We start from the raw sequence: 144,179 nt of genomic DNA, 5'->3' as shown, positions 1-144,179 counted from the left end.
ACAGAGAGCTCACAATCTGTGACTAGCACCTGCTCCTCAGCCTGGGGGAGCAGATTAGTGACCACCGCTGGCCTCAGGTATGGAGTTCGCTCATAGATGTATCCATATGACCAGGCCTGGATGCTGGGGCCCTGTCCAGCACCACTGTGGAGTTAGACTTGGCAGTGTACAAGGACTGCAGGGGTTTTGGACTGTGTCCAAAGAAAAGCCAAGAGAAGTGCACTTTAGGGAGGAAGCAACCAGCAGCAGCAGCAAGGCCGTCCAATTGCGCCCCCATTGTGTGCTTTTGCTGTGGGCAGGAGGGCCACAGGGCCGCGATGTGCCCAGCACCACCCCCTCAGATGGCTCTCATGGCAATGATTCCCTTGAAACCAAAGAAGCCACTGAAAAAGGGGAAGGAGAAATTGCGGGCAGCAGCCCAGGTCACTGAGTTCTCTCCCCCCCCCCCAAAAGCAAAGGGGATGGAACTGAAGAGGGGCTACCGATGATCCTCTATGACAGTAAGAGTGAGGGAGAGGATGGCCTGATGGTGACTGGAATTGTTAACCACCTTGAAGTTAGGGTAGACATCAAGGCATTCCACTCAGTGGCGAGGGGGATGGTAAAGGCCCTCATAGATTCAGATTACTCCTGTTGCCTAATTAGTCAAGTTGCAGTGCAACGGCTAGGATTACATGTGAGGAAGCTCAAGAAACCTGTGAAGTTTGAACAGGTTGATGGCATGCTGATAGGAGGCAAGGCTGCTTCCCATTTGACAGAGCCGGTGCAGCTAGAACTGGGGACCCACTAGGGACTATTCACTTCAAATGTATCATTAACCCAGGACTTCTGGCTTGATGTCATAGTGCCACAGATGCAGGAATGCAGGGCTCTGCTTTCTGTGCCTGATTTCACCCTGCAGGGGCCCTAAAAGGGCCTAAAATCACCCCAGAGAGGTGATGAAGAAAGAGGGGTATCTTGTCGATCATGGAGAGATGGTGCTCAATCCATTTGATCCAAGGAAAGCCCTCCAAACCAGCAGGGGAAAGACTGGTTGCTCTCCCGTGGCCAGCCTCCAGCTACTGACAACCGAAGAAAGAAGCACTCAAAACTGGTTTTGAGAGAGACTTCTGATTTTGGTGGCCGATGAGAGGGATGGAAGAAGCTGGGGCTCCAGCTTCCCAGTCCGATTTTGCTTTGCCCAGCGACCCTTAAAGGGTCGGAAAGTTGCCCTGGGGGGGTAACAAAGGAGGAGGGACACTCCAGGAGTTCGGATCAGGCAGTGGTCGATTGGAGCAGACTGAAGAAATCCTCTGAAAGGATGGAGGAAAGGCTGCTGGGTGAGCCGAGGTAGCCCAAGTCGTCCCCAACCAGAAAGAAAGCAAGGAGCCACGGCACTCCACTAAACAGCTGATTGTCAACAGCATGCTTTTTCCTTCTCCTTTTGGATTATAAGATGTTGAGCCCCTCATGGGGTAGATCTAAAAAGGAAAGACCCCAGAAGGATTAAGATCTAAAAGCGGCAAGTGACTACAAAAGGGGAAAATACTTAAGGAATATAAAAATATAAGAAAAACTTTTTAAAATTGAATTTTGATTGACATCAAAGGATGGATTATTTAATATACAGAAGTGAAAATTTTTAATACATAATCTTAAGGGTAAATAACTTACAAAGAACTTTAGAAGAAAAATTTTGTGAGAACTTTCTAAAATCAGACATTGATTATATGAGGACATCTAGTGGCGAAAGAAGAAACGACAGTACTAAAAATATTTTAAAAAATCTTTTGAAATATTTGACCTTGAAAAACACCTGCTATAAACAAAGTGCCTTAACATGAGACTACAAGGGAAAAGGCTTCTCATATCTATATTTGTTAACTTTGGCTATAACTAAACAGGAACTATTTGGAGAAAGTGAACGCTTTTCATCAGACTGGAAGAGGTGGATTTGGCCTAAAGCAGCTGACTCCTTTTTACACTCTGGATTTTACTCTGTTGGTTGAAAAATGAGTACATCAAACATTATTAGATTTATGAAGACCTCTTCTGCACCCTCTGTTAGACAATCTAGTCCAACAACCCAGGGATCTATTGAAACAATGTTGCAGCATGAGAAAATAAGCACTGCCCAAAATGAAATGCAGGCTTCACTAAAATTGATTCAAGAGACAATGAAAAGAAACCATGAAGAGACACAAAGTAATTTTGAGAAATTAAGTGAAGAAATCTTGGATATAAAGGCACAATTTGAAGTTCAGCATCAAATGATTGCCAAAAATGAACAAAGTATTCAGAAAATGGAAAATAAATTAGATGATATTGATAATAAATGGAAATGTTATTACAAAAAAAATGAAAAATTAGAACAAGCAAATCAAAATTTAGAGGGAGCAGTTGCGATTTTGGAAATGGAGAAGGTGGAACACTATTTGAGATTTCAAAATATCCCTGAGGACAGAGAAGTAAACATAGCATTTGTGATCATTGAGTTTTTGGCAGAAGCTTTGAAAGCAGACAGAGCAAAGATACAAATGGAGATAGACAAAATATTTTGAATGAATTCAAGCTATGCAAGGAAAAATAAACCACCAAGAGAAGTACATGTAAGATTCATAAACAAAACAACAAGAGATGAAGTACTGAGAAAAGTGAGAGATGTGCCATTACAATATAAAAATAAAGAAATCGTGGTCTTAAAACAGATACCTAAGAAAGTAAGATACACTCGAAAACACTACCACTTTTTAACTACAAAGCTGATTGCAAAAGGCATAAACTTTAGATGGTTAATGCCAGAAATAATCTTAATAAATTGAAATAATACAAGGTATCGACTGGATTCAATCTGGAAAGCAGAAGATTTTGAAGCAAGAAATTGAGCAGTTCTAGATGAAGAAGTGCAACAATGAGAAGAGGAGAGCAAAGAACAGAAACAAATGGAAGAGCCAATCCAAGAAGTAACTACACAAACAGGAGAACAGAAAGAGAAATGTGAACAAGAAGGTGAAAGTGAAGAAACGTCCAGAGAACAGAGGATTACAAAATTGACTAGACCTAAATATAAATAATGGAAATGGAGAAAGAAAATGGATTTTTTTTCAGTGAATGTAAATGGACTAAACTCCCCATCAAAAAGAAATATTTTTTTAGGAAATTACAGAAATTGAACATAGATATAATTTGTTTGCAAGAGACACATATAAAAAAACAACATCATAAATTACTGGAATACCCAAAAATTGAGAAACTTTATTATGCATCAGCACATCAGAAAAAAATACCGTATTTTTCGGACCGTAAGACGCACCGGACCATAAGACGCATCCAGTTTTTAGAGCAGGAAAACAAGAAAAAAAATATTCTGAACCAAATAGTATCAGTATACTAAAACAGGGCTTTTCAACTTTTTCATCCATTGTACCACTTTTAAGACAAGGCAATGTCCGAGTACCACCAGTCGCCCAGCAAGGTGTCAAAAACTTGACCCCCCCAAAAAAGGAAAAAAATGATAAAGTACAGGTAGTCCTCGACTTACAATGATTTACTTAGTGACTGTTCAAAGTTACGATGGCACTGAAAAAAGCGACTTATGACCATTTTTCACACTTATGACCGTTGCAGCATCCCAGGGTCATGTAATTTACATTCGGATGCTTGGCAATCGATTCATATTTATGATGGTCACATTGTTCCAGGGTCATGTGATCGCCTTTTGCAACCTTCTGACAAGCAAAGTTAGTGGGGAAACGAGATTCACTTAACAATCATGTTACTAATTTAATTTCTCTCTCTCCTTCTCTTTCTCTCCCTCTCTCCCCCTCCCTCTTTCTTTCTCTCTCCCTTTCTCTCCCTTTCCTTCTTTCTATTTTTTTTCTTTTCCTCTATTTCTCCCTCTTTTTCTCCCTCTATTTCCCTCCCTCTTTCTCCTTCTTTCTCTCCCTCTTTCTCTCCCTCTCTATTTTTCTCTTTCCCTCTATTTCTCCCTCTCTCCCTTTCTCTCCCTCTTTTTCCCTCTTTCTCTCTCTCCCTCTATTATCTCTTTCTTTCTCCTTCTCTCTCTCCCTTTCTCTCCCTCCCTATTTCTTTTTCCTTCTCTCCCTATCTTTCTCTCTCTCTTTCTCTCTCTCTCTCTATTTCTCTCTCCCTCCCTCTCCCATTGTCCCTTCCTTCCTTCCTTCTCTCCCTCTTTGTCCTTCCCTGTCTGTGTTAGAGCAGTACCCACGGAGGCGGCCCTGCAGCCCAGCTTTCTCTTGCAGAAAGCAAGCTGAAACAGAGCGAGGGAGATTGCCAGGAACGTGATCTCGCGCAGTTTCAGTTTCTCTTGCTACAAGAGAAAGCAGGCTGAAACAGAACGAGGGAGGTTGCAGCAGTGCAAGATCGCATTCCTGGCAATCTCCCTCGCTCCGTTTCAGCCTGCTTTCTCTTGTAGCAAGGGAAGCTGAAACCGAGCGAGGGAGATTGCAGGAGATTGCAGGAGCATGAAATCACGTGCTGATTTGTGCTCCTGGCAATCTCCCTTGCTTTCCACTTGCGGAGGTTGGGGCTGGCCATACGGATCACCTTTGGACCATAAGACGCACCCTTGTTTTCCCCCTCACTTTTGGAGGGGAAAAGTGCGTCTTATGGTCCGAAAAATACGGTAGGTGTTGCTGTATATATTAAAGAGACAATAGATTCTAAAATGGTTTACTCTGATGAAGAAGGAAGAATTGTGATGGTATAAATATATCTACATAAAAAACAAACATTGTTAGTAGCACTTTATGCACCAAACAATAACCAAGAAGAATTCTATCAAAGCCTACATAGAAAAATAATAGAAATGGAGTATCAAAATATTTGTTTAGTAGGAGTCTTTAATGCAATAATAGATGGGACAATTGATTATAAAAGCAGTAAAACAGGGAAAATCGGAAGAAGATTACCTAGGACATTTTTGATATGACAGACAAAATGGAAAACAAGATGTTTGGAGGGAAATTAATCCAGAAAAACTACAATACACTTTTTATTCAAACAGTCAAAAATCCTGGTCAAGAATTGATATGATTTGGATGATGTCTGAATTGAGGATGAATATACAGGAAATTGAGATAGAAATAGGCACATGGGCAGACCATAACCCTTTAAAAGTGACATGGAGAGGAATACAAAAAAGACCAAGATGGACTTTAAATCAATCTATACTAAAAGAAAGAGAATTTATAGAATTAGCAAAAAGAGAAATGGAGTTCTTCCTAGAGAAAACAAAAAAGAAGATACAACACTACAAAATGTATGGGATATAGCTAAAGCATACCTTAGAGGCATAGCAATAACATATACGGCAAAGAAAAACAAAGAAGACAGCAATACATACTATTAAAAGAAAAATTTGGAAAATTAGAATCAGCTGTCTGTTATATATTGTTTTTATCATATTTGTAAAGTTCTGTTCAAAGTCTATTATTTGCAATTGCTGAGTCATAAATTGCTAGGAAATGTTATCAAATGCCTTTTGGGCATCTAGGAATATTAGTGCCAGTTGTTTTCCTCAATGTAATTCATAGTATTCTAATATGTCCTTTATCACCGGGAATAGCTGTCAGCGAAAGTGATCATGAACGGAGATTGTGCTGAGAACTTTGAGATAAGAAAAGGCACAACGTAAGTATGTCCACTATCCCCATTGTTATTCATTTTCACTCTGGAAGTTTTCAATAGAAATATTAGACAACATACAGAAATTAAAGGTGAAACATACAGATTACAAGTATTTGCTGATGATTTAGTATTTATCTTAGAAGAACCTTTGGAGAGGATTCCTAAATTACTGGGAAAGATACAACAGTATGGAGAAATGCCAGGATTAACAATAAATAGAGAAAAAACCAAAGTAATAGTCAAGAATCTCACAGATAAACAAAAAAAAACCCAAATGTCAGGAAAAACAGAATTACAGATAGTGAAAAGGATTAAATATTTTATCAGCAAGATGTTCAACAATAAAAGAAGATAACTACACAAAATTATTGAATCAAGTAAAATTGGACTTGGAAAGATGGAAAAATCTGCAATTGTCAATACTAGGAGGAATTGCCACAGTGAAAATGAATATATTGCTGAAAATTCTATTTCTATTCCAAAAAAATCCAATAAAACTTGAGAATTTTTTCCCCAAGATTTAAAATCACTAATTTTGAAATTTGTTTGGCAAGGAAAGAAAGCTAGAATTAAGATGAAAACGTTACAAGATGCTAAGGAAAATGGAGGATTTGGGCTACCGGAGTGGGCTTTGTACTATCAAGCATCTGTTGTTGTTTTTTATTATTATAAGTTTTATTAATTTTATACTATTTACATTCAAATATTTGTGAAGCAATACGGTGGTTGGGTTATCAAAGATTGTTGTTGTTGTTGTTAGTTGCAAAGTCGTGTCCGACCCATTGTGACCCCATGGACAACGTTCCTCCAGGCCTTCCTGTCCTCTACCATCTTCTGGAGTCAGTTTAGGCTCACGCCTACTGCTTCAGTGACTCCATCCAGCGACCTCATTCTCTGTCGTCCCCTTCTTCTATTGCCCTCAACCTTTCCCAGCATTAGGCTCTTCTCCAGTGAGTCCTTCCTTCTCATTAGGTGGCCAAAGTATTTGAGTTTCAACTTCAGGATCTGGGCTTCTAAAGAGCAGTCAGGGTTGATCTCCTCTAGGACTGACCGGTTTGATCACCTTGCAGTCCAAGGGACTCGCAGGAGTCTTCTCCAGCACCATAGTTCAAAGGCTTCAATTCTTTGGCGCTCAGCCTTTCTTATGGTCCAACTTTCACAGCCATACATTGCAACTGGGAAGACCATAGCCTTGACTATATGCACTTTTGTTGACAGGGTGATGTCTCTGCTTTTTAGTGTGCTGTCTAGATTTGCCATGGCTTTCCTCTCCAGGAGCAAGCATCTTTTAATTTCTTGGCTGCAGTCCCCGTCTGCAGTGATCTTGGAGCCCAGGAAAATAAAATCTGTCACTACCTTCATTTCTTCCCCATCTATTTGCCAGGAATTGAGAGGGCCGGATGCCATGATCTTTGTTTTCTTAATGTTTAGTTTCAACCCAACTTTTGCACTCTCCTTCTTCACTCACAACAAGAGGCTTTTTAGTTCCTCTTCACTTTCTGCCATTAGAGTGGTATAATCTGCATATTTTAGGTTGTTGATATTTCTCCCAGATATCTTAATTCCAATTTTTGATTCATCTAGCCCTGCCTTTCTCATGATGTGCTCTGCATATAACTTAAACAGGCAGGGTGACAGTATACAGCCTTGCCGGACTCCTTTCCCAATTTTGAACCAATCAGTGGTTCCGTGTCCAGTTCTCACTGTTGCTTCTTGACCCGCATATAGGTTTCTCAAGAGACAAATAAGATGGTCTGGTACTCCCATCTCTTTAAGAACTTGCCACAGTTTGTTGTGATCCACACAATCAAATGCTTTAGCATAATCGATGAAGCAGAAGTAGATGTTTTTCTGGAACTCCCAGTTTTCTCCATGATCCAACGTATGTTGGCAATTTGATCTCTAGTTCCTCTGCCTCTTTGAAATCCTGCCTGTAATTCTGGTAGTTGTCGATCCACATACTGCTGGAGTCTAGCTTGTAGGATTTTAAGCATAACTTTACTAGCATGTGAAATGAGTGCAATGGTGTGATAGTTTGAACATTCTTTGGCACTGCCTTTCTTTGGAATTGGCATGTAAACTGATCTTTTCCAATCCTGTGGCCACCATTGAGTTTTCCAAATTTGCTGGCAAATTGAGTGTAGCACTTTTACTGCATCATCTTTTAAGATTTTGAATAGCTCAGCTGAAATACTGTCACCTCCACTAGCTTTATTGTTGCTCAAATTTCCTAAGGCCCACTTCACTTCACATTCTAGGATGTCTGGCTCGAGATCAGTGACCACCTCATTGTGGTTATCAGGGACGTTAAGCTCATTCTTGTATAGTTCTTCTGTGTAATTTTGCCACCTCTTCTTAATCTCTTCTGCCTCTGTTACGTACCTGCCATTTTGGTCCTTTATCATGCCCATTTTTGCATTAAACGTTCCCTTCATCTCTCCAATTTTCTTGAAGAGATCTCTAGTCCTCCCTATTCTATTGTTTTCTTATATTTCTTTGCACTGTTAATTTAAGAAGGTATTCTTATCTCTTCTAGCTATTCTCTGGAATTCTGCATTCATTTGGGTGTATCTTTCTTTTTCTCCGTTGCCTTTCGCTTCCCTCCTGTCCTCAGCTATTTGCAAAGCTTCCTCAGACAGCCATTTTGCTTTCTTGTATTTCTTTTTCTTTGAGATGGTTTTAGTTGCTACTTCTTGTACAATGTTGCGAACCTCCGTCCATAGTTCTTCAGGCACTCTGTCTATCAGATCTAATTCCTTAAATCTATTTGTCACCTCTACTGTATATTCAACAGGGATATGATTTAGTTCATACCTGAGTGGCCTAGTACCTACTTTCTTCAGTTTAAGCCTAAATTTTTCAATGAGAAGCTCATGATCTGAGCCACAGTCAGCTCCTGGTCTTGTTTTTACTGACTGTATAGAGCTTCTCCATCTTTGGCTGCAGAGCACATAGTCAATCTGATTTCTGTGTTGACCGTCTGGTGATGTCCATGTGTAGAGCCGTCTCTTGGGTTGTTGGAAAAGAGTGTTTGCTATGACCATCGTATTCTCTTCACAAAATTCTATCAGCCTGTGCCCTGCTTCATTTTGTACTCCAAGGCCAAACTTGCCTGTTATTCCGGCTATCTTTTAGCTTCCTACTTTAGCATTCCAATCCCCCATGATGATAAGGACATCATTTTTTGGTGTTAGTTCTATAAGGTGCTGTAGGGCTTCATAGAACTGGTCAATTTCATCCTCTTCAGCACCGGTGGTTGGGGCATAGACTTTGACTACTGTGATATTGAATGGTTTGCCTTGGCTTCGAACTGAGATCATTCTGTCATTTTGGGGATTGTATCCCAGTATTGCTTTTCCTACTCTTATTGACTATGAAGGCTACTCCATTTCTTCTTAGGGATTCTTGCCCGCAGTAGTATACCTGATGGTCATCTGAATTAAATTCACCCATTCCTGTCCATTTTAGTTCACTGATTCCTAAGATGTCAATGTTCAGCCTTGTCATCTCTTGTTTGACCACGTCCAGCTTTCCTTGATTCATGGATCTTACATTCCAGGTTCCTATGGAGAAAAAATCTTTACAGCATCGGACTTTCCTTTCACCACCAGACACATCCAAGCTGAGTGTCCTTTCGGCTTTGGCCCAGTCACTTCATTCTTTCTGGCGCTACTAGTACTAGCCCTCTGCTCTTCCCCAGTAGCATATTGGATGCCTTCCAACCTGAGGGGCTCATCTTCCAGCATCATATCTTTTTTCCTTTTGGTACTGTCCATGGGCTTTTCATGCAAAGATACTGGAGTGGGTTGCCATTTCCTTCTCCAGTGGATCATGTTTTGTCAGAAGTCTCTGCTATGATCTGTCCATCTTGGGTGGCCCTGCATGGCATAGCTCATAGCTTCATTGAATTACACAAGCCCCTTTACCATGACAAGGCAGTAATCCATGAAGGGGAATCAAAAGTAAACAATATCAAATAACAAGTTATTTTTACATAGCTCAGGTTATGTCAACAAAGATTCCCTCTCTGTTTCCCTTAGTTATAACATAGTCAAATTAATCAAATTAATACAGTTCTAATTGAGTCCTAATCAATTAAAAGAATTTTCAATATATTTTCACTAATACATAACAATATCCTGCTTTTAGGTTTTACCTAATTACAATGAAATAATCTAAAATAGCCTATACTAAATGGAAGAAACCTTACTTTTTGGGTAACCCACATTTCCCTATTTCAATAAAGTGTAATTATCCTGTCTACAAAACTTACATTATTCATTTCAAAACATTCTTATTTTTTACCAATATCTTCTATTTATTATCTTAACAATTTACCACATAGCAAAATATCTTATACCTTTCCAAATTCTATAATATATATTGATTCTAATAACCAACTTTCTTTTAAATATTAATTACAAGATGAGTTTCTATCTATATCATTACAACTACTATATTCTATATGTCGTCTTAACCGTACATCAATTGTTAAAATACTATCTTTTGTTATATCATTCCGAATTCTATAATATAGTCCAAAATTATATTCTAAAAGCTTAATTTTGTTTTCCCTTACAAATCTAAAACCTAAATGTAAAATCAGTTATGTTTTCAGAGATTCTCCTTAATCCATTAAAGGATATTTTTAAACTCTGTCTTTAGGAATCTCAAAAAATAAACAAATTCATTTTTTTAACTCTAACTCTTGCCTTCCTTTTGTGCCAATCAGGCTTCCCTTTTGGTGTCTTTAAATTTTCAAATGTATCTCCCTTTCTTCCTATAGCCCTTATTTGAATCCAGGGAGTGTCCAAATGTCAGTTTTGCAAAGAAAGTGACCCCTTTGTAACCATTGAAGTTTTGCTTTAATAGTTCAGTTTTTGATGATTGATGTAATATAGTTGTCATTAGCTCAGTCAGGTCTTTCTTCTTCCAATTCCATCTGGATTAGGTAGAAAGTAGTAGCTGGTGTTATGGTTGTCGTTTGATTAGCTGAATTCTCAATATAGTGTATTTGAAGGCCTTTAATGTCTTCACTCTTAATATTGTTTTCTTCAGGTGCTATTGCTTTTTGAGTTGTAAGTTTTGTAGTTGACATTGAAATTTGGACTTTAAGGTTCTCTGTAGGTTGCATTTGTTGTTCTTTGAAGTCTCCTATTTTAGTGTTAGTTTCTACTTCTTCTATTTGCTTTTGGATTGACATTTCCTCATTTAAGGTCAGAGTTTGATTTGGTGGCTTTAAGTTGACAGATTTTTCTTGCAGTTTGGCTTTAATTTGCTCTGTCATTGCCAAAATCGTGTCCAGTATCAGTTTATAATTAAGTGGTAGGATATATTCATACATTTCGTTGTTGTTTGCAGCTAAATCTTCCACGAAGGCTATTTTAATAAGAGTCAAAGATTATCCACATCCAAAAGAGTTGTTTTCAGTGCCAGGTGTTCTCACACTTATCTTTAAAAGTAATGTCAAGGACAGCTCTGTTATTGAGTCAGCTCTCACAACAGGAAAAAGATTTACTTGCTGTACCAGGTTTCGCCACAAGATGTCATCAATAGCATATAGAATGTGATGTAAAAAATATTTTTCCCAAATTAATATAAAACTTTTGTAGCATTAGTCCAATTTTTTTCTTTAATTCACAGCTTAGAGAGAAAATAGGGTAGTAGATCCCCACCAAAAAAGCTTTTTAGTAAATACAGATAAAATTGCTTAATTTCTTTGCTGAATTAGTTGGTTTTCTTTTAAGGCTTTAAGCTTTGTTCCCAAGTGAGTAATCGCCGTTCTTTCAAAAAATGGGGAAGGAAATTTTGAGAAAAGTCCCACAGGAAAATGTTTAGGGGAATAAGAAAGGTAAAATCTCACCCAGATCCTCCAGACTGCTTCTTAGTGCTAGGTAGTGCTTTTGACTTTCGGCAGGGAGCGGCTTAATGATCTTTATGGCCAGTCTCTTCTTCTTCGGGCCAAAGGAGCTGCTCCGGATTCAAGCGGAGGGCTGCCGCCCTTTTGCAATCACAGGGAGGGCCTCCTCGCAGTAGTCGCCCCTCCAGGGTGATTTTTGGCCCTTTTCAGGGTCCTCCAAAAAAGAAAGATCAGATGGTAGGGAGCGGACTCTTCCTGCAGGTCTGGAAGCACCCTGCGTGCAAACCAGAAGCCCTAGTAAGCATCTGTTTTAACATGGGTAAAAGAATGGATAACTCTTAGAAATAAAAGGTTGTTATATTTGGAGGGGAATGATTTACAATTGGGGTGGCACACTTTTTTATGGTATGGGAAAAACAGAATTCACAATTATTTCCAAAATCACCATATAAGAAATGCATTGTTAATAGTATGGGAAAAAATTAAAAGTAAAATATACTTGAAAATTCCAGGGTGGTTGTCAACCATGGAAGCATTTGTACACCCAAACTTGGTGGACTTTGAAAAAATCTGGACATATAGAGATATTCTAAATGCTGAAGGGAATTTAAAATCTAAACAAGAACTGGAAAATCAGGGTATCAACCTGTCATGGTGGGCACATTTACAAATGCAAACTAGATATGAAAAAGATGTTAAACTGAACAGATTTTATAAAGAACAAATAGCATTTGATAAGACTTTGTTAACTTCAGATGAGAAACTAATTAAGAAAATGTTTAATTTTTATTAATTCTGGAAATGGAAAACAAACAAGTTAAAGAAACAATGATAAAATGGGCAAAAATTTTTGGATATAATATAGAATTAGAAAAATGGCAAAATCTATGGGAAAGAAATCATAAATTGACAATGTCAACTTCTTATAAAGAAAATTTATATTAAATGTTTGATAGATGGCACTTGCCACCAATAAGATTAGCAAAAATGTTTAAAAATATGTCAGATAGATGTTGGAAATGTAAACATAACTCAGGCACTTATTATCATGTTTGGAACTATTGGAAAAAGACACATACTTGGTTAGAAAAGATGTTGGGAGAATATGTAGCCTTTAAACCTGAACTTTTTTTACTAGGTATAATGCCAGAAAAGATTAACAAACAAAGCCTATATTTGATTTTACATGTCACTACAGCATGCAAGAAAAATATTTGTGCAAAATTTGAAATATGAAGGAATACCACCAGATGAAATAATTAAAAAAAAAATACTGAAATGCACAGAGATGGACTATGAGATTGAAATAAAAAGAAGAAACAGAATATTATCAAACTTGGGACTTACTTTACCAATGGTTAGAAGGAAAGAATAAAGGATTAGGAATTAAATATGTATTAGCATTCTTAAATTCAGAGCGTGTTGATTTAAAAATTATTATTGTATGTAAGGAAAAATTAATAAAATCTTATTTTTAAAAAGCACTAATTAGCAGATTGTAAACAGCGTGTTTGGAAGTGGGTGAGAATATTGATCTTTTCTTTACTATTTTACAACTGGATTTCCTGGAAAAGGCTCCCAAGAAGTTAAAAACCTCTGAACCTGAGAAGGAAGGGGATTGTAGTCCCACCCTTCCAGAGAAATGGAAGCAGTGTTTTAAATTTTTTTATGGGGGACAGAAATATTTAACACTCAAGTGGAGTGGGGAAACAGACAGATTATAAAATTAGCTTGGAAACAATATAAAGAAGTAATGCTGAAAAATTCTGGGGACTTAAAATACTTTGAAAATCCTACTTTGTTTGGAAAATACTGGATTGAACTTTTGAGAAATAAATCCTGGTTGGAAGTTTGAAAGATAGACATTCAATGACATCTAGTGGTAGAAAAAAGGAACAGCACTAAAACTTTGTTTATATTTTGACTGGAAGGAGTGACCTTGTCTTGGAGCCCAGACAGAGATAATAATAATAATAATAATAATAATAATAATAATAATAATAATAATAATAATAATAATAATAATAATAATAATAATAATAATAATAATAATAATAATAATAATAATTTTATTTATATACCACCCTTCTCCCGAAGGACTCAGGGCGGTGAACAGGGCAAATATAAGCTAGGCTCTTTGATGTTCCTGAATTTCTCAGTCTTGCGGATTACAGCTGGGGAAAAAAACCTCTTTGGGCTGTTTTTCTGTGTGATGGATTACAACTATAAACTACTTTGAAGCCAGCTGGCTTTCCTGGATTATAAATATCATTTGATTTTCAGCTTTAAGAACTACTTTAGAGAAGACTTTCGGGTGGCAAGGCGTCGCCGAAGACAGCCATTCCCAGGCTGTCCGCTCCGCAGCTTTGTAGAATCGCCGAAAACAGCGCTGATCAGCTGTTTCGGTGGTTCGGAAGCCCCCTCCTCGGGAGAAGAGGAGGGGGTGAGTACCCAGGTAGGGGTAGAGCTCTCCGGGGCTGCCAGAACTTAAAGTTTTGGCGGCTGAAGGATTGAGCCCCCCCGAAGCCTGAGTTTGCTCCGGGCTGCGTGGCGTTTCTGCTCCGTGCTTTTAGGAGCAGAACAAGGCGTTCACAACCATCCCTGCCAGCAGGAAAGGATTTCGGAGAACGAGGATGCAGGCAGAGCGATACAGGAGATTAAGGTGAAAGTGGACTTTTGATCTTTAGCTCAATGGACTTTGCAGACTTTGAAAGTGAAAGTGCGTAGCAAGCAAAAGTGGGGAAAAATGGCGGCTAAATCTTCCAAAGTTCTTAGAAGCGCGGGGGCTTCCCCAGTGCAGCAGTCTTCGTTGCAAGCTTTATTGCCCCCTGCACCTGCACCTATGCCAGCCCTGACAGTTAAAGATTTGCAAGAAGCTTTGGAAAAGCATTCGCAGCAAATAGCTGACATTATAGATGAAAAGCTGGATGAGAAGCTAACAGAAAAACTAGCTGAAGTTATGGATGAAAAGCTGGATGAGAAGTTAACAGAAATAAGGGCGGACATTTTGCTTGCATTTCAAGGCATGGCTATATGTATCGAGCGCTTGGATGAAAGAGTGGAAGATCTCAGCCAAAATAATATCAAATTAGATGCAAAAATGTTAGAGACTGACAATGTGGTGGATAAAATTGACAGTGACTTGACCTTGGTGCAGTACCACGAGATGGAGTTTGCTGTTAGAATCAGAGGCTTAAAAGAGAATCCTAAAGAAAATCTGAAGGAAATAGTCTCTGAGGCTCTGGAAGGGGTGCTGGGATGGCCAGCAGATGGAATTGTGGGAGACATAGATAAAAAATTTTGTGTCAATTCGTGGATTGCAAGACAAAGGAAATTACCCAGAGATGTGGTTGTTTATTTTACAAAGAGAGCAATCAGGAATGAAGTTATCCAAGCCTCTTACAACACTAAGCTTGTAATTGCTGAGCAAGAAGTCCTGGTTTTAAAAGAGATCCCTCCAAGAATTTTAAGGAGAAGAAAGGAGCTTGCTTTTTTAGCACAAGAGCTCAGGCGACGTGATATCAAGTTTAGATGGGAGATACCAGTGGGTATGGTGGTGATGTATGAAGGCACGAGACATCGTCTTATTACAGTGATGCAGGCACGTGATTTTTATAATAATGTTTTAAAAGCAACCCCCATACCACTTTTGGAATCTACAAAGAAGAATGGCGAGGGAGAGCCTCAAGGTGCTGAAGGAACAACGCAGACAGATGAGAAAGCTACAGGAGTGGATCAAATTTCAGTATCATCGGAAGAAGCTAGAGACCAGAGGATGACGCGTGCTGCTTTGAGACAAATGAGACGAGAGCAACAACAAGACCAGCAGAAAGTTATGGAACCTCCAAAGTGTACCTATAGCGAAGCTGTGGGAGGGGCGCAACCTAAGAATGTTAAGGGGATTCTGGAAGACGCGATCCAAAAGCTTCGGGTCGCTAAGGATGGCGACTAAGTTTCTAACTTGGAATGTCAATGACTTAAATTCACCTCATAAGAGAAAGAAAATCTTTCAATATTTAAAACAATTTAAGACTGATGTTATTTGCTTACAAGAAACACATATTAGAGTTATGGACCAAAAGTACTTATTAAATTAAAGACTGGGCACACAATTTATTGCTTCTGCAATGAATAAGAAGAATGGAGTGGTTGTTTATATCAAGAATACTATGACAGCGGAGTTAATTGAAGCAGATAAACAAGGAAGAAATGTTATAATAGATTTGTTAATAGAAGGCAAAAAAACGCTTTTGGTTGGATTATATGCTCCTAATCAACAACAGACTTTTATAGTTTATTACACAGCAAGATCACTCAGTTGGATTACAAATCTTTTATTTTTATGGGAGACTGGAATGGGGTCTTGGATGTACAAATGGACAAGAGTGGTTCTTTTAGAAGTACTCCAAGTCATGCTAAATTGCCTAAATCCTTTTTTGAGATGAAGGATGATTTGGAGCTGCGAGATATTTGGAGAGAAAGAAATTTACAAGAAAAGGATTATACTTTTTTTCTGATAGACATCAATCTTTTTCTAGGATTGACTTTATATTAATCACTAATGATTTCTTTTCTAGAATTAAGAAGATAAAGATTTGTCCAAGAACTATGTCTGACCATAGTCCAGTCTGGCTAGAGATTGATAAGGATAACAGAGATAGGCGCTCCTGGCGTCTAAATGAGAACCTGTTTAGAAATCAGGAAAATGTGGAAGAATGTAAAAAACAGATGAAGGGGTTTTTTGAAACTAATATGAATAAGGGTACTTCTATGGAAATGGTTTGGGATGCTAGTAAGGCTTATATGAGAGGTGTGTTAATATATATGAATAATAAATACAGATGTAATTTGGAATTTAGGAGGAAAGAATTAGAGAATGAAATTAGGGAAAAAGAAAAGGCTTTAATTTTGAATCCATCGGATGTGAAGATTAAAGAGGTTATTAATTTATTAAGGGGACAGTTTGATAAGTTAATGGCTGATCAGGTGGCAACTAGTTTACGGTTTGCTAGACATAATACTTTTTGTAATGCCAATAAACCAGGTAGATGGTTAGCTTATATGTTAAGGAAGAAGCAAAGGGCTTCTAATATAGACAAAATAGAACATATGGGTATGGTAGTGTATCAACAGAATCTTATTAAGGAAACTTTTGTTGATTTTTATTCTAAATTATATGCTAGAGATAAGATTAATGAAGCAGATATTGATGTATATTTGAGGAATGCTAGTATTCCAGTTCTTACACAAGAACAAAAGGAAGAGATGAATCAATTGATAACTGAGGAAGAAATTCTTTTAGCAATTAAACAATTGAAAGTGGGCAAAGCGCCAGGCACGGATGGATTGACTGCTGTGTATTATAAAAATTTACAGTCTGAGATGATAAAGCCATTAAGGGAATTGTTTCAGACAATTCAAATGGGAGGAGGGGTGCCTCCGTCTTGGAAAACTGCTTTCATTTCTTCGATTCCGAAGGAGGATCAGGATGTCACTCAAGCAATAAACTATAGACCAATATCACTTTTGAATATGGACTACAAGATATTTGCTAAGGTTTTAGCTAACAGATTAATGAGGGTACTGCAACAGGTAATTCATGGTGACCAAACTGGGTTTATAAGTGGTAGACAAATGAAAAATAACGTGAGGCATATAGTTGATTTGTTGGAATTTTTGGAAAGAAACAACCAGATCTCTGCAGCGCTGATTTTTTTGGATGCTGAAAAAGCCTTTGATCAATTCTTTTTTTTTATTAAAGAGTTTTACAAAAACAAAATTTTACAATATATCCCCAAATCCCTCCCACCCCAAACCCACCCACCTCCCCCCCACTTCCCAGAGCTAAGTACAGGATTATAGTTATAATAATCATATTCTAAATAAAAATTATGCATAATATACAATTAACCAAATTCATAATGTGCTTTAACTCCCCTTTAACATAACTACAAACAAAGTACCAATAACAATATCCCACTAAAATCTACTCATAAGCTAAATGGAACTTTTTAGTCCCATATTTGTTCTGAATATAATTTATCCATCTCCTCCAAACTGAAATATATCTTTCCTGTGAATGATCTTTCAAATAAGCAGAAATCTTAGACATTTCTGCAAGATTCGAAACTTTAAACACCCATTCTTCTATAGTGGGTAAACTATCCTTCTTCCAATATTGTCCCACCAGTAACCGTGCTGCTGTTATCATGTTCAACATCAAGTTAGATTCTTTAACATCACAATCTACAACAATACCCAATAAAAACAATTGCGGAGAAAACTTTATCTTTCTCTTAAAAATCTTTTGAATGTTCCACCAAATTTTGATCCAAAAAGCTTTTATATTTCTACAAGTCCACCACATGTGAAAATAGGTAGCTTCTAAACTACCACATCTCCAACATTTAGACTGTAAATTAGGATACATGTTGGACAACTTCTTGGGATCCAGATGCCATCTATAAAACATTTTATAAAAATTTTCTCTTAAATTTTGAGCCTGAGTAAATTTAACATTTCTAACCCAAATTATCTCCCAGGTGTCCAACGAAATTGGTTCCTGAATATTTTGTGACCACTTTATCATACAGTCTTTAACCAGTTCCGTTTCCGAATCCAATTCAATTAAAGCATTATATATCCTCTTTATATGTGCACAATTTAAATCTCTAATTTGTTTTACTAAATTTTGATCTGTAATTGTGATGCCAACCTTTTGATCTGACTTCCACCTAACTTTCAATTGGGTATATTGAAACCAAGAGTAACTTATGTTTTCTTGTCTTAACTCCTCTAATGATTTAATTTGCCAATCTGTCCCTTGCAATCTAAGTAGTTCCTTATAAGAAACCATGTCCATACTCACTCCCATAGATACGCCCTCTATCGCGTGTCCAGGAATTCCCCAAATCGGTATTTTATAATTTAACTTGTAATAATACTTTTTCCAGACATGCAATAAAGCACTTCTAAGAATATGGGATTTAAAAGCCCTGTCCACCTTCTTATCGTAAAGCAAATATGCATGCCATCCATATACCAAATCCCATCCCTCAAGATGAAGTATTCTCTTGTTAGTTAAATTAAGCCAATCACTAACCCACGTCAAGGCAACCGCGTCATAATACAATTTCAAATTCAGCGCCTTGAGTCCCCCTCTTTCCCTAGCATCTTGTAAAATCTTAAATTTAACTCTTGGTTTTTTCCCCACCCAAATAAATTTGTTAATACCCTTCTGCCATTGATCAAGGTTGGCATCCTTTTTCAATATAGGTATCATTTGAAACAAAAAGAGAAACTTTGGTAGAACATTCATTTTAACAACTGCAATTCTTCCCAGTAATGATAATTGTAATTTTTTCCAATTATTTAAGTCCCTTTGTACCTTCAACCATAGTGTTTCATAATTATTCTTATACAATTTTACATTTGAGGCTGCAATATATACTCCTAAATATTTAACCTTCTTCACTATTTCAAAACCTGTTAATTTAGATAACATATTCCTTTCACTCATAGATAAGTTCTTAGATACAAAAGCTGACCTCCATGATGGAGGAACTACACCTCCAATCTGAATTTCATTAAACAAAATCTTTAAGGGTTCAATCATTTCAGGCAACAACTTTTTATAGTAAATTGCTGTTAATCCATCCGTTCCCGGAGCCTTGCCCAATTTCAACTGTCTAATAGCTAAAGAAATTTCTTCTGATGTAATTGGGCAGTTCATCTCAAGTTGTTGTTCTTGTGAAAGTCTTGGAAAATGAGCTCCCTGTAAATACTTGTCTATATCTAAAGCTTGTATATTTTCTTTAGAATATAATTTTGAGTAAAAATCTAAAAAACTCCTCTTAATCAAATTTTGTTGATAGACTTCTTTGCCTTTGTATTCTATTTTATCTATAGTACGTGATTTCTGTTTTTTCCTTAATTGATAAGCCAACCATCTACCAGGCTTATTGGCGTTGCAAAAAGTATTGTGTTTGGCATAGCGCAAATTAGTTGCTACTTGATCAGCCAGTAGCATATTAAATTGTTCTTTCAATAAATGTATTGAGATCCTTAAGTTATTATCCAATGGATTCAAAATGAGCTTTTTCTCCTTAATTTTAATCTCTTCCTCAATATCTAAACGTTTTTGCATTTGCTTATGCCTATAAGCATTATTCATATAAATCAAAACCCCTCTCATATAGGCTTTACTAGCATCCCAAACCCTTTCCATCGAGGTACCTTTTTGCATATTTGTGACAAAAAATTCTTTCATATGTTCTCTACATTTCTGCAAAAACAAGTCATTTATAAATAAATTCTCATTCAGCCTCCAGGATCTCCTACTAGCGTCTTCAGCGAAGAACTCCAACCAAACAGGACTGTGGTCAGACATTGTCCTAGGAAAAATCTTAACGTTCTTAACCGAAGAGGAAAGATCAGTAGTAATCAAAATAAAGTCAATCCTGGAGAAAGATTTATGTCTATCCGAAAAAAAAGTAAAATCTCTGTCTCTCATATTCCTTTCCCGCCATACATCTGTTAATTCCAGATCTTCCTTCAAATCAAAAAAAGCTTTAGGCAATTTTGAATTAAAAAAGTTTTTAGAAGATCCCTTCTTGTCTTCGGAAGGCACCAAAACCCCATTCCAGTCCCCCATCATAATAACAGATTTGTAATCCAGTTCAATTAGTCTCTGATGTAAAAATTTAAAAATTGTTTGCTATTGTTGATTTGGAGCATATAATCTCCAAATTTGAAATTCTTGATGAAAGTATTAGATAAAATGAATTTTGGGGATAAATTTTTACAACCAATTAGGGCATTATATCAAAAGCAAACAGCCCGTATAATAGTAAATAACAGTCTGACCGAAGTATGTAATATTGAAAAGGGCACAAGGCAGGGATGTCCGTTATCACCTTTATTATTTGTTTTAACATTGGAGATATTATTGATTAAAATACGGGATTCGGAAAAAATCAAGGGAATTCAAATAAGAGATCAGGATTATAGATTGAGGGCGTTTGCAGACGATCTGGTTGTTACGGTGACCCAGCCAGAAAATTCTGTTGTAGAATTGATGGAGATAATAATGCAATCTGGGAAAGTTTCTGGATTCAAGGTTAATATACAAAAAACTAAAATGCTGTCTAAGAATATGACAGTACCACAAAAGGCTGTTTTAGAAGGGTTAACTGGATTTGAAATTGTTAAAAGGGTTAAATATTTGGGGGTATATTTGTCACCCTCAAATGCAAAGTTATATAAAAATAATTATGAAAAGCTATGGGGAAAAGTTCAAAAAGAATTGGATAGCTGAAAAAAATTACAATTGTCTTTATTGGGAAGAATTGCAGCAGTGAAAATGAATGTCTTGCCGAAATTTCTATTTTTATTTCAAATGATACCTATTCTTAAGAAGGATTCAAACTTGGAGGAATGGCAAAAGGGTATTAATAAATTTGTTTGGGCAGGGAAAAGGCCATGAGTTAAATTTAAGATTATGCAGGACACGCGTGAGAGAGGTGGTCTCAAAATGCCCAACTTTAAATTATACTATGAAGCTGCTGCTTTGTCAGCGATAAGTGATTTGATTAATTTAACACAAGGAAGATTATTAAATCTTGAAGGTCATGATTTGTTATTTGGTTGGCATGCATATTTATTATATGATAAGAAGGTAGATAATGTGTTTAAGGTGCATATTTTAAGACATGCTCTGTTGTGAGTTTGGAAAAAGTATAGATATAAGTTAAACTATAAGATACCTTTATGGGCAATACCAAAACACGCAATAGAAAACATAAATGTTGGGTTTAAGCATGATGTGACTACATATAAGGAAATTTTAAGTTTGGAGAGGAATGTATGGCGTTTGAAGCCGTATAACTTTTTACGAGGAGAAAAGATTGTCCAAACCTGGTTTCAGTATGGGCAACTACAGGCCAGGTGGAAAGAAGATCAGAAAATTGGTTTTTCAATGACTGATGAAAATTTGGTAAAGCAAATTAGAAATCAGGGTCAAGCACATATCAAGCGGATATATCTTGCATTGATAGAAATTGATTCAGAAACAGAACTTGTTAAAGATTGCATGATAAAGTGGGCTCAGAATATTCAAGAAGTTATTACAATGGACACTTGGGAAAAGATTTGGGTGAGAAATGTAAAATTTACACAAGCTCAAAATTTAAGAGAGAATTTTTATAAAATGTTTATAGATGGCATTTAGATCCCAAAAAGTTAGCAAGTATGTATCCGAGCTACCAGCCTAAATGTTGGAGGTGTGGTGGTGAAGACGCAACGTATTTTCATATATGGTGGACCTGTAAAAAGGTTAAAGCTTTTTGGATCAAAATTTGGTGGAATATGCAGAAGATATTTAAGAGAAGGATAAAGTTTTGTCCGCAATTGTTCTTACTGGGTATTATTACTGACACTACTGTTGTGGACACTAAGTTGATGTTGAATTTAATTACGGCAGCAAGACTTTTAGTAGGGCAATATTGGAAGAAGGAAGAACTGCCGACTATAGAAGAATGGACTCTAAAAGTTTCTAACCTGGCAGAAATGGCAAAGATTTCGGCGTATTTGAAGGATCATTCGCAACAGAGATATATTGTGGAGTGGAAAAAATGGATTGATTATATCCAGAATAAACATGGGACTAAAAATTTTCATTTAGCATTTGAATAAGTAATGATGTGATATTTATATTGCTTGTAGTCATTTTATAAGAGCTAAAGTGCGGTAGACCTAATAGTTTATTGTTGTTAGCATATTTATTTATTTATTTATTTTATTTATTAGTTTTTATAAACCGCCCTTCTCCCGAGGGACTCGGGGCGGTGTACAGAGGAAGGAATGTATACAGATTGAACAATAAAAATAATAAAAAACAATAGTGAAAACAAACTGGGACCCCAATTAACGCTATCATGCCAGGCCGGACTGCTGGAACAGGAAAGTTTTTAAGTCGCGTCGGAAGGTACGGAGGTCGGGGGCCATCCGGATTTCGGTTGGTAAGCTGTTCCAGAGGGCTGGCGCACCCACTGAGAATGCCCTCCCCCTGGGGGCCACCAGCCGACATTCCTTGAGCGGTGGCACCCTGAGGAGGCCCTCTCTGTGGGAGCGCACAGGACGGTGGGGTGCTGACATTGGCAGAAGGTGCTCCCGTAGGTAGTCCGGACCCATGCCATGTAGGGCTTTGTATGTCATTGTTAGCACCTTGAACTTCACATGGAAGGCAACCGGAAGCCAGTGCAGCGCACGGAGGAGAGGTGTGATATGGGAGTATCGGGAGGCTCCCAAGAGTGTCCGTGCCGCTGCACTTTGCACCAGTTGAAGCTTCCGAGTGGATCTCAAGGGCAGCCCCATGTAGAGAGCGTTACAATAGTCTAGGCGAGAGGTCACAAGGGCATGGGTGACTGTACGTAAGGAATCCAGGTCCAGATAAGGCCGTAGTTGGCGAACTAGTCGAACCCGGGAGTTTATGATTGTTTCTACTTTAATACCTTGTATTTAGCTCTGGGAAGTCAGGGAGGGGGGAAGGGGAGGGGGGGAGGGTTGAGTTGGGTTGGGAAGGGGTGGGGTGGGGAGGGGTTGTTTTGTTAAAGATAAAATGTATTGAAAAACTTTTCAATAAAAAAAGAACTACTTTAGACACAGAGGAAATCTGACTCTTGGTTGTTCCCTTTGGGAGAGGTCCTATGGATTATTAACTTTGAATAGTAGGACCTTCAGAATTACAAATTTTGGCTGACTGTTGACTCTGGATTTCTGGATAATCACTTGGTGTTGAAAGACAAAACTGGCCTTAATAGTCCACACAGAGACATAGAGACCCATCTTTTTTCACTTTGAACACAGGGGCTCCCACAGTAGACTTGGCCCATTCGATGAATCCCCTCACTAGGTTTGTATCCACATATCACTGCATCTCTTCCATTTCAAGGGGGGACATAACATACATTCTTGGTCGGGGGAGTTTGGCCCCTGGTAACAGTTCAATGGAACAATCATTGGGATGGTGAGGAGGCAAGGTATCACATTCTTTCTCACTAAACGCCTCCGCTAGGTCCTGGTACCCACTGGGGATGAGCAGCTCACCAGGTGACCGTAAGGAAGCCATGTGCGCTTGCTCATTGGGTAGGCTAAAATCCTCTGTAACATCTGTTGAATCAATGGGGGGATCGGGCCCTATGGGTAATCTCACAGTTCTCATTCCTTTTTCCCACCAGATAAATGGCTTCCATTTGTCTAGCCAGACTAGTCCTAGGATCACAGTCTCAGACATCTTTGGAGCTACCAGGAAGCGAATAAACTCCCAGTGCTCGCCTATTTCCAGGAGTAAGGGCTCCGTTAATTCCGTGAGTAAAGTCCCTCCCATTAGGGAACCATTGGCTTGCTCGAACCTCACAGGTTTGGAGAGCGGCTTGGCCCATATGCCCAGTCTCAAGGCACATGACAGGCTAATGATACAGCAGCTGGTGTCGAGTAGCACTTTCAGGTCTACTTGTGCCCCTGACTCAGGGATTATGAATTTAGCAGGCAATAAAAAAGGTAGGATGCGTCGACTCACCATTGGGTCGTTCTCCCCTTCATCGTCACTGTCAAAACAGGGTAAAGTGGGGGTGGGTCTGGTCGGTGGGCCAGCGTCCTCCTGGGTGGGAGACGTAACCTGGGCAATGGGCTCCTGGGTGGCCCAGTTGGACTTTTCTCTAGATGGCAGCTGTGCGGGTTTCTTCCTCATTGTTGGATCTGGTCTACTCTGCTGTTGCAGGTAAGAAACTGGGCAGTTCACTGCTCGATGTCCCTGCTGTCCACATCGAAAGCATTTGATTGGCGGACCTGTAGGTGGTCTAGGTCTTTCGGCAGTAGCAGTCGTTGGGGGTTTTCGGGGGTGGTGGTAGCCATCTGGATTCTGGTTTTGGCGCAGCTTCAGGTGGGGGAGGCTTTTTATAGCGGGCAAGCTGGACATCTAATTTCACCACTGCCTGGTACCATTCATGCAGCTGGTCGGGTACAGCTCGGTAGATACATGCCTGAGAAAGGTGGTCGTCTAACCCTTCTCTGGAAGGGTCTGGATGGGGAGGAACAGACTTCAACTCAACCCCGACAAGACCGAGTGGCTTTGCATACCTTCATCCCGGGTTTATTCGGACATTCCACCTCTCGTTATGGGGGGCGAATTATTACCCCCCGTAGATAGGGCTCGCAACTTGGGAGTCCTCCTAGATTCACGGCTCACCCTGGAAGACCATATAGGAGCTGTGACTAGGGGGGCTTTCGCCCAGGTTCGCCTGGTGCGCCAGTTGCGGCCCTATCTAAGCCGGGATGATCTATGCACGGTCACTCACGCGCTCGTGACCTCACGACTAGACTACTGCAACGCTCTCTACATGGGGCTGCCCTTGAGGACCACCCGGAAGCTCCAACTGGCACAGAATGCAGCCGCGAGAGTTGTGTTGGGAGTTTCCCGATACTCCCATGTCACACCTCTGCTCCGTGAGCTGCATTGGCTGCCAGTTGTCTTCCGGGTGAGATTCAAGGTACTAGTTATGGTATTTAAAGCCCTACATGGCAGGGGGCCGGAGTACCTTAGGGAACACCTGCTGCCGGCGTCAACTTCCCTTCGCCCTGTGCGTTCCCACAGAGAGGGACTCCTCAGGGTGCCACCGGTCAGAGAATGTAGACTGGTGGCCCCCAGGGGGAGATCTTTCTCTGTGGGCGCTCCGGAGCTATGGAACCAGTTACCGGTTGAGCTCCGGACGGCGCCGGATCTTCGCTCCTTTCGCCGCGATCTGAAAACATACCTGTTCGAACAAGCCGGCCTGGCCTGAGGGTGGGATTGCTGGGGTTTTTATTATCATTTTATTGGGGGTTTTATTAATGTATTTATTGTTTTTTATGGGCATGTATTTAATAACTTTTTAATTTTTGTAACTTTATGTTTTACTCTTGCCCTGTACACCGCCCTGAGTCCTTCGGGAGAAGGGCGGTATAGAAATATTAATAAACTTAAACTTAAACTTAAACTTTCTCTAAAAAGACGAATTATTGATTGCTCAGGCCATCTCTCTATCCGACCAGCCATCTTTCGAAACTCCCGCACATACTCTAGGGCAGGCTGGCCAGCTTGCTTTATCTTATGGATTTGTTCTTCCGCTTTGAGGGCAATGGATGGGTCCTCAAATCATTCCCTCAGCCCCAGGAGGAAAAGGTGGGGGTCCTCACATTCAGGGATCTGCTCGTTATATAAATTGTTCAACCATTCAGATGCTTCTCCCTCTAGGTTGAATGCAATCACATCGACCATTGCACCCGGGTCCGGGTAAGAGTGACCCCAGCAATTCAAGTGAGAGCGTACTTGGTTGAGGAAAAAAATTAGTTTCTCTGGGTCCCCATCGAAGGTTGCTCTGAAGGGTGGGCTCATTGTTGCTTGCTGGGGCCCCCATTGCTGCTGGCCCCACCCTAGTTGTTGGTTCAATGGCTCCTGGGGCCCCCATTGCTGCTGTCCCCCCCCTTGGTTGTTGGATCACCGGCTGCCAGGGCCCCCACTGCTGTTGTGTATCCAGTTGCTGCTGGCCCCACTCTGGTTGCTGATTTAATGGCTGCCAGGGCCCCCCCTGTTGCTGGCCCCACTGGTGCTACTGTACATTCAGGGGTTGCATGTTTGGGTCCTGCTGCTGCCACTCTTGCTGTTGTCCTCCCACCAGCTCCTGATATCCAGGCTTCTGCACCACCTCCAGCTGTTGCAAGGCTTCTATTAGCTGGGGCAAGCTCAGAGGTTGTTGGCCTTTCACTTGGGGCTTCCCAACCTCCCATTGCTGCAGAGGCCCCAGGGTAGGGTCCTCTGTCTCTATGGTTGGGAGGGCTTGGGAGGGGACTCCTAGGTCTGGCAGGCAGTCTGATCTGCAGACAGGATTTTCCACTCACCTGAGTATTCAATCTCAGCTGGCCTGCCTGGAGTCTCCGCTGGGCTTAATCCACTTTGACGACCAGACCAATTCTCCTGGTTGTTTGGGTCTAGCTCCCAGCTGGGAGGATTGCTGAAACTCTTTCCCTGCCAGTTTCTTCGCTGGCCCTTCCCCCACTGGGGTGGCTGCTGGGGTGGCAATTTTACTCCCTCCATTATGGGATCTTCCCCAACTCTTTGCCAGACTGCCTCCCAAACTTGGAGACAGCGACGGGAGTCAGGACTCCCTAATTAGTTTAAAAAGTAGTGTGGATTCCAGCTTGATGTCAAGTTTCTGACGTATGGGTTATTCAAGTGACTCTGAGGCATTGTTTACCTTAAAAGTCCTTTATTATCCTAATACACCGGCAAATGCTTGTTTGAAGGAAGCTGGAATCTGAAATCTCCACCCCTTGCACAATATATTAAAACACAATTCTCCACCTTTCTAATTTTGTCATTAATCATATTCTCCAATTAATTTAAAGAATCAGTTTCCCTTCCATTAGAAAACACGCAAAGGTCTTATCTTCTTTAGTTAGGTAAAGGTAAAGGTTCCCCCGCACATGCGTGCTAGTCGTTTCCAACTCTAGGGGCCGGTGCTCATCTCCGTTTCAAAGCCAAAGAGCCAGCGTTTGTCCGAGGACATCTCCGTGGTCACGTGGCCGGCATGACTAGATACCAAAGGCGCACGGAATGCTGTTACCTTCCCACCATAGTGGTCCCTATTTTTCTACTTGCATTTTTGCGTGCTTTCGAACTGCTAGGTTGGCAGAAGCTGGGACGAGTAACAGGTGATGGCATTGAAAGTACAATCCTACTCTTCCCCCCTCCCAACCTTAAACTCAGACTTTTAAAGCAATACACAAGTTTAACATATGAAATGGCTACTACTTCATCTCTTGTCAAGCAATAACATTCAATGTTAGCAGCGCTGACATCGAGAATTTAATGGGGAGGAAGGGTAATTAGCTAAAGGAGCCCTAAGAAGAACTGGAAGAATATAGTTGCTCTTCTTCCCCATTGGAAAACAGCAAACCAGCTGCTAATAAAGACCTACTAAATAGAAGTTACAATTAACCACTGAAATGATCCCTTTGTAAAACTTGCATAATTCCACAATCTTGTCAGTTTTCTGCACCCACATCTATAGAAATTGAGAGTACATAGCATCCTAGAAAACAGAATGGAACGACTCAGTGCTGCTAGCTCGAGACAGTCTTCTCGCCATCGCTAAGTTCCCTCTGCCAACTTGCTGCCACCATCTCATTGCAGGACATCTCAAAACTGGAAATTCGCAGTGTAGACAATTTGCTGTGGGCATTGGATGGAGAGTCAGGCAGGCGAGTGAGTGGGATGTCAGAGGGGCACAGTGATGGGCTGCTCTGCAAGGTTTTTTTTTAAAAAAGTCACATTGCTTAATGTTTGCTCTGAAAATAAGGCCAGCTTTGGGAAGCAATAGGGTGCGATGTCGGCAGAAGTAGCCTACAACAATATAGTGCACAGTAGCACTGGACTCACCCCATTTAAAATAGTAATGGGTTGAGATTTTGTGCCCATGCCTGAGTATCCACAGGAGCCTCTTATTTCCCAGACTCTGGACCAATGGGTGACATCCTTCCAGGGGATTTGGGTGAATGTTCTAGGGGATTTGGGTGAATGTGAAAAAGGCATTGACCAAAACTACCAAGGTTTACAAAGAGCAATCAGACAAACAACGCTCCCCTCAGGAACCTTTTCATGTTAGACAATTAGTTTATCTTTCAACAAAAGGTTAAAATTACTGAGTAGAAAATTGGGCCCAAAATTCCTTGGTTCTTTTTTATCACTAAAATAATTAACCCTGTTACAGTGGAATTGAACTGTGAGACTGCAGGCTGGGCATTTCATGAAAAGCCCTCCAAGAACATGTATTGGGGAATGTAGTTGCTTGCTTAGCCTTAGGGGTGGGATTTCTTAACTTTGTATTAGGGAAATTTTACATGTGACTTCAGACTTGGTTTCACTTTTGACGTGCCGATACTTTGTAACTAATAAACATGTTCTTTGAGGAATTTCCAAGCCTCGGAGTTCTGCTTTATTTGTCTCTCTGTCAGAACCTTGACATATGGATTAACAAGCTACATTTGGCCTTCCTCTCTGAGGATATGGAGAAAGAAGTCATCTATCATGAGGATCCAGGTGCTCATGAAGGGCTGCTGCCAGTAACTAGGTGGTTAGTATACTATCAGCAACCCCAGCTGTCAAAGTGGCCCAATCCCATACACAGACATTAGTAATTAGTCACTTCCAAGGTAACATTCCCTATCAATGTAAGTATCTTACAAAGGATTATGGCTACTCCTCCCCATTGATTCTGGTGCTACAGCTCTTGAAGACCTTAAAACCAAACCAACCAGATTTCTTGCAGAACTACTGCCATTCCTGCCTAATCAGATCTCCATAACTGGTTATTATATAATGCAGTCCCCTTCATGGATTACTGCCTTGTCGTGGCGAAGGGGCTTGCGTAATTCAATGAAGCTATGAGCTATGCCGTGCAGGGCCACCCAAGACGGACAGGTCATAGCTGAGAGTTCTGACAAAACGTGATCCACTGGAGAAGGAAATGGCAACCCACTCCAGTATCTTTGCCATGAAAACCCTATGGACAGTACCAAAAGGCAAAACGATATGACGCTGGAAGATGAGCCCCTCAGGTCGGAAGGCGTCCAATATGCTACTGGGGAAGAGCAGAGGGCTAGTACTAGTAGCGCCAGAAAGAATGAAGCGACTGGGCCAAAGCCGAAAGGACGCTCAGCTGTGGATATGTCTGGTGGTGAAAGGAAAGTCCGATGCTGTAAAGATTTTTTCTCCATAGGAACCTGGAATGTAAGATCCATGAATCAAGGAAAGCTGGACGTGGTCAAACAAGAGATGACAAGACTGAACATCGACATCTTAGGTATCAGCGAACTAAAATGGACAGGAATGGGTGAATTTAATTCAGATGACCATCAGGTATACTACTGCGGGCAAGAATCCCTCAGAAGAAATGGAGTAGCCTTCATAGTCAATAAAAGAGTAGGAAAATCAATACTGGGATACAATCCTCAAAATGACAGAATGATCTCAGTTCGAATCCAAGGCAAACCATTCAATATCACAGTAGTCCAAGTCTATGCCCCAACCACCAGTGCTGAAGAGGATGAAATTGACCGGTTCTATGAAGCCCTACAGCACCTTATAGAAGTAACACCAAAAAATGATGTCCTTATCATCATGGGGGATTGGAATGCTAAAGTAGGAAGCCAAAAGATAACTGGAATAACAGGCAAGTTTGGCCTTGGAGTACAAAATGAAGCAGGGCACAGGCTGATAGAATTTTGTCAAGAGAATACGATGGTCATAGCAAACACTCTTTTCCAACAACCCAAGAGACGGCTCTACACATGGACATCACCAGACGGTCAACACAGAAATCAGATTGACTATATGCTCTGCAGCCAAAGATGGAGAAGCTCTATACAGTCGGTAAAAACAAGACCAGGAGCTGACTGTGGCTCAGACCATGAGCTTCTCCTTGCAAAGTTTAGGCTTAAACTGAAGAAAGTAGGGAAAAACACTAGGCCAGTCAGGTATGAATTAAATCATATCCCTGTTGAATATACAGTAGAGGTGACAAATAGATTTAAGGAATTAGATCTGATAGACAGAGTGCCTGAAGAACTATGGACAGAGGTTCGCGACATTGTACAACAGGTAGCAACCAAAACCATCCCAAAGAAAAAGAAATGCAAGAAAGCAAAATGGCTGTCTGAGGAAGCTTTGCAAATAGCTGAGGAAAGGAGGGAAGCGAAAGGCAAGGGAGAAAAACATAGATATGCCCAATTGAATGCAGAATTCCAGAGAATAGCTAGAAGAGATAAGAATGCCTTCTTAAATGAACAGTGCAAAGAAATAGAAGAAAACAATAGAATAGGGAGGACCAGAGATCTTTTCAAGAAAATTGGAGAGATGAAGGGAACGTTTAATGCAAAAATGGGCATGATAAAGGACCAAAATGGCAGGGACCTAACAGAGGCAGAAGAGATTAAGAAGAGGTGGCAAAATTACACAGAAGAACTATACAAGAATGAGCTTAACGTCCCAGATAATCACAATGATGTGGTCACTGACCTCGAGCCAGACATCCTAGAATGTGAGGTGAAGTGGGCCTTAGAAAAGCTGAGCAACAACAAAGCTAGTGGAGGTGATAGTATTCCAGCTGAGCTATTCAAAATCTTAAAAGACAGTGCAGTAAAAGTGCTACACTCAATTTGCCAGCAAATTTGGAAAACTCAACAGTGGCCACAGGATTGGAAAAGATCAGTTTACATTCCAATTCCAAAGAAAGGCAGTGCCAAAGAATGTTCAAACTACCGCACCATTGCACTCATTTCTCATGCTAGTAAAGTCATGCTTAAAATCCTACAAGCTAGACTTCAGCAGTATGTGGATCGAGAACTACCAGAAGTACAGGCAGGATTTCGAAGAGGCAGAGGAACTAGAGATCAAATTGCCAACATACGCTGGATCATGGAGAAAGCTAGGGAGTTCCAGAAAAACATCTACTTCTGCTTCATTGACTATGCTAAAGCCTTTGATTGTGTGGATCATAACAAACTGTGGCAAGTTCTTAAAGAGATGGGAGTACCAGACCATCTTATTTGTCTCTTGAGAAACCTATATGCGGGTCAAGAAGCAACAGTGAGAACTGGACACGGAACCACTGATTGGTTCAAAATTGGGAAAGGAGTCCGGCAAGGCTGTATACTGTCGCCCTGCCTATTTAACTTATATGCAGAGCACATCATGAGAAAGGCAGGGCTAGATGAATCAAAAGTTGGAATTAAGATTGCCGGAAGAAATATCAACAACCTAAGATACGCAGATGATACCACTCTAATGGCAGAAAGTGAAGAAGAACTAAAGAGCCTCTTGTTGCGGGTGAAGAAGGAGAGTGCAAAAGTTGGGTTGAAACTTAACATTAAGAAAACCAAGATCATGGCAACTGGCCCTCTCAATTCCTGGCAAATAGATGGGGAAGAAATGGAGGTAGTGACAGATTTTGTTTTCCTGGGCTCCAAGATCACTGCAGATGGGGACTGTAGCCAAGAAATTAAAAGACGCTTGCTCCTGGGGAGAAAAGCCATGGCAAATCTAGACAGCACACTAAAAAGCAGAGACATCACCCTGTCAACAAAAGTGCGTATAGTCAAGGCTATGGTCTTCCCAGTTGCAATGTATGGCAGTGAAAGTTGGACCATAAGAAAGGCTGAGCGCCAAAGAATTGAGGCCTTTGAACTATGGTGCTGGAGAAGACTCCTGCGAGTCCCTTGGACTGCAAGGCGATCAAACCGGTCAGTCCTAGAGGAGATCAATCCTGACTGCTCTTTAGAAGGCCAGATCCTGAAGCTAAAACTCAAATACTTTGGCCACCTAATGAGAAGGAAGGACTCACTGGAGAAGAGCCTAATGCTGGGAAAGATCGAGGGCAATAGAAGAAGGGGACGACAGAGAATGAGGTGGCTGGATGGAGTCACTGAAGCAGTAGGCGTGAGCTTAAATGGACTCCAGAAGATGGTAGAAGACAGGAAGGCCTGGAGGAATGTTGTCCATAGGGTCGCGATGGGTCGGACACGACTTCGCAGCTAACAACAACAACAATATAATGCAGTGGTGAAATCTTAATTTAGAAACACATAAATTAAGATTTAGCTGTTTCTAAATTTACTAGCAGCAGCTGATAGAGGTATCCAACAATTCAACCTCCTGGGCTCAGAACAGGAGGAACTGTCTTAACAGAGGGGATCTACATTAATGCAAGGCACTCCCTTCTGCTTATCAAAGTCCCAATTTGGACCCCTAATATATCATCCAACAAGCCTATTCTTAGTTCTATCATCATTAGCTCTAGGCTACAACATATCCTACCAGCACAGACTGTCAAGGCTGATTTAGAGTTGCCTGCAAATGCCCCTAGCCATCATTGCATAGCTACACTATGAAGGGCTTGATGGGTAAGCGTGGGTTCACATGGCGGCAGACAGACTGATGCAAATACCTCCCAAATCTCAATTGCGCATTGTGCTAAGGTGCATGTCCTACGTGCTGATTGATTGATCCTATTTCCTCTTCTGTGCTTTGCTGTTTGAGTGCCCCCTAGCCAGAATATTACATTTGCAAATATAATGTATGCAACGATCCCTAAACAACAGACACATACGTTCCCTGACATGGAATACCAGAGAAGTCTGCTCAAGCCTTCAGTTGCACAACACTTCTGGGGGCCCAACTCCATAGGCTTAATCAGGCATGAGCACATGCACACACAACATAAGATTCATTTATTTTATGTCATTTTCCCAACAAGTATTCACAATTCCAATCTTCATATACTACTATATCTTTTGAAATAAGGCTACCTGTCTCATAAATTTCTCCAACTAACCCCTCTACCCCTTTTCTTTCTCTCGGGGGATGGTAACTATCACTTGCATATAGTAGTTCTTTTTTTTATTGAAAAGTTTTACAGTACATTTTATCTTTAACAATCCCCCCTCCCTCCACCCACCCCTACCTAACCCTCCCTATCCCTCCCCCCATTCCCCCCTCCCCCCCGACTTCCCAGAGCTAAGTACAAGGTATAAAAACAAAGAGCAATCATAAATATCCATATGCTAACAACAATAAACTATTAATTCTATCGCACTCTAGCTCATATGAAATGACTACAAGCAATACTAATATTACATATAAAAAGAAAAAAAAGAAAAGAAAAGAAAACTTATTCAAATGCTAAATGAAACTTTTTAGTCCCATATTTGTTCTGGATATAATCAATCCACTTTTTCCACTCCATAATATAACGTTCTTGCGAATGATCTTTCAAATAAGCTGAAATCTTTGCCATTTCCGCCAGGTCAGAAACTTTTAGAGTCCATTCTTCTATAGTCGGCAGTTCCTCCTTTTTCCAATATTGACCTATTAAGAGTCTTGCTGCTGTAATTAAGTTCAACATCAACTTAATGTCCACAACAGTAGCATCTGTAATTATGCCCAATAAAAACAATTGCGGACAAAACTTTATCCTTTGCTTAAAGATCTTCTGCATATTCCACCAAATTTTTATCCAAAAAGCCTTAACCTTTTTGCAGGTCCACCATATATGAAAATACGTTGCATCTTCGCCACCACACCTCCAAAATTTAGGTTGATAATTCAGATACATACTTGTAAGTTTTTTAGGATCTAAATGCCATCTATAAAACATTTTATAAAAGTTCTCTCTTAGGTTTTGGGCTTGCGTAAATTTTACGTTCCTCACCCAGATCTTTTCCCACGTGTCCATTGTAATAACTTCTTGAATATTCTGGGCCTATTTTATCATACAGTCTTTAACAAGTTCTGTTTCTGAGTCAATATCTATCAATGCAAGATAAATCCGTTTGATATGTGCTGGACCCTGGTTTCTAATTTGCTTTATCAAATTTTCATCAGTCATTGAGAAACCAATTTTCTGATCTTCTTTCCACCTGGCACGTAACTGAGTATATTGAAACCAAGTTTGAACGATCTCCTCATCTCGCAAGAGATTGTACGGCTTCAGACACCAGACGTTCCTTTCCAAGCTTAAGATCTCCTTATACGTAGTCACGTCATGTTTGAAGCCAACATTTATGTTTTCTATTGCATGTTTCGGGATTGCCCACAACGGCATCTTGTAGTCTAACTTGTGTCTATACTTCTTCCAAACTCTCAACAATGCCTGTCTTAAAATATGCACTTTAAACACATTATCTACCTTCTTATCATACAACAAATATGCATGCCAGCCAAATAACAAGTCGTGGCCCTCAAGATTTAATAATCTCCCTTGTGTCAAATTAATCCAATCACTTATTCCTGACAACGCAGCAGCTTCATAATATAACTTAAGATTAGGCATTTTAAGACCACCTCTTTCACAAGTATCCTGCATAATCTTAAGTTTAACTCGTGGCCTTTTCCCTGCCCACACAAATTTATTGATACCCCGTTGCCATTCTTCCAAATTAGAGACTTTTTTAAGGACCGGTATCATTTGGAATAAAAATAAAAATTTAGGCAGGACATTCATTTTCACTGCTGCAATTCTTCCCAGCAAAGACAATTGCAGTTTTTCCCAGCTCTCCAATTCTTTTTGAATTTTTCCCCATAACTTTTCATAATTATTATATAACTTTGCATTGGAGGGTGACAAATACACCCCCAAATATTTAACCCTTTTAACAATCTCAAATCCAGTTAATCCTTCTAGAAGGGCCTTTTGCGATGCTGTCATATTTTTGGCTAAAATTTTTGTTTTTTGTACATTAACCTTAAATCCAGAAACCTTCCCATATTGCATTATTATCTCCATCAGGTCCACAACAGAGTTTTCTGGCTGGGTCACCGTAACAACCAGATCGTCCGCAAACGCCCTCAATCTATAATCCTGATCTCTAATTTGAATACCCTTAATTTTTTCCGAGTTCCGTATTTTTATCAATAATATCTCCAATGTTAAAACAAATAACAAAGGTGATAGCGGACACCCTTGTCTTGTGCCCTTCTCAATATTGTATACTTCAGTCAGGCTATTGTTAACTATTATTCGGGCAGTTTGTTTTTGATATAATGCCCTAATTGGTTGTAAAAATTTATCCCCAAAATTCATTTTATCTAAAACTTTCATCAGAAATTGCCAATTCAATTGATCAAAAGCTTTTTCAGCATCTAAAAAAATTAGCGCCGCAGGGATCTGGTTGTTCCTTTCCAAAAACTCCACCACATCAACTATATACCTCACATTATTTTTCATTTGTCTACCACTAATAAACCCAGTTTGATCCCCATGAATCATCTGTTGCAAAACCCTCATCAATCTGTTAGCTAACACCTTAGCAAATATCTTGTAATCTGTATTTAAAAGTGATATTGGTCTGTAGTTTCTTACTTGAGTAGCATCCTGATCTTCCTTCGGAATCAAAGAAATAAAAGCAGTTCTCCAAGACGGAGGCACCCTTCCCCCCCCTCTGAATTGTCTGAAACAATTCCCTTAATGGCTTTATCAGCTCCAATTGTAAATTTTTGTAGTAGACCGCACTCAGTCCATCCGTACCTGGCGCTTTGTCCACCTTCAATTCCTTAATTGCTAAAAAAAATTCTTCTTCTGTTATCAATTGATTAATCTCTTCCTTTTGTTCTTGTGTGAGAACCGGGATGCTAGCATTCTTCAAATATACATCAATATCTGTTTCATTAATCTTCTCCTTAACATATAATTTGGAATAAAAATCCACAAAGGCTTCCTTGATAAGATCCTGTTGAAACACAACCTTTCCTTTGTATTCAATTTTATCTATATTAGAAGCCCTTTGTTTTTTCCTTAACCTGTAGGCTAACCACCTACCTGGTTTATTGGCATTGCAAAAAGTATTATGCCTAGCAAACCGTAGGTTAGTTGCCACCTGATCAGCCATCAACTTATCAAATTGTCCTCTTAACAGGTTGATGACCTCCTTAATCTTCACATCCGATGGATTCAAAATTAGGGCCTTTTCTTTTTCCCTAATTTCATTCTCCAGTTCTTTCCTTCTAACTTCCAAATTACGTCTGTATTTATTATTCATATATATTAACACCCCTCTCATATAGGCTTTGCTAGCATCCCAAACCATGTCCATAGAGGTATCCTTGTTCATATTAATTTCAAAAAAATCCTTCATCTGCTTTTTACATTCTTCCACATTTCTCTGATTTCTAAACAAATTCTCATTTACGCGCCAGGAGCGCCTATCTCTATTGTCCTTGTTGATCTCTAACCAGACTGGACTATGGTCAGATATAGTTCTTGCACAAATCTTTATCTTCTTAGTCCTAGAAAAAAAATCATTAGTCAGTAATATAAAATCAATCCTAGAAAAAGATTGATGTCTATCAGGAAAAAAAGTATAATCCTTTTCATGTAAGTGTGTATCTCGCCAAATGTCTCGCAATTCCAGATCATCCTTCATTTCAAAAAAAGATTTAGGTAATCTAGCATGACTCGGGGCACGCTTAAAGAAACCAGATTTATCCAGCTGTACATCTAGGACACCATTCCAATCTCCCATAAAAATAAAAGATTTATAATCCAACTGGGTAATCCTTGTATGTAATAAACTAAAAAAATCAGTTTGTTGTTGATTAGGAGCATACAGTCCAACTAAAAGCGTTTTTTTGCCTTCTAGAAGCAAATCTATCATAACATATCTTCCTTGTTTATCTACTTCAATTAGTTCCGCTGTCAGAGTACTCTTGACATAGATAACCACTCCATTTTTCTTATTAATTGCAGAAGCAATAAATTGCATGCCCAGCCTTGAGTTCAACAAATACTTTTGGTCCATAACCCTAATATGCGTTTCTTGCAAACAGATAACATCAGTCTTAAATTGTTTTAAATATTGAAAAACTTTCTTTCTCTTCCGTGGTGAATTTAATCCATTAACATTCCAGGTTAGGAACTTAGTCGCCATTCTTGGCATCCCGAAGCTTCTGGAGCACGTCTGCCAGGACCCCTTTAACTTCCTCCCACAGCTTCGCTGTAAGTACGCTTTGGAGGTTCCATAACTTTCTGCTGATCTTGCTCTTGCTCTTGTCTCACTCGTCTTAAGGCGGCACACGTTATCCTCTGCTCTCCAACAGCTGCCGATGAAACTGTAATTTGATCCCCTCCAGCACCATTCTCCTCTATCTGTATTCCTTCAGCATCTTGAGGCTTTCCCTCGCCATTTCCCTTTACAGGTTCCAGAAGTGGTAGAGGGGTTACTTTTAAAACTTTACTGTAAAAATCACGTGCCTGAGTCACTGTAACCAGACGATGTCTTTTACCTTCATGCATCACCACCATGCCCACTGGAATCTCCCATCTAAACTTGATGTCGCATTTCTTAAGTTCCTGTGCTAGAAAGGCAAAATCTTTCCTTCTCCTTAAAATCTTTGGAGGAATCTCTTTTAAGACCAAAACTTCTTGCTTGGCAACCACAAACTTAGTATCATAAGCAACTTGAATATCTTCATCCCTAATTGCTCTCTTTGTAAAGTAAACCACCACATCTCTAGGTAGCTTCCTCTGCCTTGCAATCCATGAGTTCACACGAAAGATTTTATCTATACTTCCCTCAATTTCAGCTGCTGATTGACCCAGTACCACTTCCAAAGCCTCGGAGACCAGCTGCTTTAAATCTTCTTTAGGATTCTCTTTTAAGCCCCTGATTCTGATAGCAAACTCCATCTGATGGTACTGGACGAGGCTCAAGTCACCATCCATTTTATCCCTTATATTTTCATTCTCTAGTACTTTTGCTTCTAATATAGAATTCTTTTGACTTAAATCCTCCACTTTTTCATCCAAGCGTTGCACACATACAACCACAGCTTCAATTGTAGGCAAGATGTCTGCCCACATTGCTCTAAACTTCTCTTCCATCTTCTCCTCCAGTTTCTCCTCCAGCTTTTCCATCATATCTGACATTAATTGTGAATGCTTTTCGAAGGCATCCTGTAAATCCTTAAGCGTCAATGCCGGAGCAGGTGCAGGAGGGAGCAAAGCTTGCAACGAAGTCTGTTGCACCGGGGAAGCCCCCGCACTCCGGAGAACTTTGGAGGCTTTCGTCACCATCTTCCCCCACTTTCACTTGCTGCGCACTTTCACTTTAAAGCCATAAAATCCATTGAGCTAGAGAGTAAAGATAAAAGTCCACTTCACCTTGACCTCCTGTACCGCTCTGCCTGCGTCTTCATACTCAAGAGTCTTTCCTTCTGGCAGGGGTGGTTGCTAACGCTTGGCTCTGCTCCAAAAATCACGGAGCACAGACGCTGCGCAGCCCGGAGCAAACCCAGGCTTCGGGGGGGTTCGATCCTTCAGCCGCCCAAACTTGAAGCTCAGGCGGCCCCGGAGAGCTCAACCCCTACCTGGGGCCTCACCCCCTCCTCTTCTCCCGGGGAGGGGGCTTCCGAATCACCAAAACAGCTGATCGGCGCTGTTTTCAATGATTCAACAAAGCTGCGGAGCGGACAGCCCGGAGATGGCTGTCTTCAGCGTCACGTCACCACCGGAAAGCCACATATAGTAGTTCTTGTTCCAGTAATCAATCATCCAGGCAGATTAAGAAAATGTACAAATTCATATCAGCATATATTGGCATATAGCTTGAGAAACAAGTCGAAAATTTAATGGGGAGGAAGGGTAATTAGCTAAAGGAGCCCTAAGAAGAACTGGAAGAATATAGTTGCTCTTCTTCCCCATTGGAAAACAGCAAACCAGCTGCTAATCAAGACCTACTAAATAGAAGTTACAATTAACCACTGAAATGATCCCTTTGTAAAACTTGCATAATTTCACAATCTTGTCAGTTTTCTGCACCCACATCTATGGAAATTGAGAGTACGTAGCATCCTAGAAAACAGAATGGAACGACTCAGTGCTGCTAGCTCGAGACAGTCTTCTCGCCATCGCCAAGTTCCCTCTGCCAACTTGCTGCCACCATCTCATTGCAGGACATCTCAAAACTGGAAATTCGCAGTGCAGACAATTTGCTGTGGGCACTGGATGGAGAGTCAGGCAGGCGAGTGAGTGGGATGTCAGAGGGGCACAGTGATGGGCTGCTCTGCAATTTATTTATTTTTAAAAGTCACATTGCTTAATGTTTGAGGGTGCCTTGCTCTGAAAATAAGGCCAGCTTTGGGAAGCAATAGGGTGGGATGTCACCTTTTTCAAAAAACTAAAAAGGCTCATTTTGAGTTGCATTCAAACCCTTGCCTAGCAAGCAAATTGCAAAGTTTGAAGCCACATTTAGTTGCAAGCCTGATGAACCACAGAAATGGGGCTGCATGAACAGGACTCTGCAGTCCAAACTGGAAAAAAAACCCTCTTCTTACCATTACTCTTTGCCCAGCATCTGTGTCAACTTTGGGGGAAATATTGCTGCGACACTGTCCAAGCTCTGCATATGACCAGAAAGATCATGAAAACACTCTACACAGGACCAGAAACACCATAAAATCATCCACCCAGATTTGGGGGAAAAGCACTCTGCACATAATCAGAAGCACCATGTCAGCATTGCCATCCCGCTGCACTGGCCCTGCTTAGCTAGATACCAGGCTGTCATGAGAAACGGGGGGAGGGAGTTGCGGGGTGGGAGGAAGGAGAGGAAGATAGAGGAAAATAAAAGTCTTTGTGCCATCCTGTGAGAGCCACAGTCTGTTCCAAGGTCACCCTGTAACACCCTCAAGCCTGCACAGCTGGGGACGTTACCAAAATAGTTAGTTTGAACACTATTGGACTGTTACCAGTGTCCATGGAGGGACGGGATCCAAAGGGGAATGTCAACTATGTGCTTTGGGTAAGTAACATCAGATTCAGCTTTGCTACACTGTAATCACTTGGCTTTAGTACAGTATACTTTCACTAGACATGAGTCCGAGAGTCCTTCTTTTCTAAATCACCAAGTTGGGATGGCTGACACACCATGAAATCACCCACCAGCTTTGAGGGAAAAGCACTCTGCACATGACCAGCATACACCATGAAATCATCCACCCAATTTTTTGGGGGGAACACCCTGCACATGATCAGAAATACCACGAAATCTGCACATGACCAGAAACACTGTCAGACCTGTCAAAGCTTCAAACTCTAACGATCTTTAATTACATTTATTGACAAAGATAGTTTACTAGAAGTCAAGTGAATTATAGTAATGCATAGCCAAAACTGAAAATTGTGCACCAAAATCTCCAAGTCTAACTTTTCCCTCCCTCTCATTAACTGGGGCCCCACGTCCAATCAAATTCAAACAGCATGTTTTCAGAATGGTCACTTCAGGCATATGTATGGTATGCAGCTGCATTCTGTTCCCAGTCAGTTGTCCTTGAAGCCCATCTCAAAGCTTGAAGAGATACAATGAAATTTCATTTCCCTTGAAGCATCCCACCTCCCATCTAACACCCTTGAGTTCATGGCAGCTGACATTGAATGGTTGTGAAGTGTAAGTGGCAGGTGGTAGCTGACAAACACCATAAAATCAACCACCCTGCTTCGGGGAGAAAGCACTCCGCAAATAACCAGAAATACCATTAAATCATCCACCCTGCTTTGGGGAGAAAGCACTCTGCACATGACCAGAAACACTTCTGTTTGTACAGAGCATCTTAGAAATGTACTCCCCAAAGCCAGATGGATGATTTGATGATGTTTCTGGTCAAGTGCAGAGTGCATTTGGATGGAGAATTATAGGAATGTTCCCCCCAAAGCCGACACCGATGCTGTGCAAAGAGTAATGCTGAGAAGGGGTTTTTTCCAGTTTGGACTCCAAAGTTACCTGTCCATGCAGCCCCATTTGTGTGGTTCATCTCACCCCACTGCTTCTCAAAGCTGGCCTTATTTTCAGAGCAAGATACTCTCAAACATTAAGCAAGTTTTAAAAAAAACTTGCAGAACGGTAGCATGGGTTTCCCATTTTGACACCCCACCCCCATTGTTGCCTCTGTGCCATTGCCTCCCCCTCCACTCTCCACTCCACAAAATGGAAAGTCCCACCCAGCACCACAGCCGAACTGCTTATTTGGTATTCAGGCCAGAACCAACACACTGCATCATGGAATTTGATACTTTTGTGCGACATGGTAACTTTCAGCTTGCCCAGTTTCTAGGGGGTCTAGGATGACTTCACCCTGCTAACTTGGCGCAGCCAACTATGGGAGGCCTTCTTGTCACTGCCAAGTCCCCTCTGCCAATTTACTGCCACTGTCTTGTTGTTAAACATCTCAACACTAGAAATTAGCTGCGAGGACAACTTGCTGTGGGCTCTGAATGCCACAGCCCTCTGACAAACCCACTTGCTTCCCATATCGGTGCTGCCCTGCCCATCACCGTCTTTCTCTTTACAGTCTACTTGCTCACTCACACACCTGGCTCTCCATTCAGGTATGAAGGGAGAAAAATTGTAGAATTTTTAAAGAAAGTTTATTTTATACTATTCACATTATTCAGACTAAGGATAATTTGCAGACTGATTATTTATTAAACTTCATCTACATGGGGGATAAACACTGCTGTGGGTTGGGATGTTTTACTGAGAGAACTGGATGCACTTTTGGAAACCAAAAATATATTTTTGGATATTTTCTAGGAAGGAGCAATTCTGTTTCAAAAGCAGCTGAGTACAAAGTGGAAGGTTGTGTTTTGAAGTATCACCCCATCCTACACTCATGAAAAACAATTAAGTCTAGACTTCTGCTTTAGCTCATACCTGGATCTAGCCAAGACAGTGGTCCCCTTGGCTTTAAAATATAGGCAGCACTTGCTACAAAATCACCTCCGTCTTCAACCAGTACACTGTCTTCGGGAAGCAAGAAATCTACATGATGCAAGAGCTTCAGTGGGTTAAGATGTTGCTCTGTCCGTTCTTCTGCCTTCTCTCTGGAGATCACAAACTGATTTGAGACATACCAGTAGATAGCCATAATTTCTATATAGCAAAGTATTATTCAAGGGTAGAACAAATAAGAAGTATCTGCAAGCCTTACACTACGTATGGAGTACTGTTTATTATTACCTGTTTGTTTTCTCCTTCTTCTGATCAGCCTCCTTCAAACTCATTACCCAATCCTGAGGACATGAGTAGCCTTTCAGCTTTTGGTTTAAGCACACAAGGAACAATGCAGCATCTCCTGTGTAAAACATAATTGAAGGAGGTATGCACCCTCTTCCAATGATCCTCTTCCTTTGATTACCAGTATTAACAAGGCATGCCATTAATTATCATCTTTTTATTATCCTCTTTTCTCACTACACCAAATCCCTAGGAAATGTTCCTCACATCTTGCTTATTGTTGCCTTGAACAAACTCTTCACTTTTTATAGCTATATTTGGTGTCCAGTGAAAATCTGCATTTTTAAACAGTTGCTCCGGATTCCTGTTAACAGCAATGATTTTGCTGTACTTGCTCAAGCACACCCATATAACATGCGAAAATCACAGACTGTGCCTGAAAAGGAAAATAGAGGCTATAAACAGAAGACAATTGTTGGACAATCATTATATAATAACAGAAATATCTGCTAACCTCCCAATTCCCCAAAACTGGCCCAATGTTTTTCTGAAGGTCCTCTTCAGCAAAAAACCAATATAAAACTCTCAGTTGAGCTACCTGCAAGAATAACCAGATCTGCCTCCTTGAGAGCCTCACCCAGTTTTGATGAATATGCAATGTACTGTTCTTTCCCAGCATGCCACGGGCCATGCCTTCCAGGAAACGTGGAATCCCCAGTTCTTCTAAAGCTTCTCTGTAAGGAGAAGGAGGAAAAGTTCAGATATCTTTGCTATCTCTTCTCCTCACTTCTGTCATCACATACTTGTCACATCCTGTAGTTCCTCTTTCCCAGTGCTTTTTTTCTAAAAAAAAAAAAAAGGTGCCGAAACTCTGATCTTGGCGGATGCAGGAGGTGGTGGGGTGGGGGGCAGCGCTGCTGCGGTCACAGGTGCGAGGGGTGTTATCAGCAGGCTCCCCCCCGGGGCCAGAGCCAGCGCGGCTGGTACTGTGGGAGCAGCAGAGCCCACTCTATATGGTGGGGCTGTGCGGGGTGGGCAGTGGAGGCAGTGCGGGCCAGACGATGCAGGGCAGCCACTTAGGCATGCAGGGCAAGGCGACAGTGGTGCAGGTCCAGCACCAGGTAGGCCACCAGCCTGGCTGATGCGGGTGAGCACAAGGAAGGAGTGCACATAGACTCCACAGAACCTACCTCCCACTCCTTGTCCTCTCTTACTTACCTAGTTGAGATGGTGTAGTTGTTGTGATTCAGGGTCAGCCTGTGGGTTCGGCAGTTGGGTCGGACGACTCAGAGGAGGAGGAGGGGGGTGTTGAAGAGCTTGCTGATGATGGCCTTGAGGCTCCACAGAGCCCTCAGCTAGGCCCCTCCCACCTGGTCACAAAGGAGACCCAGCTGTGTGAGCCTGACAGCGTGGATAAAGATGACCCACAGCTGGCCCTGTTCAAGGACGCCCGACGCAGGAGGCAGTCAATCAGGAGTAAACAGAGGAAGGCAATGGGGCACCTCGGAAGGAGGCAGAGAGAGGCCACGCCCTGAACTGTATATAAGGGGAATGTGTGGGAGGGCTGGTTTGCTGAAGGAAACCGCTTGAATAGTTCCTGTTTCATAGCTCCTGTTTCATGGTTGGTGTCTTGATTTGCTCTGTTTTATGTTAATAAATTTGGCAGGCTTTATTCCAGCCTCTTGCCGTTTGTAAAGGGGTTGTCCCTGCTTTTGCTGCAGGGCCGGTAGCAGGCTGGTACAGAACAGTAGTTGGGCAGCAGGGAGGGATGCAAAGTTCCTGTGAGGTGTTCTCACAATGAATCGTTAAAGGTGCTTCCAAGCAAAGGCATCACGCAGAGATGCAATCATGTTAGCTTTATTCATGATAGATCAAAGAGAAAGAAATACTTGGCATGAAAGCATTCATGCCTGCATGTAAGAGAGAAATAAAATAAAACAAAACAAGCTAGTATTACATGACTAAAATAGAGGTTAGGAGTAGAGATAGAACTGGAACAAAGAAGCTAGAAACAGAACAAAGAACAGCCCCTCGTGCAGAGGTATTTATGGGGGGTCTTGGCCCCTCCTTGACCATAAAACTCTCTCGCCAATGGGGCTGTGGGTCTGGGACCCCTGGCTCATCAGTGGAAGCAAAGAAGTCTCTTTGCCTCCATCTGATGACCCTTTTTGGGGAACTGCCAATGGCTGGCACTAATCATCTAACAATTCCCCTTCTTGCCAGCCAATGACAGGGACCAGTGAATGTATGTAAGGGGTGAGCAGGTGTCATGGACATGCATGAAAACATTCAGAAGGCCAAACACAAACGCTTACACAGAAGGTTGTGCCGGTCAATGGGAACAGGCTTGGTAAACAGATCAGCTATCTGGTCAGCTGTGTTACAGTGCTCAACATGTATAAAACCCTTTTTGGTAAGCTGCCTGACATTTTTATAGCGTATGTCTATATGGCGAGATCTGGAGCCTACTGCATAAGCCTCTGAGATTGCAATTGCGGCAGTGTTGTCCTCTAGAATTTGGATGGGCAGAGGGGGAGATGCCCAGATGCTTGTTATCAGCTCATTGAACCAAGTCAAATCATTGGCCGTGTCTGACAGGCTGGCAAATTCAGCCTCGGCCGTGGAGCAAGAAATAAATTTTTGCTGCCTAACATTCCAATGTACTGGGCAGCCATTTAGCAATATGAGGAAACCGGAAGTGCTCCGTCTAGTTTTGGTGTCACCAGCCCAGTCTGCGTCTGAGTAAGCGGAGAGCTGGGCCGTCTTCCCTTTCTCTGGTTCTAGCATAAGGAGGGCATCAGCTGTGCCCTTAAGGTATCTAAGCACCCTTTTAACAGCAGTCCAGTGGAATTCCTTTGGGTGTTCCACGTGCCTGGACAATAGATTCACAGCTAAAGCTATGTCAGGTCTGCTCCAATTGCTGATGTATAGCAAGGAGCCAATCACAGATCTGTAAAGTGTGTTATCTGTGAATTCAGGACCGTCCTTATGGGTGTGGTTGTAAAAGTCGGTTTGCATTGGGCTATGCGTAGGATTAGATTCTGTCATTTTGCATTTGGCCAGTAATTCCTCTATCTTTTCTTTTTGAGATAGAGCGAACCCCCCTTTAGTGGCCAAAATATGCACACCCAAGTACTTGTCAACCCGCCCCAAAGACTTCAGAGTAAACTTTTCTTCCAGGGCCTTGGCAAATTCATCACACCTTTCCTTGTTAGGCCCTACATATAATAGGTCGTCCACATAAACTAACACCCGTTCTGTGGTTCCCTTGGAATTGCGTGTGAAAACACATTGATCTGCATGAGATTCTGAGAAACCAACTCGTTCTAAACTCTTTCTAAGACAGTCATACCATAGTTTCCCTGACTGCTTAAGACCATATAACCCTTTGTGAAGCAACCATGTATTTCCCCCTTCTTGCTGGTAGCCTGGTGGGGCCCTCACGTAGATCTGCCGGTCCAAGTTGGCGTGGAGGTAAGCCGTCTGGATGTCGAATTGGAAGACTTCTTCTCCCAGAGCGGCTGCAGTCACGAGGGCGGCCTTGACGCTCTCTGCCCGGATGGTTGGAGAGTAAGTCTCCGAGTAGTCTTCCATATAGCGCTGAGCGAAGCCCTGGGCTACCAAACGGGCCTTATACAGGTAGAGACCATTGTCAAGTGGTTTGGCTTTGTAAACCCACCTTGTGCCAATGACTTTCCTCTCCTTTGGAGGTTGCTGGGGGGTGAAGACCTTAAGTTGTTTTAAGCTCTGCATTTCCTTCTCCATCGCGAGCTGCCATTTCTCCTGCTCTTCGATGGGCAGCTCCTGGATGTCAGAGAAGGATTTTGGGGTGACCACAACGCTGTTGACAGACGCTATGTGGCCAATGTCAATTCTCTTTGGCGGGACCCCTTTGTTGGACCGCTTTGACCTCCTTACCTTCTGCCACTCACCGCTCTTTTCTTCCGCGGGTCTCTGAGGTGTCGCTGGGGGTGAAGACGGTGTGTCTTCCTCCATGGGACTGGACGCATCTTCGTCTTGTTCCTCACTTTCGTCGGTGGCAGGGTACGAGGTCGCCTCTGGTGATGTCGCGGTCGGTGCGTCCTTGCTGGGTCGGTTGGCATATGGGCTCAGATCATTTGAGTGGATCTGAGTCCAATTGGAATCCTCTTCGAAAGAGGCAGATTGGGAAGTCACAGGCCTGCCCCCTTCTCCCAGGAAACGATAGGCCTTGGAGCCAGGAGCATAGCCCAAGAACCTTAGTCTCTGAGAAACAGATCTCCCCTTCTTCCGCAGCTGCTTGGGGATGTGTACCCATGCATAGGAACCGAACACGCACAAATGTGCCAGATTTGGTTTCCTACCGTGAACCAGGAAATATGGGGTCTGGTTCACAACACTGCTCCAGGTGCGGTTTAAGGTGTAATTGGCATAATGAATTGCCTCCCCCCAGTATGATTCTGCGACACCCGCGTCTGCAATCAGACTACGCATCATGGTTTGCAGGATTCCATTCCTTTTCTCAGCTACACCATTTTGCGACGGGGTGAACGGTGCAGTTAGAAAATGGCGGATGCCCTTACGCCTTACCCAGTCCTGGAACTTCTGAGACATGAACTCAGCCCCGCGATCGCTCTGCAATTGTGCGATCTTGGTCTTGTACTGGGTCTCTACGAAGTTGTACAGCGACTTTATGGCGTCAAAGGCTTCAGATTTTTCTGTGAGGGTATACACGTGACCGTAACGTGAAAAATCATCAACGGCAGTGAGAAAATACTTTTTCTTTCCTAGGGATGGTGTAAAAGGCCCAACCAAATCAACATGTACTAGTTGGTACGGATATAGAGTCTTACGGGATGACACCTTTGGTATAGGGGCAGCCTTCCTCTTTGTTTTCTTGCAAATGGCACAGTCCAGAAACACGTCACAGTCCTTGAGCTGGACTCCCTCAGCAAATTCTCCCATCTTTTTAACTACAGGGAAGCTTGCATGACCCAGCCTTCTGTGCAATAAGTGGGCGCACTTATCATGAATTGGCTTCCCCATTGACACTCTCTTGGCTCTGGTTGCTTTGAGTGGTGCTGTAGGTGCCTGCTGAGATTCAGGCTCCTTGCCCATACTGCCCTTGGAAAGCCTTGGGGCAGGCTGTGGTGGCTTGGGAGAAAAATATGGTAAGCCATTTATTATGGTAATATTTCCAATGACCTTCTGGTCCCGGGTGACATGACCTCCCCCCTTGCGAAATAAGACTTCCACTTTGTCATCGTCACACAATTTGGTGATGCTCAAAAGGTTGTTGGCTATGGAAGGCGCGTGCAAGACACCTTCTACTTTTCCAAGTCCAGGTACAGAAACAAAACCTCCCCAACAACTGAAGCAGTATCACCGTTTGCAACCTTGACAGATGAGGTAATTTTCTTTAACCTTTTAAAACCTTGACTCATATTAGTAATGTGAGAAGAAGCTCCAGAGTCCAGCAACCATAAGTCAGTGGAGCTATCAGCCTTTGTTGTGGGGGTGAGGGAACAAGTATGCAGTGAATTTCCCTTGCCCCTGCCACGCCCCCTTCCTCCCCCTTTGCCTCTTACTTGATTGGGACCACGTTTAGGGGCTTGATGTTGATGGGGGCAGTCTTTCTTGAGATGCTCCTCAGAGCCACAGATGAAACATTTAAGCAGAGCATTAATTTGCTCTGAGTTGTGGCGCCCCCTTCTGGCTTGCTGAGTGGTGACTCTAGCGTATTCTCCAGCATTTCTCCTTCTCCGATCTTCTTCAATCAGTCTCCCTGTGAGGTAGGACAGATTTATGTCTTCCCTCTTGACCGCTTCGAGTGAAACAATGAAATTGCTCCAACTCCTGTCTAGAGAAGTAAAAATTATGGAGAGCATGCTGACATCAGACACAGGAAAATCTCTGGAAACCAATTCTGCCCTGAGTGCCTTTAATTTTGCAAGATGTTCAGGCATGCTGGCACCAAATTTCAGTTTGGTTGTATAGAGCTCAGTTGTATATCTGGTGATGGAACCAATGGTATCGCTGTTGAATAATTTGAATAACAGTTCCCAGACCTGAGCAGCTCTGAGACCAGCTGGGATGCTAGGGAACAAGTTATTGTCCAGGGAACTGAGTAGAGCAGAATAAGCCTGCAAGTGTCGCAGCTCTTCTTGACGTCCCCATGGGGGAGGGGGTGGTTTTCGAACCATTTGTAGAATCCCATTCTTTAAGAGATATAGCTGTATATCTTTACTCCAACTGCTATAATTTCCCCCCCCCAGCTGTAGTTTTTTAAAATCTCTAGGGAGGTCTGTAGCTAGGAACTCAGACCCATATTCAAAAAAATCTGACACGTCCATTGATGTAAAAGGAAGCGGAAAAATGCTTACTCCTGAAGTGAATTCTTCAGTGAATCCTTCAGTGAAAGGGGTCCCTCTAGTGGTTGAGGAGGGAATCCTTTCTTGGTTATTTATTGACTCCAGATGGGTGTGCCCGGGAACCATGTGACCCGCGGGAGGGCGTTGTTCAGGTTTTCTCCCTTCTTCCCATGAGGCATTGGGGGGGCGGAGCCCAGATTTGCCGGCTCGGGGTTGCTGCAATGGATCCTCCCGAGAATTAAAACCACATGGATTTTTATCATTGCCTGTTTTGCCCTGAGGAGCCCATTGCTGGTCCTGAAGACCTGAAGAGAAGGTGGGAGGCCGCAGGGGTTGATTGTTGGGAGGCTGCAGGCTGGATTCCCCCTGGCAGTTGGGCTCTGGGGAGAGGATGGGAGGCCTTGGGGGGGGTGTGGGCACCCCCGACGTCTGCTTGGCCCCCAGGGCCGTAGTCAGGACTTGGATGGCCGTTTTAATTGCATTTGTATTTGTATTAGTATCGGCTGGGCAGATCTCATCGCCATCATAGCACTTTAGGCTTTGTGGGGGGGAGAAATCAGGAATATGCATGCTGCCTTGCTCGGATGCCAGGAATTGCATGTCATTCAGGCTGGATGCCAGGGACTGCTGGCCTTCCAGACTTGAAGAAATCAAGTCTTTGTTAGATTTAGTGGGGGCCGCCATCTTGTTTCCTGTGCCAGACCACGTGGGCGGAGCCATCTTGTTTCCGCTTGCCCCCGGAAGCTGTAGCTCACGGCTGGGAGGGGGGGTTCGTGCCAAAAGCCCTGGGGTCCCGGGGTCACTAAAGGAGGCGGGCGCCATATTTGGGGGCCTCGTGGTCTCTAGGGAGAGGCTCACCAGGGGTTCTGCTGTTCCCTGGGCTGCCCCCCCTTTCCCTTGCATTGCAAAAATCTCTTTAAGCAGCTCTTCACGTTCCTGTGCAGTCAGTTTACTCACGCGGCGTTTGGTTTCAGCCAGGTCCGTCTCTGCAGCATCTGAGCAGTCTTGGACAGTCTGCAAACCTTGTATGCTCTCCTCTGTGGCGTTCAGTTGTAGAGAGGCATGTGAAGGGGTCCTGGACGCTCTGCTGGATCCTCTGACGGAATGAAGGTCATTTGCACTCTCATCTGCAGCTGAGGTTGCTTCAGGGACTGAAGTCTTGGATGTAGGCATCTTTGATTGATGACTCCTGGTAACGATCTGGGATCTCCGGCCATCCATTTCAGTTTCAAATCTTCTGCAAGCTTGGAAGCTTTCCTTTAAACCATCCTCTCTGCTACCAACTTTGTAAGGTGTTCTCACAATGAATCGTTAAAGGTGCTTCCAAGCAAAGGCATCACGCAGAGATGCAATCATGTTAGCTTTATTCATGATAGATCAAAGAGAAAGAAATACTTGGCATGAAAGCATTCATGCCTGCATGTAAGAGAGAAATAAAATAAAACAAAACAAGCTAGTATTACATGACTAAAATAGAGGTTAGGAGTAGAGATAGAACTGGAACAAAGAAGCTAGAAACAGAACAAAGAACAGCCCCTCGTGCAGAGGTATTTATGGGGGGTCTTGGCCCCTCCTTGACCATAAAACTCTCTCGCCAATGGGGCTGTGGGTCTGGGACCCTTGGCTCATCAGTGGAAGCAAAGAAGTCTCTTTGCCTCCATCTGATGACCCTTTTTGGGGAACTGCCAATGGCTGGCACTAATCATCTAACAGTTCCTGCCTACCCGCTTTCACTGCAGACAACTAGCCGGTGCAACGTTTGCCAGCCAGGTCTTTTGGCATGCTCAGCAGCAATTCCTATTGGATTTCAAAAGCCAATAGGCTTTTGAAAGCCAATAGAAAGAGTAGCATAGCTTGTGCAAAAGTTTTTTTTATGCAAAAAAAGGTGCTGGAACGCCATTCTGAGTGTTGTATGAGAAAAAAAGCCCTGCTTTTATGTTTTAATCTTATGATTTTAAATATATATTTTTTTCTATTGTAAGTTGCCCCAAACCTCGCCATGTGGATTGCATACAAATATTATATAATTAGTAAATAAAGGTTTGAACATATGTTAAATATACATCAAATGATAATATGCTTCCCTACAAAGTCAATTCTTGCTCAATGACAGACCAAGGAGTTAACTCGGAAAGGCAAGAGGAAAATCTAGAAGAGATCTGTGCAACTTGTAGAAGGGAAAAGCCCACACTGATAAATTAAAAATCTTTGTGGTCTTGCAAAGGAATGCTGGTGGGCTAATCAATGATTTGGTGACTAGAGGAGCATCTACAGTGTTGGAGCTCGTGGTCATGGTAAGACATGGAGGCACTAGGCAACATGACTTTCAGGGCAGTGGTGGTGATTTTATTATTTTTAAAAAAAGTCTATGCTCTGTCCAAGGATGCTTGGTAGGCTGCATGTACAGGCCTGGTCTAGAATTTATTTTGGAGCATTCAACTATCTAGAGCAGGCATGTCAAACTCATTTTGTTTGAGGCAACGTCTTATAAAAGAATTGCCATTAATGTGTTTTAATAAAATAATTTAAATCAATTTTTCACTTGATTTCAAATTAAATGAATTATATTGGTTGACAATGAGATTTTTTTTTTAGTAAAATTGCCAAATGCAATAAGCTGGTTTTAGGTATATGTTACTGGAAGGAAAAAGCAATTCCTGCTGTGTTACTGATCCCAGAAAAGCATTTGCATGTATGCAGGTATCCTCAGGGTGCCATAGTTATGGATGAGAAATATTGGTTGCAAAGTTGGTATTTCTGGATGTAATACAGATATTTTGGACTTATTTTTGTTTCTTTGCATGTTTGATATTTTTAAAAAGGCATATGCTACTGACTACGCTTATGCACATATGTAACATCTTTTGCTAGGATACACGATCACTGCTTCTCCAAAATTTTAATATACAGATAATACCACCAGAAATTATTTTAGCCTTTTTAATAAATGTTGTTATTGATGTTAAGCTCACCAGGGAAAACATCATATATTGTTATGTATATACTAGGTTAATTATTTAAAGACTGAAGTGCAACATAACTGTTGTTGTTAGTTGCGAAGTCATGTCCGACCCATCACGACCCTATGGACAACTTTCCTCCAGGCTTTCCTGTCCTCTACCATCTTCTGGAGTCCATTTAAGCTCACGCCTACTGCTTCAGTAACTCCATCCAGCCACCTCATTCTCTGTTGTCCCCTTCTTCTATTGCCCTCAATCTTTCCCAGCATTAGGCTCTTCTCCAGTGAGTCCTTCCTTCTCATTAGGTGGCCAAAGTATTTGAGTTTTAGCTTCAGGATCTGGCCTTCTAAAGAGCAGTCAGGGTTGATCTCCTCTAGGACTGACCGGTTTGATCACCTTGCAGTCTAAGGGACTCGCAGGAGTCTTCTCCAGCACCGGAGTTCAAAGGCCTCAATTCTTTGGCGCTCAGCCTTTTTTATGGTCCAACTTTCACTGCCATACATTGCAACTGGGAAGACCATAGCCTTGACTACACGCACTTTTGTTGACAGGGTGATGTCTCTGCTTTTTAGTGTGCTGCAACATAACTGTCGCCCTCGGGCCGTTTCGGCGGTGGAGAGGGCGATTGTCAGTCATCTTGGCGGCGACGGCGTCTTCAGGCCATTTAGTGGCGGAGAAGACGACCGCGGGTCATCATAATGGTGCAAAGATGACGTGGTTCCTGCACCGCTTCTGGACTGCTTTTGCAGCGACGACGGCGACTTTGGACCATCTTCACTATTCTGGCCTGCCTACCCTTTTTGCCTCGGACATATGGACGTATATATTTATCATCTTCCTGCCTACCCTTCCCCCTCTCCCCTTGGATTTTGGACACACCTGGGTATCGGCCACGGTGGGAGAGTGGCTTGACTTTTCCATTTGCAGCCTCATAGAGGTGGGAGCTCTATGGGGTTTGCCTACCCAGAGGATATCTGGTCCACCTCCAGGAACAGAGTTGCAACCCGTCGTGAGAGGGCGGGGGGCGGCCTGTCTCTGGGGGCACCCAACTGAGTGGCAGTGAAGTTGGGTGGGGACCCAGATATCTGTCTTCATGTTTCGATCCTCCCATGGACATAACTAATGGGATGCCTATCCTGGACTTGCTAGACTCATGCGACAATACACCAGCACGGACTTGTACGCCCTCAGGGGAGCCCCCCTCTCCTGGGTGCGACCCGCCTCCTTAAACACTCTTAACTTCGATGACGGGCCCGAGTTTTGGGACCCTGAGAGATGGCTGGGCAGGGGCAGGGGCCGTCAACATAAATTTAATAGAAGGCCTCTGATTACTTTTTTATCCAAATTTTTTACGGGGTTAGGGAGAGGGGTGGGAGATAGGGGTTGTCTGGCTATGGGGGGTGGCCAATCAACCATGGCTCAGGCCAGACTTGGGTCCGACCGCTCGGGGGGAGAACGGGGTGTGGTTGTCTCCGGGGCTCATGAGCGGGTCGTGGGATTACCGATTCCCACGATGGGGAATGGCAGCAGGTGGATAGACAGAGGGCCGTATCGTTACCGGGAGGGCCGTCTCCGCTATTTGCAAGCGGTGAGGCGCTCCGACCCTCTGCCTCTTCCTCGAGGTTCCGGGAGCGAGGATGTGCAGCCTCCTGAGCTCCGGCTGGTGTACCTGAATGCCAGGTCCGTGGTTAACAAAGCTCCCCTCGTCAGGGATTTAGTTGAGGGTGAGCACGCGGACCTGGCTTGCATCACGGAGACTTGGTTGGGCCCAGAGGGTGGGGTCCCTTTGGTTGACCTCTGCCCACCAGGCTTCCGGGTACTACATCGGCCACGAGCTCATGGTAGGGGTGGGGATGTGGCGGTGACTATGAGGGAGACCTTATGTCCGCGGGAGACCACCGTTCCTCAGATAGTCGGGTGTGAGTCTCTCTTTGTGAGATTTGGTTCTGAGGCGCAGTTGGGCTTGCTGTTGGTGTACATTTCGCCTAGTCGCGCAGCAGCAGCCCTGCCCGAGCTGCTCAATATCCTCTCGGGGTTGGTGGTTGAGTTTCCCAAACTTATTGTTTTGGGAGACTTCAATCTACCATCCCTGGGAGGTTCATCTGAGCTAGCTCGGGAGTTCATGGCTTCCATGACGGCCATGGACCTGACGCAAGTAATTTCTGAACCTACTCATGAGGGAGGCCACACCCTTGACCTGATTTTTTTATCTGGACGGTGGTTGGATGATCTTGGTGGGGGCTCTCCATTTATTATGCCCCTGTCATGGACCGATCATCACCTCCTGCGGCTGGTCTTCCGTTTTGCCACCCCCCGCCGTGGGGGTACGGAGCCAATTAGATGGTACCGCCCCAGACGCTTAATGGATCCTGATAGATTCCAAGCGGCGCTGGGGTCCCCACCTGCCTCCACTGCTCACAACTCGGCGGATGCCTTAGTGGAAGCCTGGGAAAGGGCAGCCACTGAGGCACTTGACCGGGTTGTACCCTTGCGGCCCCTGACCCGGTGCAGATCCCAGCGAGCTCCATGGTTCTCCGCGGAGCTCCGGGAGATGAAGCGTCGGAAACGGGGTCTAGAGAGCTGTTGGAGGTCTAGCCGATCCGAACCCGACCGGTTGCGGTTAAGAACCCATATTAGGTCTTATCTCGCAGCGATGAGGGTGGCGAGGTGTAATTACTTCTCCACCCTCATCGCGTCCGCAGATAATCGCCCGGCCGCCCTGTTTAGGGTGACTCGCTCACTTCTTAATCAGGAGGTGAGGGAGGATCCCTTGCAGGGTCGTGCCGAGGAATTTAGTCAACATCTGTTGGATAAAATCGCTCGGATTCGGACCGGTTTGGACTCCAGCTGGGCAGAGTCTGGCGATCAGGACACGGGCGGTCTTGTCAATGTTATTTGGGAAGAGTTTGATTCTGTGACCCCTGATGAAGTGGACAGGATTATGGGGAGGCTGAGCTCCACCACATGTTTATTGGACCCGTGCCCTTCCTGGCTGGTTTATGCAGCTAGGGAGAGGACACGAGGCTGGCTCCAGGCGGTTATATCTGCTTCTTTGAGTGAGGGTTATTTCCCCACCGTCTTGAAGGAGGCGGTGGTGAGACCTCTCCTCAAGAAGCCTGCCTTGGACCCAGCTGTATTGAACAACTTTCGTCCAGTCTCCAACCTTCGCTTTCTTGCGAAGGTTGTTGAGAGTGTGGTGGCGCATCAGCTCCCTCTGGTCCTGGATGAAGCGGATTATCTAGACCCGTACCAATCGGGTTTCAGGCCCGGGTACAGCACGGAGACGGCATTGGCCGCTCTGGTGAATGATCTCTGGAGGGCTCGGGATAGGGGATATTCCTCTGTCCTAGTCCTATTAGACCTCTCGGTGGCTTTCGATACCATCAACCATGGTATCTTGCTGCGGCGTCTCAGGGGATTGGGAGTGGGAGGCACAGTTCTTCAGTGGTTCTCCTCCTATCTCCTGGGACGCTCGCAGTCGGTGTTGGCAGGGGGGCAGAGATCGGCCCCTAGGTCTCTCGTTTGTGGAGTTCCTCAGGGGTCGGTTCTCTCGCCTCTCCTGTTCAACATCTACATGAAACCGCTGGGTGAGATCATTCATGGTTTTGGAGTTGGGTATCATCAATATGCCGATGATACCCAACTTTTCTTTTCGACCCCAAACCACCCCAGTGATGCCCTCGCTGTGATGTCCCGTTGCCTGGAGGCGGTTCGGGTCTGGATGGGGAGGAACAGACTTCAACTCAACCCTGACAAGACTGAGTGGCTGTACATTCCGGCATCCCGGGACATTCAAAATGTTCCATCTCTTTCTATGGGGGGTGAGCTTTTACCCCCCGTGGATAGGGCTCACAACTTGGGAGTCCTCCTAGATTCACGGCTTACTCTGGAAGATCATATAGTGGCCGTGACTAGGGGGGCTTTCGCCCAGGTTCGCCTGGTGCGCCAGTTGCGGCCCTATCTGGACCGGGATGCTCTGTGTACGGTCACTCATGCGCTCATGACCTCTCGCCTTGACTACTGTAATGCTCTCTACATGGGGCTTCCCTTGAAGACCACTCGGAGGCTCCAACTGGTACAGAATGCGGCCGCGAGAGTTGTCTTGGGAGTTTCCCGGTACTCCCATGTTACACCTTTGCTCCGCGAGCTGCATTGGCTACCAGTTGTCTTCCGGGTGAGGTTCAAGGTCCTGGTTATGATCTTTAAGTCCTTACATGGCGTGGGTCCGGGTTACCTCGGGGACCACCTGCTGCCGGTGTCAACTTCCCTCCGCCCAGTACGTGCCCACAGAGAGGGCCTCCTCAGGGTGCCTCCGGTCAGGGAATGTCGACTGGTGGCCCCCAGGGGGAGGGCCTTCTCTGTGGGCGCTCCGGCATTATGGAACCAACTGCCGGTTGAGCTCCGGATGGCATCAGACCTCCGATCCTTCCGCCGCGGGCTGAAGACCCACTTATTTGAATTAGCTGGTCTGGCCTGATGGGGGAATATGGGTTTTTAAATTGATTTTTAGTACTTTATTATTGTTGTTTTTAACTGGGCACTGGTTTAATTTCCTTTTAACTTTTGTATCGTTATTTATATATGCCCTGTGAACCGCCCTGAGTCCCTAGGGAGAAGGGCGATATAGAAATCAAATAAAACTAAACTAAAAACTAAAACTAGATTCTAAATAATCTGTTTTTCAAAACACACAACAGTCCAAACAGTAAAAGTAAAGTCCAAATTAAGAATATTTCATTCTTAAGAATTGTTTAGATTCAAAATAGTTTTCAACAGTGTACAAAAGATTTATTTATTTATTTATTTATTTATTTATTTATTTATTTATTTATTTATTTATTTTTGGGACTTATATGCCGCCCTATCTCCCAAAGGACTCAGGGCGGCTTACAACAATAAAAAACAACAGTACAAAAATTAAAAAATGAATTAAATAACAGCCCCAAAATAAATTAACTACAGTTAAAAATTAAAACATATTTAAAAACCCATCATCAATCCAGGTCAGCCTGATGGAAGAGAAAAGTTTTGAGGTCGCGGCGAAAGGACCGGAGGTCCGGGGCCATCCGAAGCTCAAGGGGAAGCTGGTTCCAAAGGGCTGGTGCTCCCACAGAGAAGGCCCTCCCCCTGGGGGTCGCCAGCCGACATTGTCTGGCCGACGGCACCCTGAGGAGGCCCTCTCTGTGTGAGCGCACTGGGCGATGGGAAGTCGTCCCCGGTAGCAGACGGTCCTGCAAGTATCCCGGGCCAAAGCCATGTAGGGCTTTAAAGGTAAGTACCAGCAGCTTAAATCTCGCCCGGAAGACAACTGGTAGCCAATGCAGCTCACGCAGGAGGGGTGTAATATGGGAGTATCGGGAAGCTCCCATCACTACCCGCGCGGCTGCATTCTGCACCAGCTGAAGCCTCCGGGTGGTCTTCAAGGGCAGCCCCATGTAGAGAGCATTGCAGTAATCTATCCGAGAGGTAACGAGTACATGAGTGACCGTACGTAGGGCATCTCGGTCAAGATAGGGGCGCAACTGGCGCACCAGGCAAACCTGGGCAAATGCCCCCCTGGCCACGACTCCAATATGATCTTCAAAACTGAGTCGTGAGTCCAGGAGGACGCCTAAATTGCGCGCCCTATCAACGGGAGGCAACACCTCTCCTCCCATAACCAAAGATGGAACCTCTTGGACAAGTCGAGATACTATTTTTTTCTAGAATCAGCTAAATTAGACATAATTTGTGATGATTATGGCTTACAGCTCATGAAAACGCCAAATCCACAATCTCAGTAAATTAGAATATTGTGAAAAGGTGGAAAAATCTAGGCTCAAAGGGGCCCACTCTAATCAGCTAATTAAGCCATAACACCTGCAAAGGGTTCCTGAGCCTTTAAATGGTCTCTCAGTCTGGTTCAGTAGGAATCACAATCATGGGGAAGACTGCTGACCTGACAGTTGTGCAGAAAACCATCATTGACACCCTCCATAAGGAGGGAAAGCCTCAAAAGGTAATTGCAAAAGAAGTTGGATGTTCCCAAAGTGCTGTATCAAAGCACATTAATAGAAAGTTATGTGGAAGGGAAAAGTGTGGAAGAAAAAGGTGCACAAGCAGCAGGGATGACCGCAGCCTGGAGAGGATTGTCAGGAAAAGGCCATTCAAAAGTGTTAGGGACTTTCACAAGGAGTGGACTGAGGCTGGAGTCAGTGCATCAAGAGCCACCATACACAGACGGATCCTGGACATGGGCTTCAAATGTTGTATTCCTCTTGTCAAGCCGCTCCTGAACAACAAATAATGTCAGAAGCATCTTACCTGGGCTAAAGAAAACAGACCTGGTCTGTTGCTCAGTGGTCCAAAGTCCTCTTTTCTGATGAGAGCAACTTTTGCATCTCATTTGGAAACCAAGGACCCAGAGTCTGGAGGAAGAATGGAGAGGCACACACTGCAAGATGCTTGAAGTCCAGTGTGAAGTTTCCACAGTCTGTGTTGATTTGGGGAGCCATGACATCTGCTGGTGTTGGTCCACTGTGCTTCATTAAGTCCAGGGTCAACGCAGCCGTTTACCAGGAGATTTTGGAGCACTTCATGCTTCCTTCCGCAGACGAGCTTTATGGGGATGCTGACTTCATTTTCCAGCCGGACGTGGCACCTGCCCACACTGCTAAAAGCACCAAAACCTGGTTCAATGACCATGGGATTACTGTGCTTGAGTGGCCAGCAAACTCGCCTGACCTGAACCCTATAGAGAATCTTTGGGGCATTGCCAAGAGAAAGATGAGAGACATGAGACCGAACAATGCAGAAGAGCTGAAGGCAGCTACTGAAGCATCCTGGTCTTCCATAACACCTCAGCAGTGCCATAGGCTGATAGCTTCCATGCCACGCCGCATTGAGGCAGTAATTGCTGCAAAAGGGGCCCAAACCAAGTACTGAGTACATATGCATGCTTATACTTTTCAGAGGTCCGATATTGTTCTATGTACACTCCTTGTTTTATTCATTGCATGTAATATTCTAATTTTGTGAGAGTGTGGATTTGGGGTTTCCATGAGCTGTACGCCATAATCATCACAATTATGACAAATTACAGCTTGAACTATCTTGCTTTGCATGTAATGAGTCTATCTCATATACTAGTTTCCACTTTTAAGTTGCATTACTGAAATAAATGAACTTTTGCACGATATTCTAATTTTTCGAGTTTCACCTGTACAAGCAAATAACATTTTCATGACAAGCAAAAGATTAACAAATAACGTTTTCAATATCCCCTTTGACTTTTATGCGCTCAATTGGAATTTGAAAATCTTTGCTTAAAAAGGAAGTCTCACCTGTGCTTCTGTGGCTTCTGGCATGTTCACTGGTAGAGGTGAAATGTCTTGTGCTTCCCAAGCTCCAGCAAATAGGTTTCTCAAATAATTGTGCAGAAACCTAGTAGACAACAGAGAACACAACAAAATTACTGCCACTATTATGGCTGCAAGGTACAAGAGGATGTGGCCAAAACCATAGAAACTGAAGAATCCCATGGGCCTTTCTAACCTGGCAACATTTCCTGGAAAGCAACAAAATCCCCTTCCAGGTATGGACCGAGCACAAGTTTAGTTTAGTTTAGTTTTATTGGATTTTTATGCCGCCCTTCTCCCGAAGGACTCAGGGCGGTGAACAGGGCATATAATAAAAATACAAAAGTACAAAAGTTAAAAAAGAATTAAATTAATGCCCAAAATAAAACAATAGGAATATACAAATAATTAAAACCCTAAATTGACTCCCCATCAGGCCAGGCCAGCTTGTTCAAATAGGTGGGTCTTTAACCCGCGCCGGAAGGAGCGGAGATCCGGTGCCATCCGGAGCTCAACCGGCAGTTGATTCCACAGAGCCGGGGCGCCCACAGAGAAGGCCCCAAGAATCTAGAAGCCCTACAAATGCCCAGGAAACTAACCCCTAAACAAGTGAGGTGGTCACAGCATTTCCACCGATTTAACTTCAAGCTAAAGCACTTACTGGGAGGGAAGAACTTCTTAGCTGATGCATTATCCAGGTTGTCACAATGCAACAGCACTAGAACAGAGATAACAGACCCACTTATGCCATCAAAACAATTGGCGGCGCAAGTTATCACCCGAGCACAAGCCAAAATCCAGAAGCCTCTAGTGAGCCAAGCAAGGATTGAATTCAAAAAAGTGCTAGAAACTGACGAATGGTTTTTAAGCCACAAGAACCTATGCACCATGACCGATGGTTTGCCATGGGTGGGAGGGAAGTTGTACATCCCCAAAAGCGAGAGACTGATATTTATGCAGCTATGTAATGATTCAAAATCAGCTGGTCATTTTGGATTGTAAAAACTATACACCTAGTAAAGCAGCAGTTTTGATGGCCGTCGATAAAAAAGGACATTGAAAGTTACGTGGCTATTTGCCCAATTTGTGCTGCAGCTAAGAGAAGGCAAGGGAAGACCCCAGGGTTGTTGCAACAAATAGTGACCCCCATCAGCACCTTGAAAGGAAATTTCTATGGATTTTATCATCAAATTACCGGAGAGCGGGTTGTGACAATTTGTTCTCTAAACAAGTACATTTTATCCCATGTCAAAAAATCCCCAATGCAAAGACACTTGGAAAGCTGTTCGTACAACATATTTATCAACTTAATGGGGCCCCACAATGAATCATATTGGATAGAGTACAATTCACATCAGTTTTGGAAAGCATTTCTGGGACTTCTGGGGACCACTCAGGGGTTGTCATCTAGTTATCATCCACAAACGAATGGTGGGACTGAACGGTCGATCTTAGTACTGGAACAGCACCTAAGATGTTTCATTAACTACCAGCAGGACAATTGGACCAAACTACTCCTATTTGCAGAAATCGCTTATAACAACGCTGTACATTGCAGCACAGGCTACACTCCTTTCCAGGTGGTAACCGGACAAAGTTTCAACCCAATGCCTGAATTTCCATCAAGCGAACCAACCATCCCTTCCCTGAAGGAATGGATTGCACAATTACAAAATACCTGGCCAGTTGTAAGAAAAGCTCGACGAAGCTAGGGAAGCATATAAATTCCAGGCTCATAAGCGAATTGAACCCAAGCTGTTTCAAGTAGGGGAGAAAGTTTACTATCAACAAAATCCCTAAACTCCCTGCAGCCCTCAAAAAAGTTAGGACCAAAATTTGTGGGACCATTTCCCATTAAAAGAATAACCAATCCAGTCACATTAGAATTGGAGCTCCCTATAACACTCAGACAGGTTCACCCAATTTTTCACTGTAGCCTTCTGAAATGCGAACTGCAATCACCCTTAAGGGCAGCTGCAGCCCCATCCCCTCATCCTATCATGGTAGAAGGTAAACAGCATTTTGAAATAAAAGAAATTCTAGATTCCAGGAAGCACAGTGGTTCCACCCAATATTTAGTAGCATGGAAACACCTACCTCCTTCCCAAAATAAGTGGGTTCAAAAACATCACGTCAGAGCCCACAGATTACTTAGTAAATTTCACACTGCATATCCAGATAAACCAGATTAATCTTTGTTTATATTTTCTGTTTTATTTTCTACAGGTGGATCTCTCTTTTTTCTAAGGGGGCAGGATGTCAGAACCCATTCTTTCTCTGGGGTGGGTTCTCTTTCAATTCTTTCTATTTCTTTCTGTGGGTTCAGCCATTCTCCTGAGGGGGAGGGGGGATGGGTCTGTTGTATGTTTTTTGCTTTGCTATAATGTATCCTTTCTGCTGTTTCTCTTTGAACTGTCTCTCCCTTGCTGTCAACCTGGGTGAGAAAGGAATGTGCCTCTGGCCATCTGGCTTATCTCTTGCTGTGGAAGGGAAGGTGCAAAGATCCAACAACATCTTCACAAGCATGGGAACGGACCCCCTTATCAGCTCCATTCCCACAGTGGACTTAACACCCAGGGACTGGCTCATTTAACTGACCGGATGAACTATTGGGGTGCGGTTTGCTTGGGACTCTTTTAACCTATTGATCTGAGCGGGAAACCCTCAGATCCTGCTTTCTATGCCTGCTATCAGCTTCTCCTAATAAAAGTTCGTTTTGGAATGAAACAGTTCCAAGAGCCTTGCTTAGGATGAGGTTTTGAAGTGGGCCCTGAGAGATAGAAGAGAAAAGGTTTTTGTCAGAGAAACGATGAGGAGAAACAGAGAGGGGGGGAGGCTTTCTGGGAGAAGTAAGTGTGAGAGAGACAGAAGAAACACTTTCTGGGAGAAGTGTGTGAGAGATACAGAAGAAAGGCTTTCTGGGAGTGTGTGAGAGAGACAGAGGAAACGCTTTCTGGGAGAAGTGTGTGAGAGAGGCAGAGGAAACGCTTTCTGGGAGAAGTGTGAGAGACAGGAAACATTTTCTGGGAAAAGTGTGTGTGAGAGAGGAAATGCTTTCTAGGAGAAGTGAGTGGGACAGAGGAAAGGCTTTCTGGGAGAAGTGTGTGAGAGAGACAGGAAAGGCTTCCTGGGAGAAGTTTGTGTGACAGAGACAGGCTTTCTGGGAGAATATGTGTGAAAGAGACAGAAGAAAGGCTTTTCTGGGAGAATGTGCGGGAGAGAGAGCAAGGGGCTTTTGCGAGTGAAGGGTGAAAGCAAAAAGGGAAAAAGTGAGGGGGAGAAGTAAAAAAGAAAATGTCTTGATTATTGAGTTCCACCATGAAAAAGAGATGTACAAATTGTGAAAATCTGCAGAGAAGCAAACTTAATTACATTATCACAGGGATGTCAAACTGCTGGCCCGCAGGCTGGATGCGTCATCCCAAAACCGCGCCCACCCCATTGCTGGCAATGGAGAAAAAGTTCCGATACGTTGCACGACATCATGTGACATCACGAGTTTGACATATCTGCATTATCTAAACAAATGCTCTCCATTATTTTTTTTTCTGATAGAAGCAAACAATAGCTATTTTACATATAAAAAATGTAACAAAATATTTTATACTTTGCTTATCGTAGATCTCAGTAACTGGATTCAAATATTAATGTTTGACTCTTCAGTATTGGTGTTTAAAGTAGCAATGTGCTCACAAAACTGTTTCTTAGTGCCTGTCAATTTCCCTGCCTCACCCAAATTTTATTTTCATATTTTATATATTTTTTTAAAAATGTATAAAGTACCATTCTGCAAAAGTCTATATTTCTAACCATGCCTTGAGGCCATGCAAATACCTCAGAATTGGGGGGAAAAAGTGTATGGCAGCACCTCAATGCTTTATGTGCCTTTTAGTATTTATAATGAAAACATGTCGTTAGTTTGTAAACCAGACATGTCAAACCCGCAACATCACGTGATGTTGCGCAACATATCAGAGCTTTTTCTCCATTGCCAGCAAGGGGGTGGGTGCAGTTTTGGGATGATGCGTCCGGCCCATGGGCCGGCAGTTTGACACCCCTGTTGTAAACCACAAGGAATGGTTTTGTGTTATGTGTTAACATAGGTAACTAGACAACCATGTGTTGAGAAATGGTTACCTTCTCAATCTCCTCATGTGATAATCATCTCTCCCAAGAACATTCCAATAATCTCCTTGATTTTTTCCATACTCCTTCCATTGTCTTCTTTTTACCACCTCATTGAAGTGTGATTTTTTTCATTATTTATTTATTTATTTATAATGAGACTTGTATGCCGCCCTATCTCCTGATTATCAGACTTATCAGATCACCAAAGTATGTGCATTTCTGCTTGCTGATAATTACTTCAAGGAAGCAGACTGTCTTGATTTATTCTAGGTCTGATTGGTTCTTCTTACATATATGGTACTTTGTTTCCAGATTTCTAACTCAAAAGTATCCAACTTGCTCTTTCTCAGTGTTGAGCTATATATTACCACTGGGAGAGTGGGGGGAGTACTCTTTATTGTCCTAGAAATATCCTTATATCTTATATAGGTTTGTCACTACATTCTTCCCAAGGAGTAATATTTTTACTTCTTTATCTAGCTTACTATCTGTTTTAGATATTTTGAGCCCATGAAAACAAAACTATTACTTTATTATCAAGTTCCTTAAAAATAATAGTTAATATTCCCTTTAATACTTCATATTAACTCATTTTTTTATTTTTGTATTCTATTTTTAAAATAAACTCTTCTGAAACTTTACTTTCAACTAAGTGATCTCATCTCCCTCTTCTGGGCCATTAATTTCCCAAAACTCAGTTATTGCAGAGCTGCTTATTTTTTTAACCCCCCGAATACTTAATACAGGGGTCTTCAAACTTGGCCTTTTATGACTTGTGGACTTCAACTCCCAGAATTCCTCAGCCAGGCACGCTAGCTGAGGAATTCTGGGAGTTGAAGTCCACAAGTCATAAAAGGGCCAAGTTTGAAGACCTCTGATTTAATCGGTTTGACAATCTGTTCCACTTTTTTGCATGAGCTGTACAATCAAAAGCGTTGCAGTGGCAGTAAAGATAATGATACCATTATTTATCTGATCTTGTTTCCTATGAAAAATGTTTATTTGTAATCTTTTCTTAATACCTATTTTCGATAAAGCAGCAAATTGTAGTCCACATATTTATTTATTTATTTATTTATTTATTTATTTATTTATTTATTTATTTATTTATTTATTATTGGGACTTATATGCCGCCCTATCTCCCGAAGGACTCAGGATGGCTAACAACAATAACATACAATAAATACAGAAGTTAAGATAAAATTAAAATTAAAGGCCTCTGTACAATAAATTAAAATTAAAATAAATTAAAAATTAGAGTTAAAAAATTAAAACATAATTAAAATCCCTGTCAGTCCAGGTCAGCCAGGTGGAAAAGGAGTGTTTTGAGGCCGCGGCGAAAGGACTGGAGATCTGGGGCCATCCAAAGCTCATGGGGGAGCTGGTTCCACAGGGCTGGCGCTCCCACAGAGAAGGCCCTCCCCCTGGGGGTCGCCAGCCGACATTGTCTACCCGACGGTACCCTGAGGAGGCCTTCTCTGTGTGAGCGTACTGGGCAATGGGAATTTGTTCCTGGCAGCAGATGGTCCTGCAAGTATCCCAGGCCTAAGCCATGTAGGGCTTTAAAGGTAAGTACCAGCACCTTAAATCTCACCCAGAGGGCAACCGGTAGCCAATGCAGCTCACGCAGGAGGGGTGTAATATGGGAGTATCGGGGTGCTCCCATCACTACCCGTGCAGCCGCACTCTGCACCAGCTGAAGCCTCCGGGTGGTCTTCAAGGGCAGCCCCATGTAGAGAGCATTGCAGTAATCTATACGGGAGGTAACGAGTGCGTGGGTGACTGTGCGTAGGGCATCTCGGTCCAGAAAGGGGCACAACTGGCGTTACCAGGCAAATCTGGGCAAATGCCCCCCTAGCCACGACTCCAATATGATCTTCAAAACTGAGTCGTGAATCCAGGAGGACGCCTAGATTGCGTGCTCTATCAACGGGAGGTAACATCTCTCCTCCTATAACCAAAGATGGAACCTCTTGGACTAAACGAGATGCCGGTACGTAAAGCCACTCAGTCTTGGCCGGGTTGAGCCGGAGCCTGTTCTTTCCCATCCAAATCTGTACTGCTTCCAGGCAACGGGACATCACATCGAGGGCATCACTGGGTTGGTTCGGGGTGGAGATGAAAAGCTGGGTATCATCAGCATATTGATGATACCTCACCCCGAAGCCACGGATGATCTCTCCCAGCGGCTTCATATAGATCAGGGGTGTCAAACTCAATTTCATTGAGGGCCACATCAGCATTATGGTTGCCCTCAGGGGGCCGGGTGGGCGTGGCTGGCTGGGCGTGGCCAGGTGGGCGTGGCCAGCTCAATGCTGCTCACTCAGCACAGCTTACTCAAAATGAAAGAAAATTGGCAGCAGTGCCCCTGAGGGGCAGGCAGGGTGGCAAAAACAGTTTTTAGCGCTCAGCTCTACTATACCAGCAAATCAAGCAATCACACCAGGGTTACCCTTGTAGGTAGGTGCACTTGAAGCAGGCAGAGTGCCACTCAACCTGGTTCCCAGAGGGCCAACTTCCCCCTTCGGCCTCGAGGCCCCTGAAAAAGCCTAGTGGGGTGAGGCCGGATATTGGCTCATTGCAGGCACCCCGATGAGCATTGCATAGGCGTAAGATAGGTAGTCCTCGTTTAGCAACAGTACAGTTACAACAGTGGTAACAAAGTAACTTTGCAGCCAATCCTTGCATTTATAACTTTTTCAGGTTTGTGTGGCAAATGGCAGCTTAAGTAAGATCCTAAGTCAGTTGCAGTTTCACTGAGTGACTGCATTGCTTAACAACCGAGTGGCTGGTCCCAATTGTGGTCGGTAAATGAGAACTACCTGTATTTCTATGTCCTGTTTGGTGGGGTAGAGGGCTTCAAATTCAGGAAACCTTCCTAAAAAAGGACCAGAGACTTACTTTCCCCAGGCTGAGTGCCCCTGAAGTACACACACTTGAACAGCAATTCAACACATAATCTCACTTCTGTACCCATGCCAGCTTTTCAAAACCACACCGGCAGCAGGGGATCCCACTTCAGTTTCCATTTTACAGCTTTACCCTGTGCAGCAGAAACCCAGCAGCTGCAAAATTACCCATAACACAGCCTGGAATGAAAGGATTCTGCCCTCGGTAGTGATAGGTAGGCAGTTGAAGCAATCAGTGAAGGTCTTCCATAATTTTATGTTATACTGCTGTTTACCACAAAACTTGAGTGGGGCTTCTAGTTCCAACAAAATGGGCTGGCTCAGGAAGATCTCTCGTGACTTCAGGCATATGCCCAGAATCTCATTTTCTGTGAGCTGAACATTCTTGCCTGGATGTGATCCTTGCACTTCAAGCACCCGGCACAGGAGCCCATGCGTGAAAGAAGCCCGGCAGAGGAGGTAGAGCGGCTCCACTGCTGGGGGCGCGTCTCGGCCGGGCCTTGCAGGATCCAGGCCGAGCGCCTCTGCTCGCCCTCAGCAGTGCCTAGCAAAGTAGCTGGCACGCGAAATAAGCCTGGCAGAGGAGCTAGAGCAGCTCCGCTGCTGGGGGCACGTCTCAAATGGGCTTTGCAGGATCCGGGCCGGGCGCCTCTGCTCGCCCTCAGCAGCGCCCGGCAAAGTAGCTCGCACATGAAACAAGCCCAGCAGAGGAGCCCGTGTGTGAAAGAAGCCCGGCAGAGGAGCTGGAGCGGCTCCGCTGCTGGGGGCGTGTCTCAGCCGGGGCCTTCCAGGATCCAGGCCGGGCGCCTCTGCTCGCTGCTCCGGCTCCTCTGCCGGGCTTGTTTCGTGTGCGAGCTACTTTGCCGGGAGCTGCTGAGGGCGAGCAGAGGCGCCCGGCCCAGACACGGGCTCCTCTGCTTTGCTTGTTTCGCGTGCGAGCTACTTTGCTTGGTGCTGCTGGGGGCGCCTTTCGGCCGGGCCTTGCAGGATCCGGGCCAGGCGCCTCTGCTCGCCCTCAGCAACGCCCAGCAAAGTAGCTCGCACACGAAAGAAGCCCGGCAGAGGAGCCCATGTGTGAAAGAAGCCCGGCAGAGAAACCGGAGCGACTCTGGTGCTGGGGGCGCAACTCAGCCGGGCCTTGCAGGATCCGGGTCGGGCGCCTCTGCTCACTCTCAGCAGCGCCCGGCAAAGGAACCTGTGTGCGAAAGAAGCCCGGCAGAGGAGCTGGAGCGGCTCCGCTGCTGGGGGCGTGTCTCAGCCGGGGCCTTCCAGGATCCAGGCCGGGCGCCTCTGCTCGCTGCTCCGGCTCCTCTGCCGGGCTTGTTTCGTGTGCGAGCTACTTTGCCGGGAGCTGCTGAGGGCGAGCAGAGGCGCCCGGCCCAGACACGGGCTCCTCTGCTTTGCTTGTTTCGCGTGCGAGCTACTTTGCTTGGTGCTGCTGGGGGCGCCTTTCGGCCGGGCCTTGCAGGATCCGGGCCAGGCGCCTCTGCTCGCCCTCAGCAACGCCCAGCAAAGTAGCTCGCACACGAAAGAAGCCCGGCAGAGGAGCCCATGTGTGAAAGAAGCCCGGCAGAGAAACCGGAGCGACTCTGGTGCTGGGGGCGCAACTCAGCCGGGCCTTGCAGGATCCGGGTCGGGCGCCTCTGCTCACTCTCAGCAGCGCCCGGCAAAGGAACCTGTGTGCGAAAGAAGCCCGGCAGAGGAGCTGGAGCGGCTCCGCTGCTGGGGGCGTGTCTCAGCCGGGGCCTTCCAGGATCCAGGCCGGGCGCCTCTGCTCGCTGCTCCGGCTCCTCTGCCGGGCTTGTTTCGTCTGCGAGCTACTTTGCCGGGAGCTGCTGAGGGCGAGCAGAGGCGCCCGGCCCAGACACGGGCTCCTCTGCTTTGCTTGTTTCGCGTGCGAGCTACTTTGCTTGGTGCTGCTGGGGGCGCCTTTCGGCCGGGCCTTGCAGGATCCGGGCCAGGCGCCTCTGCTCGCCCTCAGCAACGCCCAGCAAAGTAGCTCGCACACGAAAGAAGCCCGGCAGAGGAGCCCATGTGTGAAAGAAGCCCGGCAGAGAAACCGGAGCGACTCTGGTGCTGGGGGCGCAACTCAGCCGGGCCTTGCAGGATCCGGGTCGGGCGCCTCTGCTCACTCTCAGCAGCGCCCGGCAAAGGAACCTGTGTGCGAAAGAAGCCCGGCAGAGGAGCTGGAGCGGCTCCGCTGCTGGGGGCGTGTCTCAGCCGGGGCCTTCCAGGATCCAGGCCGGGCGCCTCTGCTCGCTGCTCCGGCTCCTCTGCCGGGCTTGTTTCGTCTGCGAGCTACTTTGCCGGGAGCTGCTGAGGGCGAGCAGAGGCGCCCGGCCCAGACACGGGCTCCTCTGCTTTGCTTGTTTCGCGTGCGAGCTACTTTGCTTGGTGCTGCTGGGGGCGCCTTTCGGCCGGGCCTTGCAGGATCCGGGCCAGGCGCCTCTGCTCGCCCTCAGCAACACCCAGCAAAGTAGCTCGCACACGAAAGAAGCCCGGCAGAGGAGCCCATGTGTGAAAGAAGCCCGGCAGAGAAACCGGAGCGACTCTGGTGCTGGGGGCGCATCTCAGCCGGGCCTTGCAGGATCCGGGTCGGGCGCCTCTGCTCACTCTCAGCAGCGCCCGGCAAAGGAACCTGTGTGCGAAAGAAGCCCGGCAGAGGAGCCATCTGTGGCTCTTTCTCTGGCTACCTCAAGTCTGCCTTCCTGCCTGGGCATCTCTCCCCCTCACCGGCTGGGTGTTGCTCGTCCTCCCCCCGGCGTCCCACCTCACTCCCTCCTACCTCCTCCTCCTCTTTTTTTTTGGAGCTGCAGGAGACTAATGAGATGCAAATGGTGCTGGGTTCCACCAGCCCATATGCACTTGCCTCCTACTGAGCAAGTGCTCAGCTGGGCTGGCGCCAAGGTGGTGGGGGCCGGACCTTTGTAATTTCTGAGAGTTGTGCGGGCCGGATTCAATGATATGGTGGGCCGTTTGTGGCCCGCGGGCCTTGTGTTTGACATGTCTGATATAGATGTTGAACAGGAGGGGCGAGAGTACCGACCCCACAACTAAGGGGCCTAGGGGTTGACCTCTGCCCCCCTGCCAACACCATCTGCGAACGGCCGGAGAGGTAGGAGGAGAACCACCACAGAACGGTGCCTCCCACTCCCAACTCCTCAAGTCGATGCAGCAAGATACCGTGGTCGATGGTATCAAAAGCCGCTAAGAGATCTAATAGGACCAGGACAGAGGAATAACCCCTATCTCGGGCCCGCCAGAGATCATTCACCAGTCTCCGTGCTATACCCGGGCCTGAAACCCGATTGGTACGGATCCAGATACTCAGTTTCCTCCAGGACCAAAGGGAGCTGCCGTGCCACCACGCTCTCAACGACCTTCGCAAGAAAGCGAAGGTTGGAGACAGGACGGAAGTTATTTAAAATAGCTGGATCCAATGCAGGTTTCTTAAAGAGGGGCCTTACCACCGCCTCTTTCAAGGCAGCAGGGAAGTACCCTTCACTTAGTGAGGCATTGATAACTGCTAGGATCCAGCCTCGTGTAACCTCCCGAGAGGCATAGACTAGCCAGGAGGGACACAGGTCCAACAAACACATGGCGGCACTTAATTTCCCCATGATCCTGTCCACTTCATCGGAGTCACAGGATCAAACTCTTCCCAAATGTTCTCGGCCAAACTCATCGTTTTCCTCTCGTCAGATACTGGTGTTGTGACTCAGGGCCAGCCTGTGGGTCCGACAGCCGGCTCCGATGTATCGGAGGACTCAGATGTGGGGGAGGAGGGAAACGAACCGGCTGATGATGATGATTTGGAGGCTTTGCAGAGCCCTCAGCCGGGGACCTCTTCTCAGCTGTGTGAGCCCGAGAGTGCGGAGGATGATGACCCACAGCTGGCCCTGTTCAAGGACGCCCGACGCAGGAGGCAGACGAGCAGGGACAAACAAAGAAAGACTATGGGACTCCTCGGGAGGAGGCACAGGGAGACCACGCCCTGAGCTCTCTATAAAAGAAGTGTTTGGGGAGGGGCTGGTTGCTGAAAGCAACCTTTTCCGCTTGAGAAGACAAGCTCTTGTGTTTTTGTTAACTGCGTAATTAAATCTTGGCAGAAGCCTTTTAGCCTTGGACGCTTTCCAGACTCTTCTTTTGATTAGGGGTGCGAGAAGAGGGCTGGTTCAGAACAGTTTGCTTTCAGCCACCCACCCCTTAATACTACGATGGAGCAGCTTCTTGCCGAGAATGCCCAGCTCAACCAGCAACTCACCTTGCTGGCCACTCAGGTGGCACAACTGCAGGCTCAGGTACATGCTGCCCCCCCACCCAGGAGGAAATGTCAGATAGCTATGCCGGATAAATTTGCTGGTAAACCAGAACTGTTTCCTGCCTTCCTGGGACAATGCCAGCTTTATATCAGCGTGAGAGCAGCTGATTTCCCCACTGACCGAGATAAGGTGGGATTCGTGTTGAGCCTTCTGTCGGGAGATGCAGCTCGTTGGGGCACGCCTCTGTTGGCACAGCCTAGCCCTTTGTTGGATAACTTTGGGGGGTTTTGTGACCATATGCGCCTCATGTACGAGGACCCGATTAAGGCGCAGACCGCCACCCGACGTCTGAAAGCTTTGAGGCAGGGTCAGCGCCCCCTACAGGCCTATATCAGCGATTTCCGGCTGCTTAGCCAGGATTCCGCCTGGAATGAGGCTGCGCTCGTGGATGCCTTTCAGGATGGCTTGTCAGAGGAGATGTTGGATGAGCTGGCCCGCGTGGACATTCCCTCAGACCTGAATGGGCTGATCCATCTTTGTCTGCGGATCGATGCCCGGCTGCAGCAGCGTAAGAGTCGCCGTGCCACCCCACAGACCCCTGCCGCCCCTGTTGTGCGTGAGCCCCCAGTCCAGAGGGAGGAGCCAATGGAGCTGGGTGCCGCCAGGTCCCGTCTATCGGTGACGGAAATGGACAGACGACGATCGGAGGGGTTGTGTTTTTACTGTGGGGACCCTGGACATTTGGCTGCTTCTTGCCCGAAGAAGCGTCAGCGGGCGTCAGTGACCAAGCCTGCCCCGAGAAAGTCCCCTGCTTTGCTATCGGGAAACGGCCCGAGCCCGATCTAGACGGTGTGAAAGATCGGGCGACCCACAACGATCACGCCGAGCGACGCCGTTCCGACGGTGCCTGTGAACCTCCACGGCATTTGATTCTGGAGGCACGACTGATCCTCCCTGGCAAGCCAGGGAGGATTCCGGTCCATGCCTTAATTGACTCTGGGGCTACCACTAACTTTATGGATTCGGCCTTTGTGGCCAAATGGGCTGTTCCCCAGTGTCCGGTGGATCCGCCCATGCTTGTGGAGACCATCGATGGTCGAGTGCTCCTGTCCGGGCCTATCACGGCCGCCACGCAACCCGTGTGTATGGCCATCAGTACCCATGTGGAGGCCATTCAGTTTTACGTCACTTCGGATCTGCACTTCCCCGTGGTCTTGGGACTGGCGTGGCTCCGGGCGCATGATCCACAGATCTATTGGTCTCAGAACTTGGTCACCTTCCCAAGTTTGCAGTGCGTGGACCACACCCGCCATATCTGTGCCGGCCAGGTGGAGGGTTCCCCAGGGGTTTCCTTGCCTCCCGAACTGTCCGACTTTGCTGACGTGTTCAGTGAGTCAGAGGCGGACCAATTACCCCCGCACAGGCCCTACGACTGCTCCATTGACCTAGTCCCTGATGCGCCTCTCCCAGTGGGGCGTTTGTACTCCATGTCGGAGCCCGAGTTGGCTGCATTGCGGGACTTCCTGACAAAGAACTTGGCTCGTGGTTTCATCCGGCCCTCGTCCTCGCCAGTGTCTGCGCCCGTGCTCTTCGTCAAAAAGAAGTCGGGCGAGTTACGGCTTTGCTGTGACTACCGGAAACTCAATGCCATCACGGTGCGTAACCGCTACCCGCTGCCCCTCATCCCCGAGCTCTTGGACCGACTCCGGGAGGCTAAGATCTTCACGAAACTGGACCTGCGTGGAGCTTACAACCTCGTCAGGGTTCGGCCGGGTGATGAGTGGAAGACGGCGTTTGGTACTCGCTATGGACATTTCGAGTACACGGTGATGCCGTTTGGCCTGACCAACGCCCCCGCTGTGTTTCAGCATTTTATGAACGACATCTTTCGGGATCTGTTGGACCAGTTTGTTGTGATTTACCTGGACGACATCCTGATTTACTCCCCGTCGCGTGAAGCGCATCATCAGCATCTCCGTCAGGTCCTGCAGCGCCTCCGGAAACATCGGCTGTTTGCCAAGTTGGAGAAGTGCCAGTTCTACCAGGTGACCATTGATTTCTTGGGTCACCGCATTTCTCCTGAGGGCATCGCCATGGAACCGAGTAAAGTTGAGTCGTTGCAGAGTTGGCAACCCCCGCGTCGCGTGAAGGATGTTCAGCGACTTCTTGGATTTGCCAACTACTATCGGACATTCATCCCTGGCTTTGCTGCCTTGACAGCCCCCCTCACCCGGCTCCTGCAGAAGAAGACTCGGTTCCAGTGGAACGCCCCCGAACAACAGGCGTTCCAAGCTTTGAAGGACGCCTTCATGAAGGAGCCCATCTTGAAGCATCCTGACCCGCAACGGCCGTTTGTCGTGGAGGCAGACGCCTCCGACATTGCCATTGGGGCCGTGTTACTCCAGGCAGCGACGCCCAACGGTACCCTTTTCCCTTGCGCGTATCACTCTCGGAAATTGAACCCCTCGGAGCGCAACTATACCATCTGGGAGAAGGAGCTGCTGGCCATCAAGGCGGCGTTCGAGGCTTGGAGGCATCATCTGGAGGGGGCGCGGCATCAGATCGAGGTCCGGACGGACCACAAGAATCTGGAAAGCCTGCAGACCGCTCGGAATTTGAACCAACGCCAGATCCGGTGGTCCCTCTTCTTTGCGAGGTTTGACTTCCGGGTGCGGTACATACCAAGCGGGCACAACCAGAGAGCGGATGCTCTGTCCAGGAAGCCCGAGTACACCCGAGTGGAAGACAAGCTTCCGCCCAGGACCGTGATCCCCGTCGAGTCTTTTGCTGCGGTGCGGGAGCCGGTGGATATACGGGCTCGGATCCGGGAGGCGCAGCAGCAGGAGGCGTGGGTGGCTCAGCGGAAGGAAGAGGTGGGGCCAGATTCGCCTTGGTCGGTCACGGATGGACTCCTGTATTATCGTGACCGGCTCTATGTTCCGGGAGGGCCACTCAGGGGACTCGTCCTCAGCCAATGTCATGATAACCCGGCTGCGGGGCATTTTGGCCTGTTCAAGACTCTGAACCTGGTCTCCCGTACCTTCTGGTGGCCCCGGGTCCGACACGATGTCCAGTCTTATGTCACCTCCTGCGTCCCATGCAGGCAGGCCAAGTCAGCGACAGGGGCCCCGCCTGGTTTACTGCAGCCTTTGCCAACGCCCAAGAGACCCTGGGGGGCTGTGTCCATGGACTTTCTGACGGATCTACCCCCATCCTCCGGCTTCACGACAGTGTTTGTGGTGGTGGACATGTTGACCAAGATGGCGCACTTCATCCCCTGTCGCGGCTTACCGTCAGCTCGCGCCACTAGTCGCATGTTCATCCAACAGGTGTTCCGGCTGCACGGCCTTCCCGATAGAGTCGTCTCCGATAGGGGGGCCCAGTTTACAGCCCGCTTCTGGCAGGAGTTGATGCGGGCGTTGGACATTAAGGTTTGCCTCTCGTCCGCGCATCATCCTCAGACCGACGGGGGTACCGAGAAGGTCATCGGCATTTTAGAGCAGTATCTGCGCTGCTACGTTAACCTGCAGCAGGACAATTGGGTGGACTACTTGGCCATAGCCGAGTTTGCCTTTAACAACTCGCAGCACACCTCCACGCAGATGACACCGTTCTTGGCCAACGTGGGTTATCACCCCCGGTTTTTCCCCCTTTCTCCCGTGGACTCACCGGAGCCGGCAGCGAACGAATTCATGGCGGAGTTACAGGCAATCCATCGGTTGGTGCGACGGCAGCTGGAGAAGGCCAAGGCCGACTACAAGAGGTTCGCCGATCGGTCGAGAAGGGATACGCCTCCACTATCGGTGGGGGATCGGGTCTGGCTGTCCACCAGGAACCTGCCATCCACTCGGCCGGCGAGGAAGCTGGACCACCGTTACCTTGGACCGTTCCCAGTCGAGGCCGTCATCAACCCGGTCGCCTATCGTTTAACTCTGCCACGTTCCCTGCGCGTGCACCCCGTCTTCCATCGGTCCTTGCTGGTCCCCGAACGACCGGCCTGTCCACTTCGCCAGGCGGAACCTCCACCATCAGGAACTCGTGATGGTGACAGCACCCCCGAGTACGAGGTCGCCAGCATCAGGGATTCCCGCTGGCTGAAAGGTCGCTTCCAGTACCTGATCGAGTGGAAAGGGTACGGGCCGGAGGACTTCACATGGGAAGACGCGACCGCCGTTCATGCCCCTGCGTTGGTGACTGCTTTTCACGAACAGTTCCCATCCCGACCGCATCCGGATCGGCAGACCCGGGGGAAGGGCCCTGCGGTGCGGGATAGTGTTGTGACTCAGGGCCAGCCTGTGGGTCCGACAGCCGGCTCCGATGTATCGGAGGACTCAGATGTGGGGGAGGAGGGAAACGAACCGGCTGATGATGATGATTTGGAGGCTTTGCAGAGCCCTCAGCCGGGGACCTCTTCTCAGCTGTGTGAGCCCGAGAGTGCGGAGGATGATGACCCACAGCTGGCCCTGTTCAAGGACGCCCGACGCAGGAGGCAGACGAGCAGGGACAAACAAAGAAAGACTATGGGACTCCTCGGGAGGAGGCACAGGGAGACCACGCCCTGAGCTCTCTATAAAAGAAGTGTTTGGGGAGGGGCTGGTTGCTGAAAGCAACCTTTTCCGCTTGAGAAGACAAGCTCTTGTGTTTTTGTTAACTGCGTAATTAAATCTTGGCAGAAGCCTTTTAGCCTTGGACGCTTTCCAGACTCTTCTTTTGATTAGGGGTGCGAGAAGAGGGCTGGTTCAGAACAACTGCCCAGTCAGAGTCCAGACCAGCCTGAATCTGAGCAATTTTGTCCACCAGATATTTACTAAATTCCTCGGCCCGTCCTCGTAAGGGGTCCTCTCCTGTCCCTTGATTTAAAAGGGAGCGGATCACCCTAAACAGGGCGGCTGGGCAGTTATCTGCGGACACAATGAGGGTGGTGAAGTAAGCGCGCTTTGCCACCTCCATTGCCACAAGATAAGATCTAGAAAAGGATCTTAACTGTGTTCAGTCAGACTCGGACTGACTGGTTCTCCAAATGCTCTCTAGGCCCCTTCTCTGGCGTTTCATCTCCCACAGGTCCTTGGAGAACCAAGGAGCGAGCCGGGACCTGCACCGGGTCAGAGGCCGCAAAGGCACAACGCGGTCGAGAGCCTCCGAAGCAGCCTGTTGCCAGGCATTAACTAAGGACTCAACCAGGCTGTGGGAGAGGGAGGTGGGAATCAATCCAAGCGCCATCTGGAACTTATCTGGGTCCATCAGGTGCCTGGGGCAGAACCATCTGGTCGGTTCCGCCTCCTGACAGCGGGGTATGTGTGACGTGACGGAGGCCCAACTACAGGATAATGGTCTGTCCATGAAAGGGGTTGAGATGTTGGAGTACCCCCCCCCCCAGACCATTAAGCCACTGCCCAGAGATAAAAATAAGATCAGGTGTGTTTCCCCTCTCGTGAGTCGGGTCCTGAATAATTTGGGTTAGGTCCATGACCATCATGGAAGCCATGAACTCTCAGGCCACCTCCGATGTACCGCCCAGGGAAGGCAGATTAAAATCTCCCAGAACCATAAGTCTAGGAAATTCAACCACCAATCCCAAGAGGGCGTCAAGTAGCCTGGGCAGAGCCATTGCTACGCAGCTTGGAGAGAGGTATGCAAGTAGCAGGCCCAACTGACCACCAGGACCCCACCTTAAGAGGAGGGACTCACATCCGTCTATCTGAGGGGCAGTGGCCTCCCGTGGACGGAGGGTCTCTCTAATAACGACCACCATGCCACCTCCCCTACCCTGAGCCCGAGGTTGATGTAGCACACGGAAACCTGGAGGGCATAGATCAATCAGAGGGACCCCTCCCTCCGGGCCCAACCAAGTTTCCGTGATGCATGCCAGGATAATAAATATTTTAAGTCTTTGATGAAAGTTTAACACTCTTGGCTGCTTTTATTCCCACCCTAACTTTACCTGTGGAAGATTGCAGGGTGAGGGGAGGTAGGGAGTTTTTAATGTGATCCCGGAAGTCCTTGCCGCGGACTTTATTCCGCGCGCCGACCATCTTAACGGCCCTCACAGCGAGTAGTTACAATACGGTCGGGCCAAGCATACCCTAAAGCCATGGTGAGCTACGCTTTGCTTATGCTGCGAACTGAAAGGCGCGCAAAGCGCGCTGCACGAAGTCGCCTGTTGCAGCCATTTGAAGCGGGAACATTGCTGGGCAGCAGGGCCAGAGTGACGGTCGGGCCTGATTTGAGACTTGCGTTTCCTGCTCGGGGGGGAGGGGGCGGATGTGTGATTTTTATTTCTCGAGACCGGAAATATCTGGATTTTCAGCGGCCCATGGCCGCCCTGTTTTCTGAATGAGAGACCCCGGCCGGGCAAGAGACCGCAGCCGACCTTCCAGAAGCGGAGAAATGGCGTTCCAAACCGCCCGGGCGCCGTGATTATGCACCTGAGTCGATGAATGGCAGCAATGGTTCCCAATCAAGTTGCCTCTTCTTTCCACAGGTCTTGGCGCCGGCGGGGCGAAAGGGGCGTGCGCCGGAAGAGGCGGTTCCGCCTCACGCCTTTACCCGTACAGCGAACCGGCCCGCCATCTCCCATTCCTCCGCCAGCAGTCCGCTGCCTGCTTTCCCCAGCTTCCGTAGTTCGTGGCTCGGGTAAGTTGAAGGCTCCGAAGGTCACTCACTTTTCCAGAATCAGGTGCCGGAGTGCAGACGGGAGGATGGAGGGAAAGCCACCCTTGGACTTTCGTGTTTGGCGTGGCAGACTTTTAAGAGTCTGAATTCCATAGTCAATACCGCAGTGTAGTTTGTACCTCCGCGAATGTCCTCCTGTGCCGGTTTGGAGCCTGCGATCTGGGCGTTTTACCATTCCTTCGGCGGCGAACTTTCCACTGCAGAGACGCATGGTGCCAACTGCTTCCCTGCCTTTCAGTCCTGCAGCTTTTCCACCAGACACGATGTTCCCCGAAAGACTGGTCGGAGAAATATGGAGTCAATCGATGTTATAATTTGAGCTTCTAGGTAGGCAAGCAATTCCGCGGAGAGAGATTAGCAGCGGGGGGGGGAGGTGTAGGGGTTGGTTGGTGAGAAAAAGTAGAAAGAGCTTTCTTCTGGGCAAGTTGACATGTATCTCCCACTTTAAAAAACTATGATCGGAGTGGATTCACATGCTCAATTGCAGTGGCTACTGCCCGTTGACAAATTGAGTTCTTTCATAGATGAATTTATTACTGCTTTATGAATAATTTATGAATGTTTATTTGTTTGAGAATACAAACTTAATTCTAGATTTGCTGTATAGGAAGTGTAGTTTAAGGATACAATATAGTAATTCATATTAAGAAGTTTTAGGCGCAAATTTCACTAGAGGCCAATGGCTGGAATAATCTACTTTCAGCAGGGTGGCTATTTCCTCTTCATATGGGCATTGTTCATACTCCAAATAATTTCCCCACACTTTAAAAATATTTCCAAGAAGCACTTGAAATTAGCATACTATTTTCTTAAGGTTAAGGAGAAATGTTATTAACAGACTGAGAGACCACCGTTAACTCATTTTGTGCCTATTAAGAAAAATTTTGACTTCTGAATAATGTGAGTAGTAATTGAAAAGCATTAAATAATGTTTCAAATTTGGTATACCTAAGTGAACACAATTTTTGGCTTATATGATTATTTTCCTCCATTCCCTACTCTAAGTTCCTATAGTGTTTAATTTTATATTTTTCATAGGTTTGCTACCAAAAATGTAATGAGATCTTAATTGCTTCTAACAAAACAAGACAGATTCATGCAGAAAAAGTTATACATGACTACTGTTTCCAGCATCAGAAGCAGAAAGGCTTTCAAGGCTAATTGTGCTCTTGAGGGTTTCACATATTGGGTTAGCCATTCTAGAAACAAAATCCTGATCAAGCTAAGTCACAAATTGCACCTAAGAAAAAATGAGACCCTTCCACATGCAGCATTTGTACCAATTTTGCATTGACACTCTTCCATCTACTTAACTTCTTGGATTGCCAAATCAATTTTCTTTTGATTCTTTGATGCAACTCAAATTGTACAACTTCCATTTTGCAAGTTATCAACTTGGATCTCTGCAAGGCTTGGGAGTTGGCCACTTTCTCATTATTGCTATCTTAAATTTTTCTCACTGTAGAAAATCTTGATTTCCCTAGTTAAGCAATATGTACCATATATTTCCCTCACCCTGCCTTTCAGCTTCTGGGATCAAGTAAACCATTAGTCTTCCCTCTTTGTGTCAAGACATATACTATATTGCAATTCACAATGATTTCTTAGTGATTAAAGAGAATTAAATAGAATGGAAGATCAACTGTCAAATATTGAACAAGTTATTTCAAATTGAGTATGTTAAATTTTGTTGCTGTACAGTGTTATCTAAAGCTTCTGGCAAGTATATAGTGTTCTTCAGGGCTTTTTTTCTCATAGAACGCTCAGAAAGGAGTTCCGGCACCTTTTTTGGGTGGAACCTTGTAGCGTAGGCAAGGCGGGGTTGTATGACGTGTGAGTTCCGGCACCTTTTTCTTTTACAAAAAAAGCACTGGTGTTCTTCCTCCCAGGTTTCATTTTCAAATACCTAAATGTATCCAAGTGGCTGTTGATCCTTTCTCTTCTTCTCTCCTGCTCTCTGATCAAGAATGCCACCTTTGCTTTACCGCCTTCACAAATGCATGCTGTTTCCTTTCTTAGATCTCTGTTATTTCTACTCTTCCCCACAGTATTCCATTGTGACTTAGAGCAACTCTCAAGTCATGCTAGAAATTACTTGCTGACCATTTTAGTACAATCTAGGCTATCTTAGATAAAGTGTTATTAAATTATATTTTAATAGCATTATTTACAGTTATATTTGTTTATTTTTTGTAAACAATTGGAATAGCATATGAAATAAACTACAATTTTAATGTTAGTATGGTTTAAAAATCTGCTGCATGGATGATATATAGCTAATGGAATCCCACTTTTGTGTCTGTTTCCTTTTTCAGAACTGAAGTGTATCTCTAGCTAATAAATCTCATCATGGTGGCTGAAAACTTAGGCCTAGAAAGTTCCTCAATATGGGTGCTGGCACTGTTGGGAACGTTTACAGTAACTGTTCTTGGGCTGGTGCACAAACTAGGACTGATTTATCAATTCTGGCATCAGGTAAAGCCATTTTACAACAGAATTGTGAAATAAAACAGCTGGAATCATATGTATCTGTTGCATCCTCAGTGGAGGCAGTATTCTTGGAAAAATATTTAGATAATGAAATATTTTTAGCAGGTAGCTTCTAAGAGAGAGTAAAAATTTAAAACTATCCCTAGCTTTTTTATACGTGCAGTTCGTTCCTCTGACTATGTATTAAAATTGTGGCAACCAGATTTTTTTTTGTATGTCTTCTGTAAAATAGCATCAACAGGTCTTATCCTTTCTAGGTGGACCCTAAAAGTACCCGGCATGGTGGGGAGATAGTGGCAGAGGTGCTGAAAGCTCATGGTGTGCGCTACTTATTCACGCTGGTGGGTGGACACATCTCCCCCATTTTGGTGGCTAGTGAGAAATTGGGCATTCGTGTTGTGGACACAAGGCATGAGGTGACTGCTGTATTTGCAGCAGATGCAGTGGCCAGGCTCTCAGGTATTCCTTTGTACTACTTTACTTTCTGTGGGAGGAATTCACAGACTCAATGACACTTTGAATTTTTCTGTTGCAGGAACAGTGGGAGTTGCTGCAGTGACAGCAGGACCTGGAGTAACAAATACTGTGACAGCTATGAAAAACGCCCAAATGGCAGAATCTCCTGTGTTGCTGATTGGAGGGGCAACAGGCACATTGCAGAAGGTAGGCTGCTCTAGCCACTGGCCCTAAAGTTTGAAAAAGAAGAAAGGTGCAATTTGCTAATATTGCTGATTTGTTTTGTTAGATACACAGGCTTTCTCCCAAACCTAAATTAGCTTTTCACAGCATCTGTGTGGTAAACAAGCCACTTTTTTATAAATATTTGTGTACCTGATGGTAAAATCAATTATTTCTATGTGGGATGAGTATAAGAGTTTTCAGTTTTTTCTCTCCATTCTTCCTCTTCTTAGGGCCGAGGAGCTCTCCAAGATATTGACCAATTATCTCTATTCAAGCCACTCTGCAAATTCTGTGCTTCAGTGAACACTGTCAAAGATATTGCTCCTGTGCTGCGAAAAGCAATTGCAGTTGCCCAGTGTAACACTCCAGGTATGTCCTTGTTCTACTGACTTGGAATTAATCTGGCCTGCTTGCCCATAATTACAGTTTCTGAGCAGAGGGGCCGCTTGGTACGAGTGATTGCTGGAATAGACTATTTCTGTCCCATTTGTTAGGATGTTTAATTTAGATTGCTTTTTGCTTTGCTCTTGAAAATCAGGAAGTCTTTCCCTTGGGCCAGAACCATTGTAAAGTAGAATTTCAAGAACTTATCCAAAGCAACTTGGAAGCAATTAAAAGAGACACTTCTTTTATTTTAGCATAACACTTTATTTCTGAATAGTACCCGCTCTCAGCAGTGTGTTTGCTCAACATTTGAAAAACAACTGGGTCTGGGGATAGTACACCTTTCACACATCTCCTTGGTTCTTAATCTTCCTATCTAATCCTCAGAAGTAGATTCTCAACATGTCTGAAGACATTATTTATGTATTTGGGAGGAGACTACCTTTGGTACATTGACGTTTGATTAAAAGACAATCTTCCCTCCCTTCTGCTGTAAAATGGCTTCAGAAGCTTTATGCCATGCCTTAGAAGATCAGATACAGGGAAACACCACTGCTACCCAGCAGAGAATTCCCACTTTCAGAACTAACATTTCTGATTTTTTTTGGATTTGGAGGTATTAGGCAACTACTGTCTGGTCTCCAGCCTTTGAGCATTTATAATATTGATGAAAATTGTCCAAGGGAAGACAAACCAAATGTTTTAGTAGTTTTGTGATAAGAATAGTCATGATCTTGGCAGGGTAATGTACTTAATGTTTTCTGAAGATAAAAGATGCTCCATCTTTGAAAAGAGTCTTATTAATATGAAAAAACAATGTGGTTATAAATGTCTTGTTTGCTTGGTAACAAAAAAGAAAGATTAGATGTGCAATTGTCTGATCCAATGATCAAAAGGTTTTAAGTACTGAAGAAATTAAAGTATGTTTTACTGTTTGATCAATTTAATAGCTTTATTTTGTCATCTTTCTTCATAGAGAATACTAAAATTGCATTTTCTGTATTAATAATAATCTTGACGTTTCTTACAGTTAAGAGCAAAAAATCAAATATTCCATCAGTGATAATTTTAGAACAGTATGTGACAGTTGGTAAATTGTTTAAAGAGTAAGAATGAATGGTCATTGAATGGTCTCCTAGAAACCATATTTTTCTAGCATGTTGGAATGGTATAATGGATTGTTTGTTTACGACCCAGCTCATGGTCAGGTCACTATTTTTTATTTTTTTTTGTCTTTTGGGTTTTTTCCTTTTTTTCCTTTTTTATTTTTATTTTATTGAAAAGTTTTATAAAGGTTACAATGTTATCCCATCCCCAACCCCCCCTAAACCCCCCCTCCCCCTCCCCCACTTCCCAAAGCTGGTTACAGGGTTACAAATATATAGTAATCATAATCTAACTAACATTGATCAACTATATAAATAACCAAATACATAATACACTTTAACCCGCCTATAACATAATTACAAACACTCTAAAATATCCAACTTATAAAAAAAATTAAATTATAACAATCTAAAATTTACTCATAAGCTAAATGGAACTTTTTAGTCCCATATTTTTTCTGAATATAATCTATCCATCTTCTCCAAATCGAAATGTATCTTTCTTGTGAATGATCCTTCAAGTAAGCAGAAATCTTAGCCATTTCTGCTAAATTTGACACTTTAAGCGTCCACTCCTCTATAGTAGGCAGACAGTCCTTCTTCCAATATTGAGGTCACTATTATAAGACATAATAGTGCCATATAAGATATGGGTATTCATTTAACTACAGATTTTTAAAAACATTTTATCTTCCACTAAAACCTTTGTTATTCTTATAGGCCCTGTGTTTGTGGAGTTTCCTTTGGATATTCTATATCCTTACTATTTGGTTGAAAGAGAGATACTTAGGAATGTATTCCCCAAGAGCCTGAAAGGAAAGGTCGTGAACTGGTGAGTTGTGAGTTGTTCTCCCTTCGCTATCAGGAAAGGTTTTAATGGATCAGTTGGCTCAAAGAAAGCCCAATGATAGATTGTTGTGCTATAGAAAACCAAGGGGAAGTTCATTAATATGTGCATTGGATGCTGCTGTGGAATATTTTTTGTCATACTGTATGTGTGCGCGTGCGCGCACACATACATACATCTATACACATTAAACACTGATCATTTCTAGATTTTGTTTCTGATTGTTCAGGGAAAGTATGAAAAAGGACTAGGACAATTCCAGGTATCCTAGATTATTTTTCTTAAATTTTTTAAAAATTAGATTTTCCTGAGAATCTCTCTACACCAGGGGTCTAGAGAATTGGGCTGTGTGAGTGGCTGGCCAGAGCGCTCACAGTTCAACTTGCACCAGCCCACTATTTGTGCAAGGGCTGTGTGCGCACCAGCCCGCTAGTCACACAGCCCAGTTCCTTCTTTTCCCCCTAGCCAGGACGCCAAGCTGCAAAGGTGGGGGACTGCTGCTCTAAAGTAAAACAAGCATATTTGAAAGATTTCTCTTGTTAACTCTTCCTTTTCATAGGACAATTTCTAAATTTGGCTGAGTATTTCTACAGAACCATCTCGCAGTGCATACTTAAATGCAACATATTTCTCTAAATTGCAGAAATAATAGTTCTGCATGTTTCCTGTTTTTCTTACTTTGGAATTTTTTTTCAACTGTTCTGTGTGAGATGATATTTGTATCCAATTAATTCAAAAGCATATTTTTCTGGGATTAACATGGTGACAGTTTGAGCCCAGGAAAATTTGCAGCTTTAAGGAACCAATACCATCTCTAAAACAACTTTTGATCTAATCAACCAAGCATCCCTGGTTGACAGTAGTGACAAGGAATGCTGTTTATCAGTTTAGGCTAACGTGCCAGCTGAAGTTATTTGAAATAATTCTAATCAATAAACCATTTTTTAATTATTTCTAAACTAGATTTTTGTGGTCTGTTCTAAGGGGACCTGTATAGTAGGCTAGATTCAAAATTCCAATAGGTGCAGAAGCTGAGCTTGCAACAGCTATTTTGTTCCAGTTGTAGATGAATCAAATTAATTTCCAGGTTATTTTCAGGGTGCTGGCTGTTGGTCTATAACTTTAAATCAGAATTTGGTGTAAGCACCAAAAGCACTTTTGTAATAAATCTTAGCTCACTATAATTTACATGCTTCCTAATCTTACAAAAAATAATTATTGCTATCTTATTATTACTATCGATTCTCTCCTTTAGGCCAAGTATTTGCTCTATGGCCTTATATGATTCCTGCATTCTGATTTTATGTTTTATAATCTAAATCCTTTTCATATATGTTGTATATTTTATACTGATAATCTCTCCCTGTTATTTAATAATGGATTCTTGACTGTTTCTTCCCAATAGAATATTTAACAGAATAACAAAATAACAAGAGTTGCAAGGGACCTTAGAGGTCTTTTAGTCCAACCCCCTGCTCAAGCAGGAGATTCTATACCCGTGGTGTTTAGCCTATGGCACGCGTGCCACAGGCGGCATGTGGAGCCCTCTCTGGGCATGTGCACCGTCGTTTCAATCCTAGGCCTTCAGTCCTGTGCATGAGCAACCTGCATTAAAATCTCCCTGGGCAAGCGGCTTTTTAAGCTGGGTTTTATAAAAACTTTTCGCTTTAGGCATCTTTAGGCTCCGACCAGCTGGTTTTGGCATGTAATGGCTTCTGCCAGCTGACTTTCGGAGCTGGTAGAGCTGCGGCTTGGTACGGTGTGTGGAAAACCGGTGTGTAGAGCGACTTGCAGAATGGCGGAATGGTGAGGAACAGCAATAATATCTATTGTGACTGGCAGAGAGGGCTTTATAGCTCCTTTGTACTCCATCAGCCAGTGCTGTACCCACCTATCGCCCAATTTCTCTGGATATGGACTAGAACTTTTGCATTCGGGACACCTTATTTTACCATCCAGCAGACTTTTATATCTATGCCAGTAACTGTCTCTTTGACTTCCGTCCCCTTTAAAGGACCCAGGTGCTGAGCCACTGTGAGAGAGTGGCTCGGAACTACCATCTGCTATCCCCCTTGAGGTGTGAGCTCTATGGGGGGTAGGCCTTACCCTGGATGTATTCTCCATTCCGCTTCCTGGTCCAGGCCTGCGACCGTCGTGAGAGAATGGTGGCCGGCCTGCTCAGAGGTTATCCAACTCTAGTGGCAGTGGAGTTGGTTTGGCGGTCTGGACATCTATCCTCTTCTGATTCAAGATCCTATTAATCATGGGTCTGCCCTGCTGGACTCTGATAGACAACTATGGCTCGTTTACACTACTCCAGCACGGATTTATTTGCTCTCAGGGGTGCCCCCCCTTCCTGGGAGCGACCCGCCTGTTTTTTGATTTCTCCTCTTGATGACGGGCCCAATTGTTGGGACCCTGAGAGATGGTTGGGTAGGGACAGGAACCTCTTGTATAAATTTAAGAAGTTCCTGGTTTGTTTTTTATTGAAAGATTTTATAGGGTTAGGGAGGGGGGAGGGTTTATGGTTTTGGTTGGATTCTGAGGGGCGTCCACCATCCGCTGGTCAGGCCAGGCCTGGAATAGATCACGGTCGGACGGGGCTTGGGCGGGTTGCCTCCGGGGCCCCGGAGCGGGGTGTGGGACTACCTATTCCCACGATGTTAGGGAATGGCAGCAGGTGTTCGAACAGAGGGCCGCATCAACATTCGGGAGTGCGTCCCCGCTGTCTCCAAGCGGTGATGCACTCCGACCCTCTGGTTTCATCCCGTGGTCCTGGGAACGGGGATGTGCAGCCACCTGAGCTCAGGCTGGTGTATTTTAATGCCAGGTCCGTAGTCAATAAGGCTCCTCTCATCCGTGATTTGGTTGAGGAGGAGCGTGCGGACCTGGCTTGCATTACGGAGACCTGGTTGGGCCCAGAGGGAGGTGTCCCTCTGGTTGACATTTGCCCTCCGGGTTTCCGGGTGCTTCACTGGCCTCGGGCTCAAGGTAGGGGCGGAGGTGTGGCGGTAGTTGTGAGGGAGACCTTATGTCCGCGGGAGGCCACCGTTGTCCAAATAGTCGGGTGTGAGTCTCTCCTCATGAGATGTGGCCCTAATGCTCAGTTGGGCTTGCTGCTGGTGTACCTTTCGCCTAGTCGCATAGCAGCAGCCCTGCCTGAGCTTCTCGACATCCTCTCGGGGTTGGTGATTGAGTTCCCCAGATTTATAATTTTGGGTGACTTTAATCTACCATCCCTGGGGGGATCATCTGAGTTAGCTCGGGAGTTCATGGCTTCCATGACGGCCATGGACCTGACGCAAGTAATTCAGGACCCGACTCATGGGGGGGGTCACACGCTCGATTTGATTTTTCTATCTGGCCAGTGGTTAGATAATTGGGTGGGGGTTCTCCAACTGTCACGCCCCTGTCATGGACCGATCATCATCTCCTGCGGCTGGTCTTCCATTTTGCCAATCCCCGTCGTGGGGTTGTTGAACCAACTAGATGGTTCCGTCCCAGGCGCTTAATGGACCCTGAGCGGTTCCAGGCGGCGCTTGGGTCCCCACCTGCCGCCCTAGTTCACAGCTCGGCCGAGGCCTTAGTGGAGGCCTGGGAAAAGGCTGCCACGGAGGCACTCGACCAAGTTGTACCCATGCGGCCCCTGACCCGGTGCAGATCCCAGTGGGCTCCGTGGTTTTCCGCGGAGCTCCGGGAAATGAAGCGTCGGAGACGGGGCCTAGAGAGCTGTTGGAGGTCCAGCCGGTCTGAATCCGACCGATTGCGATTAAGATCCTTCACGAGGTTTTATCTCATGGCGATGAGGATGGCGAGGTCTAACTACTTTGCCACCCTCATCGCGTCTGCAGAGAATCGTCCGGCTGCCCTGTTCAGGGTGACTCGCTCCCTCCTGAATTGGGAGGTGAGGGAGGAGCCCTTGCAGGGTCGTGCCGAGGAGTTTAGCCAGCATCTGTCAGACAAAATCGCTCAGATCCGGACCGGTTTGGACTCCGACTGGGCAGAGTCTGACGGTGAGAACATGAGTGGTCTTGTCGATGTCATCTGGGAGGAGTTCGATCTTGTGACTCCAGAAGAGGTGGACAGGATTATAGGGAGGCTGAGCTCCACCACGTGTTTATTGGACCTGTGCCCCTCCTGGCTGGTATATTCGGCTCGGGAGGGGACACGAGGCTGGCTCCAGGCAGTGATAACTGCTTCTTTGAGTGAGGGTAGTTTTCCCGCCGCCTTGAAGGAGGCGGTGGTGAGACCCCTCCTCAAGATGCCTACCCTGGACCCAGCTGTGTTAAACAACTACCGTCCGGTCTCCAACCTTCGCTTTCTTGCGAAGGTTGTCGAGAGTGTGGTGGCGCAGCAGCTTCCTTTGTTCCTGGAGGAAGCTGATTATCTAGACCCGTACCAATCGGGCTTCAGGCCCGGGTACAGCACGGAGACGGCATTGGTCGCGCTGGTGAATGATCTCTGGCGGGCTCGGGACAGGGGTTGCTCCTCTGTCCTAGTCCTGTTAGTCCTGTCCTAGTCCTCAGCGGCTTTTGATACCATCGACCATGGTATCTTACTGCGGCGTCTTCGGGGATTGGGAGTGGGAGGCACCGTCTTACGGTGGTTCTCCTACCTCCTGGGACGTTCGCAGTCGGTGTTGGCAGGAGGGCAGAGGTCGGCCTCGAGGCCTCTCATTTGTGGAGTCCCTCAGGGGTCGGTCCTCTCGCCTCTCCTGTTCAACATCTATATGAAGCCGCTGGGTGAGATCATTCGTGGTTTTGGGGTTGGGTATCATCAATATGCGGATGATACCCAGCTTTTTATTTCTACCCCAAACCACCCCAGTGATGCCCTCGATGTGATGTCCCGATGCCTGGAGGCAGTTCGGGTCTGGATGGGGAGGAACAGGCTTCGGCTCAACCCTGACAAGACTCAGTGGCTGTGTGTCCCGGCGTCTCGGGAAATTCAGATTATTCCACCGTTAACTATGGGGGGTGAGATACTACCCCCCGTAGATAGGGCTCGCAACTTGGGTGTCCTCCTAGACTCACAGCTCTCTTTGGAAGATCATATAGGAGCTGTGACTAGGGGGGCCTTCGCCCAGGTTCGCCTGGTGCACCAGTTGCGGCCCTATCTGGACCGGGATGCCTTGCGCACAGTCACTCATGCACTCATGACCTCCCGTTTGGACTACTGCAACGCTCTCTACATGGGGCTGCCCTTGAAGACTACTCGGAGGCTCCAACTGGTGCAGAATGCAGCCGCGCGAGTTGTGGTGGGGGTGTCTCGACACTCCCATGTAACACCTCTACTCCGCGAGCTGCATTGGCTTCCGGTTGTCCTCCAGGTAAGATTCAAGGTGCTGGTTACGACCTATAAAGCCCTAAATGGCATGGGTCCGGGTTACTTACGGGAGCACCTGCGGCCGGCATCAACTTCCCTTCGTCCAGTGCGCTCCCACAGAGAGGGCCTCCTTAGGGTGCCGTCGGTCAGAGAGTGTCAACTGGCGGCCCCCAGGGGGAGGGCGTTCTCTGTGGGTGCGCCAGACCTGTGGAACCGTTTACCAGTGGAGCTCCGGATGGCTCCCGACCTTCGCTCCTTCCGACGTGACCTAAAAACATATTTATTTGAACAAGCCGGCCTGGTCTGATGGGTTTAGGGGTACTTTAATGTTATTGTATTAATTGTATTGAATTGGGCTGTAATATTTAATATTTTTTAATTTTTGTATGTTGTATTTTATAGTATTGCCCTGTACACCTCCCTGAGTCCTTCGGGAGAAGGGCGGTATAGAAATTAAATTATTATTATTATTATTATTATTATTATTATTATTATTATTATTATTATTATTATTATTATTATTATTATTATTATTATTATTATTATTATTATTATCTACCGCTGTGTGCAAAAAAAAAGTTGCTTCCCTCCCCCTGCCAGACACCTGCCGAAACCGTACAGAATAAGGTTGCCACACCCAGCCCCGCCCAGATTCCCTTACTTCCCCCAAGCATTTTTTTTACTAACCTGCCTTTCAGCTGCATTCCGTTTCTCCGTTCGCTTCTCAGCCTTCGCCGCATGTTTGTGGGACTATCAGTAAAAAAAAAGTTCCATCAGACTTTCTAACTTCTCATGAGATCTCAAGAAGTTAGAAAGTCTGATGGAACTTTTTTTTTAACTGATAGTCCCACAAACAAGTGGGGAAGGCTGAGAAGTGAACGGAGAAATGGAATGCAACTGAAAGGCAGGTTAGTAAAAAAACCCTTGGGGGAGGTGAGGGCATCTGGGTGGGGCTGGGACCAGTAACCTTACCCTGCATGGTGGTGGGAGGGTGGGGCGCATGCCCTTCCCATTCCAGGCCAGCCCCTGCAGCCCTGGGCAGCAGTGGGCAGGGCGTTGAGGTGCGGGCTGGCAGGCCAACCAAAGCAGCAGGTAGAGCACTGGAGGCTCGGGGAGGGAGGATGCTGAAGTGGGCAGTCGGGCGGTTGGCAAGACCAACGCAGTGGAAAGTGGCCTCAAAACAAGTGGGTCAGTTAATGAAAAAAATCCTCGCTCAGAAATTGTCTTTCTTTCCTTACCTGACTCCCAGCCCTGTGCCGTTTCTCCTTTTGGATCTGCCACCGCTGCGTGCAAGGAAACAGGAAGTTTTTTTGGGGGAAAAAAGGTCAATTCCAACTTTTCGTTAAAGATCACTGCTGCCTGACACCATTGGCACCCCCCGCATGGGGCTGATGGTGACTGTCAGCACCCGCAGCCTGCCGGCCCCATCTCCATCCCATCTGTTTTTGCTTGTGGTTGGAGAGCAGTCACTGCTGGTCATCTCCTCAGCCCCCTCACAGATCTTGCACTTGGCCCGCCCGCACATGGAGCCTGTTCCCCTTGCACACCCGATGCATTTTGGCCCCGCCTTGGGATGCTGCCAGCAGCTTGTGCATGTCCGTTAGGCCGCCGCCGCCACCCAGAGCGCCTAGCCTGCCTAGCACAAAAGAGGTGAAACGGCCAGCTAGCAAGCTCAAGTAGAGGTCGTAGAGCATGCCCATGCCCAGCAAGCAAAAGGCCACCCTGAGCAGGGAAAGCCGGATCCCCATTGGCGCCATGCCCCCCCAATCCCAGCTAGGATTGTGTGCCTCCCCTATCTCTGCTGGCCTGGGCAGCCAGGATGCCGATGGGTATCCGGCTTTCCCCACTCAGGGTGGTCTTTTGCGTGCTGGCCCTGGGTGTGCTCTACCACCTCTACTCGGGGGTTCCTAGCTGACCACTTCACCTCCTTCGTGCTGGGTGGGCCTCTAGCTCTGGGCAGCAGCCAAATGGACCTGCGCAAGTGGCTGGTGACTGCGGCAGATACCGAGGTGCACGAGGGGAATGCGCTCCAGGCGCGGGTCAAGGGCAAGACCCTCTAGTGGGCTAAGGAGATGACCAGTGGTGACCTGCTCTCCAACCAAAAAGAGATGGGACAGAGTAGGCACGGCCGGTGGACCACATGTGCCCTCCCCAACTCTGCGTGCTGCTGGTGCCCCTGCCGTGCTGCTGCTGGAGGACCAGTCCAGTATTCACAGCAGGCTACGCAGCCCCTGCTGCTGGATGCCATCGGCCCCCATGCACTCACCGCCTCCTGTGCACGTGGTTTGTGGTCTGCTGGGCTGGCCAGGGCAGGGGCCAGTCCCTTGCCATCTCTGGGGCATCCCTGGATCCGGCCTGCGGGCCTTGTGTTTGACATGTCTGCATTAAGTTGTGTGTGAATTGTCAGTCAGTTTTGAATCCATCTGTTGGTGATGTTGTCTCCCACATTTTTCTAGCTTACCAAGAAGTAGGTTGTGTTCTACTTTATCAAATTTACTGAAATCCAAGTATACTATGGGCACAATATTTTGCTGGTCCAGTAATTTAGTAACTTTGTCAATGAATGAAATAAGATTTGCTTGGCACGATCTGTTTTTGACAAATCCATGTTTGCTTCTAGCTATAGTTTTGTTTGCTTCTAGGTGTTCGTACCCCTTCATGGATTACTGCCTTGTTGTGGCGAAGGGGCTTGCGTAATTCAATGAAGCTATGAGCTATGCCGTGCAGGGCCACCCAAGACGGACAGGTCATAGCCGAGAGTTCTGACAAAACGTGATCCACTGGAGAAGGAAATGGCAACCCACTCCAGTATCTTTGCCATGAAAACCCTATGGACAGTACCAAAAGGCAAAACGATATGACGCTGGAAGATGAGCCCCTCAGGTCGGAAGGCGTCCAATATGCTACAGGGGAAGAGCAGAGGGCTAGTACTAGTAGCGCCAGAAAGAATGAAGCGACTGGGCCAAAGCCGAAAGGACGCTCAGCTGTGGATGTGTCTGGTGGTGAAAGGAAAGTCCGATGCTGTAAAGATTTTTTCTCCATAGGAACCTGGAATGTAAGATCCATGAATCAAGGAAAGCTGGATGTGGTCAAACAAGAGATGACAAGACTGAACATCGACATCTTAGGTATCAGCGAACTAAAATGGACAGGAATGGGTAAATTTAATTCAGATGACCATCAGGTATACTACTGCGGGCAAGAATCCCTCAGAAGAAATGGAGTAGCCTTCATAGTCAATAAAAGAGTAGGAAAAGCAATACTGGGATACAATCCTCAAAATGACAGAATGATCTCAGTTCGAATCCAAGGCAAACCATTCAATATCACAGTAGTCCATGTCTATGCCCCAACCACCAGTGCTGAAGAGGATGAAATTGACCGGTTCTATGAAGCCCTACAGCACCTTATAGAACTAACACCAAAAAATGATGTCCTTATCATCATGGGGGATTGGAATGCTAAAGTAGGAAGCCAAAAGATAACTGGAATAACAGGCAAGTTTGGCCTTGGAGTACAAAATGAAGCAGGGCACAGGCTGATAGAATTTTGTCAAGAGAATACGATGGTCATAGCAAACACTCTTTTCCAACAACCCAAGAGACGGCTCTACACATGGACATCACCAGACGGTCAACACAGAAATCAGATTGACTATATGCTCTGCAACCAAAGATGGAGAACCTCTATACAGTCAGTAAAAACAAGACCAGGAGCTGACTGTGGCTCAGACCATGAGCTTCTCCTTGCAAAGTTTAAGCTTAAACTGAAGAAAGTAGGGAAAAGCACTAGACCACTCAGGTATGAATTAAATCATATCCCTGTTGGATATACAGTAGAGGTGACAAATAGATTTAAGGAATTAGATCTGATAGACAGAGTGCCTGAAGAACTATGGACAGAGGTTCGTGACATTGTACAACAGGTAGCAACCAAAACCATCCCAAAGAAAAAGAAATGCAAGAAAGCAAAATGGCTGTCTGAGGAAGCTTTGCAAATAGCTGAGGAAAGGAGGGAAGTGAAAGGCAAGGGAGAAAAACATAGATATGCCCAATTGAATGCAGAATTCCAGAGAATAGCTAGAAGAGATAAGAATGCCTTCTTAAATGAACAGTGCAAAGAAATAGAAGAAAACAATAGAATAGGGAGGACCAGAGATCTTTTCAAGAAAATTGGAGAGATGAAGGGAACGTTTAATGCAAAAATGGGCATGATAAAGGACCAAAATGGCAGGGACCTAACAGGCAGAAGAGATTAAGAAGAGGTGGCAAAATTACACAGAAGAACTATACAAGAATGAGCTTAATGTCCCTGATAATCACAATGAGGTGGTCACTGACCTCGAGCCAGACATCCTAGGATGTGAAGTGAAGTGGGCCTTAGAAAAGCTGAGCAACAACAAAGCTAGTGGAGGTGACAGTATTCCAGCTGAGCTATTCAAAATCTTAAAAGAGAGTGCAGTAAAAGTGCTACACTCAATTTGCCAGCAAATTTGGAAAACTCAACAGTGGCCACAGGATTGGAAAAGATCAGTTTACATTCCAATTCCAAAGAAAGGCAGTGCCAAAGAATGTTCAAACTATCGCACCATTGCACTCATTTCTCATGCTAGTAAAGTCATGCTTAAAATCCTACAAGCTAGACTTCAGCAGTATGTGGATCGAGAACTACCAAAAGTACAGGCAGGATTTCGAAGAGGCAGAGGAACTAGAGATCAAATTGCCAACATACGCTGGATCATGGAGAAAGCTAGGGAGTTCCAGAAAAACATCTACTTCTGCTTCATTGACTATGCTAAAGCCTTTGACTGTGTGGATCATAACAAACTGTGGCAAGTTCTTAAAGAGATGGGAGTACCAAACCATCTTATTTGTCTCTTGAGAAACCTATATGCGGGTCAAGAAGCAACAGTGAGAACTGGACATGGAACCGCTGATTGGTTCAAAATTGGGAAAGGAGTCCGGCAAGGCTGTATACTGTCGCCCTGCCTATTTAACTTATATGCAGAGCACATCATGAGAAAGGCAGGGCTAGATGAATCAAAAGTTGGAATTAAGATTGCCGGAAGAAATATCAACAACCTAAGATACGCAGATGATACCACTCTAATGGCAGAAAGTGAAGAAGAACTAAAGAGCCTCTTGTTGCGGGTGAAGAAGGAGAGTGCAAAACTTGGGTTGAAACTTAACATTAAGAAAACCAAGATCATGGCATCTGGCCCTCTCAATTCCTGGCAAATAGATGGGGAAGAAATGGAGGTAGTGACAGATTTTATTTTCCTGGGCTCCAAGATCACTGCAGATGGGGACTGTAGCCAAGAAATTAAAAGACGCTGGCTCCTGGGGAGGAAAGCCATGGCAAATCTAGACAGCACACTAAAAAGCAGAGACATCACCCTGTCAACAAAAGTGCGTATAGTCAAGGCTATGGTCTTCCCAGTTGCAATGTATGGCAGTGAAAGTTGGACCATAAGAAAGGCTAAGCGCCTAAGAATTGAGGCCTTTGAACTATGGTGCTGGAGAAGACTCCTGCGAGTTCCTTGGACTGCAAGGCGATCAAACCGGTCAGTCCTAGAGGAGATCAATCCTGACTGCTCTTTAGAAGGCCAGATCCTGAAGCTAAAACTCAAATACTTTGGCCACCTAATGAGAAGGAAGGACTCACTGGAGAAGAGCCTAATGCTGGGAAAGATCGAGGGCAATAGAAGAAGGGGACGACAGAGAATGAGGTGGCTGGATGGAGTCACTGAAGCAGTAGGCGTGAGCTTAAATGGACTCCAGAAGATGGTAGAGGACAGGAAGGCCTGGAGGAATGTTGTCCATAGGGTCGCGATGGGTCGGACACGACTTCGCAGCTAACAACAGGTGTTCGTAAATCTGTTACTTGATCATCTTTTCCAGGATATTTCCAGGTATTGATGTCAGACTATGCAGATACAGATGTCTGTAGTTTCCTGGATCTGTTTTCTTCCCATTTTTTGAAGATGGGAGCCACAGCTGTTCTCCTACCATTTTCTTGCCTATGAATTTGAATTCTTTGTCTTTTATAGTTCTGTTTTTGATAGGTTGGGCCGTTTTTTCTTTTTGTATGAAGACCCATGCAAGAGAAGAATTAAGCAGCTCTGCTTTCTCCCTTTTGCCTATCACTTCCTTGCCATCTTCTCCCATTACAGGACCAGTTGTTTCTTTGACTTTTTTATTTTTTAATTTTTTTATGTGTTGAAAGAAAGTTTTTAAAATTAGTTTTGAATTTATGGCAACTCTTAGTTCATTCTGAGCCTTAGCTTTCCTGACTTCATCTTTGCAGATTTGGGCTGTATCCTGGTGTATTAGTATTCTGGGATGTGTTCCTCTTATCATTTTTTATAATCCTTTTTGTCATTCATTTTATCAGAGTTCTTTGTGCAACCATGCTGGTTTCTTTTTGGATTTCTTTTTGGATTTTTCTTTTCCAGTGGTATTGTGCTGGACTGAGTTTTTATAATCATATTTTTCAGGGTTTCCCAAGCTTCTTGAGTTGTTTTCCCCTTTAAGATCTTCATCCATGGAATCCTTCCTAAACTCTAATTTTGTTGAAATCAGCTCTTTTAAAGTTTAAGACACTGGTTTGATTATGTTCTATCTATTGCTTGTGTCTGCATTATGTTGAATTCTAAGATGATATGATCACTCTTCTCCAAAGTTCCTGCAACTTCCACCCCCTCTATCATTTCTTCTCTGTTAAATTAGATCCAATATAGTTGTCCCTGTAATTATTTCCTCTGCCTTTTGGATGACAAAGTTGTCACCTAGATTGGTCAGGAACCTGCTCGATCTCCCACCTGATTGTAGAGATTTTCTCCAAGTTCATGTCAGGGTAGTAAAGTTCCCCATTACTACTGTGGTGTGTTTCCTACATACATTAGCAAAATGTTCAACTATTCTTCTGCTTGGTTGCGTAACTTGTAGTATACACCTATACTACAGTATGTCATTCTTTTTTTCCTTTTATATTAGCCCATATGCACTCTAGCAGGCTTAAATAGATTTTTTTCTCTGAAAAAATCAGAATCCATCTTTGTGTCATTTTCTCTCTAAGCATTGTCATTTTGCAATGGCAAATATTTTGCAGGTTCCCAGATGGGATGAGGTCACCTAAAATTGGGCATTTTGTGTTATATAAAGTTACACAAGGGCATTGATAAAACAACAGTCAGAACAATAAGTAGTAAATATATCCCCAGTTCCCCGGAATATACCCCTAGTATCTTACTGCACAAATATTCTGAAAATTAGAAATATCTAAAGCAGTACACAGTTTATAGCAGATAATTAATATCATCCAGTGGATAACAATTTGAGGTGTATACTGTATCTGTACCTCAGATAAAAACTTTGTGTTTATGTGCATTCCTCTTTATAGCTGGAGGTGCTGGTCTATACATACAGCGTATACACATTATACATGCAGGCATTCTCTTTTTATGTATATAAGTAAAAAGATAAAGGCGTCCCTGTGGATTTTACTCCGCTAGTCATTGCCAACTATAGGGGGCGGTGCTCATCAAGGCCACTGAGCCAGTGCTATCCAAAGATATTTAGTCATGTGGTTAACATGATGTCATAGAGCACTGTTACTTCCCACCAGTGGTACCTATTTATCTACTTGCATTTGTATGCTTTCAAACTGCTAGGAGCTGGGGTGAGGACGGAAGCTCACCTAGCCATGTGGCACTCAGGTCTTGAACCTGGGCTGTTGGCTTTCCAGCCAATAAGCTCAGTGTATTAACTGCTGAGCCACTGCACCACCCTTTTTATGTATATATGTGTGCATATATGTATGTATAATTTACTGGGCAACTAGTTCTATGCTCCATAGATTCTTGGCATTCCTCATGTTGCTGAAGTTTTCTTTAGCATGATGTGTTTGGTATTTGGTTTGAAATGCCAACTATTTTCCATGAATATTGGCCTTCATTGCCTCTCTTCACACATATGAAAAACCATATCAACTGGTTCTTACAATAAAAATTTATAAAGGAGAAATATTTAAATTAAAATCTTTCTCATTTCAAGCAGTTTAACTTTCTTACCTCTTCCACTTTGTCCTTTCATTCAAATTCTTGTAATGTATTCCACTTATGTTCAAAATGTTGCATGTGATAGAATAATTATCAAAAGAAGAGGCAGCCTCACTCCAAAAACAAAAGTAAATCAGTCAAGGACAGGTGAGATATCTATATCATATGACAATCCATTGAGTAGCTTTTAGAAATATTTGATGGGGCCTCTTTCTTTTCCCCTTCCTCCCAGCATCTTTTAAGTCATGATATCCAGCAATTTGTTGACCCAGTCCCATATACCAACCAAGGAGAGCTGTACTACTTTATCTACTATTATTAAGGTCTTGAGCATTTTTGGTAGTTGGTAAACTACAAATTAGGGCAATAAAAAACATAGGATTCTTCAGTTTCTATGGTTTTGGCCACATCCTCTTCTACCTTGCAGCCATAATAGTGGCAGTGATTTTCTTGTATTCTCTGTTGTCTACTAGGTTTCTGCACAATTATTTGAGAAACCTGTTTGCTGGAGCTTGGGAAGCACAAGACATTTCGCCTCTACCAGTAAACATGCCAGAAGCCACAGAAGCACAGGTGACACTTCCTTTTTAAGCAAAGATTTTCAAATTCCAGTTGAGCTCATCAAAGTCAAAGAGGGGATATTGGAAACATTATTTGTTAATCTTTTGCTTGCCATGAAAATGATATTTGCTTGTATGTACTGTTTTTCTATCATTCTAGCATTTAATGTCTTTCAGATTGCAAAGTAATAAAAGGGAATGAATGTAAGGCAGAAAATAATGGTTTCCATTATTATCAGTAAAGCTCTGGATTATTATCACTTTCATTGCCCCCATTATGCATCACTGAATCCCCACAAACAATTAATACTGATTAGGTTGCTGCTCTGAAACATTGGCTTTCACTATGAACAACTTTTCCTGGACATACTTCTGTGCAGGTACAGCAATGTGTGGAGCTGATCAGCAGGGCTAGGAAGCCAGTCATACTGCTTGGCAGTCAAGTGACCCTCCCTCCAATCCCAGCAATGAAGCTTAGGTAAGACTGAGCCCTAGACTGAGATTCCTTTTATAACATTGATGTACCATTAGGCTACCACTGTCACTGAGGCACAATATCCTTGCTCAGTAGAATTAATCCATTGTTTGGAAAGAGGAACTACAGGATGTGACAAGTACCGGTATGTGTTCAAATGAATAGACAGAAGTGAGGAGAAGAGATAGCAAAGATATCTGAACTTTTCCTCCTTCTCCTTACAGAGAAGCTTTAGAAGAACTGGGGATTCCATGTTTCCTGGGAGGCATGGCCCGTGGCATGCTGGGAAAGAACAGTACATTGCATATTCGTCAAAACCGGCGTGAGGCTCTCAAGGAGGCAGATCTGGTTATTCTGGCAGGTAGCTCAACTGAGAGTTTTATATTGGTTTTTTACTGAAGGGGACCTTCAGAAAAACATTGGACCAGTTTTGGGGAATTGGGAGGTTAGCAGAGATTTCTGTTATTATATAATGATTGTCCAACAATTGTCTTCTGTTTATAGCCCCTATTTTCTTTTTCAGGCACAGTCTGTGATTTTCGCCTGTTATATGGGCGTGCCTTGAGCAAATACAGCAAAATCATTGCTGTTAACAGGAATCAGGAGCAACTGTTTAAAAATGCAGATTTTCACTGGACACCAAATATAGCCATAAAAGGTGAGTTTGTTCAAGGCAACAATAAGCAAGATGTGAGGAACATTTCCTAGGGATTTGGTATGGTGAGAAAAGAGGATAATAAAAGATGATGCTTAATGGCATGGCTTGTTAATAATAATAAGTTGGAAGGGACCTTTGAGGTCATCTAATCCAATCCCCTGCTCAGGCAGGAAACCCTATATCATTTCAGACAAATGGCTGTCCAGTCTCTTCTTAAAAACTTCCAGTGTTGGAGCATTCACCACTTTTGGAGGCAGGTTGTTCCACTGGTTAATTGTTCTGTCAGAAAGTTTCTCCTTAGTTCTAGGTTGCTTCTCTCCTTGACTAATAATAATAATAAGGAGAAGGAGAAGGAGAAAATTGGAAGGGACCTTGGAGGTCATCTAGTCCAACCCCCTGCTCAGGCAGGAAACCTTATACCATTTCAGGCAAATGGCTGTCCAGTCTCTTCTTAAAAACCTCCAGTGTTGGAGCATTCACCACCTATGGAGGCAGGTTGTTACACTGGTTAATTGTGCTAACTGTCAGGAAGTTTCTCCTTAGTTCTAGGTTGCTTCTCTCCTTGACTAGTTTCCATCCGTTGCTTCTTGTCCTGCTTTCAGGTGCTTTGGAGAATAGCTTGACTCCCTCTTCTTTGTGGCAGCCCCTTAGATATTGGAACACTGCTATCATGTCACCCCTCATTCTTCTCTTCGTTAAACTACACATACCCAATTCCAGCAACCGTTCCCTATATGTTTTAGCCTCCAGCCCCCTAATCATCTTTGTTGCTCTTCTCTGTACCCTTTCTAGAGTCTCGACATCTTTTTTACATCGTGGTGACCAAAACTGGATGCAGTATTCCAGGTGTGGCCTTACCAAAGCATTGTAAAGTGGTATTAGTACTTCACTTGATCTTGATTCTATCCCTCTGTTAACGCAGCCTAGCACTGTGTTGGCTTTTTTGGCAGCTGCAGCACACTGCTGGCTCATATTGAAGTGATTGTCTACTAGGACTCCGAGATCCCTCTCACAGTTACTACTATTGAGCAAGGTACCACCTATACTATACCTGTGCATTTGATTTTTCCTGCCTAAATGTAGAACCTTACTTTTTTCACCATTGAATTTCATTTTGTTAGATAGCACCCAGTGTTCGAGTCTGTCCAGATCCTCCTGTATCTTAAGCCTATCTTCTGGAGTATTGGCTATTCCTGCCAGCTTGGGGTCGTCTGCAAATTTGATGAGTTCCCCATCTATCCCCTCATCCAAATCGTTAATGAAGATATTGAAGAGCACTGGGCCCAGAACAGAGCCCTTGGGCACCCCACTACACACTTCCTTCCATGTAGATGCAGTTCCATTGAGGACCACACGCTGAGTACGGTCTGTCAGCCAGCTACAAATCCATCTGTTGGTGATGCTATCTAACCCACATTTTTCTATCTTATCGAGTAGTAGGTTGTGATCTACTTTATCAAATGCCTTACTGAAGTCCAAGTAAATTATATCTACAGCATTCCTCTGGTCCACTAATTTTGTCACTTGGTCAAGGAATGTAATAAGATTTGTCTGGCATGATCTGTTTTTGACAAACCCATGTTGACTTTTAGTGATGACTTTGTTTGCATCAAGGTGTTTGCTGATTTTTTGTTTGATTATCTTTTCCAGAATCTTCCCAGGTATTGAGGTCAGGCTGATAGGTCTGTAGTTTCCTGGATCTATTTTTTCCCCTTTTTGAAGATGGGAACTACATCAGCTCTCTTCCAGTCCTCTGGTAGTTCCCCAGTGCTCCAGGATCTATGAAAAATATAGTTCAGTGGTTCTGAGATCACGTCTGCCAGTTCCTTGAGAACTTTGGGGTGTAATCCATCTGGTCCTGGTGATTTGAACTCGTCTAGGCTGGACAGGTGTTCACTTACCATTTTTTTGCCTATCTTAACTTGCATTTCTATTCTGTTTTTTATGGCACTGGTTTTGGTAGGTTGGACTGTTTTTTCCCTTTGTGTAAAGACAGATGCAAAAAATGAGTTAAAAAAACTAGTTTCCATCCATTGCTTCTTGTCCTGCCTTCAGGTGCTTTAGAGAATAGCTTGACTCCCTCTTCTTTGTGGCAGCCCCTGAGATATTGGAACACTGCTATCAAGAGGTTAGGTGTCTTCCAGGTGCTACTGCCAGAAGGGACAAGAAGCATATTTTTAAAATAGTCAAGAATGCCAGCAAGGACTGTGGTGTGGATGCCATTGTACATCTTGGCACTAACGATCTGTCCCAAAACGATGTACTCTCTCTGCAGAATGATTTCTAGAGCTTGGGGCAGGAACTCAGCAGAATCGGATGTTGGCTCACTTTTTCAGAGGTCTTACCAGTGTATAAGGAGCAAAATGGAAAAGGCCAGCGTATAGCAGAATTCAATATGTGGCTAAAGGAGTGGTATAAAAGAGAAGGCTTTGGTTATATTAGTCACGATGTCTGTAGCTGGTCCAATGAAAAAATGTACAAAAGAGATGGTCTGCATCCATCCAAGAAAGGGACTGAGTTACTTGGCAATAAATTCACAGCTTTTCTGGAGGAACATTTAAACTAAACAATGGGGACAGTGAGTTTATTTATTTATTTATAATTGAATTTCTATACCACCCTTCTCCCGAAGGACTCAGGGCGGTGTACAGGGCAGTAAAAGCTTAAGTTAATTGATACAGAACATCCCTGTCCCTGGCAATCTAAGAAAATAGGGGAACTCAGGCTCCATACAAGTTATGTAGAAAGTAAACACAGGGTCAGTCATAAAGGACTCAAATGTCTATACACCAATGCACAGAGTATGAACAATAAGCAGGGTGAACTAGAAATTCAGGTAAATGAGGGCAGATATGATATTGTTGCCATTACGGAAACCTGGTGGGACGAAACCTACAAATGAAACACACAGTTAGAGGGATTTAAATTATTTAAAAGAAACAGACCAAACAAAAGAGGAGGTCTCTATATAAGAAATAACTATATCTCTACAGAAATAGAGCACAACAATGATGAAAACTGTCTTGAATGCATTTGGGTCAATATAAAAGGGGGGGGATGACATTGCCATAGGTGTATACTATAGGCTGCCCAACCAAACAGAGGAAATAGATGAACTTTTTGCTAGTCAGCTAACTAAGGTATGTAGGAAGCACATCATAATAGTAATGGAGGACTTTAATTACCCTGATATCAACTGGGAGACAAACTCTGCACCAAGTGGAAGATAAAACAGATTCCTGACAAACCTAGCAGACAACTTTCTCTCCCAAAAAGTAGGGAAGGGAACTAGGGGATTAGCCATATTGGATTTAATTCTCACAAACAGAGATGAAATGATAGAAAATGTCGAAGCCACAGGAACCTTGGGGGGAAGTGATCATGCAATATTGGAATTCAACATTCTGGAAGCACAAGCAATAGAACACAGTCAAACTAGAGTCTTGGACTTTAAAAGAGCTAATTTCAATAAACTTAGAGCTTGGGAAGGATTCCATGGATGAGAATCCTCAAGGGGAAAACAACTCGAAGAAGCTTGGGAAATTTTGAAAAATGAGATAATAAAAGCCCAGTCTAGCACAATACCAACAAAGAAGAAAAATAACAGCTCTCAAAAGAAACCAGCATGGCTGCATAAAGAACTCTCTGATAAATTAAAAGATAAAAAGGACAAGTATAAAAAGTGGAAAGAGGGGCACATAACTAAGGCAGAATATCAGCAAATAGTCCATGCCTGCAAAGATGAAGTGAGGAAAGCTAAGGCTCAAAATGAACTAAGGCTTGTGACCAAAGTTAAAAATAACAAAAAAAGCTTCTTTCAACATGTAAAAAACAAGATAAAGTTAAGGAAATGATTGGTCCATTAGTGGGGGAAAGTGGCAAGAAGGTGACAAGCAATAGGGAGAAAGCAGAACTATTTAACTCGTTTTTTGCATCTGTCTTTACACAAAGGGAAAAAACAGTCCAACCTATCGAAAACAGTGCCATAAAAAACAGAATAGAAATGCAAGTTAAGATAGGCAAGAAAATGGTAAGTGAGCACCTGTCCAGCCTAGACGAGTTCAAATCACTAGGACCAGATGGATTACACCCCAAGGTTCTCAAGCAACTGGCAGATGTGATTTCAGAACCACTGAACTATATTTTTCAAAGATCATGGAGCACTGGGGAACTACCAGAGGACTGGAAAAGAGCTGATGTAGTTCCCATATTCAAAAAAGTGAAAAAATAGATCCAGGAAACTACAGACCTATCAGCCTGACCTCAATACCTGGTAAGATTCTGGAAAAGATAATCAACTAATCAGCGAACACCTAGATGCAAACAAAGTCATTACTAAAAGCCAACATGGGTTTGTCAAAAACAGATCATGCCAGACAAATCTTATTGCTTTCTTTGACCAAGTGACAAAATTAGTGGATCAGAGGAATGCTGTGGATATAATTTACTTCAGTAAGGCATTTGATAATGTAGAGAACAACCTACTACTTGATAAGATAGAAAAATATGGGTTTGACAGCATCACCACCAGATGGATTCCTAGCTGGCTGACCGGCCATACTCAGCGTGTGGTCCTCAGTGAAACTGCATCTACATGGAAGGAAGTGTGTAGTGGGGTGCCCCAGGGCTCTGTTCTGGGCCCAGTGCTCTTCAACATCTTCAACAATTTGGACAAGGGGATAGATGGGGAACTCATCAAATTTGCAGACGACATCAAGCTGGCAGGAAGAAGATAGGCTTAAGATACAGGAGGATCTGGACAGACTTGAACACGGCGCTATCTAACAAAATGAAATTCAGTTGTGAAAAAAGTAAGGTTCTACCTTTATGCAGGAAAAACCAAATGCACAGGTATAGTATAGGTGGTACCTTGCTCAATAGTAGTGACTGTGAGAGGGATTTTGGAGTCCTAGTGGACAATCACTTAAATATGAGCCAGCGGTGTGCTGCAGCTTCCAAAAAGCCAACACAGTGCTAGGCTGCATTAACAGAGGGATAGAATCAAGATCACGTGAAGTATTAATACCACTTTACAATGCCTTGGTAAGGCCACACTTGGAATACTGCATGCAGTTTTGGTCACCACGATGTAAAAAAGATGTTGAGACTCGAGAGAATACAGAGAAGAGCAACAAAGATGATTAGGGGACTGGAGGCTGAAAAATATAAGGAACGGTTGCTGGAATTGGGTATGTGTAGTTTAATGAAGAGAAGGGTGAAGAGTAATCAGAGGAAGAGGATCATTGGAAGAGGGTATATACCTCCTTCAATTATGTTTTACACAGGAGATGCTGCATTGTTCCTTGTGTGCTTAAACCAAAAGCTGAAAGGCTACTCATGTCCTCAGGATTGGGTAATGAGGTTGAAGGAGGCTGATCAGAAGAAGGAGAAAACAAACAGGTACTCCATACGTAGTGTAAGGCTTGCAGATACTTCTTTGTTCTACCCTTGAATAATACTTTGCTATATAGAAATTATGGCTATCTACTGGTATGTCTCAAATCAGTTTGTGATCTCCAGAGAGAAGGCAGAAGAACGGACAGAGCAGCATCTTAACCCACTGAAGCTCTTGCATCATGTAGATTGCTTGCTTCCCGAAGACAGTGTACTGGTTGCAGACGGAGGTGATTTTGTAGCAAGTGCTGCCTATATTTTAAAGCCAAGGGGACCACTGTCTTGGCTAGATCCAGGTATGAGCTAAAGCAGAAGTCTAGACTTAATTGTTTTTCATGAGTGTAGGATGGGGTGATACTTCACAACACAACCTTCCAGTACTCAGCTGCCTTTGAAACGGAGAATTGCTCCATCCTAGAAAATATCCAGAAATATATTTTTGGTTTACAAATTGGATCCAATTCTCTCAGTAAAACATCCCAACCCACAGCAGTGTTTATCCCCCATGTAGTATCAGATGAAGTTTGGGCTCTTTGTCTTCCCTGTATTACTACAGGGATCAAAGAAATAGACCACACAAAAGAGCGGAAACGTTACACTAAAATGTAAATAAATAATCAGTCTGCAAATTATTCTTAGTCTGAATAATGTGAGTAGTATAAAATAAACTTTCTTAAACAATGCTACAATTCTAGCATTTTAATACCTTTCATAATATTTTTACCAATTCAGGAAGTGTATTTTCTTAATTAGTAATTAATTAATTTATGGCTTGATTAAACTATAAGTAAAATAGCTAGGCTTTTAATACAATAAATACACTCCACTTTGCATCTTATCCTACTATAGAGACATGAACTAGTTTGTTGATTTGTTTTAATCTTTATGCATCCTACCTTTCTGTGTCCTGTGTACATACCAATCGTGACAGATATTTTAAAAAAGCTGAAAAACAGATGTAATAAACCATCATAAACAGCAGGCATGTCAAACTGCCAGCCTGCGGGCCGGAGGTGTCATGCCAAAACCGCACCCACCCCATTGCCAGCAATGGGGAAAAAGTCACAATACATCACATTATGTCACAAGTTTGACACGCCTGATAAACAAATTAAATGCACCTTTTTAGAAAACCAGGGAATTACTATTCAGGAATCAGTACAAACCTGTGTAGTTTCTTTAATCATGATGTCTGTTTCATCTCATTGCAGGGGCTTTTGGAACTTTGGGAGTTGGGGGTGGATTTGCCTTAGGAGCCAAGCTCTGCAGGCCTGACTCTGAGGTTAGTATATTGTAGAGCAGGGGTCTCAAACTGCCGGCCCACGGGCCGGATGTGTCATGCCAAGACTGTGCCAACCCTAGCTCCAGCAATGGGGGAAAAGTCATGATAACGTTGCAAAATGTCACGTGACATGGCGAGTTTGACACCCCTGCTTTCGAGGGAAGCTAAGTGTGGAAGCTTAGTCATGGAACAGCAAATAAGAGGCTAGGCTCTGTTTTACAGCATCTTTCTCTAGCTGCTAATCCTTCCATATTTTTTTTAATTGTTAACAGGTGTGGATCTTATATGGAGATGGCTCTCTTGGATTCAGCATCATGGAATTCGATACTTTTGTGCGACACAGGGTAACTATCAGCTTGCCCAGTTTCTAGGGGGTCTAGGATGACACTGTTAACTCGGTGTGGCCAACTATGGGAGGCCTTCTTGCCACGGCCAAGTCCCCTCTGCCAACATATTGCCACTGTCTTGTTGCTGAATATCTCAACACTGGAAATTAGCTGCGAGGACAACTTGCTGTGGGCTCTGGATGGAGAGCCAGGTGGGTGAGCGAGCAAGTAGACTGTCAAGAGAAAGACGGTGATGGGCAGGGCAACACCAATATGGGAAGCAAGTGGGTTTGTCAGAGGGCTGTGGCAGTGTGTGGTTTCAGCCTGAATACCAAATGAGCAGTTCGGCTGTGGTGCTGGGTGGGGCTTCCCATTTTGTGGAGTGGAGAGTGGAGTGGGAGGCAATGGCGCAGAGGCAACAATGGGGGTGGGGTGTCAAAATGGGAAACTCATGCTACCGTTCTTTTTTTTATTGCTTAATGTTTGAGAGTACCTTGCTGTGAAAATAAGGCCAGCTTGGGGAAGCAGTGGGGTGGGATGTTACCTTTAAAAAAAACCTAGAAAGGAATGTCAGGATCTACTCCAATCCACATCTTAGGAAAGAAGAACTCTTGGAGACAGGATTGTCCAAGCAGGAACTTTTACTAAAACATGGTTGACAGTGGATAATCTAGACAGGATCTGGAAACTGTCTCGCAGATCGATATTTTTAAAGTGTCCCCAAGTAAAACCCCGCCCTTCAGTCCATTTGGTCAGTCCCAGATCAGTTAAGTTTCAGGTGTCAAACTCCTTGTGGGAAAAGAGAGCCCCAGTATCATTTGCAACATTATTACTTCCTCCCCTTCACATTCCCATCAGAGATACAACCCAGAGTTCCGTCCTCTCCCTCTTTCTTTGTTCTTCTTAGTTCAAAGGGTTTCTTTCCTGGTCTTTTGTAATGGCTTCCAGGCAGGCTGAATATACAAACCTTGTACCTAAGAGGTAGAGATGGCTCTTTACAACCCTGCCTTCTCTTCCCCTCCTTGGAAAATGGCAGAATCCAGTAAGGGGGTGAGATTTAGATTTGCATAGTTAGAAATGAAATATAAATGGATTCTGACAAAAGGCTTGTTTTGAGTTGCATTCAAATCCTTGCCCATCAAGCAGATTGCAAAGTTTGCAGCAGCATTTAGCTGCGGGTCTGATGAACCACAGAAATGGGACTGCATGGACAGGAAACTTTGGAGTCCAAACTGGAAAAATCCCCTTTTCCGCATTACTCTTTGCACAGCATCGTTGTCAGCTTTGGGGGGAACATTCCTACGATTCTCCATCCAAATGAACTCTGCACTTGACCAGAAACACCAGGAAAGCACTCTGCACTTGACCAGCAACATGAAATCATCCATCCGGCTTTGGGGAGTACCGTACATTTCTATGATGCTCTGTACAAACAGAAGTGTTTCTGGTGATGTGCAGAGTGCTTTCTCCCCGAAGCAGGGTGGTTGATTTAATGGTGTTTGTCAGCTACCACCTGACGCTTACACTTCGCAACCATTAAATATCAGCTGCCATGAACTCAGGGGTGTTAGATGGGAGGTGGGATGCTTCAAGGGAAATGAAATTTCACTATCTCTTCGAGCTTTGAGATGGGCTTCAAGGACAACTGGCTAGGAACAGAATGCAGCTGCATACCATACATATGCCTGAAGTGACCATTCTGAAAACATGCTGTTTGAATTTGATTGGATGTGGAGCCCCAGTTAATGAGAGGTGACTAAGGAGGGAAAAGTTAGACTTGGAGATTTTGATGCACAATTTTCAGTTTTGGCTATGCATTACTATAATTCACTTGACTTCTAGTAAACTATCTTTCTCAATAAATGTAGTTAAAGATCGTTAGAGGTTGAAGCTGAGACAGGTCTGACAGCGTTTCTGGTCATGTGCAGATTTCGTGGTATTTCTGATCATGTGCAGGGTGTTTTCCCCCCCCCCACCCCCCCAAAGTTGGGTGGATGATTTCATGGTGTATGCTGGTCATGTGCAGAGTGCTTTTCCCTCAAAGCTGGTGGGTGATTTCATGGTGTGTCAGCCATCCCAACTTGGTGATTTAGAAAAGAAGGACTCTCGGACTCATGTCTAGTGAAAGTATACTGTACTAAAGCCAAGTGATTACAGTGTAGCAAAGCTGAATCTGATGTTACTTGCCCAAAGCACATAGTTAACATTCCCCTTTGGATCCCGTCCCTCCATGGACACTGGTAACAGTCCAATAATGTTCAAACTAACTATTTTGGTAACGTCCCCAGCTGTGCAGGCTTGAGGGTGTTACAGGGTGACCTTGGAACAGACTGTGGCTCTCACAGGATGGCACAAAGACTTTTATTTTCCTCTATCTTCCTCTCCTTCCTCCCACCCCGCAACTCCCTCCCCCCGTTTCTCATGACAGCCTGGTATCTAGCTAAGCAGGGCCAGTGCAGCGGGATGGCAATGCTGACATGGTGCTTCTGATTATGTGCAGAGTGCTTTTCCCCCAAATCTGGGTGGATGATTTTATGGTGTTTCTGGTCCTGTGTAGAGTGTTTTCATGATCTTTCTGGTCATATGCAGAGTGCGCTTGGACAGTGTCGCAGCAATATTTCCCCCAAAGTTGACACAGATGCTGTGCAAAGAGTAATGGTAAGAAGAGGGGTTTTTTTCCAGTTTGGACTCCAAAGTCCTATTCATGCAGCCCCATTTCTGTGGTTCATCAGGCTCGCAACTAAATGTGGCTTCAAACTTTGCAATTTGCTTGCTAGGCAAGGGTTTGAATGCAACTCAAAATGAGCCTTTTTAGTTTTTTTGAAAAAGGTGACATCCCACCCTATTGCTTCCCAAAGCTGGCCTTATTTTCAGAGCAAGGCACCCTCAAACATTAAGCAATGTGACTTTTAAAAATAAATAAATTGCAGAGCAGCCCATCACTGTGCCCCTCTGATATCCCACTCACTCGCCTGCCTGACTCTCCATCCAGTGCCCACAGCAAATTGTCTGCACTGCGAATTTCCAGTTTTGAGATGTCCTGCAATTAGATGGTGGCAGCAAGTTGGCAGAGGGAACTTGGCGATGGCGAGAAGACTGTCTCGAGCTAGCAGCACTGAGTCGTTCCATTCTGTTTTCTAGGATGCTACATACTCTCAATTTCCATAGATGTGGGTGCAGAAAACTGACAAGATTGTGAAATTATGCAAGTTTTACAAAGGGATCATTTCAGTGGTTAATTGTAACTTTTATTTAGTAGGTCTTGATTAGCAGCTGGTTTGCTGTTTTCCAATGGGGAAGAAGAGCAACTATATTCTTCCAGTTCTTCTTAGGGCTCCTTTAGCTAATTACCCTTCCTCCCCATTAAATTCTTGACTTGTTTCTCAAGCTATATGCTGATATGAATTTGTACATTTTCTTAATCTGCCTGGATGATTGATTACTGGAACAAGAACTACTATATGCAAGTGATAGTTACCATCCCCCGAGAGAAAGAAAAGGGGTAGAGGGGTTAGTTGGAGAAATTTATGAGACAGGTAGCCTTATTTCAAAAGATATAGTAGTATATGAAGATTGGAATTGTGAATACTTGTTGGGAAAATGACATAAAATAAATGAATCTTATGTTGTACGTGCATGTGCTCATGCCTGATTAAGCCTATGGAGTTGGGGCCCCAGAAGTGTTGTGCAACTGAAGGGTTGAGCAGACTTCTCTGGTATTCCATGTCAGGGAACGTATGTGTCTGTTGTTTAGGGATCGTTGCATACATTATATTTGCAAATGTAATATTCTGGCTAGGGGGCACTCGAACAGCAAAGCACAGAAGAGGAAATAGGATCAATCAATCAGCACGTAGGACATGCACCTTAGCACAATGCGCAATTGAGATTTGGGAGGTATTTGCATCAGTCTGTCTGCCGCCATGTGAACCCACGGTTACCCATCAAGCCCTTCATAGTGTAGCTATGCAACGATTGCTAGGGGCATTTGCAGGCAACTCTAAATCAGCCTTGACAGTCTGTGCTGGTAGAATATGTTGTAGCCTAGAGCTAATGATGATAGAACTGAGAATAGGCTTGTTGGATGATATATTAGGGGTCCAAATTGGGACTTTGATAAGCAGAAGGGAGTGCCTTGCATTAATGTAGATCCCCTCTGTTAAGGCAGTTCCTCCTGTTCTGAGCCCAGGAGGTTGAATTGTTGGATACCTCTATCAGCTGCTGCTACTAAATTTAGAAACAGCTAAATCTTAATTTATGTGTTTCTAAATTAAGATTTCACCACTGCATTATATAATAACCAGTTATGGAGATCTGATTAGGCAGGAATGGCAGTAGTTCTGCAAGAAATCTGGTTGGTTTGGTTTTAAGGTCTTCAAGAGCTGTAGCACCAGAGTCAATGGGGAGGAGTAGCCATAATCCTTTGTAAGATACTTACATTGATAGGGAATGTTACCTTGGAAGTGACTAATTACTAATGTCTGTGTATGGGATTGGGCCACTTTGACAGCTGGGGTTGCTGATAGTATACTAACCACCTAGTTACTGGCAGCAGCCCTTCATGAGCACCTGGATCCTCATGATAGATGACTTCTTTCTCCATATCCCCAGAGAGGAAGGCCAAATGTAGCTTGTTAATCCATATGTCAAGGTTCTGACAGAGAGACAAATAAAGCAGAACTCCGAGGCTTGGAAATTCCTCAAAGAACATGTTTATTAGTTACAAAGTATCGGCACGTCAAAAGTGAAACCAAGTCTGAAGTCACATGTAAAATTTCCCCAATACAAAGTTAAGAAATCCCACCCCTAAGGCTATGCAAGCAACTACATTCCCCAATACATGTTCTTGGAGGGCTTTTCATGAAATGCCCAGCCTGCAATCTCACAGTTCAATTCCACTGTAACAGGGTTAATTATTTTAGTGATAAGAAAAGAACCAAGGAATTTTGGGCCCAATTTTCTACTCAGTAATTTTAACCTTTTGTTGAAAGATAAACTAATTGTCTAACATGAAAAGGTTCCTGAGGGGAGCGTTGTTTCTCTGATTGCTCTTTGTAAACCTTGGTAGTTTTGGTCAATGCCTTTTTCACATTCACCCAAATCCCCTAGAACATTCACCCAAATCCCCTGGAAGGATGTCACCCATTGGTCCAGAGTCTGGGAAATAAGAGGCTCCTGTGGATACTCAGGCATGGGCACAAAATCTCGACCCATTACTATTTTAAATGGAGTGAGTCCAGTGCTACTGTGCACTATATTGTTGTAGGCTACTTCTGCAAAAGGCAGGAGGTCAACTCAATTAGTCTGCTGGTAATTTACATAGCATCTGAGGTACTGTTCTACCATTGCATTAGCTATCTCAGAAACTCCATTAGTATTCGGATGAAAAGCTGATGATAGCCCCTTGGATGACTCAATCATTTTAACGAACTCCCTCCAAAATTTTGCAGTAAACTGGACCCCTCTGTCAAAAATAATCTGCTTTGGGGCACCATGGAGTCAGTATATGTGCTTCAAAAATAGTTTGGTTAGCTTCTGGGCAGAGGGAAGTCCTGAACAAGCGATGAAATGTGCCTGTTTGGAAAATAGATCAATTACAGTCCATATTACAGTGCTTCCCTTGCTCTCAGGTAATTCCACTATAAAATCCATGGCTATCTCCTCCAAAGGTTGAGAGGGATCGACCACCTGCTGCAATAAACCTGGTGGTTTTCCACAACGCCTCTTCATGGCAGCACAAGTGGCACACCTCTTAACATATCTCTCAATGTCCTTTTTCATTCCTGGCCACCAGAATTGCCTCTGCACCAGGTGCAATGTTTTTAAAAATCCAAAGTGACCCATTTGTTAGCATAATGACTCCGTTCCAATGCCTGGAGCCTGGAGCCATCCGGGAGGTAAAACTTAGAACCCTTCCAAGCTAGCCCTCCCCTTAAGGTTAATATAGATTTGTTATATTTAAACCAGGCATCGGTCTGTAACTTCTCCTTTAATTCCTTTAGCAAGTGTTTGTCAGGACCAGCAGGGGGTCTCTGTGGGTGGGATCTGGTTGTTATTTGAGAAGCGGATTGTGAAGGAGGAATAATGGAGTTAATTAACTTCCTCTCAGTTGCTCTTGAACTAGGGCATTCTAGACAAGGCATCAGCCAAAAAGTTCTTACCCCCAGGAAAATATTTTAAAGTGGAATTAAAACACTTGAAGTACTGAGCCTACTGAATTTGCTTGGGGGATAATTTTCTTCAGAGCCTCCAAATTTTTGTGATCAGTCCATACCTCAGAAGGTATTTCCCCCCCCCCCTTCCAAGAAATGAGGCCATGTCAGCAAAGCCCAACGAACTACAAAAGCCTCTTTCTCCTGAACAGCCCACCTCCTCTTGATGTCAATTAGTTTCCGGGAAGTGTAAGTGCAAGGTTATAACTGACCTGATTTTTTTGTAGGAGAACAATCTCCCCCCTCCCCTGGCCACGTCGCTTGCATCAGCTTGAATGATGAATTGTTGTTCGGGGTCAGGGTATTTGACTGGTTCAGCTGCAAAGAGTCTCTTTAGTTTTTCGAATGCTGCCTGGCACTCATGATGACCATTGCAATGGCTAACAAGGTTGGGTTCTTCACCTCCTTTGGCTGTTTCAAGTAAATCAGTGATTGGCATGGCTATCTTTGCAAAAGAGGGAATAAATTGATGATAAAAGTTGGTAAACCCCCAAAAAACTGAACCTGCTTGCAGATGTGTCGGGGGTGACATTCCAGTACTGCTATAACTTTGGCAGTGTCCATCTCTACCCCCTCATTTGAAATTCGATAACCTAGATAACACCTCATGGACAATTTTGATCTGTTCATACATGGTTTCAGAATAAATAAGGATGTTATCAAGATAAACCAAAAACCCCTTATATAAATGATCATGGAGTACTTGATTTATCAATTGCATAAACACAGCGGGTGCTCCCTGCAGTCCAAAAGGCATCACTTTAAATTGGAAATTCCCCAGTGGGCAATTGAACACTGTTTTCCACTCATCCCCTCCTTGATCCGGATCCGGTAATAAGTCTCTCTTAAATCCAGTTTGGTAAAAGATTTTTCCTTTAGCCAGGTGGGCTAATATGTCCATCAGGGGGAGGGGGTACATATTTTCCATGCTAACAGCGTTGAGGGATTTAAAAACCACGTATAATCTAAGAGAGCCATCTTTCTTTTCCTTGAAAAGCACGGGAGCAGCCAAAGGTGATTTGGCTGGCTGAATGAAACCCCTAGCTAAGTTTTATCGATGTACTCTCTCAGTTCTTTCATCTCTTTGGATGTCATAGAGTACATCCTTGGTTTAGGGAGCTTGGCACCGGGCGGAATTTCAATAGCACAGTCCGTACCCGGTGTGGGGGGAAGGACGTCACATTCCTTCTCACTAAGTGCTTCTGCCAGATCACAGTAGTCAGTGGGGACACATTGAATCCCTGGCAGCTTTTCGGCTACAGTCTTTAGGGTTTTATGAGGCTCCCCTTGCATCTCACAGATGGCCAGTGTCTTTGTTTATTGTCAGTGTCAGGTGGGAGTGGTCCTGTCCCCAGTTTCAATTTCTGCATTCCATCCTACCAGATGTTAGGATGCCATTTATCCAACCATGCTAGCCCCAAAATTACTGCTTTGGTCATCTTCAGAACCACCACAAAACGGATTTCCCAATGCCAACCCATTTCCAAACACACAGGTTCAGTTAGGTGTGTGGCAAGGGCACCTCCAATCAGGGACTCGTCGGCCTGCTCAAACCTCATGGGCAACTTGTCCCGGATTCCCAGTTTGAGCACAGTGTGTACGTTAATTAAGCACCAAGTGCACCCCGAGTCTATTAGAATGTTCAAATTCATGTGAGCCCGTTTGGGGCACTAGCAGCCTGGCAAGAATGGCAAGACAGGAAATGGGCTGACGTACCATGGGGTCCTCCTCACCTTCCTCGTCACTGTCATATGGTGCCGGCTCAGATTGTGGCTCAGATTGAGGTTTGGTATCGAGCTCAGCAGTAGGGAAGGCTTTGACACCCAGGCCTTGTTGTGCCCAGTTGGTTTTCTCTCTTTCCTGTTTGGGAGCTCTTTGCGGCTGCGACTGGCATGCTTCTAGGTTGAGCGTGAGGAGCTGGGCACTCCACAGCACGGTGACCCATCTGACCGCACCGGTAGCACTTTATTGAAACCCTGGTTGGTGCTTGGGAGATGTTGGCGGCCGCAGAGGCTTGGGGACATCGGCCATAGAGGCGTTTTTCTTGGTCATGTGGCAGCTTGGGTTCAGTGGTGCTTGACTTTCAGGGTGGTCCAGCTCAATGTCTAGCATCACTGCCATACGGTGCCACTCACACAACAGGTTAGGAAGACCTTGAATGATGCAGTCTTGAAGCATGTCGCGATCTAACCTCTGAAGTAGTTGATCAGTGACTGCCACTGCCCCAGCCAGTTAGCAACTCTCCTGAATTCGCGGATGTACTCCTTTGTGGGCAACCTCTTTGCTTCAAGCGGTGGATTTCTTTCTCAGCCAGTAAGACTCGGGATTCGTCTTCAAACTGACCCCTCAGTTGCTCTATGAATAGATTAATGTCATGAAATTCTGGAGCCCCTTCATCGTAGAAGTTGGTCCCCCAGTCGGCCACTTCTCCCTCTAAATTTGCCACCACAGCATTCACCATCATAGCCCCATCCAGGTAGGCATAAGCATAGCGATCTAAATGAGCCCACACCTCGTTTAAAAAGGTGGTAAGCTCCGCAAGATCCCCATGAAAGGTGGGCTTGATGGGAGGTGGCTCAAACCTCGGCAGAGCCTCCTGTACCTGATGTTGGGCTTGGGCGGCTTGCTGGGCTTTGGGATGTGGCTGAACCACACTCGGGACTTTTCTTAGCTGGACTCCAGGACTGGCATCCTGAGGTCATGGCAACAAACTTGGCTGGGACACAAGGCTTGATATCACAGCTGGTTGGGGGATGGGTGAAGCAGCATGGACTCCGGCAGTTGGGCTGGAGCTCCGGCGAGGCGGGGGAAGAGATGGGTACTTCTTGGCATGGCACCTACCTCCTGGGCAATCCCTCACCTCCAGCCGGCCGAACTTCTCCTTCAGCTGTTCGAGTGAGGGGCTGTGGACTGCGGACTGGAATCTCCACTTGCCAGAGTTGTCCCATCCCATCAACCCCTTTCCTTTCTTACCATTGGCAAATGAAGAACCCTTGGATGGCAGCAATGGGAGCTCCTCTCCAGGGATTACAGGAGTTCTCTTGCACTGAGGGGCAGCCTCAGCTTGGAAGAGGTCTGCTAGGGCTGTAGCTCCTTTCCCAGGTTGGATTAACCTGGCTTTCGGCCAAGCCCCTGCCAGTGACGCCTTCTCAGTGGCCGGAGTGCCAAGCTGCACTCCAACAGCCTGAGTTCTGTTGTGAGTTCTGTTGTGAGTAGCAGTTTCAATTTTCTCCATCTTGAGTCTGCCAAGTCTTCACTGCTTTCACAAAAGTGAGTGGGTAGGCAGTCAGAGCCCAGCACTCCAAGAGACTTGGTTTAATGTCAAGGTTCTGACAGACAGAGACAAAGCTGAACTCTGAGGCTTGGAATTTCCTCAAAGAACATGTTTATTAGTTACAAAGTATCCGCATGTTGAAAGTGAAACAGTCTGAAGACACCTAAGAATTCCCCAATGCAAAGTTAAGAAATCCCACCCCTAAGACTATGCAAGCAACTACGTTTCCCTATACATCACCTTGGCAGGCTTTTCATGAAACACCTAACCTGCAGTCCCAAGAGTAGCCTTGGTTCCCATGGGGCAAAAGTTCATTTAGACTAGCAAAGCACCTGGCAATCCCCCCTCCTTCCTTTCAGTGTGTCAACTGAAAATGAATAAGAAAGATGGCCGCAGCCATGCTGATTTTTAAAGTTGACACCATAGCTTCTACAATAATCATGTCTCAATTGCATGCGCAGTTAAATGACAGGACAGATGATGGTTCTGGTCTTTGGACAGATAAGATATGGTCTGGATTTGGAGAATGTTAGTATCAGTCCTTTGCCATGGTCAGATCACTTCCACATTAAGGTACAGATCACAAACATGCTGGATCTCTGCAGCACTGCCAAAGTGATTAGAAATGCTTTACCCTAAGATCCACTAATCAAGATGGTTTCCATATGATGCTAAGGGAGTTCTTTGACAATTTGAACAATTCTGTCTTATCCTGGTTGAGCTGTGGAACACAAAGAAGGGTAGAGCACTGAATGACTTTGTTTCTATGAGGCCTTTTCCTCTTTGCAAGTTCTCAGGTAGTTTCTTGGCTTCTTTTTCTAGTAAGATCGGAAATGAAGTAAGATGCCTAGAATTGAAAAATTATCCAGAATGCTGGAAACAAGAAATTTTACCATGTTGTGAATTGGAGGCATCGTTTTACAAGAGGCTGGTTCTGGTCATTTGATGCATGATATCTCCCATGTAGGAAATAACAGGACTCAAGGCTCCCATGTTGTTTCACATATATGTTTCAGCTGAGGAAGTAATTGATCAATTCAGGATGAAGTATGGTTTGTATATAATCATCTTGGAGATGCCATGGAATTCTGGAACCATGTCTGAAAACTGAAATTATGGATGGAATGAAAAAAACTTCAACTAAATCCTAGCAAGATGGAACAGATAAAGGAGAATATTTGTAGCTCAGGGTTGAAATGAGGAGTTCTTGGTGCTCTTTGAGCTTGGTTGTTTTCTTGCAAACGTCAGTGCTAGTAGGAAGTGGGGGTTTGCTTTCAACTTATATTGTAAAGTGGCTTGCCCTGTCACTGTTGGAGGGAGTGATCTTGGTTCTTTGATTGAGCTTTTACTGTTAGCTTATTTGGCAGTTTCTTGATTGGTGTATTGTTTACCTCTTGATTGTTCATCTGATGTTAACCTTGGTGTTAATCTATGCTCTGATTGTTGATTGCTGGTGGTGTTTTGGTCTTTTTGTTCCTTTTTGGCTGTTGATTGTCTCTTTCGCACATTCTGTAGATGTTTATGTCTATGTGTCTATTGATGGCTGATTTGTCAGAGTGACAGGTTCCAGAAATTCTTCAGCATTTTTGGACTTTTCTAATCTTTTCTAATCAGCTTATGTTTCAATTGTATTTATAGAAGTCATCTTATTAAGTCATTATATGTCCTGTTTTCAAGATTCTTATTTAAGCTTAATTTCCTCTCAGTATTCAAACCACTCTTATCAGTCATGATTTTCTCAAAGTTCATTACCTTTGAATATCCAAACTTTTCATTCAAATACACCGTCTCAATATTTTTACATTTCATATATTATAATTTAATTTAATTTAATTTAATAATATTTCTATACCGCCCTTCTCCCTGAGGACTCAGGGCGGTTCACAGGGCAAGAGTAAAATACAAAATTACAAATATTAAAAGGAAATTAAATAATTGCCCGATTTTAAAACAATTGATATATTACAATTATAAAACCCCAAAGATAATATTAAGAATACAAAAATAAAAAACCCCACCAATACCCCATCAGGCTAGGCCGGCTTGTACAAACAAAAACGTCTTCAGATCGCGACGAAAGGAGCGAAGATCGGGCGCCATCCGGAGCTCTACCGGTAACTGATTCCATAGTTCCGGAGCGCCCACAGAGAAGGATCTCCCCCTGGGGGCCACCAATCGACATTCTCTGATCGGTGGCACCCTGAGGAGGCCCTCTCTGTGGGAACGCACAGGGCGCAGGGAGCTTGATGCCGGCAGCAGGTGTTCCCTGAGGTACTCCGGCGCCCTGCCATGGAGGGCTTTGAACACCATTACTAGTACCTTGAATCTCACCCGGAAGGCAACTGGTAACCAATGCAGCTCACGGAGCAAAGGTGTAACGTGGGAGTATCGGGAGACTCCCAACACAACTCTCGCGGCTGCATTCTGTACCAGTTGGAGCTTCCGGGTGGTCCTCAAGGGCAGCCCCATGTAGAGAGCATTGCAGTAGTCCAGACGAGAGGCCACGAGCGCATGAGTGACCGTGCATAAATCATCCCGGCTTACATAGGGCCGCAACTGGCGCACCAGGCAGACCTGGGCGAAAGCCCCCCTAGTCACAGCTCCTATATGGTCTTCCAAGGTGAGCCGTGAATCTAGGAGGACTCCCAAGTTGCGAGCCCTATCTACGGGGGGTAATAGTTCACCCCCCATAGCAAGAGGTGGAATGTCCGAATAAACCCGGGATGAAGGTATGCAAAGCCACTCAGTCTTGTCGGGGTTGAGTTGAAGTCTGTTCCTCCCCATCCAGACCCAAACTGCCTCCAGGCAACGGGACATCACGTTGAGGGCATCACTGGGGTGGTTTGGGGTCGAAAGGAAAAGCTGGGTATCATCAGCATACTGATGATACCCAACTCCAAAACCACGAATGATCTCACCCAGTGGTTTCATGTAGATGTTGAACAGGAGAGGCGAGAGGACCGACCCCTGAGGAACTCCACAAACGAGAGACCTCGCGGTCGACCTCTGCCCTCCTGCCAACACCGACTGCGAACGTCCCTGGAGATAGGAGGAGAACCACTGTAAGACCGTGCCTCCCACTCCCAATCCCCTGAGACGCCGCAGCAAGATACCATGGTCGATGGTATCGAAAGCCGCTGAGAGGTCTAATAGGACTAGAACAGAGGAATGTCCCCTGTCCCGAGCCCTCCAGAGATCATTCACCAGCGCGACCAATGCCGTCTCCGTGCTGTGCCCGGGCCTGAAACCCGATTGGTACGGGTCTAGATAATCCGCTTCATCCAGGACCAGAGGGAGCTGGTGTGCCACCACACTCTCAACAACCTTCGCAAGAAAGCGAAGGTTGGAGACAGGACGGAAGTTGTTCAATACAGCTGGGTCCAAGGCAGGCTTCTTGAGGAGGGGCCTCACCACCGCCTCTTTCAAGACGGCGGGGAAGCTACCCTCGTTCAAAGAAGCCGATATAACTGCCTGGAACCAGCTGCGTGTCCTCTCCCGGGCTGCATAAACCAGCCAGGAAGGGCACGGGTCCAATAAACATGTGGTGGTGCTCAGCCTCCCCATGATCCTGTCCACTTCCTCCGGAGTTACAGAATCAAACTTCTCCCAGGTGATATCGACAAGACCGCCCGTGTCCTGATCGTCAGACTGCCCAGTCAGAGTCCAGACCGGTCCGAATCCCAGCGATTTTGTCCGACAGATGTTGGTTAAACTCCTCGGCACGACCCTGCAAGGGATCCTCCCTCACCTCCTGATTTAGGAGGGAGCGAGTCACCCTAAACAGGGCGGCCGGGCGATTATCTGCGGACGCGATAAGGGTGGCGAAGTGGTTAGACCTCGCCTCCCTTATCGCAGCGAGATAAGACCTAATGTGGGCTCTTAGTCGCAATCGGTCGGATTCGGATCGGCTGGATCTCCAACCGCTCTCTAGGCCCCGTCTCCGACGCTTCATCTCCCGGAGCTCCACAGAGAACCATGGAGCTCGACGGGATCTGCACCGGGTCAGGGGCCGCAGGGGTACAACTCGGTCAAGAGCCTCAGTGGCTGTCCTTTCCCAGGCTTCCACTAAGGCATCTGCCGAGATGTGAGCAAGGGAGGCAGGTGGAGACCCCAGCGCCGCCTGGAACCTCTGGGGATCCATTAAGCGTCTGGGGCGGTACCATTTAATTGGTTCCATACACCCACGGCGGGGGGTGGCAAGACGGAAGACCAGCCGCAGGAGATGATGATCGGTCCATGACAGGGGCATAATAATTGGAGAGCCCCCACCAAGATCATCTAACCACCGTCCAGATAAGAAAACTAAGTCAAGGGTGTGGCCTCCCTCATGAGTCGGTCCCAAAATTACTTGCGTCAGGTCCATGGCCGTCATGGAAGCCATGAACTCCCGAGCCAACTCAGATGATCCTCCCAGCGATGGTAGATTGAAGTCCCCCAAAACTATAAGTTTCGGGAACTCAATCACCAGCCCAGAGAGGACATCGAGCAGCTCAGGCAGGGCTGCTGCTGCGTGACTAGGCGAAAGGTACACCAGCAAGCCCAACTGCGCACCAGGGCCGCATCTCAGAAAGAGAGACTCACACCCGACTATCTGGGGAACGGTGGCCTCCCGCGGACACAAGGTCTCCCTCATAACAACAGCCACACCCCCACCCCTACCCTGAGCCCGAGGCCGGTGTATCACCCGGAAACCTGGTGGGCAAAGGTCAACCAGAGGAATCCCACCCTCTGGGCCCAACCAAGTCTCCGTGATGCAAGCCAGGTCCGCCTGCTCACCCTCGACCAAGTCGCGGACGAGAGGAGCCTTATTAGCGACAGACCTGGCATTCAGGTACACCAGCCGGAGCTCGGGAGGCTGCACATCCTCACTCCCGGGACCTTGGGGTGGAGCCAGAGGGTCGGAGTGCCCCACCGCTTGTAAGCAGAGGAGAGGCCTTCCCTGAGATCGATACGGCCCTCTGCTCCTACATCTGCTGCCATTCCCTGATGTCGTGGGAATAGGTAACCCCACAACCAGCCCTGAAGCCCCAGAGGGTGGATGCCAAGATCTGAATTCCCCTTCCTTCAGTACCTAATATCTGACACAATTCCCTCCTCCAATTAGCAGTCATAAATATAAAAGTATTATACTACTGCTATATCTTATCCCTGTTACTATAGGGCCCCTTTATGTCCAAACTTTGTCTGTTCTTTTGGCCATGTTCAAACAAGTATTTAATCATATAGTACACCATCTAGTAATCTTACTGTACGGCGTCTTTATATCCAAACTTTTTTTAAGCTGTATTCAAACATGTTTAGTCATATAGTATTCCATTTGGTAAGTTGAATCACATCTCTTAACTCTAACTCTAATCTTCTTCTTTTGCCAGGTTGCTTTCCAAATCAGTAGGTTTAATTTACCAGGTTGTATTTTTGTAGACGATGTTGGGGATAAAAAAGACAAGTTGAGTAGAATATTTGTTTTTTGTCTCCCACGCTTTGATGGTTCTCTTGACAGCTCTTTAGTCCATTTTATTAAATCTTTTTTGTCCACCAGTTTGCTTTGAGGTCCTGGAAAATAAAACATCTTTTTTATTTCCTTTGTTGTAGCAAAATTTTGCGGATTTTCTTTTGTTTGTATTAAGTTATAGTTCTCTTCATTTGTAGCTTCCATATTTGAGTCACTTGTTTCTGGTTTGTATTCTGATTTGTTTGTTCATTCTTTGTCGTCATTTTTTGAGCATTATTTAATTGTAAGTTTAAGTTAGAGATAAGTTCATTTATGTTATCAAAGTTGTTTTAATCTCATCATGATTTAATAAATTGTCATTTGAATCTGTCGCAGCATTGCATATATTTTCTCCCTGTGTGTCATGGTTCTGACTAACGAAACACTTCAAAGAACTTTCGGGCATTGTTTATCCCAAAGAGTCTTTAATGGTGAAAACAAAGTATCGGCATAGCATGGTGGATGCCAAGATCTGAATTCCCCTTCCTTCAGTACCTAATATCTGACACAATTCCCTCCTCCAATTAGCAGTCATAAATCATGTTCTCCAATCAGTTTGATCCTTACGATGGGGAAAGGCCCCAAGAATTTCGGTCCTAATTTCTTGCTGGGTAATTTGAGGCGTGACACTGCCCACGGCGGGGAGTGGCAAAACGGAAGACCAGCCGCAAGAGATGATGATCGGTCCATGACAGGGGCATAACAATTGGGGAGCCCCCACCAAGATCATCTAACCACCGTCCGGATAGAAAAACCAAATCAAGGGTGTGGCCTCCCACATGAGTCGGTCCATGAATTAGTTGCGTCAGGTCCATGGCTGTCATGGAAGCCATGAACTCCCGAGCTAACTCAGATGATCCTCCCAGGGATGGTAGATTGAAGTCACCCAAAACTATAAGTTTGGGGAACTCAATCACCAACCCTGAGAGGATGTCGAGAAGCCCAGGCAGGGCTGCCGCTGCGTGACTAGGCGAAAGGTATACCAGCAGCAAGCCCAACTGCGCCCCAGGACCACATCTCAAAAAGAGAGACTCACACCCGACTATCTGGGGAACGGTGGCCTCCCATGGACACAAAGTCTCCCTCATAACTACCGCCACTCCCCCGCCCCTACCCTGAGCCTGAGGTCGGTGTAGCACCCGGAAACCTGGTGGGCAAAGATCAACCAGAGGAATACCACCCTCTGGGCCCAACCAAGTCTCCGTGATGCAAGCCAGGTCCGCATGCTCACCCTCGACCAGATCCCGGACAAGAGGAGCCTTATTAACAATGGACCTGGCGTTCAAGTACACCAACCGGAGCTCAGGTGGCTGCACATCCTCGCTCCTGGGACCTCAGGGCAGAAACAGAGGGTCGGAGCGCCTCACCGCTTGTAAATAGCGGAGAGGCCCTCCCGGATGTCGATACGGCCCTCTGTTCGTACACCTGCTGCCATTCCCTAACGCCGTGGGAATAGGTAATCCCACGACCCGCTCCAGAGGCAACCGACCTCCGCTCCCCCCACACGTGATCAATCCCGGACCTGGCCTGAACAACGGTTGATGGACTACCCCCCATTTCCAGATGACAGCATTTATAGTTATAGTTATAGTTTATTTGATTTATATACCGCCCTTCTCCTTGGTGGGACTCAGGGCGGTTCATTTCTTCTACTTTCAGGTAGGTCTATTAAAAAGTCCATAGCTATTTCTTCCCAGAAGGGTCTGCCACCGTCTGCAGTAACCCAGAGGTTTTCCCTGGAATTCTTTTCATGGTGGCATATAAGGTACAACTCCTGGCATAGTTTTCCACATCTTGTTTTAGCCCCAGCCACCAAAATTGCCAGTGGATGAGGTGTAGAGTTTTTAAATATCCAAAGTGTCCAGCCTGTATTACGTCATGGCTGTGTTTGAGAGCATTGAGACGGAGGGCTTAAGGCAGATATAGTTTCCCCCCCTTGTATGCCAAACCATCCCTGCATGTTAAGGAGGTTTGATTATCTTTGAACCATTGATTGGTGAGGAGCTCTTATTTTATCTTCTTTGCTCCTGGGTCATCAGGATTAGGGGTTCTGCGAGGTGTGAGTTGTGCCGCAGGTTGTGAACTGGGGATAATTGCCTCATTGACCTCTTCACGTTCACTTTTGTACTTGGGCAATCAGGATAGCACATCAGGGATAGCTAAGAATTTTTTTCCTCCCGCTATGTACTTTAGAGTGAAGTTGAAATGATTAAAGTACTCTGCCCACCGCTGTTACTTTGGGGACAGTTTGCGGGGAGTCTTCAGTGACTCTAGGTTTTTGTGATCTGTCCATACTTCAAATGGCACCTTGCTCCCCTCTAGATAGTGTCGCCAGTTTAACAGGCTCCACCTAATGGTGAAGGCCTCCTTCTCCCAGATTCCCCATCTCCTCTCGCCTTCAGTGAATTTTTTGGAGGTGTAGGCGCAGGGTTGTAGGACTCCACTTTTGTTCTTTTGCAGTAATACAGCTCCAACTGCGACATCACTGACGTCAGCTTGGATTACGAAGGGTTCTCCTGGGCATGGATGCTTTAGGACTGGTTCAGTAGCAAATAGCCTTTTTAAAATTCTCAAAAGCTATTTGACAGTTTATCATCCAAGCTAGTGGTTGGCCCGGTCGCGGCTTTCCTCCCACTTTGCCTGTTTTGAGTAGTTCTGTAAGGGGTAGGGCAATCTCACAAAGGAGGGGATGAATTGGCGATAAAAGTTGGCAAAACCTAAAAAGCTCTGAAGCTGTTTGTGAGTCTTTGGGGGCTGCCATTCAATTATAGTTCTCACTTTAGCTGTGCAGGTTTCTTTCTTTCTTCTGGTCCCAGTCTTTTCTGCTGTTGGGGTTAGGGGACTGGGCAGTTCGCTGCTCGATGTCCCTGCTGTCCACATCGGAAGCACTTGATTGGCAGGCCTGCGGATGGCCTGGGTCCTTTAGCAACTGCAGCAGATGGAGATTCTCGGTGTCATGGTTGCTGTTTCGGTTGTTCTGGCCTCAGCTTGGCTTCATGTGGGTGAGGCTTCTTATAACGGGTGAGCTGAATGTCTAGTTTTACCACTGTCTGGTACCATTCTTGCAGCTGATCAGGTATTACTCAATAGAGTTAGGCCTGAGAGAGGTGATCGGCTAATCCCTCAATGAAGTGATGGATTAGGGATTGCTCAGGTCACCCCTCTATCCAACCTGCTATCTTGCAAAACTCTTGTACGTACTCCAGGGCAGGCCTGCCAGCTTGTTTTATTTTATGGATTAGTTCTCCTGCTTTGAGGCCAGTAGATGGGTCCTCAAATCTTTCTCTCAGCCCTAGGAGGAAGAGGTGGGGGTCCTCCAATTCAGGGGCTTGCTCATTATATAAATTGTTCAGCCATTCAGATGCTTCTCCCTCTAGGATGGACGCAATCACATCGACCATAGCGCCTGGGTCCAGGTAGAGATAAGCCCAGCGGTTCAAGTGAGAGTGCACTTGGTTGAGGAAGAAAATCAGCTTTTCTGGGTCCCCATCGAAGGTTGCTCTGAAGGGTGGAGTCATCATTGGTTGATGGGGCCCCTACCCGGTCTGCTGCCATATTCCCTGCTGTTGACCATTTTGGGGTTGTGACGCCCTCTGCTGCTGCAGGCCCCTCAATGGTTACTGGATGAGTGGTAGTCGTCCTCCACCAGCTGCTGATCTCCTGGCTTCTGCACCATCCTAAGCTGTTGCAGGGCCTCCATCAGCTGTGGCACACTCAGAGGTTGATTTCTGCTTCTCATCTCCAGCCCCCCAAATCTCTCCACTGGCTGACTACAAACTGCAGACAGGCGAATCCTCAGTGGCAAATGTCCCGGTGGCTCTCCCCCAGTCTGCTTTTGGAGCCTTTGAGGGTGATAAGGCATTCTCAAGGCTTCTAGAGTCTCCGCTGGGCTGGTCCCAGGCTGACGGCCAGATCAGCTCTCCTAGCTGCTTGGGTTCTGCCTCTATCTGGAAGTCCTGCCAAAACTCATCTTCCCACAGATTTCTATAGCACATTCAGTAGGTCTGGGGGGGAGAAGTTCATCCGAGCACCTTTCGCTAAACACCTCTCAGAGATCTCAATACTCCTTGTGGATGACAGGAAGGTCCTTCCCCTGCATGACCACCCCTATTTCATGCTTTGGGGTAGTCACCTTTCTAGTTTTTTCTTAGGTTTGGGAGGAGTGGTTTATCATAAACTAGCAGTCCTTTCCTCCAGTTCACGTAAGGGTTCCACTTTTTTGGCTAGGCTAGCCCTAGGACTAGTGGTTTTTCCATTCCGGGTGCTACTGTGAAGCTCATGACTTCTGAATATACAGCCATCTGCATTCCTATGTGTTCGTTGGTAAAAGTTGCTGGGATGTCCCTCCGTGACAGAACCATCCAGCTGTCAAAATGCCATTGCAACTTTTAACTGCCTCAGTCAGATTCCCAGTTTCTCAACCGGTGCTGGATTTACTAAGCATCTGGTGCAGCCCGAGTCTGATAGAGCTCTGAGACTAGCTTTCAACCCGGACCCAGGGAAACAGTTCTATAGGAACACTCACTGGCATGACCGGATCACTTATCTGGGGATCAGACTCAGTATCCTTTAACTTTTGGTCGTCATCTGGTGGGGTCGAAGTTTCCTCAGCTCTTTTTGGTGATGGGGTGAACTCCTTTCAGTGCCATCTCTTTGGCTCATTTATTTATTGTATTTATTTAATTGATTTTATATATCGCCCTATTCCCGAAGGACTTAGGGCGGTTTACAGGGCGAATTAAAACAATACAAATAAATACAATTAAAATAGAATTAAATTAAGACTAGCCCACAATTAAAACAAATTAAAATTTAAAGTTAAATTAAAACCCCCTCAGTCCAGGCCATGGTTGCACTTTAGTGGGCTTCCCCACAGGGTTTGGGCTGGTCTTGGCTGGATGGCTGGTTTTGCATTCTGCCACTCAATGCCCCTCCTTGGCTACATTTGAAGCAGATGGTAGATCTGGCTTGTGAAGTTTGAGGTTTAGCCATTCTTTGGATGGGATTTCTTCCACGATCTCGCTGTGCTGTACTTTTTTTGGGCTTGGTCAATTTCTGTTTCCTCAGCAAGCCCGCACCAGTTGTGCAAAGTCACAGAGGCCCGTCTTAACACACAAACATTCAGCCCATCTTTAAAACAGCTGACAAAGATGTCTTCTAGCCAGTCGAGTTGGCATGCCAGGACTTCGGTGTACTCTGCTACAGCTCTGTGCCCTTGCTTTATAGGTTTAATGCGGTCTCTGCCTTTTTGCTTTTAGTATGTTTTATTAATTTTTTTAACATAATCACCTTAATATTTGGTAGACAGTGCGTTGTGTGGGTTTACATTTAACAAACATTCACTAACAAATTCTATGATCTATAATTCACATGATAATTTTACTTGATTTCCTCTTTTCCCCATAGTGTTCTCCTTTACCTACCTTGTTAATACAATTATTATTGTTTTAATTAATAATTAAATATAGGTTTTCTAATATTTCTACAAATAATAATCACATCCATGTAATATTCCTTTTCTATCTAGTCATTCTGGTTGTCTCATCATATATCCTGTTTATAGTTCTTGTTTACATTTGTTTTTCCCACAATGTTCTAAATATTTTTACTGGTTAAGATTTTCTCAGTTAATTACATTTAAATATTTAAATCTATTTTTTCTCATGTAAACCAACACAATACTTTTACCTTTCTTAAGGAATAAATAAGACTAAAAAGCGAAAGAAGAAGAAAAAGGATAAAACAAAAAGATAGTATGCTACTTAAAATCCCTATTTCCTATAAGCTAACACATATTTATTTCCAAAATTTATTTGTTCTTTTTTGCCATAATTGAAAATGTATTTAATCTTGAAATATTCCATTTAATGAATCTAATGATCTAGTCTGTTAGCTCTTAGTCAAAACATTTTAATCCCTTTATAATTTTCTTAAAGTCAATCACCTTTAGATATCTAAAACATTTCCTTTATATAGGCCATTCCAACTCTTTTATATTACTCATATCCAAAAATAAAATAAAAAGACAGAAAAAGAAAGTACTATGTTACTTGAGGGGCTCCTCCCTCTTAAAGTCAAATTCACATCCAAAATTTTTCTATTTCTTTTAACCATTCTCAAATAGGTGTTTCTTTTTAAAATATTCTCTCTGATGGGCCCCATCATGTATTTTCTTAATTTTCACTTTAGTCTTTTTCTTTTGCCCAATGTCTTTCTTAGTATGTTCTGCTGGGTCAAAGAATCTTTCCATATTCTTATAGGTGTTACTGTAGATGTAAAAAGTAAGTCAAATACAGTATCTTTGTTAAGAGGCATTTGCCCACTCATTTTTGTTGAAAATCTTTTTCCTTCTTTTTCTCTCTGCTTCTCTTGTCATTTTTTGTCTCTCCAGTTCTAGTGCTTTTCCTGACATCTCTGCAGTCCATTTTATCCAGTCTTTTTTCTTATCCTCAAGTTTATTTTGTGGTGTTGAAATATAGGTTGTGAACCAAGAACCACAAAAAAGAATGTCAGACAATCAATGGATTTAATTAAACATAAACTTAATATTCTAGATAAAGAGAAACTAGCACAACAGATGAGAGGCATAAAACAGAACTTTTTTGAAAATGCAAACAAACCGGGCCGATGGCTTGCATACAAATTGAAAAAACAAAAGGAGAAAAGTTGGATTAGTAAACTATGTGATGACAAAGGGAGAATACACTATCAGGAAGAGGAGAAAAAAAACTGTAGCCCAGGAATTTTATGAGCAATTATACAAAGATGATAGGTAAACGTGGAGAAAGTGGAGGATTGTTTCCAAAAAGCCAAATTACCTAAGGTTACAGAATGGTTTCCTTGTTAAGAGGCAAACCAAACATAATATTAGAGTAATACTGGATACGTTAGAATATTACGAACTACACAGCGGACAACAGATGGCGTTACTATTTCTAGATGCCCAGAAGGCTTTTGATAATGTAAAATGGTCATTTTTATATCAACAACTTAGTTTTATGGCTATGGGTGAAAAATTTATAAACATAATTAGGGCAATCTATACTAACCAGGAAGCAAAAGTAATTATTAATGGGGAAACATCTAGGAAATTTCAAATACAAAAGGGAACACGGCAAGGTTGCCCCTTATCTCCACTGCTGTTCATATTGACACTAGAAGTCCTAACGAGAATAATTAGAAATGAACCACAGATAAAAGGATTAGTTATTAAAAAGGAAACTTTCAAACTTCAAGCATTTGTGAATGATCTGGTCTTTATTATGGAGGACCCATATCACACGGGACCAAAATTACTGGAAGAATTAATTAAATATGGTGAAGTTGCTGGATTGAGAATAAATAGACATAAGACTAAGATGATTGTTAAAAATATGACTAACAAACAAAAAGAAAAATTGGCTGGAATTATGGACATAGAAATAGTCAAAAAAATAACATACTTAGGAATCAATATTACGGCTAGATGCACTTCACTTAAAGAAGATAACTATGATAAAACAGTGAAACAAATAAAAGGAGATTTGGAAAGATGGGGAAACCTGAACCTTTCATTATGGGGGAGAATTGCAGTTATCAAGATGAATGTCCTGCCCAAAATCTTGTTCTTGTTCCAAAATATTCCAATACAACTTGACTCAAAATGTTTCCGAAATCTGAACAAACTGTCATTAAATTTTATTTGCCAAGGGAAACAACCAAGAATTAAAATGAAATACTTGCAGGATATAAAGGAAAACGGGGGTTTGGGATTGCCAGTCTGGGAGTTATATTACCATGCCGCGGCGTTAAATTGGATTAGAGAATGGATAATTCTGAAAAATAGAAGATTACTGACTTTAGAAGGTCATGATTTACAATTTGGTTGGCACGCCTTTTTATGGACTGAGAAACAAGGATTATTTTCTCACTTTCAAAAACATCGGATTAGGCAAGCATTATTTAACATTTGGAACAAAATTAGAACTCACAACTATACTAAAGTACCAGTCTGGCTATCCACCCTCGAAGCGATTGGGCAACATAATTTCATATAAGGATATCATGAATGATGAGGGGGAATTGAAGTCTAGAAATGAATTAGATTTACAAGGAATAAAACTAGACTGGTGGGCCTATTTACAGATTCAATCAAGATTCGGGAAAGATAAAAAAGAATGGGGGATAAACACCCAGGAAACGGCCTTGGACAAAATATTATTTGATTCTGGGATATAAGTTGTTCGAGGAACAAGTGAAGGACCCTATGTTGACTTGGGCTAAAAATTTGGGACATGGCATTGACCTTGATACATGGCAAACGCTCTGGGACAGAAATAAAAGAATAACACTGGCTTCATCTTACAAAGAAAACCTATTCAAAATGTTCTACCGATGGCATCTTCCCCCAGCACGTTTAGCCAAAATGTACAAGACAGTATCTCCCAAATGTTGGAAATGCTCCGAAGAATTAGGTACATATTTTCATACGTGGTGGTCCTGTAGCAAGTCACAGAGATTTTGGCAAATGATTTGGACCTGGCTAAAAGAAATATTAAGACAAGAAGTTGAGTTTAGTCCAGAATTTTTCCTATTGGGCATAACAAAAGAGAAATACCCTAAAGAAGAGTTGTATCTGATGATTCATATTATTACAGCAGCAAGAATGTCATTTGCCCAGAATTGGAAAAGGAGTGAAATTCCAGTAGAAAACGAGATAATAAGGAAAATTTGGGAATGCGCAGAAATGGATAAATTAACTTTGGAAATTAAAAATAAAGATCAATCAGGTTACTACAAAATTTGGAATAAATTTTATTTTTGGCGGGAACAAAAGGAAGGTCTCTTAGAATTTATAGATTGGTTGATTGTTTTAAGTATTGTATTATATATAATCGATATGTATCTTAAGTGTATTTTATGTGTATATATACATATATGAATATTGTAGACAAGAAGGTATGTCAGTCCGTTTGTACCGTGTCCAATGTTTTATATAATAAATTTAATAAAAATAAAGTTAAAAGAAAAAAAAGAAATATAGGTTGTGAAAGAGGAAAAGAGAATGGAGGAGTAACTATCTCAACATAGTTGCTGCACCTGGCGGCTTCTTTGAAGCCTCCTTGAAGTTGCCGCCAAGTGGGAAAGCTCGGCGGAAAGGAGGGGAGCTTTCCAGCTCCGTGCCTAAAGTGCAGTGTGCATGAAGACGCTGAAGTACCTCCCCAGTGCCGGTGTGGTGAATGGATGCCTGCTATGGCCTCCCAAGGCTGCTACTATACTGCGTGAGGAAGCCTTATTCATCCCAGCTTAAACATAAAATTGTGCTGAGATTTGGTGTCCTGACTCAAGCCAAATTGACACGGTAGTGGAGTTTATAACTACCTTCCAACCCCGAAGCCCGCACAGAGTGAAATGGCAGAGAGACTGTGGGGCAGTTTAAGAATAATACCATCTTTGGACTAAGGGTTTTTTGCGATCAGATTTCAATCCTACCTTAAGATTGGTGACTTTGATGATCTGGAACTACTGTTGTTTGGGAAAGTGATTCTCCACGGACTTTATGTGCCTCCCTTCCTTTTTGATTTGACTTTAATGTTTCCTGTCCCGTAGGACGCCATTGCATGAGCTGTCATCCTTGAGTTCGCTTTGTGTGTAAAAGGAATTGGAGGAGCTGGTGTCTGCTGCCATCTAGCGACCAGAGTTTAGAACTTCGCCTAGTATATTATAGTTACAATTTTTTTCTCCTTTCTTTTTATTTCAACCTTTCTTTCTCACTGTGTTTATTACTTTTCATTATACTCTTCTCCTTTTTGGGTTTTTATACCCCTTTCAATTATTGTTTATATTATTATTTAGAATTAATTGTAATTCCTACCTGAATTGCTAAATACTTGATTCTTCGGATTAATTTGTTTAAGGCAAATGAAATGATTACTTGCTTGATTATTTATTATTGTTTAGCGATTAAGGTTACGAGTTAATTGATGAGTGGATACTTAATTGTGAATTAATCAATCAATTGATTAATTAATTAGCCAAACATTTATTCGGATTCAGATACTCAATAGGAGTTAATGAGTAGTAATAACTTCTAAATTAGATACTTTGTAGAGAGTGATTTTTGCTAGAAGATGGTAAGACTGTTTAAAATTGTTTGGTGTTGTATGATTGCCTGGAAGGACTTTTTAGGAATATCCAAAATGGCTACTACGACCACTACTTTGAAGAAGAAGGCACTCACGACTTCCTTAGTTCCACCTCCAGCTACTACTTCCACGGCACTACAACGATTGTCAGAGGATATGACTACTCCCAGTAAACCTGTGACTTTGTCACAGAATACGCAAATTATGCTCCAAGCTATACAAGAGACGCTGATCAAGAATCAAGACTCAACATCAAAGTTTCTGGAAGAGCTAAATAAAAAGGTTGAAACGCTAACTAATGAAACACAGCAGTTTCATGCAAAATTTGAGGAAGTTCAAAATACCCTATCTAATCATGAGGAACGGATCCAAGCTACTGAGACGAAGACTGAGAAGGTGACCTGCAAAATGGAGCGACTTGAACTTCGATATTCCTTGGCCAATAAAAAAAATTGAGGAAGAGATTATTTTCCTTAAAATGGACCGTTCCGGTTATTTTGTACGGTTTCAGAATGTCCCTGAGGAGAAAGACGAGTGTTTGGATGTATTGATGGGAGAGATTGTGGCAGCAATTACTGGAAGGGATCGTGGAGACGTCTCAAGAGACATTGATGATGTCTTTTGAGTATATACTAGCTATGCTCGACGTAATAAGCTCCCAAGAGAGATACATGTTCGATTTACCAGGATGACACTGAGGGACGAAGTACTTCGGAAAATGAGAGACCAAGCTTTTATCTATAAAGGCAATCGATTGACAGTTCTGCCTCAACTTCCGAAACGGGTACGAGATACTCGGAGGAAATATGATTTTCTCACAACACGGCTGAGGAAATATGGGATACGCTATCGTTGGCTCCTACCCAAAGGTCTGACCTTTACTTGGCAAGAGCAGAGGTTACGACTGGAAACTATACAAGAAGCACAAGATTTTTTTAGAGACCTATATTAATCCTAGTGACCAGGAGAGTGAGGGTGATAACGAAAATAAAAGCCAAGAGGAAGTAACCCAGGAATTAACAGCTAAAGAGTATACCGGACAAGATAAGGAAACAGCTCATTCTAGAGAAGATAGAGGAACGAACTCCCAAATTGAGACCAGATCCCGGAAATTTAAGAACACAAATAAGTAGAGGTATGGATGAGGGGCTCCATCTGTTTTCCGCCAACATTAATGGTCTGAATACCCCTATTAAGAGGAAAAGGGTTTGGGCTAACCTCCAGAAAGATAACTACGACATTATATGTCTACAAGAGGTTCATATAAGGAAGGGTCATCTTAAGACCCTAATCCATCCTAAACTGGGGAAGTTGTATGTATCCTTGGCTGATCAAAAAAAGGGGGAGTGGTTCTTTACGACCGGAAAGGTCTGGTGAAACGTCAAATATATGCTGATATAGAAGGTAGGATATTGATGTTAGAGATTTTTATTGGTCAAAAGATAGTACTGTTGGTTAATATATATGCCCCCAATGTCAATCAATTAGGTTTCTTTAGAGACCTTTATAAGAAAATAAATGAATTAGACTATGAGCATATATGTATTGTAGGGGACTTTAATGCGATCGTAGACACAGCAATTGACTATGATCCAGGGGCAGGATGTCCAAAATACAAAAAAGGACACAGAAAGGTACTCCCTAAAACATGGGAAAACTTAAGAATAGAAATGGGGCTAAGACTTGTGGCGAGATTTCCATCCCATGCAAAAGCATTATACATATTTCTCTCCCAGGCACAGGTCGTGGTCTAGGATTGATATGTTCTGGTCAACATCGGATTTGAAAGAAGAGATAAAATTTGCTGAAATAGGTACGAACGTATGGGCAGACCATTACCCTTTGATAGTAGAATGGAAGGGGTCCACCAGAAGAACGAGATGGTCTATGAGGGCTGAGATAATGAAAGATGAGGGATTTATAAACGTGATTTAAAAAGAATTAGGCTATTTTTTTTCGAAAATAAGAAAGAAGATACATCTCTTCAAAATATTTGGGATATGGCCAAAGCTGTTGTTAGGGGACTGGTAATAAAATATACAGCTGCTAAATGGAAAAAAGAGAAGGCAGAACAGATAAAGTTACTGGCCGAGCTGGAGACAGTTGAGGAGGAGTTACATTTAGATCCATCTAATAATTTGATTAAAGAGAAAATAGATTTGATTAGATATGACATCTATTTTAGATCAAAAAGATTTGATGAACAAAATTCGGAAGTGTAGACAAACACAATTTGAGTACGCCAATAAACCTGGCCGGTGGTTATCTTACAGATTAAAAAAAGAAACAGAATCTAGGAAGATTGCAATGCTTCGAGATTCCACAGGCAACTTGGTCGGTACAACAGAACAAGAAGCAAAGGTGGCGCAAGAGTTTTACTCCTCCCTCTATAGCCAGGAAACTTACCAGGGAGAAAAGGTCAGGAGCTATCTCCAGAATTTGCAGATTGAAGCAATCCCTGATTCTTGTAAAGAAATTCTAAATGCAGAAATTACTATCGGGGAAATTGCAGTAGCTGTTAAGAAACAGGCAGGTGGTAAGACCCCAGGACCGGATGGAATCCCTAGTGAATTTTATAAAGAGATTTTTGACTCAATTAATTTACAAATGAAGGACCTATTTAATGAGGTCCTAATGGAATCAAACATACCCCGGTCCTGGACAGAGGCCTATATTTCCCTAATCCCAAAACCTGATACCGATAGAACTTTGATCCAGAACTATAGACCAATCTCGCTCCTGAAGGTGAACTATAGGATTTTTGTGACAATCTTAGCTGAGAGGCTTTGGGTGTTTCTGTCCCGTTTTAACCAAGACCAGAATGGTTTTTTACCCCATAGGAACCTGAGGGATAACTTAAGAGTAGTATTGAATGCCTTAGAATACTATGAGACCCATCCAGACAAATCTGTGGTAACGATTTTTTTGGACGCCCAAAAGGCTTTCGATAGAGTCAACTGGAACTTTATAATACAACAATTGGAAGTGATGGGCTTTGGTTCTCAATTTACAAAGGCAGTTCAAGCTATTTATGCTAAGCAGTCGGCAAGGTTGCTGCTCAACGGATTAATATCAGAGGAGATACAGATTTGTAAGGGTACCAGACAAGGATGCCCTCTTTCACCGCTGCTTTTTATTTTAACTCTGGAACAATTTCTTCAGACGATTAGACAGGATTCAGAAATTAAGGGCTTAAAAGTAAAAGGGGAGGAATATAAACTTCAAGCATTCGCTGACAATTTGGTTTTTATATTAGAAGACCCTCTAACTACAGGGCCAAAATTACTTATAAAATTGGATAACTATGGAGAGGTAGCGGGATTAAAAATTAATAAGGATAAAACTAAAATGCTAACAAAAAATTGTTGTATATTCAAAGGGAACAGATCCAAAATATGGGGATTAATTGTGTTAAAAAATTTAAATATTTGGGTGTTTAGTTAAAAATTTAAATATTTGGGTGTTTAGTTGACAAACAAGTGCTCCACCATCAAAGAGCTTAATTATTCAGAACTGTTAGTAGATACAGCGAATGACTTGGATAGATGGCGGCATATACAGATTTCGCTCTTGGGTACCGTATTTTCTGGCGTATAAGACGACCCGGCGTATAAGATGACCCCCGACTTTTAAGAAGATTTTCAAGGTTTTTCAAGGTGTGGTCTGCGGGCGAGAGGGGCGCCAGGCCCGCCGGAAGTTCCTGGAACGGGCTGGCAGACACGCTCTTCCCCGGCCCGCCGGAAGTCCCCGGAGGTTCCCCAAACTTGGAACGGCCTGGCGGCGGGCGGGCGCTCCCTCCCTGATTCACAGGGGAGCGTCTCCCAAAGCCGTCGCGAAGGGAGCAGGAAGGCAGCCAGGGGCGGTGGGCCCCGACATGCAGAAATAGCGACCCTCGGCTGGCTCCCCCGAGATCCCCCCGATCCTGTCCGCTGAAGCCCGCTCTCCACAAGGGCGGGTGCCCGAAAAATATCGCGAGAGCTCGCCACTACGTTCTCAACCCCCCAAACCCGGCAGCGCTCCTTGATCCGGGGCCACGCCTCCTCTGAAATACCAATGCGTTTGATTGGCTCGTCCCCTTCTCGAGGCGTTTTATATACGAAGCTCTTCCCGCCCGCCTCTAGCGGTGGCCAGTCCGTCGGCCTGGTCGCTGGCGAGCTGGCCCGCAGCTAGGGACGGGGCCCAGGAACAGGTAGCTGGGTGCGGGTGGGGGGAAGGAAAGCCGGGCGCGGGCTTCTGCGGCTGGTTGCGAGGCCGGATGCGGGCGTCTGCCGGGAGAGATAGCGGGTAGCAGGGCGCGCTCTGCTTATGCTCAGATGCCGCTTGGGTGAGGGGGAGGGGCTTCCTGCCGCTCCCGGGGTCTGGCGTTTGCAAGGGGGAGGGGAAGGGGCTTAGAGGCTCTTAGGGGTGGGAAGGGAGAGTCACGATGGAGGGGGGGACTGGACTAAGGAGGCTTGAAGTTGCTTTGCAAGAACGGGGACGCTCAACTGATTTATGTTTTTTTTCCGGCGTATAAGACGACCCGGCGTATAAGACGACCCCCCAACTTTTGAGAAGATTTTCAGGGGTTCAAAAGTCGTCTTATACGCTGGAAAATACGGTAGAATTGCCGCGATAAAAGCTCATATCCTACCGAAATGGATCTTTTCATTCCAAATGGCTCCTGCAAGATTGGGGAAATATTTTTTTAGGAAATTAGATCAAATTTTGGGTAAATTTATTTGGCAAGGGAAAAAACTTTGTATAAAAAGGAAAATGTTGCAGGAGCATAAATCATAAGGTGGCTTGGGGCTTCCTATGTGGGAGCTTTATTACCAAGCCTCTTCCTTGGTTTGGATAAAAGATTGGGTGACCCTTTCAAGGAAATGTATTTTGATACTTGAAGGGTATGATTTGCAGCGAGGTTGGCATTCCTTTTTATGGCCACAGAAGGATAAGCAATCTAAGTATTTTACCACTCATTACATTAGAGGAAATTTGCAAAGGGTTTCGGAGGCGGTTAAAAAACAAGTGTATACCCAGATCCCCAAATGGGTATGTCCGTTAGAAGCGGTGACCCTCCTGACTGTACACAGCATAGAGAGAAATTGGACTTACGGTGCCTTGTTGGATGAAGGTGGGAGACTTAGATCCAGAGCTGATCTTCAAATTAGAGGATGCAATATAGATTGGTGGTCCTATGCCCAAATACAAACTAGAACTGCCAGAGACAAACAAGAGTATGGTATCGCTCTTCAACTACAAACAATCAATAAACTCCTTTTGGGTAGTCAAAGGAAATTTATCTCTAACGCATACAGTATTCTGTCCAGTTTTATGGCGGAAGAGATTGTAAAAGACACGATGATTGCCTGGGGGAGAAATATAGGTAGGACAATACAGCTTGATATGTGGCAGAACTTATGGAATAAGACCATGAAACTAACTCTATCCTCCTTTAAGGAAAATTTATATAAAATGATCTACCATTGGTATCTCCCCCGTTAGAATCGCTAAAATGTTTCCAGCATCTTCTGATAGATGCTGGAAATGTTGCTTGGCCAAGCGTACCTTCTTTCACCAATGGTGGAACTGTTTATATGCCAGACAATATTGGAGAAAAATTCAACAGTGGCTATTGGAAATAACAGGCGTGAGTTTCCCTGTGCAGCCAGACCTCTACTTACTGGGTATAAGACCGGACAATATCGACAAAAGAGATTGGTATATATTTGTTCATGTCTCAACAGCGGTGAGGATGGCCTTTGCCCAATTGTGGAAGGACCCAGATATACCCCCTGACCATTTGATAATAAACAAGATTCTTCGTTGTGCTGAGATGGACAGGTTAACATACATTTTAAAAGATAAACGTGAATCACTATATAATATAAGTTGGAACAAATGTTTTGTATGGCTTAAAAGAAGGTTCAATTCAGGAGACGAGTATGAGATCGCCCACTTAATTGATCTGTGTAATTTATTAGGCTTACAAGGTTGACAAGTTTTGATTTTCTTTTAATGATAAGGATATTTTATGTATTGGAAAGTTTAGCTGGGATGATATATTTTTTGTTAATTGGAGAGTAGATATAACTCTCGGTCTGTTTTGTTTGTTTTCCACGGTTTGTGTTACGTGATTATATGGTTTGTGTCTTTAAACCCCTTTGTCCCTCTCCCTATGTATTATTCTGTTGTCATTCTTACTGTAAATAATTAATAAAGATTATATATTAAATATATATACAGAGGTTCTTTTCCAAATCCAGTATTTCTTGTAGGTTTTTTTCTACTTGGATTAAATCATACTTCTTTGTTTTGTAGGATTCCTTCTTTAAGTCTCTATCCTCGGATTTGTATTCAGTTATGTTTTATCTGTTCCTTGAGTTGGTTTATATTTTCAAAGTTATTTTGGATTTCTTTGTGATTTGAAATCATTGTTATTTGAATTAGTTGCAACATATATGTCTGCTCTTGAAAAGTATTTTTTCTTGATAAGTTCTTTCTATAAATCTCTGATTTTCCATGATGACCAAGAATCCAATTGTTTTCCCCCTCTGGAAATAGCTTTGAACTCAGAGTTAAATAGATACTTATAATCCAGGGAGTTTAAAAAAGTTCTCTCTTTTTTGTTCCCTAAAGTTTATTAAGTCTCACTTTATCTATAGCCCAGATTATTTTCTTTTTTGTCACAGCTCTTCTCTATTTGTTAAAGCTTTGAAGGTCACAAGCAGAGATTAGGGAACCTGACAGTTTCCCACTTGAAGCTATGGTTAAGTCTGACCGTGTATTTTGAAATTAAAGAGCTTTCATTATGTCTTCTGATTGTTATATGATTTCATGGATGTGGTTTTTTTTTTAATCCGATTTATATCCCGCCCTTCTCCGAAGACTCAGGGCAGCTTACAATCTAAGCACAATCAATGTACTTAGCAAAAGCCTTCATTCTATGTATATGCCTGCTTATTAGGGCTTTCGCCCTCCCCAAGCGGCATTATTACAAAGTCAGCTTATTGCCCCCAACAATCTGGGTCCTCATTTTACCTACCTCGGAAGGATGGAAGGCTGAGTCAACCTTGAGCCTGGTGGGATGCGAACCTGCACTAATTGCAGGCAGCTGGTGTTACTTAAGGAGGCATTAGCCCACTGCTCCACCAAGGCTTTTACTAGTCTTCTGGCTGTTTGTTCTATGTAGTGGCTGTTGCAGTCTTTTTTACTGTATGCTGTAGATCAGGGGTGTCAAACTCAATTTCATTGAGGGCCGCATCAGCATTGCAGTTGCCCTCAGGGGGCTGGGTGGGTGTGGCCTGGGTGGGTGTGGCCTACTGTGTGGGCGTGGCTAGACTGCGTATGGCCTACTGGGTGGGCATGGCCAGCACTACATCGTTCGCATCAAGGGTGCCTATGGGGGCCTGGGCAGGAGTGGGACAGATCTGAGGGTCTCTGGCAGGAGGAGAGTCTCGGCCAGGGCCAAGGCAGTGGGGGCTGGTCCCTCACTGTTTCCAGGATGGCTTTGCGGGCCGCATGAAACCACTTCGCGGGCCGGATCTGGCCCCCGGGCCTTGTGTTTGACATGTCTGCTGTAGATGACTCCTGTTTTTTTCTTCTGGCCTGCTGAGTCAACAGACTATTATAACCACATGGCATCAGCATAGCACACAAACCAACTAAAGTCCACCAAAACATCCTGAGTGTCAAAATCCATTTATATTCTATTCCTAAACCCCTATCTGTGCAACCCTAAATCTCACCCCTTACTGGGTTCTGCCATTCCCAAGGAGGAGGAGAGAAGATGTTAATTGGCCATCAGTATCCATTAGATGCAAGGTTGTTTATTCAACCTGCCTGGAGGCCATCATCAAACACCAGGGAAAGAACCTTTGAACTGAGAAGAACAAAGAAAGAAAGGGGGGGAGATTCTGGTTTGTATGTCTGATTGGAATTTGAATGGGAGGAAGCAAATGTTGTTAAATGCATGGAAGTTCTCTTTTCCCATGGAAGGTTTTGAGACATAAAACTTAATTGATCCGGGACTGACCAAATGGACTGAGGGGAGGGGTTTTTACTCGGGGACACTTTAAAAGTATCAATCTGCGACACAGTTTCCCGATCCTGTCTAGATTATCCACTGTCAATCATGTTTTAGTAAAAGTTCCTGCTTGGACAATCCTATCTCCAAGAGCTCTTCTTTCCTAAGATGTGGATTGGGGTGGGTCCTGACAATGAGTAAACCAAAAGACCCAACAACCCCAGAAGAATACACAGGAGTCATTATCTTTAAAACCATATATGGTTTTAAAGATAATGACTGGGATACATTATGAAATGCTTTTCCAGAATTGAATCTTCCTGTCTGGTCTGGTCATCTAGAGAGAACCTGCTGAAACAGTCTCCCCTTCTCAAGAAGTACAGGGACTATAGAAGAGTGGACTTTAAAGGTTTCCGACCTGGCAGAGATGGCGAAGATTTCGGCCTATTTGAAAGATCACTCGCAAGAACGCTATATTATGGAATGGAGAAAATGGATTGAGTTTATCCAGATCAAGTATAGGGTTAAGAAGTTTTATGTAGCATTTGAATGAGTCTTCTTTCGTATTTTTTTCTTTTCTTTTTTTTTTCTTTTCTTATTTTAGTTTCTTTTTACACATATTTGATATTATTAAGGCTTGTCTTATCCTATATAAGGTAGAGAGTGTTGGATTTTAGAGTTTATAGTTGTTAGCATATGATTGTTTATGATTGCTTTATATATATATACCTTGTATTTAGCTTTGGGAAGTCGGGGGGGAGGGGGGAGGGGAGGGGGGGGAGGTAGGAGGAGGGAGGGGGAAGGGGGGATTTTTAAAGGAAAATTGTACTTTAAAACTTTTCAATAAAAAAAAAAGAAGTACAGGGATGTGAATAAAACAATAGACATTTCTCCACTTTGTAGAACCCTCTCCTTCCAAAAGTATGCGAGGCTCCCATCTTGGGTTTTGAGTTTAATTTTATTATTTTTCTTGGCATTTTGTTGTATGAAACCATTCCCCACTACCCACTGTTGCTGTGGCTGGTCTACAGAGTGACAAAGGTTGGGGACCATTGGAATAGAGAATAGCTCCCTCCCTTAATCACTTTTTCAGTTTAACATAGTTATTCCACTCTTTCAGATACCTGTTATTGCCCTTGTGGGGAATGATGCCTGCTGGACTCAAATTTCCAGGGAACAAGTGCCCTTGTTGGGTAGCAATGTAGCCTGCGCTCTGGATTATTTAGGTGAGTTAATAGCCTGCATAATCTCATATGCCTTATATTACCTAGAAATACAGGTGGTATGAAGGCAATAGAGCCTGGGCTCTCAGGGAGGACCAGCAAAAGAGCATTTAATTCAGCCTCTTGGCTTGCAACAAATTCTGCTTCTATCACAAATTTCAGTTCTGATTTCAAATGGAAGTGATCCCTACTAAGTACATCTGTTGGATTAAAACTAGAATGAATACCAGGATCTCAGATTCCCAGGCTGGCTTTATTTATACCATATATTTTGTTCAAGTTGATAAAAGTCTCTAAGCACCTACAAAAATAAGCTTCTGTTTCCATCCTATAATATAGAGAGTATGTGTATCCTTCCTCAACCTCCCGTGTATCATGTATTTTGTCTTTTTTAAACAAAGCATTCCTTTCTCCATCCTTTTCTTAAACCCTCTAATAGAAAGTTAGAAGTTAAGACAGTATTGTGGATAGATACTTAAAGCTGACCTTGCAGTAGCAAAGCTTGTCGGGGAGAGGGGTGCTGCCAACTTGTTTCCCAATCTAAATTCTTAGAAGGTTCCCTGTGGGATTTGCATAAAGCATGCTTTTTCCCATGTTGATGAGTGATGATTTTTCTTTGCAGATTACCATGTGGTGGCGGAAGGTTTAGGAGGGAAAGGATTGCTGCTCACATGCAAAAATGAGGACCAAATAGATGACATCATCCGGATAGCACAATCCAAATGCAGGAGTGGACAGCCCATCCTTCTCAATGCATTGATTGGGAAAACAGCCTTCCGTGAAGGCTCCATTGCTATGTAGACTGTGGGTGTGGCTGCACTACCTGAGTTACATTGTAACAGGCTCTGGCTCTATTGAATTGTCATTAAGCTAGGGGTTGGGTCACCCTGAGAGCCAGAATCACTAGCCATTGTTAATTCTTGCTAAGCTTTGAGGCATTCTGCCAGTACCTATTATTTCTGTTGTCTCGCTTTGCTTCTGTTTTTGTTGGTAAATGTCACTTTAATTTTGTGGCTCTTTTTTTTTGTTAACATGGTACGTTTAGCTTGGTAACCCTCATTGATTGATCCTAACCTGACTATATCTAATGAAAAAAGCATGGGTCGGTAAAGAGGAAATTTAATTCTTTCCTTTTACATTGTAGCAAAAAACTTATTTCTCAGAGAATATGAAAAACTAGAAAGTATATTAATAACAATAGAATGATTGTGCAAATATAAACCAGTTCATACTCAAAATACCTTGTGATAAAAAATGATACAAATGTGTGACTATATTATACTATATTAAACTATACTATTAAGTTGTAATTTAAAATATGTCAGATTACTGTTTGAAGTTTACCTGGAAAAAATTAAAATGTAATTGTCAGAGCAACTTGAATGAACAAAATCAGTGTTTTATTTTCTCCTTTGGATCATTTATTAAATCTGTGTGAGTAAATATATTTATGATCTTCGAATGTTTTTTAAAATGTGTAAAAATTATAGTTTGACAAAAGTTGGAAGTGATTTTATTAGATGTTTTCATTTATATATGTTTTGCATATTTTGAACTTTTGTAGCTATTAATTTCCAAAGTATTTTGACAACTTGGTCAATTGATATAATTAAATATATCACTTGATAGATATTCGTAGTTTATCCAGATTCTATTAATGATTTATATATTTTATAATGTGCTTTAAGGAATTTATTCAATACAAATTGAACATCAAATTAAATCCAATATGATTTCTTCACTTATTTTTCTATAGAGGTATACTATTTCAGTACAGATAATTTGTTCTGAAATGGACATTGAAATAAATCTACACAGAACCACATCTTCCAGATTTAGTGGAACTTAATTCCAAGTGGGGATTGAATTGAATTGCAGTAAATGTTTGTCAAGCTTTTGAATATAATTAAGATATAAAATTAATGTTTTTACTTTTGTGTGTTGTGTTTCTATTGCTGTCACATAGAGGCTCCTAGAGACATTCCAGGTTACAATTCTGATTTCTAATTCTAGTCTGCCATAAACGGATGAGCTCTTGATGGAAATATATGTATGATAATGTTTTAGAGGACTACTATTCACTGCAGTTTTTGTTATGTATGAACATTATTTTATTTCTCACCAAAATATGAATATTGCTGTTATGAACATCAGTAAGTTGATCATCCTGTGACAAAATATTAGGAAAAAAATATTGTGCCTGGAGTGTACAAGTCCCATCCCAATACATATTTTATTGTGATTTCCTTGATTTTGGTGATTGGGGCTCTATGGACAATCACATAGCACAGACCTGTTCTCATGTATGTTCAGGCCATGCTGTGAGGACAGTGCAGTTTAAACTTACGTTATTTCCTTATCAACTGAGAAAAAAAGCTGCTTAGCAAAGCAGCTTTCTGGATGAGCTTCATATCTCTTGCCCCACTTTTTTGGAGGGGAGTCTGCATTAGTTTCAAATATAATTCTTTGAAGTTATATGAGTGAATGTGCTGAGCATGCCAATTCTCATCACTCAGTATTTTTGGTCAGAATTGCTGATTGTGGGAATCTTCATGTAACTTCTACCATCATGATGAAAATTGCTTTTCCAGTGCAGTGATTCTTCCCATTGTCCAGGGAATAGGAAGAGATTAGTGGATCACATGAGATGGCCAAGGACCATAGGCTGTTCACATGTCTTAAGGCTGATTTTTCTTTTAGCAAATATGGAGTTGAATTCATAAAGTGAAGGCTTTTTTTATTTCGCTTCCCTTGATTGGGATAACAGCTGCTTTAGCTAAGTTTATGGATATCTCACTAAGTTATCCCACAAATTGCCTAAGTTCAGGCCTTGTGCTAGAGCAAAAATGTGTTTTACTTGGTTTTGGCTTAGTGTGTTTCATACCATAAATCATTGGCACCAGGGATCGGTTTCTAAAAGACAATTTTTCCATGGGCTGGGGGGCAGGAGGGGAGTTTTCAGGATGATGTAAGTGCATTATATTTATTCTAAATTTTCTAAATAAATAAATAATGCACTTTATTTCTATTAGTACATTGTATTAGATTAGACCAGTGACTTTCTGCTTCTAAGAAAGTGGGAAGGAAAAGAGACAATCCTAAATTCAGCCTTCCAACAAAACAAAGACCCAGCACAGAGAGAGAGAGAGAGAGCACCCTCACAAACACCTACCTTGGGGAATCCCACTACAACGAGGTATTGGGGAAGCCCCTGGTTGCAAACTGGGTGTCAAAGTTCCGACAGAGAAAATAAAGCAGAACTCTGAGGCTTGCAATTCCTCAAAGAACATGTTTATTGATACAAAGTATTGGCATTTCAAAAGTGAAACCAACTCTGAAGAGATGCATAACAATCCCCCAATACAAAGTTTTAAAATCCCACTCCTAAGGCTATGCAACCAACTACCTTTCCCCATACAGCTTGTTGAGTTTTTCATGAAACACACAGTCCACAGTTTTTGGATCAGCCAATGACCTTGGTTCCCATGAAAGAAAGTCTGTTTTGTCTAGTGCAACACCTGGCAACCCCGCTCCCTCCATGCTATGTGTCAACTAGAAATGAGAAGGAAAAAAATGGCTGCAACCTTGCTCATTCTAAAGTTGACACTGAGCTGGCGCGCACTTGTCTTGCAAACTTGGAGACTTGTGTGAAGGGAGCAGGAATCCAACTGGGGTGCTGGGAGGGGGAGAGGAGGAAAGTGAGGAAGAAAAAGCAGGAGGAAGAGGAAGCGGGAACAGGAGGAGGCAGAACAAGAGATAGCACAAGAAGCAGGAGGAGGGACGTGGAGCTCAGATGTTGCAAGCCATTTGTGAGCGCAGCCACTGAAGAACCTTTGCACTGAGCAAGATGGCTTCTGCCCTGCCTCTCCCACCCCTGCCTCTCCAGACCCCTGCAGACTCACGGTATACCTCCAGCTGCATGGCCTGATTCCTAATTGACCAAGTCCCAGTACCAGTCCGCGGACCAGGGGTTGGGGATCCCTGCCATAAATAGCCATTTTTCTTTGTGGGAGAATCCTTGGAATGTTTCCTGTTTTTTAGATGGTAGGATACCTTCTTGCTAATAAAACATTTTGCAATTTTCCTGTTATTTCAGTCATAGTCTGATATAAGGAGGCAGGGCCGTTCTTTTTAATGTGTCCATGGGAATAACAAGTTCTGAAGCTAGAGTAAAATATAATTAGGGTTGTTGGCTTATCTCATTTTATGCTATTAATCCTGTTTAGAACATGCCTGAACATTCAACCATAAGATGAATCTCAAATCCTCTTAGGCAAGAGGATGCATATTGATATCTCTACAGAACCTTTAGAGACAGACCAATAGCAAAATGTCACTCATAGAAGAAAACAACAACCAAGAGCAACATCCCTGTTATCTAGTGCAACCCAGTCTGATGCAACCCCACTGGAGCTGAGCAATCAATTTCATATCCTCCCTCTGGAACAAAGCATACAGACACCTGGAGAAGGGAAATCATCAAGTGTTCATGTCACAAGAAGAAAAGTAACCCAGACTTCCGGTGGTAACGCCGTGCCGAATGGCGGCTTTTCTCTGGCCACCCGTCTTGAGGCTTCGTTAGATCCATGGAGACGGCGACAATCAGCTGTTCCGTGGCTCGTAAACTTCCCCCTTGGGAGAAGAGGGGGAGGTGAGCTTTCCTTGGATAGTGGTAGATCTCCCCAAGACCTCCCAGAATTATCTGGGGGTCGGAGGGTGAGAGCTCCCACAGAGTCCGAGGCTTTCTCCAAGTCCAGGACGCCTTTGCTCCGTGCAGGGGTGAAGCCAGACGCTGCATCCACATCTGCGGATTACAGTGATTTATGATTGCTTTCAAAGCAGACAGAGCTGACCTTCTTGAATTTAAAAATAGAGAGATGAGAGAAGACATTTTGTTTGCATTTCAAGGGCTGGCTGCACATATTAAACGTTTAGATGATCATGTGGATGAAGTTGTGGAAAATAGTGAAAAACTTGAAAATAGAATTGCTATAGCAGAAAACAAAATTGATAAAACTGAGGATGAGGTGATTATTTCACAGTATAAAGAAATGGAATTTGCTTTGAGAATAAGAGGGTTGAGAGAAAACCCTCGTGAGGATTTATTGGAAGAGGTGATTAAAGTCATTGCTCTCATCCTGGGATGGGATCCTAAGGAGTTATCAAGGGAGGTGGAAAAATTTTTTAGGGTCAATTCTTGGATTGTGAGGCAGAAAAATTTACCTAGAGACGTGGTGATTTATTTTTCTAAGAGGTCACTTCGAAATGCGATCATCCAGGCCTTCTATCAACAGAGATTTCAAATTGCAGGTCAAGATGTTATAATTCTGAAAGAAATACCTCCCAAGATGTTGAGAAAAAGGAAGGATTTTGGTTTTCTGTCTGATGAGCTCAAAAATCGACAAATTCAGTTCAGATGGGAGATACCTATTGGAATACCGGTGAATCATTCAGGGACACGATACAGGCTTAATACGATTGCAAAGGCAAAAGATTTTTATACTTATGTCCTGAAAGCAGGTTCACCACCATCTCCATTACCTAAGAGAGTGGAAGAAG

At 44.1% G+C, this 144,179-nt stretch overlaps 1 protein-coding gene across 7 annotated transcripts; it reads left to right on the top strand.

The window, feature by feature from the left end:
* The first annotated feature begins 76,577 nt into the window (after positions 1-76,577).
* Positions 76,578-140,067, top strand: ILVBL (ilvB acetolactate synthase like). 7 transcript variants are annotated; one of them, XM_081319859.1, is made up of 17 exons: positions 76,578-76,665; positions 76,943-77,031; positions 79,020-79,179; positions 79,452-79,653; positions 79,730-79,857; positions 80,106-80,244; positions 82,086-82,197; positions 96,070-96,169; positions 96,537-96,634; positions 96,856-96,992; positions 97,155-97,289; positions 102,575-102,689; positions 102,810-102,979; positions 103,895-103,965; positions 104,238-104,309; positions 138,518-138,623; positions 139,243-140,067. In XM_081319859.1, the coding sequence occupies exons 3-17, from the start codon at positions 79,054-79,056 to the stop codon at positions 139,419-139,421; spliced, it is 1,890 nt and encodes a 629-aa protein (XP_081175985.1). In that variant the 5' UTR covers positions 76,578-76,665; positions 76,943-77,031; positions 79,020-79,053; the 3' UTR covers positions 139,422-140,067. The 7 variants fall into 7 exon arrangements, with proteins under 7 accessions (XP_081175985.1, XP_081175988.1, XP_081175986.1 ...); XM_081319862.1 differs by lacking the exon at positions 79,452-79,653; XM_081319860.1 differs by lacking the exon at positions 76,943-77,031 and having other exon boundaries at positions 76,580-76,665.
* Positions 140,068-144,179: the final 4,112 nt, after the last annotated feature.

The sequence above is a fragment of the Vipera berus genome, assembly GCF_964194415.1.
Source record: "Vipera berus genome assembly, chromosome: 2".
Classification (NCBI taxonomy): Eukaryota; Metazoa; Chordata; class Lepidosauria; order Squamata; family Viperidae; genus Vipera; species Vipera berus.
The sequence above is the reverse complement of the archived record's forward strand: the minus strand, read 5'-3'. Positions and strand labels throughout refer to the sequence as shown.

Bases quoted from the DNA above. Each gene is read 5' to 3' on its own strand.
- ILVBL (XM_081319859.1), top strand. From the start codon at position 79,054: ATGGTGGCTGAAAACTTAGGCCTAGAAAGTTCCTCAATATGGGTGCTG. The intron at 96,170-96,536 runs GTGACACTTCCT...ACTTCTGTGCAG, and splicing joins CAGAAGCCACAGAAGCACAG to GTACAGCAATGTGTGGAGCT. The intron at 103,966-104,237 runs GTTAGTATATTG...AATTGTTAACAG, and splicing joins TCTGCAGGCCTGACTCTGAG to GTGTGGATCTTATATGGAGA.